At 40.4% G+C, this 144,179-nt stretch overlaps 3 protein-coding genes and 1 long non-coding RNA gene across 8 annotated transcripts; 1 reads left to right on the top strand and 3 right to left on the bottom strand.

Annotated features, from left to right (window-relative positions):
• Window positions 1-29,023: 29,023 nt before the first annotated feature.
• On the top strand, window positions 29,024-38,723 carry MS4A2 (membrane spanning 4-domains A2). Of its 2 annotated transcripts, XM_036917236.2 has the most exons (7): window positions 29,024-29,184; window positions 30,190-30,313; window positions 30,841-30,975; window positions 32,370-32,426; window positions 32,947-33,102; window positions 33,445-33,552; window positions 35,549-38,723. In XM_036917236.2, exons 1-7 carry the CDS (start codon window positions 29,123-29,125, stop codon window positions 35,645-35,647), a joined length of 741 nt encoding a protein of 246 aa, XP_036773131.2. In that variant the 5' UTR covers window positions 29,024-29,122; the 3' UTR covers window positions 35,648-38,723. The 2 variants fall into 2 exon arrangements, with proteins under 2 accessions (XP_036773131.2, XP_036773132.2); XM_036917237.2 differs by lacking the exon at window positions 32,370-32,426.
• A 20,092-nt stretch (window positions 38,724-58,815) lies between these two features.
• On the bottom strand, window positions 58,816-59,830 carry LOC118928200 (uncharacterized). 2 transcript variants are annotated; one of them, XR_005031143.2, is made up of 3 exons: window positions 59,628-59,830; window positions 59,429-59,515; window positions 58,816-59,253 (listed from the first exon to the last, which is right to left on the bottom strand). It is a non-coding gene; the product is annotated as an uncharacterized LOC118928200 (long non-coding RNA). The 2 variants fall into 2 exon arrangements; XR_008999069.1 differs by having other exon boundaries at window positions 58,816-59,250.
• Window positions 59,831-65,331: 5,501 nt separating this feature from the next.
• LOC118928203 (membrane-spanning 4-domains subfamily A member 6A-like) lies at window positions 65,332-75,450 on the bottom strand. Of its 2 annotated transcripts, XM_036917234.2 has the most exons (7): window positions 75,232-75,411; window positions 73,792-73,954; window positions 72,851-72,985; window positions 70,912-70,968; window positions 68,339-68,539; window positions 66,382-66,483; window positions 65,332-65,564 (listed from the first exon to the last, which is right to left on the bottom strand). In XM_036917234.2, the coding sequence occupies exons 2-7, from the start codon at window positions 73,936-73,938 to the stop codon at window positions 65,469-65,471; spliced, it is 738 nt and encodes a 245-aa protein (XP_036773129.1). In that variant the 5' UTR covers window positions 73,939-73,954; window positions 75,232-75,411; the 3' UTR covers window positions 65,332-65,468. The 2 variants fall into 2 exon arrangements, with proteins under 2 accessions (XP_036773129.1, XP_036773130.1); XM_036917235.2 differs by lacking the exon at window positions 72,851-72,985 and having other exon boundaries at window positions 75,232-75,450.
• Window positions 75,451-86,452: 11,002 nt separating this feature from the next.
• On the bottom strand, window positions 86,453-114,589 carry MS4A4A (membrane spanning 4-domains A4A). Of its 2 annotated transcripts, XM_036917232.2 has the most exons (7): window positions 114,380-114,586; window positions 98,206-98,365; window positions 96,957-97,100; window positions 93,736-93,792; window positions 92,523-92,681; window positions 89,239-89,337; window positions 86,453-87,298 (listed from the first exon to the last, which is right to left on the bottom strand). In XM_036917232.2, the coding sequence occupies exons 2-7, from the start codon at window positions 98,347-98,349 to the stop codon at window positions 87,179-87,181; spliced, it is 723 nt and encodes a 240-aa protein (XP_036773127.2). In that variant the 5' UTR covers window positions 98,350-98,365; window positions 114,380-114,586; the 3' UTR covers window positions 86,453-87,178. The 2 variants fall into 2 exon arrangements, with proteins under 2 accessions (XP_036773127.2, XP_036773128.2); XM_036917233.2 differs by lacking the exon at window positions 92,523-92,681 and having other exon boundaries at window positions 114,380-114,589.
• Window positions 114,590-144,179: the final 29,590 nt, after the last annotated feature.

Genomic DNA, 144,179 nt, shown 5'->3' with positions numbered 1-144,179 from the left:
CCTACCATAGGTTACCTCTCTGTGATTACCGTCAAAGCCAGCATCTCTTCCTACTGCATCTTTTAAATCAACTTATAAGCATCCAGTTATGCTCTCAACAGAAAACAATATCTTGACCTTATTTTCTCCTGCCAGTGACAGGTACAATTCATTTTTCCTTCTATAGCTAAACTCTGTAAAAAAATGACCTCTACTCCGCCTGCAATTCCAATCTACCACCTTTACTATACCCTTTCCACTAAGGCCTTTCTTTACTATTACTATACAGGCCTCTGTATCTCTCTTTAAGATCACTGAAGACTCCCACACTGGAGGCACAGAGGTCAGCTCTCCATCCTCGTCTCCCCTGACCCATGAGCAGCAGTTAGCACAAGAGGGTCACTCCCTCCTCCTTCCAGTAATTTCTTCACTTGGCTCCCAGGACACTTGGATTGGCCGGTTTTCTGCTGTATTTTCAGTCTCTCCTTCTTAATCTCTTTTCCGAGTTCTTCTCTCTGGCCCTTTAATGTTGGGGTGCCCCAACTCAAATCTTTCTCACCTGCCCTGCCTAATCCTTTGGTGATCTCCTCCATTCTCAGGGCTTTGAATGACATCGGTAGGCCCACAGCCCTGAAGTGAGTACTTGCAGCCTAGATCTCTCCTGAGGATGAGGCGGGCACATCTAATAGCTTCCTCCTAGAGCTCTAACAGGTCCGGACTCTACTCCTAACCTTTTGTCAGGCCTTCTCCACCCTCTGTCCTCCTCATGTCAGCTGATGGGAGCTCCATCCTTCCAGGTTCCAGCCCAAGGCCTTAGATTCACCCCCAATTCTTCTTTGTATGACAATCTTCAAGTTTTCAGCAGATTCTGTTGGCCCTACATTCAAGCTAAATCTGAACTAGACCTTTTTCATCTTTGTGCTGAGCCCTTTATCCAATCTGCAGTCATCTTTCATAATTGGGCTTCTTGCTTCCACCCCTGGTCCTAAACTAGTCTCACTGGAAACATTTTTGGAGGGTTCCCTTTAAGATGTAAATCTAATCATGCCACCCCGTTGCTCAGAAATCCTCTAGGGGCTCTACAGAGTGAGAACTACAGTCTTTCCCATGACCCGCCAGGCCCCCTGCTCCCTCTGCAGCTTCACTTCCTAATACTGGTCACTCGGTCCCTGCCCTCCAGCCCCCTTGCCCCCCGCTTCCCTGGGACACCTCTGAACCCTCTGGCCTTGGGGCTTTGAACTGAGTTTTGTGACAAGGACTTTCCCCCAGACACCCTCATGGCCAGTCCCCCAGCTCTTCCCTGCCTCTCCCCGTGTGTCATTCCTGTTTAATGTCACAAGCCTCCCCTCCTCTCCCTGATTCATGCCCAGATCCTCCTCACTCCCCTCATTATCCCACAGGACTCGATCACTTTCAAAGGACTGTACAACCTGTTAGGGTGCTGAGTTGTTTCCTTTGTCTTTGCTGCTGGAATGTAAGCTCCACGGGGGTGGGCTCGTGGTTCACTGATGTTTGCCCAGCATCTGGGATGTTCTGGCTGTGGAAACAACCTTGAATTGATATTTACTTAAATGAAATGTAGCCACAGATGATGTACGTGCTTCCTGTATTAACTGAAAATTCTTATTGTTTTTTTAGGATGACGGCATGGTTGGGAGGTACATTGTCAGTGCTATAATCGCACTGGCTGGCATTATTTTGCTCTCAGCAAATTTAGCACTTAATAATGTGTGGTTGGAGGATTGTCCATTTTCACCATCACCAGGCTTATGCCTTTACATGGGCACATCGAACAACGTATGTTTTAAAAATTATGTTTAATTATAAAATAGTTCAAACAGTCCAAAATGTACAGAAAAATAATATATCAGGTTCCCTGCCTGGATGTAAGTCTTGGCTTTGCCACTTACCAGCTCTGCCATGAAGGGCAAATTAGATAAGCTCTCCGGGTTGTAACTTTCTCATCTTCGAAATGAGGACGGTGGAGTACCCAGCTCACAGGGGCCGTGTAGGATTAAATAAGTTAATATTTGATAAGCAATTAAAACACTGTTACATTATTATTAATATTACTACTACCACTGCCACTATTATACTCCCCCGAGATATTAAAAGCTTCAGATTTTCATTCACATCTTGCATAATAACATTAACAATGGAGATTTATAATTTTCTCTGTGCTCTGGGATTTTCAAATAATGACTCATTGAAGTTGGAATGCCTTCAGTTCTGAATTTATTTGAGTGTGTGATTTTCAAAAGGAAGTTCTTCAGTAACATTCCCAAATTATTGTTGTTGTAGTTGTTATTTGTGGTTAGGGATTCTCTCTCTTCTCAGGGCCAGTTAGTTATTAGTATCTTTCTTCAAATTTGTCCATTTTCCCCAGGATGCTTTATATGCTGTTCTTACTGACTCACTCCTAACCCTTCTGTTTGCTGACACTACTCATGGAAGTTGCTGTCCTCACTTTATTATATTTTAATTGTCTTAGTTTATATTTTTAATACTCTGTTTTTTCTTGGGATTTTGTGGTATTTTCCTCCAGAATAATTTTGAATTTGCTTCTTCTAAGTGCCTCAGTGATAATGGAAGGATCACAAGCCTAGTGAATTTGTGTTTAATATCTCACTTTAGTGTTTCATTTCCAGGGATATTTAAATGTCCAAACACTTTATGAAGTCCTAGTAATGAAATTTTGAGGGATCATTTTTTTTCCATTTTCCTAAACTTCCTACACATCTCCCAAGTTTACTGTTACTCAGATTATAAGACGTTGGTGTTAGGATCAGAATTTTGCCTCTATAGCTTCTTCTAACATGATTACTTCACATGGGTTGATAGAGAAATACAATGTGTCATTCTCTTTAGGGAAAATGTTTCCAGGTTTTTAATTTGACATTGTGTCTGTATGTAGTGTTGGTGTGTATCTGTGTCTTCAACCTAATTTGTGGTTCACTTCTCAGTCTTATGGAAAGGATATATTGTAATTTTGTTTTCTGATGACATTTTTTTCTAAATATTTCTACTGAGTCTGATATAAGCCATCATATCCCCTAGGGCCTGATGACTCTAATGCTGATCTTTATCTCACTGGAATTGTGCACAGCCGTCTCTACAGTAATCAAGTGCCAGGAAGAATATTTACATTATTGGCCAGGTGGGTTTATTAAAATCACTAACAATTCATATCATCTACAACCACTCTCTTGAGTATGAGGTTGTCTCTGACTCTTATAACTATAAAAAAAAAACTTTTATGTGGTTGTGATTTGTCAGGTTCCTAGAATTTGAGATGGTATGAGTGTGAGAGATGGAATGAAGTTTGGAGAATTCTGGTGTGAAAATACAAGAAAAAACACTGTATTTAATATCTAAGAGCACATTTTTTTATACAGATAGAGATTAATTCTTTCTTGTATTGCCACTTCTTAGTTGTGTATTGGGGAAAAAAATCACAAAGTTTTTCTAGATCATGGGTAATTTAACAGTAAAATAAGAACACTTCTCTTCTCTTCTGCATATATAATACCTCAACACAGTAAGAATCAGTGAATAAATGTTATTGGTGATGATCCTGCTGATAATAAGAGGGGATGGAAGGTGAGGGAGGCAGTGAGTTCATCTTGGAGATCCACGTTGTTTTATTTTCCAGACTATTACATGTCCTTCTAATCTCGGGAATCAGGAATGCCTCCTGAGGAAAGAAAATCTTAAAGCAAGGAACTTCAACCTCAGACCTGCATTAGATCACAGCTCCAACCGAGAACCAGAACATGAGGCCATGAAACGCAATCCTACCCTCAGGGTATCGGTCATGAGAACCTTGGACACTTGACTCAACCTTTCTGTTCTAACTACAAATCCATTGGTGTGTCCTAATTTGGAAGGACAAACATGCTTCTTTAGGCATTATTGGTTGTGTAACTTCTAGGACCACACTCCCATGTTGTTGCCAGAAGTCTGTTCTCTCTCTTCTTACCCACCTACTCCATTGCTTTATAAGGATTAAAGAGGGTGGGTAGAACATTCCTTATTTCATGTATTCCCTCTTAAATACCATCTCTAACTTCCCAGTGAGGAAGTGGGTCAGATTTTTTTTATTACAAAAAAATGCTTCTTGACTAAGCCTGATATCAGCATTGCAAAATCTGTCAAATAAAAACTCATCATCAACCTTAAGATAAATTTTCACTATGTTTGAGATAGGAGGGTCAAGCTTCACAGGTTTTATTTAAGTCAGCTCCTGAGATACATGAACACTCTGATTTATGATGATCACCTAGATTGGGGAATTTGGAGTAACACTGACATTTGTTCTTCAAAAGATGATGAGAAGAAGAGAGAAGTAAAGAATAAGGGTTCGAGACTCATACAGATCTGGGTTTAGATTCTGATACTGTCAACTTGGTACCTGTGTGAATTTGAACATGTTACTTAACCTCTGACTTATGTTTCCTCATCTGTAATGGGTGTAATAATGCCAGCCTCCTCCTCAGGTGTCATGAGGGGTAAGTAGAGGAACACCGAATGTAAGGGCCACCCCCGTGCTTGCTGATGCTGTCACTGCTGGTCCTGCTGCAGCAGGTGAGGCTGAGGAGGGACGTGTCCCGTGTGCAGGGAGGACGGCGGCCCCTCCTGCCTCTGTGGTGGCCCCTTCTACACCCTCCTGTGACGTCAGTGGCCTTCTTTTCAAGGTGGTGATTTGATGTTAAAGTTCCTTCTGACACAACTGAATTTTCATTTATACATCTACTGCTGATGTTCTTATGTTTCTGATTTATCAATTAATTTCTCGGTCTTGACACCAAACTGAATCCTCCACGATAGTTTATCCCCATAAGTTACTCTCAGCTCCTTCTTGGCCATTTGAACAAAGATTCTTCCACAGTCTTTGCTACTAATTTTGCCTCTATTTTCCTTCAAGACACGCACACACACACATTTTATTAGTTTGTTAATCCATTTAGGGAGTGCCATGTGCTGTGCTGGGATTTGGCATATGATACAGAATGATGTACAGTCTCTGCTCTCAAGTTGCTCCTAGTGGGAGATACAGACGCACAGAAAACCTGTAATTACAACATGGAGTGCTAAGGGCTGTGATAGGAAGAATAGGAACCTTGGAAAGCACATAGGTAGGGTTTCTAAACCAGGTTAGAGGAGACATCAGTGACAAGTTTTTAGAAGGCTTTTCTTCCATATTGAGGTCTTAGAGATGCCTGGGAGTCTGCACCATGAAGAGGAAAAGTAAGAAGGGGTCTTTGAACCTCTCGTGTGTGTGGGTTCCTCTATGTACAAAGTTAAATTTGATTCTCTCGTGTTACTCTGTCTCATGCCAGTTCAGCTAAGACCAGCTGGAAGAACCTTAGAAGGGCAGAGGAACACTTTTCCTCCCCAACATCTGCCACATGTCTCAACTGAAAGTTACTATTTTTGCTTTTTTTCTATTCATTAGGAATGAGTTAATAAATCTAGACCAGATTCAGTGGGAGAAAGGAGCTCCACTTTATGGAGAGTGGAGTATCAAAACGAATGTGGACATTTGTTAAAACCACCACTGTAATAAGCAGTTTAGAAGAGATATTTTGAGGTTATTCAAATATCCTGTCTCTCCTCAAGTCTTCTCCCTCTGATTTCAGCCTTCACATATAGATTTAGCCTGCATAAATTACTATGATTATGTTCAAAAGCTAATTTTTCTGCTTTCCTCATTTCTTCTTTATTACTTGCATTCTTTTGTAAAGATTTCCCTTTGTCTCTCATTTATTTTTATCAATATAGACTTATTAACCTTAAAAATAAAAGAGATTTTACCCACAAAAAAGGGTTTGCTTGGGAATAGCCGAGAATCGCCGTCTGGGATAAGCAAGCTACTACAAAACCATAGGTAAGTCTGCAGAACAAGGGAGATTAACAGTCTCTTATAGAGGAAGGGCCCTGTTGGGAGGAGGGTTTCTATGAACCTGGGAGTCCTTGTGTCATAGCTTCTAATTGGCTGTGTTGTGACAATGTCTCATTGGCTGGGCTGTTGCTGGGTCCAAGGTGGGAAACTTCCCCTCTTCTGCTGGGGTGTATTAGAACAGTGTGCCCACCATGTCTTCTAGTGGGTGGGGTCTGAGAGTTAGCACTAGTGATGAGTGTGAGGGCTCCCCCTGCTGGTCTCCTGATGCCATGTGAGTGAGATTTCCTTTTGGGTTATGACCAATAACCATTTGTTTTATTGCTCAAATTGTTCCAACTTTACTCATTGGGAGCTGAGCAGGCTCTTGTGTAGTTTTTTTTTTTGTAGATAATTATTTTGTTATTGAAGGGTAGTTGATACACGGTATTACATTACATTAGTTTCAGGTGTACAACATAGTGATTCAACATTTATATACATGACAATTCTAGGTACCAGCTATCACCATATCAAGCTGTTACAATATCTTGACTATATTCATTACATCCCGGTTACTTATTATTTTACCAATGGAAGTGTATACTTTTTTTTTTTTTGTGAGGGCATCTCTCATATTTATTGATCAAATGGTTGTTAACAACAATAAAATTCTGTATAGGGGAGTCAATGCTCAATGCACAATCATTAATCCACCCCAAGCCTAATTTTCATCAGTCTCCAATCTTCTGAGGCATAACAAACAAGTTCTTACATGGAGAACAAATTCTTACATAGTGAATAAGTTACATGGTGAACAGTACAAGGGCAGCCATCACAGAAACCTTCGGTTTTGCTCATGCATTATGAACTATAAACAGTCAGTTCCAATATGAATACTCATTTGATTTTTATACTTGATTTATATGTGGATACCACATTTCTCTCTTTATTATTATTATTTTTAATAAAATGCTGAAGTCGTAGGTAGATACAAGACAAAGGTAGAAAACATAGTTTAGTGTTGTAAGAGAGCAAATATAGATGATCAAGTGTGTGCCTGTAGACTATGTGTTAATCCAAGCTAGACAAGGGCAATAAAACATCCACGTATGCAGAAGATTTCTCTCAGAACGGGGGGGTGAGGTTCTAAGCCTCACCTCTGTTGATCCCTAATTTCTCACCTGATGACCCCCTTGCGACTGTGCCTGTCTTAGGTTGTTCCTCCCTTGAGGAATCTTACCCGTCTCTGGCTAACCAGTCATCTTCCAGGGCTATACAGGGAAATGTAAAGTTGGTAAGTGAGAGAGAAGCCTTATCGTTTGAAATGGTTAGCTTTTTATTTCTTTGCATATTTATGCCCTGTAGCTTCTATGCCCAGCATTTGTCTTGAGGTATCTTTACCACTTGGAAGAATTATGATACTCGGTAAATTCGATATGAGGCACGAATTCTATTTAAGGGTTGTAATTAAGAAGGAAGAAGAAAAGCTATAGAAGTAGCAGGCGGCAGAAAACATGGGAAGACTGATTATTTCTTTGACATATCTTCTTGTAGAGTAACTTCAGCATGTATAGGTTTTAAGCTACTACTTAAATTGCGCACACACATTAACATAATGGGAGTATAGTTACATAACCAAAGCATACCTGTAATTACCAGCCATCTCCAGTGAAACCAAGAAAACCAGTTAGGCACCTTAGGCATTTGTGAAAACTTATCTATGATATGGTGGATATTGTCCAACTGAACTTGAACAGTCTGAGAAATCAGACAAATTAAAACAACCCATTCCTGGGGAATGTTCACATCCCTTATGTTCTTTTAACAGTAAATAGTCTGTAGTTGTAAGATTTTGGAGCGCTACAATTTGCACTTCTCTCTTGTGTAGTTTTGACATGCCTCCAACCTTTCCTCCCCTTTCTAGTACTTTTTTATTTTCTAGAGCCACAGGATACTTCAACTTATTTACATATTTATTTATTTTTGGCAGACAGAATTTCGGTTTCTACAGGGTCCTCTGGTTTCTTTTGGGGGGACTATACTTACAAAACCTGATTTATATGAGATGTGCTTATTGCTACTGGGTGTCACTACAGTTAGACCCCCTTAGTGGACAAGACTAAGAAATACCTGTGTATACATTAACCCATGTGCACACGTTTATGTTTATTTCTGTACCTATTACCTGCACATATATAATGACACTTGAGTTCATGCTGATATCTCCTGTTCAGATTTGGCCCTGTGGGCTTCACTTTAGCAATGCCCCCACTTTGCTCATCTGTAACTTGTTCCCTGAATGTAAGAAAGTGGTAGCAACTATCAAATATTTATTTATACCAGTGTATTTAACCTTACTATACATTTAAATGTGTTTAAGAATTGCTAACCAGTGTTCTTGTAAGAAATAGTATTACCACCTAGAGTACAGCATTTATATGCTGTTCTTTTTATCTTTAGTCATGAGGTATGCAGTTGTTAGGGAGAAAAATTATACTCTGCCTTTGAAGGTTCTTCTAGCTGGTCTTATAATCCAATTGACCTGAGATCAAAAAAGGATTAAAGATGGAGGCATGAGAGGTGAGACAGAGGTTTCCTCCTAAAACTGCATATAATATGAAAATATAATTAATACAACTTATCCTGAAAGAGCACCAGGGAGGAGGACGGTGCCAGACTGCATACACCTGGAGAAAAGAGGAGAGCTCATGGAACAGGGCAACCTACCAAAGCCGTGGCCCAGCAGGACCCAAGCCCTTCCCCCACACCAGCTAACCGGCTGGAGGAACAGAAAAGGAGTGGGAAGGGAGTGGAGGCCTGGGACTGCTGAATACCTAACTCCAGAGATGTGCTCTGGGAGCAGAAACCTACATTTCATGGTGCTTTCATGATACTCTCATGATTGGGGGATTGGAAAGCTAACACAGGCAGAATTCCTGGAGACACTGAGATTCCAGCAGCTTGTGGAAAGCAGGGATCCATATCCGGCTTCTCTGGGATGAAAGAAAGGTGGGAAGTCTGAGAGACTTCCTAACAAGGAGGCCCTTAGCTGTGCTGCTAAAGGGGTAGGGATTGCACAGAGCTTACTGCTCAGGAGAAAGGACAGGTAGACAAAATTGTCCAGGTGCACTCTGCCCAACAGCTTGAGAGCTTTCTTGATCTACAGGCACCCCAGCTCCCTGACTGTCTACACAGCTCCAAGGACCCCCTCTGTGATACACTGCCTAGTGTGCCTTTCTCCTGACCAGCCGCACCTGGCTCACAAACCAGCAGACCCTACACTGGCATTAGGACAGCCAGAGGGAAGATCTGTCTACAGCAACTGCAAACGCAAGGTATGGAGGCTTATGCCTGTGTGCTTGGCCCACAGGTTCAGGCAGTGGAAATAGGCATAGTGGCTGGGAAGCAGGAAACAGCTCTTTTCTCCCCCCCAAGCACCAATCCCACTCCCCTGTGACCTCCAACATTGTTTCAGGGGCTGAGTAGCTCCAGAGAGTAGAGCTTCTGGACACTAGAGGGCGCCATACACAAATATGAAATGCCAAAGGAACCTGGTACAGAGTAAAAGTAATATAACCCCTGAGAAAGATGACATGAACCTCATGAGTCTTCCTGAGAGGGAGTTCAAAATAAGAATCATTAACATGCTAATGGAGGTATGGAAAGGCATCCAAGAACTCAGGAATGAATTCTGGTCAGAGATCCAATCATTGAAGAGCACAATGGAGGGTATTAAAAGCAGATTGGATATGGTGGAGGAGATGATAAATGAAATAGAAAATAAGGAAGAGGAATACAAAGAAGCTAAGGCACAGAGAGAAAAAGGATCTCTAAGAATGAAAGAATATTGACAGAACTGTGCGACCAATCCAAATGGAAAAATATTTGCATTATAGGGGTACCAGAAGAAGAAGAAGTAGAGAGAGAGAAAGGGACAGAAAGTGTCCTTGAGGAGGTAATTGCTGAAAACTTCCCCAATCTGGGGAAGGACATAGTCTCTCAGGCCATGGAGATCCACAAATATACCAATACAAGGGACCCAAGAAAGACAACACTAAGACATATAGTAATTAAAATGGGAAAGATCAAGGATAAGGACAGACTATTAAAAGCAGCCAAAGAGATAAATAAGATCAGATACAAAGGAAAGCCCATCAGGCTAACATCAGACTTCTCAGCAGAAACCTTACAGGCCAGAAGGGAGTGGCATGATGTATTTAATGCAATGAGGCAGAAGGGCCTCAAACCAAGATTACTTTATCCAGCAAGTTATCATTAAAATTTGGAGGGATTAAATAATTTCCAGAAAAGCAAAAGCTGAGAGAATTTACCTCCCAAAAACCATCTCTACAGTGTATTTTGGAGGGAATGCTATAGACGGAAGTGTTCCTAAGGTTTAAATAGCTGTCACCAGAGGTAATAAAACCACAGTAAAGAAAGTGGAACAGCTAATTACTAAGCAAATGCAAAATTAAATTAACTATCCCCAAAGTCAATCAAAGGATGGACAAACAGTACAGAAAAAGATACATAATATATAAAGACTGAAGGAGGAGGAGGAAAAGAAAAGAACCTTTATGTTGTGTTTGTAATAGCATATTAAGTGAGTTAAGTTAGACTCCTAGATAGTAAGGAAGTTACCCTTGAAACTTTGGTAACCATGAATCTAAAGTCTGCAGTGGCAATAAGTACATACCTATCGATAATCACCCTAAATGTAAATGGACCAAATGCACCAATCAAAAGACATAGAGTCTCTGAATGGATAAAAAAACAAGACCCATATATATGCTGCCTACAAGAGACTCACTTTAAACCAAAGGCATACACAGACTAAAAGTGAAAGGATGGAAAAAGATATTTCATGCAACTAATAGAGAGAAGAAAGCAGGAGTTGCAGTACTTGTATCAAACAAAATAGACTTGAAAACAAAGAAAGTCACAAGAGACAAAGAAGGACATTACATAATGATAAAGGGGTCAATCCAACAAGAAGGTATAACCATTATAAATATATATGCTCCCAACACAGGAGCACCTACATACGTGAAACAAATACTAACTGAATTAAAAGGGGAAGTAGAATGCAATGCATTCATTCTAGGAGACTTCAACACTCCACTCACTCTGAAGGACAGATCAACCAGACAGAAAATAAGTAAGGACACAGAGGCACTGAACAACTCATTAGAACAGATGGACCTAACAGACATCTTACAGAACTCTACAGCCAAACGCAGCAGAATACACATTCTTCTCAAGTGCACATGGAACATTTTCAAGAATAGATCATATACTAGGCCACAAAAAGAGCCCCAGTAAATTAAACAAGATTGAAATTGTACCAACCAGTTTCTCATATCACAAAGGTATGAAACTAGAAATAAATTACACAAAGAAAATGAAAAATCCCACAAACACATGGAGGCTTCACAACATTCTCTTAAATAACCAATGGATCAATGACCAAATAAAAAAAGAGAAAAAACAATATATAGAGACAAATGACAACATTAATTCAACACTGTAAAATCTGTGGGATGCAGCCAAGGCTGTGCTAAGTGGAAAGTGTATTGTAATACAGGCCTACCTCAAGAAAGAAGAACAATCCCATATGAGCAGTCTAAACTCACAATTAATGAAACTAGAAAAAGAACAACAAATAAGGCCCAAAGTCAGTAGAAGGAGGGATATAATAAAGATTAGAGCAGAAATAAATAAAATTGAGAAGAATAAAACAATAGAAAGAATCAATGAATACAAGAGCTGGTTCTTCATGAAAGCAAACAACATAGATAACCCCCTAGCCAGACTTATCAGGAAAAAAAAGAGAGTCTACACACATAAACAGAATCAGAAATGAGAAAGGAAAAATCACTACAAATATCACACAAATACAAAGAATTATTAGAGAATACTATGAAAAATTATATGCTAACAAACTGGATAACCTAGAAGAAATGGACAATTTTCTAGAAAAATACAACCTTCCATGGATGACCAAGGAAGAAACAGAAAATCTGAACAGACCAATTACCAGCAATGAAATTGAACTTGTAATAAAAAAACTACCTAAGAACAAAATGCCTGGACCAGATGGCTTCACCGCTGAATTTTATCAAACATTTAGTGAAGACCTAATACCCATCCTCCTTAAAGTTTTCCAAAGAGTAGAAGAAGAGGGAATATTTCCAAACTCATTCTATGAGGCCAGCATCACTCTAATACCAACACCAGGCAAAGATACCACAAAAAAGGAAAATTACAGACCAATATCCCTGAAGAACATAGATGCAAAAATACTCAACAAAGTATTAGCAAACTGAATTAAAAAATACATCAAGAGGATCATACACCATCATCAAGTGGGATTCATCCCAGGGATGCAAGGATGGCACAACATTCGAAAATCCATCAACATCATCCACCACATCAAGAAAAAGAAGGACAAAAACCACATGATCATCTCCATAGATGCTGAAAAAGCATTTGACAAAATTCAACATCCATTCATGATAAAAACTCTCAAAGAAATGGGTATAGAGGTCAAGTTCCTCAATATTATAAAGGCAATATATGACAAACCCACAGCCAATATTATACTCAACAGTGAAAAGCTGACAGCTTGTCTTTTAATATCAGGAACAAGACAAGGATACCCATTTTCCTCACTTCTATTTAAAATAGTACTGGAGGTCCTAGCCATGGCAATCAGACAATACAAAGAAATAAAAGGTATCCAGATTGGCAAGGAAGAGGTCAAACTGTGCCTGTTGGCAGATGACATGATATTGTACATAAAAAGCCCTAAAGAATCCACTCCAAAACTACTACATCTAATATCTGAATTCAGCAAAGTTGCTGGATGCAAAATTAATACACAGAAATCTGTGGCATTCCTATTCACCAACAATGAACTAGCAGAAAGAGAAATCAGAGAAACAATTCTATTCACAATTGCATCAAAAAGAATAAAATACCTAGGAATAAACCTAACCAAGGAAGTGAAAGACCTATACTCTGAAAACTACAAGACACTCATGAGAGAAATTAAAGAAAATACCAGTAAATGGAAACAAATCCCGTGCTCATGGATAGGAAGAATTAATATTGTCAAAATGGCCATCCTGCCTAAAGCAATCTACAGGTTCAGTGCAATTCCTATCAAAATACCAACAGCATTCTTCAATGAACTAGAGAAAGTCATCCTAAAATTCACATGGAACCACAAAAGACTGTTAATAGCCAATGCAATCCTGATAAGAAAGAACAAAGCAGGGGGAATTAAGCACCCCAACTTCAAGCTCTACTACAAAGCCACAGTAATCAAGACAATTTGGTACTGGCACAAGAACAGACCCATAGACCAGTGAAACAGATGAGAGAGCCCTGATATAAACCCAACCATATATGGTCAATTAATATATGATAAAGGAGCCATGGACATACAATGGGGAAATGACAGCCTCCTCAACAGTTGGTGTTGGCAAAACTGGACAGCTACATAGAAGAGAATGAAACTGGATCATTGTCTACCCCATACACAAAAGTAAACTCGAAATGGATTAAAGACCTGAATGTAAGTCATGAAACCATAAAACTCTTAGAAGACAACATAGGCAAACATCTCCTGAATATAAGCATGAGCAACACCTTCCTGAACGCATCTCCTCAAGAAAGGGAAACAAAAGCTAAAATGAACTCATGGGACTACATCAAATTTAAAAGTTTCTATACAGCAAAGGACACCGCCGACAGAACAAAAAGGCATCCTACAGTATGGGAGAATATATTTGTAAATGACATATCCAACAAGGGTTAACATCCAAAATATATAAAGAACTCACACGCCTCAACACCCAAAAAGCAAATAACCCGATTAACAAATGGGCAGAGGATATGAAGAGACAGTTCTCCAAAGAAGAAATTCAGATGGCCAACAGACACATGAAAAGATGCTCCACATCACTAATCATCAGGGAAATGCAAATTAAATCCACAATGAGATATCACCTCACACCAGTAAGGATGGCCAGCATTGAAAAGACTAGGAACAACAAATGATGGCGAGGATGCACAGAGAGGGGAACCCTCCTACACTGCTGGTGGGAATGTAAACTAGTTCAACCATTGTGGAAAGCAGTATGGAGGCTCTTCAAAAAACTAAAAATAGAAATACCATTTGACCAGGGAATTCTACTCCTAGGAATTTACCCAAAGAAAACAAGTTCTCAGATTCAAAAAGACATATGCTCCCCTATGTTTATCGCAGCACTTTTTAAAATAGCCAAGATATGGAAGCAAACTAAGTGTCCATCAGTAGATGAATGGATAAAGAAGATGTGGTACATGTACACAATGGAATACTATTCAGCCATAAGAAAGAAAGAAATCCTACCATTTGCAACAACATGGGTGGAACTGGAGGACATTATGCTCAGTGAACTAAGCCAGGCAGAGAAAGACAAATGCCAAATGATTTCCCTCATTTGTGGGGTATAACAGCGAAGCAAAACTTAAGGAACAAAATGGCAGCAGACTCAGCAACTCCAAGAATGAACTAGTGATTACCAAAGGGGAGGAGTGTGGGAGGGTGGGTGGGGAGGGAAGGAGAAGGGGATTGAGGGGTATTATCTTTAGTACACATGGTGTGGGGGATCACGGGGAGAACAGTGTAGCACAGAGAAAGCACATAGTGAAACTGCGGCCTCTTGCTTCGCTGATGGGCAGTGACTGCATTGGGGTATGGGTGGGGACTTGATAATATGGGTAAATGTAGTAACCACATTGCTTTTTATGTGAAACCTTCATAAGAGTGTATATCAATCATACCTTAATAAAAATTAAAAAAGAAAAAAGAATCCAATGGACCTGAGACAGATTAACAAGAGGCACTAAAATTTAATTACCTGCTTTTGGGGAATCTATACAGACATGAGATTCTGGAGAGTAAGGCAGAATGAGATGTATATGTCCTACTGGTCTAAGGATAAGGTGGTAGGGATCTGAGACTTCAAAGGAAAAGGGAAACAATTCCCAGGAATCTAAAAGAGTAAATTATGGGTAAACAAATGTTCACTTACCACACAGAAACAATGGAACATGGAGGAACTGTAACAGACATTGCTGCATCTCTCCCTGTCCACCAGTCCTGCTTCCCAGTATAGTATCTCTGGTGTGAGCTCTTCCTCCTGGACCAGTTCCCCCACCTAGATTCCTTTTATGCAGTTAGAGGGGAGGAGGTCACAGTTTCATTCTGGGTCTTCTTGGTTTTGATTGTTTTCAGCTCACATGTCACATGGGCACATCTTGGGGCACCTGCCCTTGGTCCCTACATAAGCAAGGGGACTTTCACATAAGGGTTGTCTTGGGTGGCCTCAAGTCTAGTAGATCTCCACAAGTGGGCCAGTCAGAACATTCTCTTGTGTCCTCATCTGATTCAATAAAGATGATACATTAGCAGACTCAGCAGATACAAACATAAAATCCTGTTTGGATAATGGCTCCGTGTCTGCTTGCAAGGCAGTAATAATGCTCAAGGCCATCCTATTTTGGAGACAACAGTTTTCATTAGAGTCATTTCAGTGCTCTGTAGGGATAGTATGCTGCTATCATTCAAGTCTCTCTGGGTGATGTAGTTAGGTGTATGTGTTCATAATATCCTCCAGACCAATGGAGGGATAATAATGGCAGCCAAAAGATCATATCTACCGCGTTCGCCCCTTGTTGCGGTGACGACAGCGATACGTACACAGACCTGGTTCACTTCAGTTGTTTATTGTTGCTCGGAAGGCCGGGAGAAGGTGAGTGAGAAGAAGCAACAGCTGGAGGGAGCGAATGAGAAGAAGAATGAGGGGAGAGAGGGAGACAGAGATTGAGAGAGTGGGAAAGAGAGTGAGAGAGTGCTTCTCTTTCCTGCTTATGCCTTATATAAAGGAAGCTGGCCTATGGTGATCAAGATCATGCAAGCCTATAGGAGCAACTTCCTTATGCTAATGCCACCAAACCAGGAAGGGTGGCGCCCAGAAAGCGGGCGACATCTTAGGGCATTGGTCAGCTACAGTGGAAGGGCGGTGTTCAGCCATAGTGGGACTCAGCCTCGGCCGTAGGCCGGCCCCTACATCTCCCCCTTTTTGTTTTTTAACACAATGAGGCTCGGGGACCATGCCTGTCTTAGGTTGTCAGGGAGGCGCAGCATCCTTACCCATCATAGGGCAACAGACAGCTAAGGTCTGCGCCCTGTCTTAGGTTGGTATGTGTACCTCCTGATCTTACCCGTCTTTGACTACTGGTCCAACATATTGTGCTACACCCTAGGGGAGATGCCTTCTTCTATAGCTGCCATGGCCTGCACCAGAGCCATCGCCCGCACTTTCCGATGTTGCCATTGCATGGAACAGAACACCCATGCCTGACCAGGCTTTGGTGGCATTTAGCACGGCTTCAGCAAACTGAGCTACAGACAGCGCCTCTAACTTTTGGGGACTAACATTCAATATTTCTAGCCATAGCTGAGTGGTGAGCACATCAAACTCACTGGACCAATTGGTGGATAACATCTTGCCTAATTTCCTGGACAGATTGGCAGCTTTAGAGAGGTTATGAAAGGAATGCCAGTAACACATAGAGCTGTCAAAAGGCAGATATGGGAGATTAAGTGTACTATAGGTAGAGAAAAAGGCAGGAAAGGTATGTGCAGTTTCAGTCACTGGGAGTGGAATAGGCCAAGCCTTCACCAGAACCCATAGTTCTCTGTGTTCCGCTATCGCCTGCTGAAGAATCAGTAGCAGGATGAGCATCAGTGGCATCGGCATCTCGCACTTCCGGTTCTGGTCTTGCCACTCTCCGTGTCAGGCGTTCAGGCACCCAGATGGGATTGTTTCGGTCCTGTGGGAAAACACAAACAGAGCCTCGGCTCCAGATTAACACTGGATCCGGGCCTTTCCATGATCCTTCCAATACATCCTTCCACATAACTGCGGGCATGTCTTTAGGCCTGGAACGGCGATTATGCCGCTCTGCTGCACTGTGGCCATCTTTGTCCAATGTCAAAAAATTTAAAATGAACAATATGATGTTAAGTTTGTCTCTGGGGGATCTGAAGTCTGCCCCTATTCCCCCTTTTTGTTTATAGAGAACATTTTTAAGGGTCAGGTTGGCGCGTTCTACCACGCCTTGCCCTTGAGGGTTATAGGGAATGCCCGTGGTGTGGGTGATATCCATTGTTTTTAAAAAGCTGAGGAGCGATTGGGATGTATATGCTGGCCCATTGTCAGTTTTTAAATGTTTGGGCTTTCCCCAGGCCGAAAATGCCTGGAGGCAGTGAGATATGACATCTCTAGATTTTTCTCCTGTATGGCAAGAGGCAAAAATGATGCCTGAGCAGGTGTCTACAGACACATGGACATATTTCATCTTACCGAATTCTGGAATATGGGTAACATCCATTTGCCAAATGTGATTGGGGAGTAGCCCCTTTGGATTAACTCCTTCTGAGATGGAGGGTAGGAGTGTGACACACCATTTGCAACTGACTACTATGGCTCTTGCTTGGTCTCTAGTAATATTATATTTTAGGCGAAGGGTATGTGCATTGACATGGAATTGTTTGTGAAATTGAGCAGCTTGTTCTACAGGGTCAAATAGAGCTAAGATGTTAAACTCACGGGTCAGGGCATCGGCACGTCTGTTTCCCTCAGCAATGGGTCCTGGGAGGGAAGTGTGGGCTCTTACATGTCCAATAAAGAAAGGTTCTGATCGAGTCCATATTAGTTGTTGTAGCTTTCTAAAAATGTTGGCAACGGGGGAAGACTGGCTAATATAACTTACATTCTCTAAGATGGACACAGCAGTCACTACATACTGACTATCTGCTAAAAGGTTAAAAGGTTCCTGTGAGAAAAGCGTAAAGGCTTGTGCTACAGCCAACAGCTCTGTTTGTTGGGCTGAAGTGGTTGGAAAACTGAATGTCCAAGATTGGTCACCAGTGACCACAGTCCCAATGCCATTCTTTGACCCATCAGTGAACACCACCTTGGCTTTGGGTATGGGATTACATCTTGTGTTTTTAGGAAAGATGACGGGATTAGAGAGGCAGAACTGTAGCCAAGGATGTTTTGGGTAGTGGTTGTCAAAGGAAGCATTGGTGATGGTGTAAGCAACAGCCCATGCATCACAGCATGCAGTAAGACATTCAATCTGCTCAGCAGTATAAGGCGTTATTATCATGTTTGGGGGAATCCCAAATGTTTTTATAGCTGTCCTGATTCCCTTGATGATCAAATCAGCTATACTCTGAGGATACCATCTTAATGTTTTTCCTGGAGAGTGGGCCAGATATACCCAGAGAATTGGCCCTTCCTGCCAAAGTACCCCTGTTGGGCTATTATTACTGGGTATCACTATAAGGAATAGCAATTTGCCATAGTCTATTCTATCTACCTGGGCAAGCTGCAAGCGGGACTGGACTAGGCTCAAGGCTTCCTTGGCTTGCTTACTGAGAGAGCGCGGAGATGATAAATCAGAATCGCCCTTCAGTGTCTCATATAATGGACTGAGCTCTTCATCTGTAAGCTTTAGGAATGGCCTTACCCAATTTATATCTCCAAGTAGTTTTTGAAAATCATTAAGGGTTTTTAATTGATCTGTTCTTATGGTTATTTTTAATGGCCTAGCAATAGTATCTTCCAATTTAATTCCTAAATACTGTTTGGTGCAAGCTGCCTGTATTTTCTCTGGTGCTAGTTCCAGGCCCCATATCTTAAAGTGTGCTTGCAAGAAGCAGAGGGCTTCTTCTACTTTACTATTCTTTTCATGACATAAGAGAATATCATCCATATAATGATAGATAATTACATCAGGGAACTTTTTTCTAACTTCTGCCAGGGCCTCATGCACATACAACTGGCACATAGTAGGGCTATTTGCCATGCCTTGTGGCAACACTTTCCACTCATACCGCTCATCTGGGCAATCATGGTTGATGGCTGGTACAGTGAAGGCAAACTTTTTACAGTCCTCAGAATGAAGAGGGATGGAAAAGAAACAATCTTTGATATCTATTACAATTGATTTCCAACCTTTTGGCAGGGCCATAGGCAATGGTAAACCTAATTGCACTGATCCCATGAGAATCATCTGATTATTTACAGCTCTTAAATCATGCAGCAATCTCCATTTTCCTGACTTCTTTCTTATGACAAATATGGGTGTATTAAATGGGGAAGTAGAACTTTGAAGATGCCCTGCGGCAATTTGCTCTTGCACTAATGTGTCATTGATGTCCCTGCAAACTTTGAGGTACACATTTAAATCTTTATTTTTCCAAGGCCTGATAGCCTCTTTACACCATTTATTTGCTTGCTCATAGGCCAACTGTTTTACTAGGGGCATTGCTGTGTCAACATCTCCAAATATACGGCCTGCAGTTTGCATTAACTTTACCAAGAAGTCTGCATAAGGCTCATTTGGTCCTTGGAGTACTTTAGATAATTGACCCTGTAAATCACTAATGCCCTGGAGTGTTTTCCAGGCCTTGACAGCTGCTGTAGCTATTTGCATATACACAGCAGGAGGGTAATTTATCTGATTATGCTGTCCTAGGTAAGGTCCTGTGCCCATTAGCATCTCTAGGTTCCACTGATTGTTCCCTGCGGCAGCGTTGCGCCGGGCAGTGTCTTGAGAAAGCTCTGCCCACGCAGTTTTGAATAGCAGGTACTGACCTCCAGTAAGGCATGCTCTGGCTACATTAGCCCAATCATCTGGTGTTAGATTCTGAGTGGCTAATGACTCCACTATGGCCACAGTGAACGCTGCTTGCACTCCATAGGTGGTGGCAGCTTCCTTTAGGCTTTTAACAAGCTTAAAATCTAGGGCTTGATGGTATCTTTGCTGGGTGTTTGGATCTTCTATTACTGGGAAGGCTGCATTCCCCTCCATGGTTAGCCATTCCCTCCATCTATTCTTGCCCAATTGTTCTTGGCACCCCTGGCCACCACAATATGAGTAACTCTGGTAAAGGGGTGGCTCTGCTCTATAGGTTGGAGAGCAAAATGGATAATCTGGGGCGGTTGGCACAATCTCTTCTACCTTACTGCTCTTATTGGGAAGAGGGGCTGAGCTAGTCTCTCCTTCCTCTCTGCTTATTCTCAGTCGGCTCAGTGAGGAGCACAATGTGGGCCGATGTCCTCTCTGAGCAGCCCTAGCCTCTAACTCTTCTCCTGATAATTCTTGGTCCTCTTCCTCATCAGAGGACCCCCCCTGTGTAGATCCACTTTCAGATGCTCTCGCAGAGGCTCTTTCCTCTTTCACTTCCTCAAGAATCTCCTCTCCCTCCCTTATGGCTTCTCTACAACTAGGTTTATTCTCCTTTAGGCAGCTCTTAACCAGCCCCCATATGGGGAGCGTCCCAGCCAGGAGCGGCTCCCTGCGATCTGCGCTGCGCAGATCCTCGCCTAACTTTTCCCACACGGGGGTAGTGATTCTTCCTGCATCTAGGAACCACGGAGCATGCTTCTCCACCGTGTGGAGGAAAGCCCTTGCGGTTTTTGTTTTTAATGAGGTTCCGTTGGCCCTCAGGAGTGCTCTCAAAGGCTCTTCTACTCTAATTCGAGACTCTTCAGATCCCATGTTAGCGATTAAAGGATAAAAGGCTACTTCTAAGTTTATGGGTAAAGGGAACTCTTATCGCTAACCTGCATTCGTCGCTATACCGCGAACTTTCCTTGCTTCGTCGCTTTCCCGCGAACTTTCCTGGCTTCGTCGCTATCCCGCGAACTTTCACTGGCGCCCTAACTTTTCATAACATTTTTGACAAAACAAAACAGTACAACAAAGAACACTATGACGGACAGACAAAACAGAAATCCCCACCACAGCCGCTTGCTATCTCCTTTCCTACTCGTACATTTGCTTTGCTCGTTGGTCCACTCACCCTTCTCATCTGAGGCGCCTTCCCGAGCAATCCTTCCGAACGGGGTCCACAGGTACTGCTTCAGGGTAAGAAGCTCTATGGCGTCTGCGTCCACTAGTTTCTCCTCTGGGTGGTTGGAGAAAAACTCCCGGGTTTCGGCACCAGATACCGCGTTCGCCCCTTGTTGCGGTGACGACAGCGATACGTACACAGACCTGGTTCACTTCAGTTGTTTATTGTTGCTCGGAAGGCCGGGAGAAGGTGAGTGAGAAGAAGCAACAGCTGGAGGGAGCGAATGAGAAGAAGAATGAGGGGAGAGAGGGAGACAGAGATTGAGAGAGTGGGAAAGAGAGTGAGAGAGTGCTTCTCTTTCCTGCTTATGCCTTATATAAAGGAAGCTGGCCTATGGTGATCAAGATCATGCAAGCCTATAGGAGCAACTTCCTTATGCTAATGCCACCAAACCAGGCAGGGTGGCGCCCAGGAAGCGTGCGCCACCTTAGGGCATTGGTCAACTAGAGTGGAAGGGCGGTGTTCAGCCATAGTGGGACTCAGCCTCGGCCGTAGGCCGGCCCCTACAATATCTGGGGAAAACAGAGCATGCCCTCCAGGCCAATAGAGAGGGAGGTTGGCATCTTTATAGACCTGACCTGGTATGCATACCATACATGTTGGCCAGGGAGGCAGCACTGCCAGGTGTGAGGAGAGGGACTGGAGAATGGATATGCCAGACCAGGACCCCCACCTTTTCCCCTCTTTCAATGTTGTTCTTTCCATTCCAGGTCTGATGCATTTCAACAGGTCCAGCTTGCAGCAGGACAGTGGGATCCAGTGGAGACTGAGTAGTTCCTCATCCAGGGATGTGAAGTAACTCTCCCATCCTGGTGGGATTTTCCCCTGCAAACTCCAGTAGATGATGCCTTTCCCAGGAGTGATGGGCTTGGTGTTCTCAGCAGAACAGCACGTTGATCCATGGGGAGAGCTGGGCAGTGGCAATTTCCTGAGACTTCTGTGCCTTTATGGTATTGGGCGCCTCAGCAGGAGTTCTGGTCTGGAAAATGGGTCAAAAAGCCCTGCTGGTTGATAATTCAAATGAATTAGAGTGTGGGACAGTGCTTTAATTCTCCTGGTCAAGGATGTTTTACCTGTTAATAATTTAATCTGTTGTTTTATTTTTTTTTAACTCTGCTGCTTACAAGTTATTTGGTAGATGTCATTTTTATTTTTTTTTGCCCAGTCTTGTATAGCATGACCTTTGGAATGTGTCTACCCCACAACTGTCTCGTCCATGAGGGCATCTAAACATAGTACTCAGCTTCTCTATTCCCTTAATGTCAGAAGCCCCATTTGCACAATGACAGAGGAAAGCCTTGGCTAGGCCAGAAGCAGTGTCCACACAAACCAAGGTGTATTTAGAGGTGCCAATATAATAACCAGTTGGGAGCTCCGGTGGATGTCCCAGACTCCTTGGCTGTTGCCTTGGGGATTGTTTAGAACACACAGGACATGCTGTTACTGCATTAATCAGGCCACTGTATGTTAAGGGCAAGCTGGCATCCTTAGCAGCATGACAGCCCACCTGGGTGCAACGTCAGCTGCTCTTTATATGCTCCCAGCCTTCTGTATCTACTGAAAGGCCAGTTGCTAAGGTCAACACCTGAGCTAGGGCCCAACTTTCTGATTGCCAAGGGGGTGTCAGTGCCTTATGAGCTGGGATGTGGAAGACAGGAGGAGGACTGCCTCACAGTCTTATAAGCTACCCCAAATATCTCTCCATATATCCTGACTCCGTGAGAGGTTATCCATTCCTTGACTTCCATTGTCCAAGGCATAGGGTTAATTCTTTTAAAACAGCCCAACTGCCAGTGTAAAGGGTTAACAGGCTGGGCTAATAAGTGACCTTCGTGAGTCAGCCTGCTGGCTGCTGCATGAGAAACTCTTCCAGAGGAACAATGTACCTGCCAAGAGTTGTGAATTTACCTCATTTTACTTGACTTTTTTGGAACTTCATGTTTATAAGGATGCCGTGTACGTATATAATTAAATTTGTTTTTCTCCTATTAATCTGTCTTAGGTCATTTTCATCATTCAATCAGCCGAAAGAACCAGGAAGGAAAGGAGGAATTTCCCCTCTCCCCAACAACTGAGCTATGCATTCATTCATACAGTCATTCAATTTATCCATTCATTAATTCACTCAATAAACATTGAATTCCTATTATGTGTTTTGACTTTGTGTTAAAATTTCAGATAAAGTTATAAGCTGTAGAACTATTTTGTCCCTATTTTCATTGAACAATAATTTACTAAGTCAAATGTTTAAAAGAAAGCCCCAACCAAATGAAGTGATTATGTAAATGTTAACAGTTTGATTCTGTTGGATTAGAGGAGAATTTGAGTCTCTGTAAAAGCATTTGCCACAGTGTTACCAGAAAAGGGTTCTTGGAAGAATTCAAGAACAGAAGCAGAATGGCTGTTGAGCATTAAGAGTTGACTTGGAAAATAAAGTTCAGGAAATAACAAGGGTACAAGCCTGAGAGTTGGGGCAAGGACAGGCCCAGAGAGGGTCACCCAGAGAACAATAGGGAGCCTTTTTTGTATGAAGGGAGATGCATATTCACTAAATGAGATTAAGTTTCAAAGGGGCCAGGTGCAGTCTGGGGAATCTGGACTTGCTCCACCCTCACGGTGGGCAGAGGGACTTCTGACTCTGCTTGGTCCCCATGGGAACTATCATGGTGTGGGGAGGGGTGATTTTTACTATGCTAAAGGTCAAGGGGTGTTATTTTTTACTATGGTAATAGATCTGGGGTGAAGTTTGAGCCCATTTCTCCCCCATGTTGGAACTAGTTGGTTTTGGCTTGTCTGATGTCTATAGTCTTACTTCATATCTTGCAGGATCCGCTTGCACAGAATCTGTAGAAAATAAACAAGCATGTGGCTGAATGTAAACACTGGCCAAAGTTTCTCTCCCCCTTCCCTGCTCATGTCCGGCTCTCTACCTATTATAACAGCAGGACGCACTGTCTCATCCATATCTGATTTACATGACATTTAGATGAGATTTTGTGTAACTGAGTGAAACAGTTGGCCTTTCTGCCTTCATATTGTATTGGCCTCCTTTGCTGACTAATCTCTGGGTCAAAAGGCTTCTGCTGAGCCCTGCAGCACTGCATGCAGGCCTGTTACCATCAGAAGGAATTCTGCTCATGACTTAAGATTGATACAATGAGCCCCTTACTTGAAACTTGCCTCCCAAGAGGAAATAAAGAAGCATATACAAAAATAATGACTGGATTGTAAAGGATTCATAGGAACATCAAGGCCAGACCCATATCAACAAAATGAATAGATTCACCTAACCAAGGACAAGGAGTCACAGCCTTTCTCAGACTTTTGCTGATGTACAGATGTCTGAGGTCAATCATCACCTCCCAACCTCAATAACCTCCTGTACCCTCTTTCCTAATATGAAAGAAGCTTAAGGTCAACCCTAAGTTAAGATGATTCTTTATTCTTCCACATTCTTGGTCTGCTGACTTTCTGAATAAAGTCACTTTCTTTTCCTAAACACCTGGTTTCTCATCTTATCAGCGTGTCATGTAGTCAGTGGCAAGAACCTGGACTTGCTAACATTTGGACTTGGTCTTTTGTGTTGATGGTGGAACATGTTCTGGTTGTAGGGGTGGAATGAGTGTATTCTACATGTGAGAAGGACAGGAACAATAGAGACAAATCTAGTATGTCTGCCATCACCCTAATAAGAGGTTCACAAATACTTTAAGAAACATTTTTTTAAATGAGAAGTTTTAAAAAAAGAGTACCTCAAAAGGTTTTTAGAGCAAAGTACATGGGTCTCTAGTTTGAAATGGCTACTGTCTATCCAGTAAACTAATGCATAAGATTTATGGTAAGCCTTAACATTATGCATTTCTTACCTCTAGGGATTAAAAGAAATTATAAACATTTACAAGGAGAAAATACATGACATGTACAAATATTTGGAATTAAAATTAAATTAGAATTCCCCAAATGAACCCTAGATGCTAAAGAAAATGGAGTGAATGATTCAGAGTAAAAACATGCTCTAGTTCAAGCTCTACACCTCTCTCGATTTCAATTAAATACAAGGGTGTAAAAAGGGAAATGTTTAGGCCAGTAAAATCTCAAAACTGTATCTTACCCTTTCCTAGATGTGACTATAGATTGTTCTTTTCTGACAATGATAAAGGAAACCTCTTTTGAAATGGAGGTGGGAAGCCCTGAGCAAGGAGCTCCCTCACATTAACCATTCCCTGCAGCCAGCATTCAGGCAGGAAGAAGTGAAGTAAGAATTATTTTGAAAGACAGGACATTTTCCCATAGTAATTTTATCTCCTGTTTTTAAGAAAAAGAAGGAAGGTTCTTCTCTATCCCAGGGACAGTGCACTAGCCACAACTTTATAGCCAATGAGAAACTGCCACAACTTCAAACTCTGTTCTTCTCCAGTGAACTTTTGGTCAAAACAACCCTCCCAAATTTCTTCCTAAAAACTAGTGGCAGCTGACCTAGACTTCCTCTCTTTGGGCTTCCTATGGTTGGCCATACACTGCTTGTCCCAAATTGAAATTCCTCTGCTGTTCCTGAATAAACTCATTTTGCTGGTAAAACACTGGCCATTTTCTCTCTCAGGCTGACACCACCAATAAGCAGTCATAGTAAGAAGGTGGAGAGGGATGACGAAGGGAACAGGGAGCCCGTGTCAGATGGAGCAGCGGGAGTCCCAGGGTGATGCTGTGTGGCGGGTTAGAGGCACCCAGTCCAGACTGACCACGAAGGAGACAGGCAAGCCCGGGAACAGATGTGTGACACAGCTCCAGGGGGGCCGTGTGAGAGAGGGTGACAGGCAACTTATACACCCTCAGAAGGCTGGAAGATAAAGCTTGAATAGCCAGTAAAGAACATAGGAAATTATTAAACATTTTCTAATAATACTGAAAACAGTAAAAATGAATTTGACCAAACAGTCAGGTGTGATGGAGAAAAGGAAGAATGGTTTCGGAAAGCTAAGCTGCTCATTATCCACACTAGGAACAGATTGCTGTGATTCTAGGTGCCTCATAATTTTCCCCACTGAGCAGATGTTCTGGTCACAAGAGAACAAGTATATTCCATGCTTATAATTTTCCCTGTGAAAAGTGTCGTTTGGGAAGATGGAAGGGTCTGAGCAGAGAAGTACGAGCAGTAGCTGGACCTTGGCAGCCAGGGGGCCGGAGGCTGCTGGAGCGGAGGAATCCAGTTTCAGAGAGATTGTCAGCAGCTGGACGGTCTGCCTACATCCTTCCTTTGCATTTCTGAAGTGAGGTAAATGAAGAGACAAACGTCTTTTCTTCAAGTCTGCACTCTGAGCTGGTTCTTTCAGAAGGAACCATTTTGCTCTGTGAGTAATATTTTCTAATTTCCTTCATTTTTGTAACCAAATGTCCCATGGCACATTGGAGCTTGATGTCAGTCTCAGCCTCTCTCAGCCTCCTAACAGTAATTACTGAACTCATACTTGGCTCTGGGCTGTAGAAACGAAAGAGAGAGAGAGAGTCTGTGATTCCTTTGGCAGTATCAGAAAATACCCCAAAGACGTAGCAGCTTTTGATTTGTAATATGCAAATTGTGCATAATTATCTTAAGGAAATTAAGCATTCAGTTTGAGAAAACAATTGTTCAAGTGGGATCTGAAAGCAAATTTATTTTAATTTAGGGGTGATAAACCTTGTGTGTAACTGAAAAGCTTACCAAGTCCAAGCTCAGGCCCCTTGCCACTTGACATGCCAGTAAGTTTAAAAGGAAGGTGTAGGAGCAAAGAATGCATTTTCTGAAAGGCAGCTGACCAAGAAGATAGCAGACTAATTTCTCAAGCACCATCTCAACTCAGGGTTCATTGTAAGGGGGAGCAGGAGGGGAGGCAGTTTAGGGAGTGACCGACGGCTGCAGACATCTGGACACCAGAGAGGGTTCTCTGAGGAGAACTGAGAAATGCCATGGTCCTGGCTAGTTAACTCTCACCGATCCAGGTCTGCTCATGACGTTTCTTGGAGAGGTCAATCATTATTTTCATATCTCCTGGGGAGGCAAGCTTCAGGTAAAGAGCTATTTGCGGAAGTCTCCAACTGTGAGCAAAATTCCTTTTGACAATCCACAAGCCTACATGCAGGGCTGCAGGGCTGAGCAGAAGCCCTTTTCCTTTTCTTTCTCTTTTGGCCCAAGGTTAAGGCAGCAAAGGAGACAGAAACAGCGTGGAGGCAGAGATGCCAAGCTTTTTCAATCTGTTACAAGAAGTCACTTGCTCTGTTAAAGAGGAAGCTATAGGGCAAGTGGATGTAAAGAGTGTGCAAACACACTACCAGAAGGAGGAAACAGATGTGGTGGGGGAAACGCTCACTCTATTATCTCTTCCTTTCAGGCAGAGGCATGATTAAAACTCATCTTGATCATTTTGTCCCCACAAAAAAAAAAAGTCATTTTGTCATATGTTTCAATGTTGAGTATTTAGAAAGATGAACAAGCACGGCTCTAGAGGCCCAAAGTACAGGCACAGAGAATGACGGGCATCTCAGGGCCAGGACAGAGATGCCTGGGATCTGAAACAACTCGGAGGTCAGAAGATACGTCTCAGTTGCTCATTTGCATTTTGTGAGTTTCTATGGAACATTCTCCCATAATAACATCATGTCCAAACACCCAAGACCATCCTCAATCTGTTTCCTTGTCTAAATCTTGAGTCTGATTTCTAAATTATTTGCTGCACACACAATGAACTATGATACATTTCAGGAAACGCCATGAACAGGTGCATCTTCAGGCCCTTTCCCAGCAGCTTCCACTGAGGCAGAAGCCAGCAAATGAAAACTCCTGGGGTTATGATTTTAAGTTCAGGTTCAAGTGTTAATTTCCCTGGGAATTTCTTCCTTGACTTCTACATACTCCTTATCAGAGAGAACTGTTAAATCCCCTGTGTCCCAGCAGCCTCTCTGACACACTGGTCATGGTATATCATTTATCTTTGCTCTGTTCTCCTAGACTGTGAGCCAGACCAGGGTGCTCACCTCTGAGCTCAGTGACAAGAGCAGGGCTTGACATGGGGCCCTGGGTCCTTTTGGGGTGACTGTATAAGTGAATGAGGTTTATTCTCAATTCTGACAACACATTGGTTAAGTTCACCAATTCCTGAAGAGATGGCACATGGGTGAATACATTTTGTCTTTTTAGAAGGTATATGCTAATAACTTTAATGTCCTCTGTTCTTACAAATATCTCAGTTTCCTGGAGAAAGTGAAGAAATTTTATCACATCCTAGATAGATGATTAAGGTGATTAGAGGTATAATTTGTAGTGCTTTACAGTTTGATGAAGAACCATTCAAGGTTATGCCTACAGTTAAACTGAAATGAAAAAATTCCGAATCTATGACTCTCCCCTGTGTATGCATTTGGCTGTGGTCTAGCCAGACATGCTATTCAAATGAACACATTAGTTCCGCTCTGACCCTCATTTATACATGCTGCTCAGTCCAGTGCTGCTTAGATCCACTCATAGGATTTGTTACCAAGCTCACAGCCCTCAGTATCTCCATTGTTTCATATTTGCCATCACAAAAAATAAAGCAGCAGAGGGTCAAGCTAATGTTTTAGCAGAGAACAATGCGAAGATTTCTTAGCTTTCACACTTTATCAGGAATGGTTTGCAACAGTTAGAAGTCTGCCTGTCCGGTTGCTGACCCCATCTGTTGCAGAGGGCCATATGAATAGTGCCCAGAAGACAGGAAAAGAGATAAAAACAGTAAAGTCAGAGACAATCCAGAGGTTCAGAGATGGAGACAAACTCATACCTACAAACAGCATGTCAGCCTGAGATTATGTGGGAAGCCAAGGATACCTTAAACAGGGAAGACAGGCTTTTCAATGGTCCACTGGAAAAATTCCAGCATCGAAATGGCTGAACAAGTAGAGAAAGCTTCAGAAAATAACACCTCTTCCTGTCCTGCAGTTATTTCTCACCCTGTCCATGTCTACTAAACTGTCATTTTTAGGTTCTGCAAATCCCACTGGCCTCAGGCAGATGTGTGCTCCAGGAATCTCACATTCCTATACCAGCCCTTCTGCGGCAGGCTACTCAAATTTGCTCTTCATCATAACAAGAAAAACCGCCTTGATCTTCTGTGGGAATCTTATCTGTCTGACAAACATCTGAAGCATGAAGATCGTCGTCAATGTCGTGAGCCAAGCCATCATCACTGCCCATCTGGAGCACTGACAGGAAGCCCACCAAGGCTCAGTGTGACAAATTGTTCCCCACCGGGCAGTTCCTTAAGGAAAATATGGACCCGGAAAACAGTGGCAGAGCAGGTCTTGCTCTTCCGAGCCCACAGCGGCCCCCCAGGTAGGTACAAATTATTATTGTTTTCTGTTCCTGCTCACCTGGTGGACCAGAGTTGGTCATGGCGCTGGGAAGACGCCAACACGTGGGCTTAGGCATCAGCCCATCTGGTTAAAAAATAAAGTGAATAGAAAGAAGCTTTTGCTCTACTTTCCCAGGAGTTGTGTCTGGTTGATGGGGAGGAAGGTTTTCACTCAGCTTGTAAACTGGGAATAACTTAAGTTGCTGGGTAGGAGGTAGGGGAGTTGGTGCCCTCAACGCAGATCTCTTGCTTCTGTGTCTCATGTGTGTTAAGGGGCAGAAGCTTTTCAAGAGCCCCTGGGCTCTTTCCTGGTTAGTCTTTGTGAACCCCAAGTTCTGGGATCCTGTCCCACTGGTTAGAGGGGAAATGTTCTTGTAATACTAAATATGAACACATGTTAAGACTTTCCCTTTAAGGGTTTTAGAGAAGGCTGATGACAGACCTTTGGGAATCTCTATCAGACTGAATATCATTGCAAAATATCTGGTATATTCCAAAGCTTCAGAAGGGATAGTGTTTCTAATTAGCCTCCTCTGAGAATGACAACAGGAAGAGAGATTCAACTGACCTCCAAAGCCATTCCTTTCTGCACATGAAGTTGGGTGTGTCATTGACAAAAAATATTCAAATACACTTCGGTGTTAAAACGACTGAGAGATGCCTGGGTGAATGGGTTTGTTTTGTTTTGTTTTGTTTACTCATCAGCACAAATTAATGGGAAATAACTTAGTAGTAAATGTGGATTGAGAAGACTTGGCATAGTTTCTGTTCCAGTTTGTTTATCTAATCACCGACTAGATGGTGATCTTCGCCGCTAACTTGGACCATCTGAGTCTCAGAATTTCTTACATATTACAATGAAAATTCTAATTGCAGGACTGTTTTGAAAAAATAAAAAGTCAAAACTCCCCTTTCTGTTAGTTAATAGCTTTGCACAGAACATTGGAGAATTTTCTCATGGCTGAATTTCTGTTTACACCTCACAGTGGGTCTGAAATTGAACTTTCAGAAGCTCCTCTCCGTGACACCCCCTTACTGGAGAAGGCCGCCCCATCCCCACCCCACCGTACATGGCAGACACTCTTGAAAAGGGAGCTGGAATTCCTGGGGGTGAGTGAGCCTCCTCCAACCTCAGCTGGCATAAGACAGGCTCTGGGAGAAAGTATCTAGTGAGAACAACATAGTTTCCCCCCTTGGATTCATGAAGAGTGAAAAACCTGGTAGATGAAGGGTTGACATTCTTCCTGTTGGAAAGAGGAAGCATTTCCTCATGAAGACCAGAATGCGACTGGCAAAGAGGACCCGCCCACTCTGGTCAGTGCTGGTGGGTTACTGTAAGATCTTGCTGTGAAGGATTTGTAAGTTTTATCTTTGCTTAGATGGAATGATGTCCACCATGACTCTGTAAGTAAAGGCAAATGAGAAATATATAGGCCATCCCCACTTTAGGTCATGCCTGCAACAATTCATAGAGTGAGAACTGGCCAGAGGGTGCTGGAAAATATCTCATCAGATGCTTTCTCAGGCCTGACTAAGATACCAAAGCAGTTTCTCATGTTTGACTTCATTTATAAGTAAATTGATGCATTCTTGGGAAAATGTCTTCTTATTCCACAAAATATATGCATCTTCTACAGGTAACACAGATTCTCGTTGCTTTGCTGTGCCTTTGTTTTGGAACAATTGTCAGCTCCATGCTCCATATTTCAGAATTTAAGGAAGACTATTTTTCATCATTTAAAGCAGGCTACCCATTCTGGGGAGCAGTTTTTGTGAGTATATATATCTGGAATGGTCTCTCAAATAACAGTGCACATAACTTTCCTTTTACTCAGATCAAATCTAATCAATTGTTTATTCCATAAACATATATACTCATAGTTTAAAGGAAATTTGTGTTAAACATATCAGCATACCTTTATCAGATGAGAAACCTGAGACTAATAAAAAAGTTTAAGGAATTTCCCAAGGGACATTTAGCTAATAAAAATTGACCCTATAAGCTGTCAGAATCCAGTTCCAGAAAGATGTCCCTAATACTGCACATCAATAAAACTATCTTAGTTCAGGGAGGGGAAAGAGACTGCAAAGGAGAGGAAAACAAGGTCAGTAGACATCTGACGAGCTTCGACTATGTCCTGGAAACATGTTGATGCTCTCCCACCACATCTCTGTTAGTCATTGTGCTGTTTAGAAACCAGGTGACTCAGGGAGGTCCTCAGTCTCTCTGCTCCCTGCCTTTCTATCCTCAGGCCATCACTGATCTGCTTTCTGTCGTTATTGATTAGTTTGCATTTTCTAGACTTTTCTATTAAAGGAATTACACAGCATGTTCTCTCTACTGTCTGGCTTCCTTCACTCAGCATAACTGTTTTTGATTAATCCATGTTGGTGGTGGTGTTTTTTATTAACAATTCATTCAGAAAGACATATTTTAACTCTAAAAAAATACCACATTGGCTTGGCCCTCTGCTAAATAGCTAGGATTCAGATCACCTCCATGGGACCCTCCTTGACCTCTGCCATATTCTATTTGAAACTTTTATCTCCTGTCCTTGCATTGCAAACACCTAGCTTATTGGGTGCCTCTCCACCCACCATGCACTCCGAATCTTTGAGATTGTTTTGAATTTGTACTATTGATTTTAATTTTCAATAAATATTTTGCCATGCACATTTTCATAATTATAATATGTCTATATTACATTTTTCATAGTCTGGAGATATGCCTGCCACAAACACATGTTTCTTGCCCAAAGGGTCTGACACTCATACAGGATGCTCGTGCAAACAGATGATTACAATAAGTGAGAGTAGTAAATAAAAATATAATAAAAAACAGAGTCATGTACAGAGTGCTGCTGGACCTTCCTACTATAAAAGTCAGGTTCAACATCACCTGGGAGCCTGGGAGAAATGAAGAATCTCAAGCCCTATCCATCTGCTGAATAAGAATCTGCATCTTAAAAGACCATCATATGATTCACATGCACATTTAGCTTTGAGAAATGCTCTGTAGGAAATAAGAATAAAAACATCGCTCAAGGGAACATAATGGATGGTACTATAGATTACACCCAAATTTACATTTGGAGGATGGAAGTGAAGGGGACATAGAGAAGGACAGATTCTCAGTGTGCTCTCTCTCCCCCTATTTTTTGGACAGTTTGCTGTTTCTGGATTTTTGCCAATTATGTCTGAAAAGCAACATACAATGTATCTGGTGAGTTGCAATTCTTTGTCCATCCTTAAGAAGATAAGAAAAATTGAATTTTAGGACTCTTATCATCTTCTACATTATGAGTGAATGTGGATATGTGATTTTTTCCAATGTACTCTATGTTGGATATAATCATTAAAAAGAGAGTCATTAATATATCTGTTGTATTATTTAAAAAACAATAAAATGTAATTACCTTGACACCTGTTTAAAAAATATCCTTCCCTGGGCCCTTGTCCCTGTAAGCATAGTCATAGGATCAAGTAGAAGATTCATTTCCAACTAAGGAGACTAGTTGAGGAGAGGCAACGCGTGTCTCCGTGGGTCTTCCCGAATGCAGTGCTCGCAAGAAGGCTACAGGTGCCTATTAAACAATGAGTACATTTTCAAGACTTCTCTTTTTAATCTACATTTTGAACCAATTCAGAGTTTACAGGGTACATCCAGCCCTGAAGGTGCAGGTAGATTTATTGGATGCCCTGACAGGTACAGCCCCAGTGTGAGTGTTGTTCTTTACCATCAGGTGTGGGGAAGCCTGGGAGCAAACACTGTCAGCTGCATAGTGGCCGGAACAGGAATCAGCACCCTGATCATCAACCTAAAGAGGAGCGTGGCTTCTATGGACAGTTGCCAGAGAGTTTATGAAAATGACTCCTGCTTTATGGCTTCTTTTTCCACTGTAGGTACTTCTTGAGGGAAGGCTAAGATTGATTCTATGTCCTAATCTCAGTAAGAAGCCCTCTTTTCCTTTTCCTTGAGCCCAATCCTTTTTGGCAACCTCTATCATGTAACGCAATGTTCTGTAGGTTCATGCACAAAGAGCCTGGCTCCCAGCTGAATTCTGTGAGGTTGGAGTCATCTGCCTTGCGGTTTTCCCAGGGGTGTGTGTGTATGTGAGTGTGCATCACTTTATAGGGACTGATCATATGGGGGTGGCAGTGAGTGAAATCGGGGGCTCCCATAAGGAGACACACTTTTGGGGCACCTACCTCGTGACACCTACTTTGTGGTTGTTCAACAGGAAATTGTGGCAATGATCCTGTTCCTTACCATTCTGGGGTTTTGTAGTGCCATTTCTCTCACTATCTATGGACTTGGAGAAGTATTCGAAGTATTCAAAGGAACTAAGGTAGGTACAGGCCTGCTACTAAATTTTGAATGACAAGCTGAGGAATTTGAGCTTTACTACTTAAACATACAGCCTAGATTTTCTAGAACATTTCTTGTGAAAATTATTTCCCCAAGTTTCAGTATTTTGGTTTCCAAATGTCATGCTTTGAATCACATTTTCCATTCATAAGTAGAACATAAGATCTTAAGAAAATAAGATAATAAGAAAATAAGATCTTCCTAACTTTAGAAAATGCATGGGAGATGAACAGTAGCATGTAGCAGAAACGCTCCGGTACCTGGGCTGATTCTCCAGTCCCGAACGGCTTCCTTGCATTTGTTCCTGCTCACTCCTTCCTTGGCTTTCACCTTCTCCTTTGCATGGAACCTTCAACTTTCTTTTTTCCCTCATTCGTGGCTCCCAATAGCCTTTCCCTGTTCCTAGCCTGCCCATCACACCTTTGATATAGGAAAAAGAATCACCAACACATACACTTGCAGAAATCTTCCAGTGAAACACACTCTCTCTGTCCACTTGCCAAAGCGTTTATGTCTGGTTGCTTTTTCTTTTTAATTTTGGTATCATTAATCTACAATTACATGAGGAACATTATGTTTACTAGGCTTCCCCCTTCACCAAGTTCCCCCCACTGTCCATCAGCATAGTAAGATGCTATAGAGTCACTACTTGTCTTCTCTGTGTTGCACAGCCCTCCCCATGCCTCCCCGCCACATTATACATGCTAATCGCAATGTCCCCTTTCTTTCCACCCCACCCTTAGCCCTCCCTTCCCTCCCATCCTCCCCAGTCCCTTTCCCTTTGATAATTGTTAGTCCATTCTTGGGTTCTGTGATTCTGCTGCTGTTTTGTTCCTTCAGTTTTTCTTTGTCCTTATACTCCACATATGAGTGAAATCATTTGGTACTTATCTTTCTCCACCTGGCTTATTTCACTGAGCATAATACCTTCTAGCTCCATCTATGTTGTTGCAAATGGTAGGATTTGTTTTCTTCTTATGGTTGAATAATAAATATTCCATTGTGTATATGTACCACATCTTCTTTATCCATTCATCTACTGATAGACACTTAGGTTGCTTCCATTTCTTGGCTATAGTAAATAGTTCTGCGATAAACATAGGGATGCATCTGTCTTTTTCAAACTGAGCTGCTGTATTCTTAGGGTAAATTCCTAGAAGTGGAATTCCTGGGTCAAATGGTATTTCTATTTTGAGTTTTTTGAGGAACCTCCATACTGCTTTCCACAATGGTTGAACTAATTTACATTCCCACCATCAGTGTAGGAGGGTTCCCCTTTCTCCACAACCTCACCAACATTTGTTGTTGATTGTCTTTTCGATGGTGGCGATCCTTACTGGTGTGAGGTGATATCTCATTGTGGTTTTAATTTGCATTTCTCTGATGATTAGCGATGTGGAGAATCTTTTCATGTGTCTATTGGCCATCTGAATTTCTTCTTTGGAGAACTGTCTGTTCAACTCCTCTGCCCATTTTTAATTGGGTTATTTGCTTTTTGTTTGTTGAGGCTTGTGAGCTCTTTATATATTTTGGATGTCAACCCTTTATCGGATCTGTCATTTATGAATATATTCTCCCATACTGTAGAGTACTTTTTTGTTCTATTGATGGTGTCCTTTGCTATACAGAGCTTTTCAGCTTGATATAGTCCCACTTGTTCATTTTTGCTTTTGTTTCCCATGTCTGGTTGCTTTTTTTGATCATTTTCCTCCAACGACAAAAAGACAGCAGATAAACACAAGTTCCGGCATGTAATAGCCTCACTGACTTGTTATCGACTGTTGTAATTCCTTTTGGGCCCACTCGGCCAGGCAATACAATTTGGTTGGTTGCAGACAGAGGGAGCAAGTGCAGCATCATGGGAGAGAGGGCGGAGATTCAGAAAGACACAAGGAGATGAGACCCACCTCTAGAACAAGTGTTCTAGTGGTGGGGAATTCTTGGTGATTGATGTTAAATGATTTTTCCCTCATCAGTGTTCAGAAGATCGTCTTTATGAAGAATTAAGCATATATTCGCCAATTTACAGTGAGTTGGAAGAAAGAGCAGAGACATCTTCTCCCACTGATTCATAAGAATCGTATGTTCAGAACATTCTGACAGCAAAGAGTACAGAAAACCACAGGTGTTTGTTTAAGGGGCTGCTGGAAGAATGTCAGTTCTCTCCATGGTCTGCCAATTTTACATTTTGATTTTTTCTCCAGATGATGGTGTTCTGTTTTTGCTGTTTCTGTTCACCCAAAAGTCTCCCTTGTCTCCCATTTGTAGATATGATAGTTTTGTGTTTTTCTTGTTTAATGCTATCTCACAGCCATCCCTTCTGGGAAGTCAACACATACTAAGAGTTTACTATGTGCAGTTAGGGAAAATAAGAGGAAGGCTGGTTGAGAGTTGAGTTAAACGTAGGCAACTTGATAATATTTGGTTTTTAGCCCTTTTTAGAGGTCACAAGAATGACAGATGTGCATAATATATGTCCCCTTGACAGACTGTAAGCCCCTTAAGGGCAAAGTTCATCCAGCAAACATATGCTGGGAACAATTTAGTGTTAAAGTTTCCCACACTTGTCTCCTTTACACTGTGTACCCAAGTATTTCATATGTAGTGAGTGCGCAGTGGGAAGGCACAAACCGCATGTTATAAATTAAAAGTGCTCTATAGGAGAAAGGGATCATTATATAAATTATTTAATTCATATATATATATACATATATATGCATAAAAGCAACCTCCAAATTTTAATAATCTCTAATGATATAAAATTTAAGTCCATTCTATCTTAACTCTAAGGAAGCTCTCTGATCCCACTCTAATTTTCTCTTTAATATGCTTTTATGCTTGACAGTCTCATATCAGCACCCTGGCTTGGAATGTTCTGTCTTCTCTTCTTTGCTTGCTTGAATTTCTTCTTTTTTCAATTCCTATCTTAAAATTCACCTCATTCTTTAAATGTTCTTTATGAGATTGTTCCTCTGTCTAGATTATGAGTTTTTCTAACCAAATATACCCCCCACATACCCACACAGAAACACACATATATAACTATATGCAAATATTTTATATCCCCTCAAGGATAATATATTTTTTCAGAGACACAAAGTTTCGTAAAAATCTTATATCGCCTGAATCACCAGCACATTCACTGACATGATGTTTTTCAATAATGTTTGCATGATGGTTGTGAGAGTGCACACATGTTATTGGGCTGTATGCTAAGATTTGCACATTCTATTGTATGTCCCTCAATAAAAATAATAAAGTTAAAAAAGTGTTTGCGGATTGATGAGTGGGCAGTGGGGAATTTTACTAAGTTACTCAGTGACTGGTGGGATGGATGGATGGGCAAAAACATGAAAACCATAAATGAAAATATAATTTAATGAGGAATTTGAAATGAAAGATGAATATATGAATGAAGACCTTGCTAAAATGAAGTCAGTGGGAATGGAGAGAAATGGTTGTATATAAAGCATGGGGAGAAGGGATGGTAGATCTTGTTAACAAGCTGAATTAAAGGATCTGAGCAAGCAATTGGATGATTAATACAATAAGAGCTTGAGTCTAAAATCAAAGAGAATACCTGGTATGTTTAAAGAAATGCTAGGAAATCAGAAGTATGAACTGATGAGGATAAGTACAGATAGAGCTAAATTGAGCTTAGCTTTTGGTTTTCATTTTTAGGAGACCAAAGAGAAATGTGCAAAGGGCCTGATGGCTGGCATTCAATAAAGAATTCTGGCAAAAATAAGATTTGATGATAGCAAGTCAGCATCATTGTAAGAGAGGGCATTATTAAATAAAGCAGATTCATGCTCTAAGAGAATTATTTTGAGATAAAAGTAAAGCCAAGTTCATCTTCACATGCATGTAATCAGAGGGTAAATGAAAAGAAAAACATCCAGGGTAGAAGATGCAAAACTTAAGTCAGAAAAGCAGATCGTGAAACGGTAGACTGTGGGTGGCCCAAACAGACAGAGGTTGGACAAATAGAGAATAGCTTACCACAGAGACAGTATCTGCTGGCTACAGAGAAGTCTATAGTGATGTCAACTCCAGGTAAGGCACAGACATGGGGTGGGAAAATAGCAACGGTGACTGATGGCCAAAGGTGCAGAGAAACTCAAAACATGGTAATGGCGATGAGCAAATGCCTGAAACACTTGTAGAGGCATCTAGAAAGAGAGCATGGGACAGATGAGATGTGAGAAATAAGACAGTAGACTGTGGATAGAGACTAATGAAGAAAAATAAGCAAAATAACTTTTTTTGTTGCTTGTTGCTATTTTTCTTATTAGGAAAAGGAAAAAGCAATTTGCATCTTTAAGCAGGCCCTATGGAGGGCCTGAAAAAAATCATTTGGGGTACCATTCAGAATTTATTAATAAAATAACTACATTTTATGTAGTTAGAATGTCAAAATTCAAAGGTGAAAGATCATTTTCCCAGAATGTAAAAGTGATCACATAACCACAAAACAAAATATTAAGTGACTTGGTATGTTTATCTCACCTCAAATCCTCAGATTTTTAATTTTCATTTTTCTGAAATAAAATTGTTTCTCAAAATTAGACAGTAGCACAAAAATATACCCTTCCACTGTGTGGCTTGCCAGGCTGTATCTCCCTTCCTGATCATCCATAGGTATTAATCATTTCACATCCATGGCATATATAGTCACATCCAAACTCCTAAGCCTGGCCTACCAAGATCCTCTACAAGATTCTCCAATTTATCTTGATAAGTGTGTAATATATACTACTACCCTTTCTCCAAATTCATATTTTAAACACATTGTTGACTATGCATTTCTATGTACATGACACAATTTTTGTCTCAAGACCATTCTGATGGCTGTCCGACCCCTGCCTGCCTTTCATCACGTGCCCACATCATGGATACACAGAGCACACAACTGCTATGCTCTTCACAGATTCATTGCTGCAAATTATCTTTATAAAAATTTCAATGTACAGGTCATCTTCTCCATGAAGACTGCCTACTGCACACCTATTCATCCAGCCTTAATTTCTTGCTTCATAACCACTTTACCCCATCATTCAGTATGTTATTTATTATGAGTGTACTTGTGATCTTTTTCATGTACCCTCAATTTCTAGTATTTGTGCAATAAATCAGAATCATTTAAATTGATTTTTTGTCTGTGTTTCTGTTTGTATATGAGGGTAAGGGGCTGACCAAGGATTATGGAGAATCAAAGCATCAATTCAGTGATGCCAAGAACCCAGAGCAGTTTCTGGAGGCCTCCTTTTTATCGGTTTCAACAGATGGGACAATCTATAACCCCACAGACAGAAAACAGTTGCAAGAATAACTGGTCATTTCTTGTCAATAAATGGTGGGATAAAGTTGGAAGGAAATTGGATCATGAATCACATTTTACACTTGGTCCTGACTCTGATTCCCTTGCTATGCTATGTGAACTTGGGACAGTCTTTTCCCTTTGGGGAGCTCAGGTGTTCCAACTGAAAGGGAGCAGTTTGTGACAACATGTTTCCAACAGATTTTTCTATTTCTGTGTCTGTGCTTTTGGTAATCACAATTACTAAGTTTGTGCTTGGCAGCACAGCAGCAAGTGGAGCTATCTGATGCTATTTGATATATGATCTAGCATCTGAGAGATAACATTTGTTCTAAACTCCTCTGGCAAAGGCTAATCAGAATTTATCTCTGAAAATTGTCTTAGAAATAGAATGTCCCAAATAATTCCCATTCTATGAGGTATGGGCCCACCTACAAAAACTGCTGATAAAATAGGGTGCCATATTCACAATTTCAGATTGATTTAGAGTGTTGAGGTAAACTTACACATGCAAGAGTGTGAGAATACACTGGCAGTTGCCATCTGTGTTTCCAGAATATTTCCTTCTCTGATGCCGAGGTTCCTGTTTGCAGAGTCGAGGAATGAACTTCACAAGCACTTAAGGTAGGAGAGCAAGTGAGAGGCTTTTATTTATAAATAAAGTGAGAGGACAGAGCTCCTGGCTCACACTGGGAGGGGACAAGAGAGCCCGGGGTGGTGCACTGTCTAGGGGACTTATAGGCAGTTAAGAGACAAAAGGGTAGGGATACAGACCTGCTAAGTGGTCCCGAAATGTTTGTTTTTGAAGAGACATTAAGTTTCTTATTAGTCTTCTGGGTTGTTTACAAGAAATTTACTGCTCTGATTTCCTCCCAGGATAGCAGCTTCCTGGTCTGGGGGCATATCAATCAAGACTGTCAGCTTTGCTCCCAAGGTGGGCTGAGTTATCGTCTGTTTATTAAGGAGTATGTTAAGAAACCTCCTTTTTAACTAACTGGGTTTTAAAATGCAATTTTTTCTTTAAGATGGAATCCTTCCTGCTTTTACTATGTTGTTTTGGGCTTGCTTGCTAAATTGCCCAGGTTGCAAATCACTTGATTAGTGCTGGAGGAGGAAAAGCAGCACCTGGGTAAAGTCCAAAAATAAGCTTGGCCCCCTAGCAGGCCAAAGCAAATCTCACAATGGATTATCTTGCTGTTTTTTTTCTGGAGGCCCTCACCCTACTCCGTCTAAGCCCATGGTCCCTGTCTCACCTCTATTGGAAAACCTCTGCTCATTCCAGTCAAGTGAGCTCACTTTGTGTCTCCCAAAGAGCTTCTATCTGAACATCTGCCTAGCATTTTGTTGAACAGGAGTGAGGAGTAGTGATCATTTAACTGTGAAGTTTGGAATACAATACACACAGAAGTAAATTGTAGTAGCTACATTAGATTCCAGTTCTATGAGCTTGGGTAATCTTTTAAATATTTCTTAATTTTTCTCCTCTCTTAAATGGATGTACTAAATATAACTACTTCAAATTCATTGTGTATGTTCGAAGATCATGTAGCCAAGTGCCTAGAATGGTGTATGGAACATATTTTTGCATCCATAAATATTGATGCCTAATCCTGAACCTGAAGTTAGGAAAAGAGACTTTGTCCCAACTTCTCAGGGCCTTTGACAAAATTCATCAAACCTTGTTATTTCTGGTTGGAAAAAGTGGGTACAGGACCCTGGAAAAGATTGGGGAAGGTGATTATTAGTAGCCTCCCCACAGAATATCTCTAGGTAAATTGAAAGGCTAGAAATATATATTAGATGATGATATTGTCTCAGTCCCAAAAACACAGAGAAATCATTGGAGAGGTGCTGTAGGGAAAATGCTATCAGATATGCTTTGGGAAACCTCTAGAAACATGTCTTTTCAGTACTGGGAACTATCTTAACACATACTATCAACCCATTAGGAATGAACTGCTGGGAAAACACAGTGTAGGAGCCTCAATCTGTAAAAAACACAAGAACAGAGGGGTGGATAGTCAAGAGAAGTTCTTGGCTCTAACATTAAGCTCTGCCCAAAAGGTGCCCCCATAGAACAGCTCATTTCCTGTTCTTCTTTGGGGGCCCCAGAACACTTTTTTGGGTTAGATTCTGGCCTATGTTTCTGCAAGGCCTTGGTCATGGGGATAGACTTAGAAAGAGGGCTGGCTAAGTGTCCATCAGTAGATGAATGGATAAAGAAGTGTGGTACATATACACAATGGAATATTACTCAGCCATAAGAAGAAAACAAATCCTACCATTCGCAACAACGTGGATGGAGCTAGAAGGTATTATGCTCAGTGAAATAAGTCAGGCGGAGAAAGACAAGTACCAAATGATTTCACTCATCTGTGGAGTATAAGAACAAAGCAAAAACTGAAGAAACAAAACAGCAGCAGACTCACAGAACCCAAGAATGGACTAACAGTTACCAAAGGGAAAGGGACTGGGGAGGGTGGGTGAGAAGGGAGGGAGAAGGGGATTAAGGGGCATATGATTAGCACACATAATGTAGGGGGGTCACAGTGAAGGCAGTATAGCACAGAGAAGACAAGTAGTGACTCTATAGCATCTTACTATACTTATGGACAGTGACTGTAATGGGACGTGCGGTGGGGACCTCATCATAGGGGGAATGTAGTAACCATAATGTTGCTCATGTGAAACCTGAGCATAAGATTGTATATCAATGATATGTTAATAAAAAAAATAGAGCCACCATTTGAACCAGCAATCCACTTCTGGGTATATATCCAGAGGAAATGAAAGCAGGATCTTGAAGAACTACTTGCACACCCGTGTTCACTGCAACGTTATTCACAATAGCCAAGAAGTGGAAGTAACCCAAATATTCTTCCACTGAAGAAAGAATAAAGAAAATGTGGTCTGCACATACAAGGGACTATGATGAAGTCTCAAAAAAGAAGAAAATCCTGACAGATGTGCACCGCGGATGAACCTTGAGGACATCATGCTAAGTAAAATAAGTCAGTTACAAAAAGACAAATGCTGGGTGATCCCACTGACATGCGGAATCTGAAATAGACTCACAGAAACAGCAGAAAGGTGATTGCTGGTCAGGGGTGGGGAGCAGGGAATGGTGAGTTGTTCAGTACGTATAAATTTCAGTTTTGCAAGAAGTAGCCATCCTAGAGTGCTGTGACTGTCCTTAGGGGTTAAAATAGTAAATTTTATCTTATATTGGTTTTTTTAAATAACCACAATGAAACGTTTTTTACAAATTTTGAAAAAGTTGGAGAAGAAGATTCAGGAAGACCTGCCATTGCCTAACATTTTAAAAATCACAACTGTTCTAGGAAATCTATACGTTGTCACTACTGCTCATGATAGAAGTTGCGGATAATCACCACCAGTAGCCACAGCTTCTGTAAAACACAGAGGCAAGTGACAGGTAGGAAAAAGGATGTTGCCATTAAACCTCATGCTCTCTGAAACATGCTTCCACACATCTTCCTGCCATTCCAGAAAAATATATATAATTTATGCCTCTCTTCCTCCTACCAAATCTTATTCTAGTACAAATCATTGGCACAGCATAAATTGCAACCAGAACCCTGGCACAAAAGACATCTGGGAAGTATTGACCCCAGTTGACCAGCCCTTCTTCACGAAGCAGAATATGGAGTGGGAAAGGCCCATCTGGCTTCCATTTAAAAAAAAAACCAACATACATATTAAAGATAACTTTATTAAGAGTTTACTAGTGACCTATATATGCATTCTCTCCTCTCTATGAATTAATATTAATTAGTTAAAGTTAACAAATGAATTAACTAATTAATTAATATAAATTACTTTTCCCTTTTACCAGGAAAAGGAAATTTCAGGATGGAACAGGATTCTGGGGTGTGTTGGGAGCCATAGGCCATAGAAACAATGGTCTCGCCCTTTTCGCCTAGGCCTCTAGTTTCTCAAGCCTGCCCCGTTTACGAAAGATCAATTGACCCAGCTTGTGACTAGACCGCTGGGATAGAGATTAAGCAGCTGCCGTGATAACATCTCCTCCTTAGTAAAACATTCTGTCTTTTCTCAGTAATCCCCCACCCGTGATCTTTTCCACAGAACATTCTTCAGTTATGTATCCTAGCAACCTAGATAATCCTTGCCACTTCAGCTGGGGCTGTTTCCCCCTCCTAGCTCCTATATAATCTACCTTGCAAGAATAAACTTGGAGACCTTGATCAGACTTTCGACTTGGTCTCCTTCTTTGTGTCTGGTTTGTCTCTCATCCAGGTTAACTTCCCCTTGAGCCCTTGTTGAACTTCCCCGCCGGCCGGGGCAGGGGTGGAAGCAGAGGGGTTTTGGTATGTGTGAAAGTAAAAACTATAAACGATAGGTTGGAGATAGTCTTTCTTCCATGCCTTTGTGAAGACGTACCACTCTGTTTGTGGGTCTACAGTACTATGCACAGTGTCTGGTCCAACCTTTGCATCTTGGAGAGTAACTCACTCACTGAATATAAAATCTTTACATGTGGTAACAGTTAAATGTTGGTTGTGTATGTTCCCAGTGATGGTGCTGAGGATAATTTCACTTCCTGTGTGGGAAAAGGTGACCTTGTAGATTATTCTAGAAAGAGGAACCTCACTGCAAAAACAGCATTATCTTTCTTGCCTCTCTTCCTTTCCCAGTCATAATGTGATAAGATATATAATGTCTTTTGGTAAGTATATAGTCTTTTATTTGGCTTCTTTCACTCAGCAAACTTATTTTGATAGTCACCCATGATTTTGCATGTACAGAGTAGTATTCCATTGTATGGCTGCACCGCCTCTTTGTTCACTGATTTGCCTATTGATGGGCACTTGGGTATGACAAATTAGGCTATTATGAACATTCTTTATATGGACACAAGCTTTACTTTCTCTTTGGTGAATACCAAGTAGAAAGGCTGAGTCACACAGATGTTTTACATCTAAGAAACTGCCAAGTGGTTTCTGAAGTGCTTGTACCATTTCACATTCCCACAGCAGTATATGACAGATCGTGTCCTCACATCCAGGCCAGCACCTTGAATGGCCAGTCTTTTAAATTTTCTCATGCTAACAGATGTGAAGTAGTCCTCATTGGGGTCTTAATTTGTATTTACCCAGCTACTAATGATTTTGAGCTTCTTTTCATGTCATAGTTTGCTTATTTGGTGAAGAGTCTATTCAAATCTTCTGCCTTCTTTAAAACTGAGTTGTTTTCCGGTTCTCGAGTTGTGAAAGGTCTTATATCTTCTACATACAAGTCCTTTATCTGAAATATGATTTGAAACTCTACTCCCAGCTTTTGTATCTTTTTATTCTATACCAATATCTTTCAAAGAATTGGTGTTTTTAATTTGAAGTCCAATTTGCATTTTTTTTTGAGAGGGCATCTCTCATATTTATTGATCAAATGGTTGTTAACAACAGTAAAATTCTGTATAGGGGACTCAATGCACAACCATTAATCAACCCCAAGACTAATTCTCAACGGTCTCCAATCTTCTGAAGCATAACGAACAAGTTCTTACATGGTGAACAAATTCTTACACAGTGAATAAGTTACATAGTGAATAGTGCAAGGGCAGTCATCACAGAAACTTTCAGTTTTGATCACGCATTATGAACTATAAACAATCAGGTCAAATGTGAATATTCGTTTGATTTTTATACTTGATTTCTATGTGAATCCCACATTTCTCCCTTATTATTATCATTATTATTATTATTAATAAAATGCTGAAGTGGTAGGTAGATGCAAGATAAAGGTAGAAAACATAGTTTAGTGTTGTAAGAGGGCAAATGTAGATGATCAGGTCTGTGCCTATAGACTAAGTATTAATCCAAGCTAGACAGGGGCAACAAAACATCCACGGATACAGAAGATTTCTCTCAAAACAGGGGGGGATGAGGTTCTAAGCCTCACCTCTGTTGATCCCCAATTTCTCACCTGATGGCCCCCCTGCGACTGTGCCTGTCTTAGGTTGTTCCTCCCTTGAGGAATCTTACCCGTCTCTGGCTAACCAGTCATCTTCCGGGGCCATACAGGGAAATGTGAAGTTGGTAAGTGAGAGGGAAGCCTTATTGTTTGAAAAGGTTAGCTTTTTACTTCTTTGAAGATTTATGCCCTGTGGCTTCTATGCCCTGCATTTGTCTTGAGGTATCTTTACCACTTGGAAGAATTATGATACTCGGTAATTTCTATATGAGGCATGAATTCTAATTAAGGGTTGTAATTAGGAAGGAAGAAGAAAAGCTATAGAAGTGGCAGACGGAAGAAAACATGGGAAGATTATTTCTTTGACATATCTTCTTGTAGTGTAACATAAGCATGTATAGGTTTTAAACTACTAATTAAATTGCGTGCACACATTAACATAATAGGAATACAGCCACATAACCAAAGCAGACCTATAATTACCAGCCATATCCAGTGAAACCAAAAAACCAGTTAGGCACCCTAGGCATTTGTGAAAACTTATCAGTGATATGATGGATATTGTCTAACTGAATTTGAATAGTTTGAGAAAAATCAGACAATTTAAAACACATTCCTGGGAACTGTTCACATCCCATATGTTCTTTTAACAGTAGATAGTCTGTAGTCGCAAGATTTTGGAGCACTGCAACTTGGACTTCTCCTAATTCTTGGTTGAGTTCCAACAGTATAGATCAAGTCAAATTTGTTGTTTTACTGTATGCACAGGCCAGCTTAGATATCTCCTTCTTCATTCCAATGGCAATTCCAGGAACCAGTGGGATGAACGCAGCTACAACTGCAACAGCGCCAGGATCTTTGTTGACATTTTTTGATGATCATCTTCTGGAATGACTCTTCCAGAGAATGTTGATGTTGGAAGTTCTTCTTCATACTGTATCTTAATTCTTTTTCTGGGTAGCCAAATTAGGCTTTGATCCTCTGTTAGTCCATTGCTGGGTTCTGTGATTCTGCTGCTGTTTTGTTCCTTCAGTTTTTCCTTTGTCCTTATACTCCACATATGAGTGAAATCATTTGGTATTTCTCTTTCTCTGCTTGGCTTATTTCACTGAGCATAATACCCTCTAGCTCCACCCATGTTGTTGCAAATGGTAGGATTTGTTTTCTTCTTATGGCTGAGTAATATTCCATTGTGTATATGTACCACATCTTCTTTATCCATTCATCTACTGATGGACACTTAGGTTGCTTCCAGTTCTTGGCTATTGTAAATAGTGCTGCGATAAACATAGGGGTGCATCTGTCTTTTTCAAACTTGAGTGCTGCATTCTTAGGGTAAATTCCTAGGAGTGGAATTCCTGGGTCAAATGGTAAGTCTATTTTGAGCATTTTGAGGAACCTCCATACTGCTTTCCACAATGGTTGAACTAATTTACATTCCCACCAGCAGTGTAGGAGGGTTCCCCTTTCTCCACAACCTCGCCAACATTTGTTGTTGTTTGTCTTTTGGATGGCAGCCATCCTTACTGGTGTGAGGTGATACCTCATTGTAGTTTTAATTTGCATTTCTCTGATAATTAGTGATGTGGAGCATCTTTTCATGTGTCTGTTGGCCATCTGTATTTCTTTTTTGGAGAACTGTCTGTTCAGTTCCTCTGCCCATTTTTTAATTGGATTATTTGTTTTTTGTTTGTTGAGGTGGGTGGATATCAAGCCTTTATCAGATCTGTCACTTACAAATATATTCTCCCATACTGTAGGGTACATTTTTGTTCTATTGATGGTGTCTTTTGCTGTACAGAAGCTTTTCAGCTTAATATAGTCCCACTTGTTCATTTTTGCTGTTGTTTTCCTTGCCCAGGGACATATGTTCAAGAGGTCACTCATGTTTATGTCTAAGAGGTTTTTGCCCATGTTTTTTTCTAAGAGTTTTATGGTTTCATGACTTATATTCAGGTCTTTGATCCATTTTGAATTTACTTTTGTGTATGGGGTTAGACAATGGTCCAGTTTCATTCTCCTACATGTAGCTGTCCAGTTTTGCCAGCAACATCTGTTGAAGAGACTGTCATTTCGCCATTGTATGTCCATGGCTCCTTTATCAAATATTAATTGACCATATATGTTTGGGTTAATGTCTGGAGTCTCTAATCTGTTCCACTGGTCTGTGGCTCTGTTCTTGTGCCAGTACCAAATTGTCTTGATTACTATGGCTTTGTAGTAGAGCTTGAAGTTGGAGAGTGAGATCACCCCTATTTTATTCTTCTTTCTCAGGATTGCTTTGGCTATTCGGGATCTTTCGTGTTTCCATATGAATTTTTGAACTATTTGTTCCAGTTCGTTGAAGAATGTTGCTGGTAATTTCATAGGGATTGCATCAAATCTGTATATTGCTTTGGGCAGGATGGCCATTTTGATGATATTAATTCTTCCTAGCCACGAGCATGGGATGAGTTTCCATTTGTTAGTGTCCCCTTTAATTTCTCTAAGCAGTGACTTGTAGTTTTCAGGGTATAGGTCTTTCACTTCTTTCGTTAGGTTTATTCCTAGGTATTTTACTCTTTTTGATGCAATTGTGAATGGAGTTGCTTTCCTGATTTCTCTCTCTATTGGTTCATTGTTAGTATATAGGAAAGCCACAGATTTCTGTGTGTTAATTTTGTATCCTGCAACTTTGCTGTATTCCGATATCAGTTCTACTAGTTTTGGAGTGGAGTCTTTAGGGTTTTTTATGTACAAATATCATGTCATCTGCAAATAGTGACAGTTTGACTTCTTCTTTACCAATCTGGATTCCTTGTATTTCTTTGTTTTGTCTGATTGCCGTGGCTAGGACCTCCAGTACTATGTTAAATAACAGTGGAGAGAGTGGGCATCCCTGTCTAATTCCCGATCTCAGAGGAAATGCTTTCAGCTTCTCGCTGTTCAATATAATGTTGGCTGTGGGTTTATCATAGATGGCCTTTATTATGTTGAGGTACTTGCCCTCTATTCCCATTTTGCTGAGAGTTTTTATCATGAATGGATGTTGAATTTTGTCAAATGCTTTTTCAGCATCTATGGAGATGATCATGTGGTTTTTGTCTTTCTTTTTGTTGATGTGGTGGATGATGTTGATGGATTTTCAAATGTTGTACCATCTTTGCATCCCTGGGATGCATCCCACTTGGTCATGGTGTATGATCTTTTTGATATATTTTTGAATTCGGTTTGCTAATATTTTGTTGAGTATTTTTGCATCTACATTCATCAGGGATATTGGTCTGTAGTTTTCTTTTTTGGTGGGGTCTTTGCCTGGTTTTGGTATTAGGGTGATGTTGGCTTCATAGAATGAGTTTGGGAGTACTCCCTCCTCTTCTATTTTTTGGAAAACTTTAAGGAGAATAGGTATTATGTCTTCTCCGTATGTCTGATAAAATTAAGAGGTAAATCCATCCTGCCTGGGGGTTTTGTTCTTGGGTAGTTTTTTTATTACCATTTCAATTTCTTTGCTCGTAATTGGTTTGTTTAACTTTTGTGTTTCTTTCTTGGTCAGTCTTGGAAGGTTGTATTTTTCTAGGAAATTGTCCATTTCTTCTAGGTTTTCCAGCTTGTTGGCATATAGGTTTTCATAGTAGTCTTTAATAATTCTTTGTATTTCTGTGGAGTCTGTCGTGATTTTTCCATTCTCATTTCTGATTCCATTGATTTGTGTTGATTCTCTTTTTCTCTTAATAAGTCTGGCTAGAGGCTTATCTATTTTGTTTATTTTCTCAAAGAACCAGCTCTTGGTTTCACTGATTTTTGCTATTACTTTATTCTTCTCAATTTTGTTTATTTCTTCTCTGATCTTTATTATGTCCCTCCTTCTGATGACTTTAGGCCTCATTTGTTCTTTTTTTTCCAGTTTCGATAATTGTGATATTAGACTATTCATTTGGGATTGTTCTTCCTTCTTCAAGTGTGCCTGGATCGCTATATACTTTCCTGTTAAGACTGCATTCGCTGCGTCCCACAAAAGTTGGGGCTTTGTGCTGTTGTTGTCATTTGTTTCCATATATTGCTGGATCTCTATTTTAATTTGTTCGTTGATCCATTGATTATTTAGGAGCATGTTGTTAAGCCTCCATGTGTTTGTGAGCCTTTTTGTTTTCTTTGTAGAATTTATTTCTAGTTTTATACCTTTGTGGTCTGAAAAGTTGGTTGGTAGAATTTCAATATTTTGGAATTTACTGAGGCTCTTTTTGTGGCCTAGTATGTGGTCTATTCTGGAGAATGTTCCATGTGCACTTGAGAAGAATGTATATCCTGCTGCTTTTGGATGTAGAGTTCTATAGATGTCTATTAGGTCCATCTGTTCTACTGTGTTGTTCAGTGCTTCCGTGTCCTTACTTATTTTCTGCCCGGTGGATCTATCCTTTGGGGTGAGTGGTGTGTTGAAGTCTCCTAGAATGAATGCATTGCAGTCTATTTCCCCCTTTAGTTCTGTTAGTATTTGTTTCACATATGCTGGTGCTCCTGTGTTGGGTGCATATATATTTAGAATGGTTATATCCTCTTGTTGGTCTGAGCCCCTTATCATTATGTAGTGTCCTTCTTTATCTCTTGTTACTTTCTTTGTTTTGAAGTCTATTTTGTCTGATATTAGTACTGCAACCCCTGCTTTCTTCTCTCTGTTGTTTGCCTGAAATTTATTTTTCCATCCCTTGACTTCTAGTCTGTGCATGTCTTTGGGTTTGAGGTGAGTTTCTTGTAAGCATCATATAGATGGGTCTTGCTTTTTTACCCATTCTATTACTCTGTGTCTCTTGATTGGTGCATTAAGTCCATTTACATTTAGGGTGACTATTGAAAGATATGTACTTATTGCCACTGCAGGCTTTAAATTCGTGGTTACCAAAGGTTCAAGGTTAGTCTCTTTAGTATCTTACTGACTAAATTAGCTTGCTTATTGAGCTGTTATATACACTGTCTGGAGATTCTTTTCTTATCTCCCTTCTTATTCCTCCTCCTCCATTCTTCATATGTTGGATGTTTTGTTCTGTGCTCTTTTTAGGAGTGCTCTCATCTAGAGCAGTCCCTGTAAGATGCCCTGTAGAGATGGTTTGTGGGAGGCAAATTCCCTCAACTTTTGCTTATCTGGGAATTGTTTAATCCCTCCTTCATATTTAAATGATAGTCGTGCTGGATACAGTATCCTTGGTTCAAGGCCCTTCTGCTTCATTGCATTAAATATATCATGCCATTCTCTTCTGGCCTGTAACGTTTCTTTCGAGAAGTCTGATGTTAGCCTGATGGGTTTTCCTTTATCGGTGAACTTTTTCTCTCTAGCTGCCTCTAAAACTGTTTCCTTGTCCTTGATCTTTGCCATTTTAATTATTATGTGTCTTGGTGTTGTCCTCCTTGGATCCTTTCTGTTGGGGGTTCTGTGTATTTCTGTGGTCTGTTCGATTATTTCCTCCCCCAGTTTGGAGAAGTTTTCAGCAATTATTTCTTCAAAGACACTTTCTATCCCTTTTTCTCTCTCTTCTTCTTCTGGTACCCCTATAATGTGGATATTGTTCCTTTTTGATTGGTCACACAGTTCTCTTAATATTGTTTCATTCCTGGATCCTTTTATCTCTCTCTATGTCAGCTTCTATGCGTTCCTGTTCTCTGGTTTCAATTCCATCAATGCCTCTTGCATCTTATCCATTCTGCTTATAAATCCTTCCAGAGTTTGTTTCACTTCTGTAATCTCCTTCCTGACATCTGTGATCTCTCTCTGGACTTCATCCCATTGCTCTTGCATATTTCTCTGCATCTCCATCAGCATGTTTATGATTCTTATTTTGAATTCTTTGTCAGGAAGACTGGTTAGGTCTGTCTCCTTCTCTGGTGTTGTCTCTGTGATCTTTGTCTGCCTGTAGCTTTGCCTTTTCATGGTGATAGGAATAGTCTGCAGAACTGGGACGAGTGACGGCTGGAAGGACTTCCCTTCTTGTTGGTTTGTGGCCCTCCTCTCCTGGGAGAACAGCGGCCTCTAGTGGCTTGTGCTGCGCAGCTGCGCGCAGACAGGGTTTCTGCTTCCTGCCCGGCTGCTATGGAGTTAATCTCCGCTGTTGCTGTGGGCGTGGCCTGGCTCGGGCAGCTACTCCAAAATGGTGGAGCCGCGTTGGAGGGGGAGCAGCCGGGAGGCTATTTATCTCCGTGATGGGTCTCCGTGCTCCCTGCTGCCCAGGGGGTTAGAGTGCCCAGAGATCCCCAGTTTCCCTGCCTCTGGACTAAGTGTCCCGGGGCGCTTCCGTCCGGTTTTGGGGTCCCTGTCCCTTTAAGACTTCCAAAAAGCACTCGACAAAAAAAAAACAAAGAAAAAAAATAATAATAATAATTAAAAAAAAAAAAACAACTGCTCGCTTTTCTTTGTCCTATGGCGCCAGCCTCAGGGACCCACTCAGCGGTCTTACTGCCCTGTTTCCCTAGTATCCAGGGCCCTGCGCACCCACTGTGTCTGCGCTCTGGCCCGGATGGCTGGGGCTGGGTGTTCAGCAGTCCCGGGCTCCCTCTCCCTCCTGCTCTGACTCCTCTCCTCCTGCCAGGAGTTGGGGGGAGGGGCGCTCGGGTCCTGCCGGGCTGGGGCTTGTATCTTACCCCCTTCGTGAGGTGCTGGGTTCTCGCAGGTGTGGATGTGGTCTGGATGTTGTCCTGTGTCCTCTGGTCTCTATTCTAGGAAGAGTTGTCTTTGTTATATTTTCATAGATATATGTGGTTTTGGGAGGAGATTTCCGCTGCTCTACTCACGCAGCCATCTTGGCTCCACCCCCCAATTTGCATTTTTTTAAGTGGATCATGCTTGAACTCTCCAAGTTCATTAGGAAAAGCAAGAGAGAGATTCTTCTCTAGCAAGTAATAAAGCCTCTGCCACTGTACAGGGTACAGGGAAGTCTAGGAATTTGTTTCTGAGGCATATTCATAAAACATCCCCATTTCAAGTCTCACCATCCCATTGTTTCTCATAAGGTCCCTGAAAATAAAACAAAAGACACGTTAAAGATGCATATCCAGTGTCCTTTGCATTTGAATTATCTTTAAAGTATAAATTTTGGACTTGATTTTCAATGTGGTTTGCAGGAGATATGTGTAATCATAAGTGTTTCCAAGGAAACCTTCTGACTTTCATCAGTGTGCAGTGGGTTGTTATTTAACCAAAGAGTTTATTTTCTGCAAGGATTATGATGCAGTTAATATCACCAGCCAGCACCACAGTCTTTATAATTATCATCCCCCCATATTGTTGAAGTGCTAGAACAGCTTAACTCAAAGGGACCTCTTCTACATGGACCTCAGCCCTACCCACTTCAGGTTGGAGTCTTAGTAGTGACATCACAGCACACAGCATGCTAGAGATATCAGTATAATTTCCAGTACCATGGGGTCTGTATTAGTATCTGATTGCTTAGCCATTCATTTCCCAAATCTCATAAAGGAAGTCTACTTTTTAGGGCACTTCTGGGTCCACTCTATCCACTTCCCTCAAATGCAACATCTTAGACAAGGATTTGAGGGTAGATGGTTTATTGGGTCGTCAGCTCAGAAAGCTGGGAGGGGGAGTGGGAAGACAAGAAAAGAAGGAAAGCCAGAACAAGGTTATTAAATTCACCATTTTGGGTAAGTGGGATTCAATTATCCAGCTACCTTCCCAAAAGTTATAAAATGCCTCCCAGAATAGCCAACTTAAAGCACAGGAGGCTGAAACATTTAGCCCCTGTATTAGTTACCTATACAGGGATAGTTTCCTATACAAAACAACCCTCTTACAGCTCTGTAAGCCAGAAGCCTGACATCAGTTTCCCTGGGATAAAGTGAAGTGGTCAGCAGGCCCAGCCCCTTCTGGTGAACACGTTTGCTTGCCCTTCTAGCTTTTAGAAGCCACATGCCCTCTGCGCTGTGGTATTCCCATTACTCCAATCTCTTGTTTTTCTCATCAGATCTCCTACAACCTCTCTGATCTCCGGATTCCCTCTTACAAGGACCCCTGTGATTATGTTGAGCCAACTCAGATAATCAAGGATAATCTTCCCATTTCAAGATCTTTAGCTTAATTCCATTGACAAAGACTCTTTTTCAATAAAAGGTTATGTTCAAACAGGTCCCAGGGATTAGGAAATGGACATCTTGGGGGGACACTATTCAGCCTATCACATCCACGAACTGATTAATTGGTTGAGGTTTACCTCCAGAAGCTCCCTGTGTTCTGAAACGTCTCTGTGTTTGTCACAGTCTGAGTTTTCCCATGGGCAGAGAAATTTTTATCATGAACTTTTGTGGGTTTTCTTACCTTTGCTTAGTCCCTGGTGCTCTCAGATAAACAGCTGTGATGCACTTAGCCTTTTGTGATGGTGGATAATTACCCATGTCTATTGCCTAGAATTAGACTCTGGTCACTTCATTCCATGACCTCTTCCCTTTTCCCTCCATTTCCTTGCTGAGATCCCATTTATTCTAGAAGTTACTTAATGTTTTCCTTTTGAAATAGATAGATTTTGAGAATGGCACATTTCTTCTCTGCCTTTCCTTTATGTCATTGCTTTAGATCTTTCTTAACTTTTTTCTACAGTAAAACCAAAGTATGGATGGATAGAGTTACAGGGAAGTGGGGAATATATCTGTTCCCCTTATTTTCATTGTCAATTTTGCAGAACAAACATTTAGAACCAGAATTTGTAAGGTCAAAATGAAACAGACATCCTGTCAATTGTTATATGAATATATATGTGTATATGTATATATACACATATATCAAATTTTCTTATTATATTAATTATATATTATATACATATATAATCTCCTTTATGCAGATTGCAGACCTAGTCCTTGGTATAGCATAACTCTAATTTTGACGTTTATGTATTTTTAGCTAATCGTAAAGTCTTCTCTTCTTTTCCCCAATTCTCTGTTATGCACCAGGTTCAAGCCAATTGTTCTAAGAGGTATCTGTCTACCTGGGACAGGGGGTACAAGGAGGGGAGTGCAGATTGCACAGGGTGGGCAGTAAGCAGTAAAACTGAGAAGATTTGAGCTTATGGAAGGAAAACACAATATTTTCACACCCTGGGAGACCAGAGAAGAATTTAGTTCATCTCCTGCCTTGTTCCTAAGTAGCCTTTTCAAAGACAACAGAAATTATTTGGAATTCTGCACAGATTTGTCTGTTTTGTCCATTCACTTAATTACTCAATCCTCTACTTACACCCACATGGACTCATGGATATTGTTTTATATTGGGTTCTAATGTAATACTACTTTATTAATTTTGTTGCCTAAAATGTTTCAGCTTTGGACATTATGAACTCTTCCAATGGATTCCTCTGTTCCTTTGACATTCCCCTATCATTATATTTCTTTTTGATAACTTCCTTAGTCTGCAGCAGGACAAGATACTCTCAGCTCATCTTATATATTTCCTACCCAAGACTTAGAACCAGCCATTTATCCAAGATCCCCTAGATTCTTTTACTGGAGAATGGTATTTGAAGCAAAGATCTGGGAGTTAGGTGTGCTTGTTGCTATTGGGGTGTGTTTTTTTGAGGTCCTCTCAATGTAAAGAGCAGGGAATATGTGTGCATGCTAACCCATGTAAACACACATATCTATAAATATTTCTGCATATATCCTTCTGTATCTGTATCAGTCTAAATATGAGCTTAGATTGACTTCTCTTTCTCTAATTGGTTGTTACATGGATCATTCTAGACTTCCCTGGCTGTCTATAACCTCCCATTCCAACTCAGTTACTTAATTATTCAATTCCAGTGCATGTATATAGTTTCAGACTTGATTGACAAGGTACTGCATGTTATATAGACTGAACGTTTATGTCCCCTCAAAACCCATAAATTGAAAACCTAATCCCCAATGTGGTGGTATTTAGGGGGGACCTTTGGGAGGTGATTGGATCATGAGGGCAGAGTCCTTATGAATGAGATTAGTGCCCTTGTGAAAGAGACCCCACAGAGCCACCCTGCCCCTCTCACTGTGTGAGGACACTGTGACAGGACGGCCATCCATGAACCACGAAGTGGGCCCTCACCAGGTACAGGACCTGCCTGCACCTTAATCTTGGACTTTCCACCCTCCAGAACTGTGAGAAATCAATTTCTGTTGTTTATAAGCAACTCAATCTATGGTATTCTGTTATATGTAGCAAGACAAACAGATTAAAACAACACAGAATTGTTTTAAAGATTTTTAGAATCAATACAACAAATCAAACCAACCAATAGAAAAACTGATAGAAGATATCAACATTTGATTCCTACAAGAACATATTTGAATAGCAAAAAACATGAAAAAATGCTGGTTTTATCTTGCAAAGCCAAGAATTGGCCAGGATGTGGAGCAATAGTAACAGCAGTTGTCATACACTTAGAGTAAGTTAGTTTGAAATACCACTTTAGAGACTCATTTAACAAAATCCTGTGTTAGGAGATGTGCCCAATTTAAGACATAAGCCTTGCAAAATTATTGTCTAATACACAGAGACACACATCAGAATATTTTGAATTGGATTTCTGCTGAAATAAGTATTGCAGGAACTATACGTTTTATCAACATGTAAAGAAGAAAATGATTTTTATACAACTGAATATGGTAAAGCAATGAAAATGATGAATAAAAACTACATATTATGATACTGAGTGGAAAATGCTTTCGAAGAAGTTAAAGTAAAATACATGTCTTGACTGAGGGTTTCAGCCCCAGGCAGGTTCACTATGAATTCATTAAGCCCAGAAAATAACAACAGAGCATCTTTGGGTAAAAGGTCTTATACTGGGCTTTATTCTTGTAGTGGCAGGTCAAGTGCTAGAATCCCGTCTGTCTCTGGGGCAGTCTGCATGCTGCAAGCAGGTTTCTGCCTCCAGGCCTCTCTGCCACCTCGCAGCCCCACAGCACTGGGAGGAGCTCTTTATATAGAGTCAATAATAACTTCTTGCACACACATGTGCAAGCCTAAGCCTGCAAGCATTGCACATGCCCAGTGGGCAAGCGGACCAGGGTTAGGTGAGAATCCTGGCCAGAGGAACTTTGGTTTTCTCTACCTGTTATAATGTATATGTTTTAAAATAAAATCATATTATATTACTGAATGTGGACACTCTTTGTTCATTTTTTAACAGAGTGCCTGCCCTTTAGCAGACTTTCAAAAACCAATAAAAAATGTAAAGAGCAAAGTATTAAAAATCAATGTGGGAAAAATCTGATGTTTACTTAGTGCTTTATTTTGTAGAAAGTAAGTGAGATTAGTAAAAAAAAAAAACTAAATTTTTTTTGGTCTCATTTCTACCTCTTGATGTTCTGAAGCTGTTGGCTCTCTGGTTTTAAAAAAAATCAGGCAATTAGCAAACCATAAAATAAATAGAATATTCCTTGATTCTTAACAGAGTTTCACAAGTTGACCAATGGGACCCAGGGATGGGGTAAATACTTGAAAACCTAGAAGACAGGGATAGAACATCAGGTGTTACATATTGAGCAAAAGAATAATATCAGTTGTGAGGAGTTTTCCAATGCAATCACAAGAAAAAGGCTATTAAAAGGGTTGGTTACTAACTGCTCTCAGTAGGCTCAGCTATACTGGTTAGTGATGAATTTTTTATCTGATGTTTGTCAACAAAATGTTAATTTGTGTTAATTAACAAAATGTTAATATTCTTTGCTGCTGTTGAGCCCTTGGTATAAAAGTCAGAATCTCGCCCCCTGTGGGAATGAGCTTTTGCCAGAAAAGCTTTACACGCAATAACAAAACAGCATCTGAATGCCATCAAGACCAAAAAGCAAGTCCCTGGTAGTTGGAGATTGATGACTAGTTCGTGCAAGTAGCAGGTTATTCGTTACAGTTTCATCACAGCTGTGCTGGTAGGCTGGGTCGGATGACTCACAGGAAATAACGATGACCCCGCAGAGCTGAAGGTGGCTGTGGGTCACTCTTTGGGTCAGACTCTTCTGCGGAGGTGATTTAAAGAACAGTGACCGAGAGGGGAGCTCACCTCCCATTTGGGGCAGTTCTAGAATCAGCCAAAGGCAGCTCATTTTCTATTCTCAGCTTCTCGAAAGAGTTCTACTTGGGCCATTGGTGGGTGACAGGTTAGAACCTGAGTCAAGAGTATCTAGCACAGGCTGAAGTGAGAATGAACTCTGGGAGGGTTAAGTCTGCTTGTAACTGTGCGTTCAAAAGACAGATTCTCATCGATGTGGGAGGGGAATGTTCAGTCTGCAGAAAGGTGCCCTTCTCAACATCTGTTTCAAAAGGAATACATTAGCTAACTTCCAGAATAAATGGAATCTCAGCCAGGGAAATGGAGGGAAGGAAACAGGGAAGAGAGACACATTAAAGGTAGTACAGAGTCCTACTTTTACAGTAAGTGGCTTTGTTGTGAATATTCATGTAGAGAAGGCAGCTTCAGCACACCATGGCTTCACCCACTGACCATGTTTGAGAAGGAAACTATGAGACTTGATCATCTAAGGAAACTTCTCTGACTCATTCTTTTTCCATCTTGTGATAAAAATATTACTTCCTTGAGACACATAAGATTATATATTAACATGTTTTGACATTGCCCCATTTCTATGGGTCTTACACACAGAAGTTACCTGGGACTCGATGAAATCAAAGGTCACAAGTTTAAGTTTTGTCTTCAGAATGTGTTGCTTAGACCTGGACCCTGATCACCAAACAGGTGGTTGTCAAAGCTTTGTTAGTGTTCTTTTTGCTAGACAGAGTGAGTCCAGTTATTGTTTGAATCTGTTTATAATTCTCTCTGTTCATGTGAGAGAATATGCAGGAATGGCGGTTTTCTCTTTAAGACTGAAAATGAGACAGAAACTGGAAAACACAGACAAACCAGACTCATTATAAGTCACATTAGAACTAAGGTGAGCCTACCAGGCAGCATGCTCAAGGGTCGTCTGTTGCCACACTGACATAATGGTGCATAACAAATAATCCGCTGAAACCTAATGGCTTAAAGCAATAAACACGCAAACTGCCGGCAAATCTGCACATTGATATGCATGGCTCTTCTGAAATCATCTGGGATGGCTCACGTGACTGAGCGTCAGTAATTGCTGTCTGATTAAGATGGCTTCAGCTGAGACACGTGGGACGCCGTGTTCCCCTCCAGGTGTTGTATCCTTCAGTAAGATGTTTTCCCGACCATGGCATGAGCTTTTAAAACATTGTGCTTTAGGGCACAAAAAAGCACAATAAACATTGTGCTTTTAAACCATTGGCTAGTACCTCATTAGTCAAAGTAACAGTTACAAGGTTAAATGCAGAATCAAGGAGGAAAGGAAAATTATATTCTGCTTTGAATGAAAGCAGCTGCAGTCTCTTGGCACTGGTATCAGAACAGGGGAGGGTGGAGAGTAGGAGCCATCAATGCACTAAATCTGGTTTCCAAAGGAGTATGAACCCACGGAAGAGGGCTCAGAAAACCATTTTGAGCAGGCCTGGAGCATCACAGCTTTTAGTAAATTGCCACTATGCTTGTGGCGTAGGTAACACTAGACAGGCAAAGAGGCCAATTTGCTAGAGAAACTGAATTCTCATTGGGTTTGAACACAGAAATGCTGACTGACATCTAAGAAGTGATATAATTCCTTTGGAACTAAGCTTTCTTACCCAGAAAGTGAAGATTCACATTTAATGTAGTTTCTAGCCACATACACTTATAAATTCATGATGTAAATTAATTATTTACTTTCCCTTACTGAATTGCAAGCATCCGATTGACAAACATGGAGTGGGTGTCATGAACATCCCCTGGCTTGCCCATGGGTTTCAGCCCTGGACAAGTTCACTATGGATTTAGTGAGACTGAAAAATGACAGTGGAACGTTATTGGGGTGAAGGGTTTATACCCAACTTTATTTCCATGGTGGCAGGTCAGTCACTAGAATCCTGTTCACTCAGAGTGAGTCTGCAGGCAGCAAGCTGGTCTCTGCCTCTGGGCCTCTCTGCCCGCACAGCTGGTCCTCTGGGCCTGTGTCCTCGGTGCTGCCACCACTCCAGCCTCTGCTCTCCTGCAGCCTTGCAGCCGTGCCACCGTGTCACCCAAAGCACTGGGCAGGGCCCTTTATATAGAGTCAATAACAACAAGCATTAACATGTGTGTAGTGAGCTAGTTGACCAGGTCCAGGTGAGAGAATCCTGGCCACAGGAACTCTCATTTTATCCACAGTAATATTCTGCAAATATTTCCTTCCAGTCTTCTCTCTCAAAAACCTGTTGCTTCATCTGGGATTTTATTTCTTGGGGCAAACTGTTTGGCCTCAGTGCTTTGGGGATATGATGAATCTGGAATAGGTGAAAGTATAGGTACAGGCTTACCAGGCTGAGTGGATTCTTCTAGTTTCAGTTCTTCATATCTGGAATTCTGTCTATTCCTGCTGGAAGAAAACTCACATTGAACCTGGGAAGTGTTTCCCTGAGCCCAGAAGCAACAAGCAAAATCAGAGGTGCTTTAGCTCAAGGCAAAAGAAATCATCCCTAATTCTCTGAATCATCTGGGCTTTAAGGGGGTCATTGCAAATTCTTCCATCAGGAAACTGAGGCTAAACCTACCTTCCCTACTTCTATCATCTGAACCCTGTGCCTGGTGTTCACTCGCGAGGACAGAATCCAGTGCTTCGGCGGCATTCTTTCTTAGACCTAGAAAAGTTATTCGAGAATGTGCTTCAGCTGCTTCAAAATAAGTACATGCTTCTGTGTTCTCCAAAAGGAGGAAGGACATCACGATCCTCTGGAAGCAACGAGCACTTACCATCTCTTCCAGATGAACGGCAGCCTGGGAGTGAACGTGGTCAGAGCCACTGTAGCAGGAACAGGGTCGCTCCCGCTAACTTCACAGCTGAGGGCCATCTTCGGACCTGACACAAAGTGTCTTATTTTTATAAGTGTTTCTGGACTTTTATTTTCTGAATTACTTTCTCTCTAAATTTGTATTTATATTATCTAAATAGTATTAGCCTGAGGTGACTGTCCCTCCGTTGATCCTGGCCTATGTTCACATAAAGGAAGATTTGGTACTTTGATATCTCAGGGGGGATTTTCATCCTCTTTCTGATAGGACCTAACAGAATAATTTCCTTTTTATCCCCAGCACTCTTCTCTGTTAAAAATGAGTAATGTTAGAAAATCAGTAATTAGGATATTTCTTTAGAGTCTAGGAGGGGAGGGGGGCGGTTGGAGCACCAAGCCAAGCCAGTCAGAGCCTCCTGGTCTGCAAGGCAAGGATGATGATATGACTTTCATAGACCTGGAGGTTCTTTGCTCTTTAGATGAGAGAAAAGTATAAATCCATACAGGTTGGTTATTTCAAGGAGACAACGGGGAGAATGAATTTCCAAGCCAAGAAAACTATGGAGAGATATCTGATTTAATCTGAACTCCCCTGAGGCTATGAAATTCCAGAGCAGAATTCCTCTGAGCTACTCTAGGATTTCCATGGAAGTCCCATGCCTATGTTGCTGGGGCTCATCTCAGCAAGCCTGAAACTGGTCTGAGCTGCTTTGCTGCACCCACATGGCACTGACGCTTAGTCCAGACAGGATTCATAGTGTTGCTTGGTGACCCCGGGTGTTAGGAGTTTCTGGGTGGTTTGCACCAGCTTGTCAGTGCAGGGGCCAAGGGCAAGTTGCCCCCAAACATGCCATTTTGGCATACTGATTATTTTGAGTTAAAAGTGACTTTAGAAATAGCCAGTGCAAGAATGCTTGGGCCCCCCTTTGGCTCCAGAAAGCAGGAAATCAATCTCCCAGTGAAAGGTCCTCTCCCTGTGCCAGGAGGTCAGGAGGCATCTTGATCACCAGACAGGGGGAATTCAGAGCTGAGAAGGTTCTACAAACAACGCCTGTTGCTTTGTAAATTTACTACCCCAACCCAAATTGTTTAGAATTCCTTATTAATTGAAGCTCACAATCATAAATTTTCTTTGTCCTGTCAATTCCTCACAGGTTTGTTGTCTCTTTACCTAAAAAATATGAAAACTGCCTGCCTTCATCATTTCTTTAGTCTCAATTTCATTATTGGGTTTCCGTGCACGTATAATTAAACTGGTCTTTTTCTCCGGTGCTCTCAGGTTGATTTAATTCTTAAACTAGCTAGAAGAACCTGGAAGGGTAGAGGAAAGTGTTCCCTCCCCAGCATCAGCATCCTTCACTGCAAACAGTGTGGCTGGTGATTTGCACATGGCTTCTGTGAGACTAGGGAATGGCCTTTCATGGGGCTGGTTACCTAACGAGAAATATGCTCATATGACAAGACAGCTATTAGAAGGCCCAGCTGCCATTAAGGTTGGGGATCCCTGGTTCTGAGGTGTCGTGTTGGGGTTCCCTATAAAAAACAACATACATTACAGAGAGAAAGGGAGGGCAACTGGAACTCAAGCCTGGCGTCTGGACCCCTTGCTGTGAGGCAGTCTTTAGCTGAAATGCACAGCCTTACTTCAACGCTGTTGTTGAATTGTGTCCTATCCCTGTAATAGACCCTAAAGTTGCCAACATTGATATATTGGATTCTGAGTCTTTAGAATTGAACCCTAGCTGCCACCGTTAGAGGATTTGGCATCAGAAGTGCCATGCATTGAAAACCCAGCCTCATCTTTAACTAAAAATGTTGCTAAGGATTTACTTACAAATTAAAAGGATAGTTCTGAAAAAGGGGATACTGAGCTGGTTACTGAGCCATTCTGGTTTGAAGTAACACAGACTTAAAGTAGTTACTGATAAACTTTCCCATGTAGATGGAAATAAGAGAGCTAGCAAAATGGTCGAGTAAGGAAGTTCAGCAAAGTGGCAGGTCAGCTTAAAACTCATTTTCAGTGTTCCTGCTTAGCAAAAGCAGAGTGTTCCCCCTCTGACCAGCAGGTGGCGCTCCGACCAAAGGAACCTGGGTAACTAAACCGGATCAATTTTACACCAGTTACACCTGCACCTGGTAAAACGGCTCCTGAGAATTTAGAATTCACCAGAATAGATGAAGGGCGGGATGCATCGTACATACTCAAAACAGGCAAGCGCGCCGCTGCCCCTCCTTTGTCATGTAAATGGTCAGCAGCCACTGGAACCATGGAAGCACTGCAGATGCCGCTGATGTCAGAACAGTTCTGCGAAGGCTGAAGTAGGCTCCCAAGTGGGATGCCCCTCACCTAGGTCCCGGTTGACACTGTGTTAAGAGGCACCACCAGAATGGGCATCTCATTTGATTTGCCACTGTGATCCCAGGAGAATGTAAAACGGCAGTGGCGAGGCGGTATCACCTTCGACGTGGGGTCCTCTTCCAAACTCATTCAGGGTGTTGGTAGGGATAGTTTTCCTACTGGCGTCCCCCGGGGGCCCCCTAATCCAGCATTCGCTGCCGCACGGCTCTCTACAAGACGTGGCGACTGCCCCTTCCTGGCCGGCAAAAGAATATCCCTGCTGCTTTGAATGTCTGATTCCCTGTCTCTGCCCTCCAGACCCAGATTGTGTGATCGGTTGGGTTGCTCGTTTAATTTCCTTTTGATTAACCCAGAATCAACTTATTAGTAACACTAACTGTATCTTCAAAAGTCCCTTTGCCATATAACATCGTAATTCTGTGAGTGATGTTTTATGATAGTTACATGTTTCACCCAAACTCTGGGAGGAGATTATACAAAGATGAGAATCGTAAGAGTCATCTTATAATTCTGCCTACAACACAGTCTGTGTGGGAGAATGTTCCATGTGCACACGGGAAAAGCGGGGGTGGTCTGCAGATGGTGGGCAGAGTGTTATATATATATATTTACATTTATGTTATTTTAGTATAATATAATTAAAATTAGCATCATAGTATTAGTGTATTATATCTACATACCATTTAGGTTAAATTGGTTGATAATGTTGGTTATATCTTTCATTTCCTTCTTGAGTTTCTGTCTAGTTTTTCTATCAATGATTAGAATAGGATGTTGAAACCAAATTATAGCTGATGGATTCTTTCAATTCTTTCAGTTTTTGCTTCATATATTGGGGCTCAGATGTTATGTACACACTCATTTACACTTCTATCTTCCTGCTGCATTGGCCCTTTTATCATTATAAAATATTCCTCTTTCTCTGAATAATATCTCTTATATTAAAGCATATTGTATTTCATATGAAGATAGCCAGTCCAGCTCTCTTATGGACATGGTTTGTGTGGTATCTTTTTGCAGATGCAAATAATAAGTGATCTCTGAAAGATGCATAATTACCCCTCTCTGATGACATCTGCAGACAAAGGTCACGGGCATGATTTCCTGCTGTCAAGTTAGCTGCCTCCAGAGAAATTCCCCATGGAGACTGAGTTAGTTCTCTGGCCTGCCTTGTATTTTAATATCTTGGGGGTAGGGGGGTGGGAGGAGAAATTTTCTCCTCATTATTAATTACCACCAGATGCCAGTAAAGCCACCTGTGCAGATGCTCTGAAAAAGGCCATTAATTCTAAAATCTTCCTTTGTAGCAAAAGGAAATTTACTGCATAGTCTGAGACCCTCTGTTTAGAGCACTCTACAGAATCTCTTGGAGAAATTCAAGATGTTATGAGAATAATCAGGTTCCATATTTCAGAGACAGATTGAGATTAAAATTGACTTTACCCATAGAGGATCAAGTTGGAGTAGGGAGTAGAAGGAGAGGTGGAAGAAAATAGAGAATAAAACCCAGGTTAACTCAGCATCTTGCATGTGCCACATATAAAGGTAAATGCTTCTCTAATTGTATTGTTACTATTTCTCCCAATTGAATGTGAATTCCTGGAAGCCAAGGAGTGTATCTTTTTCACCTTTGTAACCCTGGCATCAAGCATAGTGTCTGGTACCCAAAAAGTATCCATAAATGTTGAATGTCTATAAAGGAAAATAAAAAAAGAGAAATGGTGTACATGTGTGCATCTGTAGGAGAGGCACTGAAAAAAGGAAGAAGACATAAGGAGAGAGTTTGAAGAAAGAGCTAAAACCAAAGGAACCAACATTCAACTTTCACATCAAGAAATCACACGGAGACACTGAGTATCAGCAGGTCTGATACAGCGGGTATGACCTGGTACAGCGCGTTGTGGCGGGGGAAAACTTAGGAAGGTATTCAATGAAATGGAGCTCTTATGAAATTGAGGATATCTTTCTACACCTGTGTGTGTACATGAGTGTATACACATATGTGTTTGTGTGTGCTGAGGCTTAACATTTACACCTGAACAATTGTTCATTTGTATTTTCAAATCAGAAAAAAATTACGAACTGGTTGTCTCTTAATAATAGTTAAGTACTCCAGTTAGCATTTGTTTGCTTATTTGCTTTGAGTATTTGATGAAGGGAGAGGAAGTTCAAATTTGGGTTTAATCTGTGACTGTTGACTTACTCTGTATTTAAAAGGAAGAGTAAGAAAATGAGTTTCCAAAAAAACATGGCATTGTGATGTGATTTATAATAAGAAATACATATTTGGTCTTCCTCCCAATTCCTGGCACAGAACTCCTAACACCTGTGGAATTTCCCAGGCAACAGGGATAAAACTGCCCTTCGGCAATTTAAGGACGGGAGCTGGCTGGCAGGGGAACCAACTGTGGGATTAGAGGATTGGAACTTTGAAGGGAAGAGAGAGGGGCTGGAGATTGAGTTCAGTCACAACGACCAGAACAATGATTTAATCAATCATGCCTGTGTAATGAAGCCTCCGTAAAAACCCAACAGGACAGGATTGGGAGATTTGAGGAGAACGGTGCACCCACAGAGAGCATGGAAGCTCGGCGCCTCTTCCCACACCCCCATGCATCTCTTCCTTCTGACTGTTCTGAGTCATGCCTCTTACAAATAAACAGGAAATCTAGCAAGTAAAATGTTTCTCTAAGATCTGCAAGCTACTCTAAAAAATTAAGTGACCCCAACTAGTGGGTCTTGGGATGCCCCCCTCCAGTCTACAGCCAGTCAGTCCGAAGCACAGGTGACAGTCTGGGTTTGGACAGGCATCTGAAGTGGGGGGAAGGGTGGTAGAGGCCGTCTAGAAGGACTAAGCCTTGAACCAGCGGCGTCTGATGCTATCTCCAGGTAGATGGTGTCAGAATTGATTTAATTGCTTGGTAATGTCGAAAGAAAAATCACACATAATAGTAAATCAAATAATGACATTACATTGAAACCAATTACTTATACAGTTCCTGACACTTACTGTAGGGGGCTCGTCTACATGCACTAAGGGTAAAATACGTGCAATGGGACCCTAGTACCTAGTATGGGAGAGTCTGCACACCAGGCCGAGTCAGTTAACTCCCACTGGCAATTGGGTCAAGAAGAAGTTATCGCCATTACTTCACCACCCACTGAATTACCATCCTGCCTAGTTTTCTTGTAAATGTCTATTTGGTAGTCTAGTCAATTGTATTTTATAGTTCTGTGCTTTTGCTGAAGCCAGTATGAGGCAAGTTGAGAGAATCCTGCTGGACACATATACTCAAGGACAAGAAAATGAAAAGTCAGTATTGTTTAATGTTCATTACACAAAAGCCTATATTCGAAGCAACTCAAACTTTGCTTTTGTGGGCTGGGTTTCTTTGGTTGGTTTTCAGATAGTGTCATAAAACCAAATTTCTGATAAATCCTTCCCTAAGAAGTCAATAGTTCTTCATATCCATGGTCAAAATCTGCCTTTGGGGGCATGCTGGACTTATATGTATAACTCTGAGGCAGGAAAATCACACTCTAGAGGAAAGAAAATACGTTAGTTCTTTGTATGTTCTTCAGAGTTCACTTAGCTTTAACTTAAGAGAGATATATATATACATATATCTTGCTGTCACTTCCTCCAAACTGTATCCGTAGAATTCTCAGTCATCCCATAAGCAGTATACATGTAATCAACTTCTTTAAATTGCTGCTCATCAGCCTGGTATTCATTCTGTTTTCTATACAGAATTTTGAATAAATCAAAGCTTTTTAGTTCAATGAAGCCATGAGTCCCTTGTGGTGGTAAGATGGTTCCCATGGAATGTGAATCGACAATTTAAAAACACAAAAAACAGAAAGCCTTTTACGGCAAAAAAGAATTTTAAGATGCCAGGGAGGGAAAATCAGCCTAAACTGAATCCAGTCACATGAACAAATGCCCTTTACCAAGTCAAGGCTATTAAAAAGACTAGTGGCTGTAGCAGAAAGTGTTCTTCTCTGAAAAAGACACAGAGCATGTTCTGAGCACAGGTACAAGCTCGTAGCATAATGCCAGGCTCGTGATTTAACTTCCCAGGTTTCTGCATTTACCCAGTGGGAAGACTGAACCCAACCAGCTGATTTCTCAGATTCAACTTTCTTCCCATCCAGCAAATCCCCAGAGGGTCAGCTTCTCGCTTGCCACCTGCTTTCCTCATTTAAACGTCTTCCGTTACTATCAAACCACCTCCCGTGTGTATCTCATTACCAGTGACTAACTGGTCCTCCTGCCCCTCTTGCTGATATAGCTCAACACAGCCCAGAAACTGTGAGGCACCTGGCAAGACCCAGGGGAACCAGCCCGCACACTCACCCCCAGGAAGCCGGAGTGAGCCTGTTTCCACCAGAGCACAGCCGCCAGCACACCTATGCAGAACTCCAGCATTGTGCAAACCAGCATCACAGACAAAGCGCCCTGGAAGGCAGCAAACAAAGATTGGGGGTCCTGAGTCAACCCAAGCCTTCATGCCCCGTGGGGAGGTCACTATAGAGGTGCAGACCTCCTCCACCAGCAGAGAGTGAAGTAGGGTCACCAATCAGGAAGACAAGGAGCCTGGCGACCAGCTTAATTTAACCCTTTTGCTCATTTATTGGAGGAGGGATGAGCAGTAACTAAATCAACTAACCCACTTCAAACAGTTGCATCTCACCTAAATCTGATTACACTGTGCATTCAGCGAGGGAGCAGAGTGGTGTAATGACACAGGACCTAGAAGCAACAGAGCCCTTTCTAGCTCCCCATTACCCTTGGTAGCTGTGTGAGCCTGATCAAGTCTCTACTTCTCTAGCATCTGTTTCTTCTTATGTCAAATGTGCATAGTGACATTTCCTTCAGAGATCTGTGAGAATCGGAGTGAGGTTTTGACCATGCAAGCCCTTTGTAAAGTTCAACAAGAACACCCTCTTCTATGTATCTGAACCCCTTTGGATGGGCTTCCTTAGCCTTTCTTGGTGGCAGTAAGAGAACAATCAAGGTGGTAAAAATAGCATAAGCATAGCTGTCATAGTTGTTGACAACACAGACCAACTAAAAAAAATCTACAGCAAGAGGATAGGTTCTGCTATTTCCGTCCCAGGGCATCCTTTGTGCAGAATGAGCCACGTGATAGAACAGGAGACGGACTGTGATCGCACAAACCTCTAGTCTATTTACACACAGTTAAGGAGGAGATTCAATTTGTCTACATTACCTAGAAATTGTCCCAACAAGCAAGCTCAATATAATCCCTTTTTTTATAATGGAAAATGATCCCATCATGAATTCATACTTTATCAACTATGCATATCCCTCCAGAATTGTTCCCAGGGGGAGCTGGCTCTGCCTTGTGTTGGTTTATTCCAGTTATTATTGACCTCACTGGATGTACCTTTTCTCACTTTCATATCATTGCCGGAGAGAAGCACCTGGGGCCAGGTCCCTACAGACTGGTACACAAGCATGTGTTTGATTAGCCCTGTTTTTATCTGGCTTTCCTCCAATTGTGTCCTTGACTTAAGTAACTTTTATGATTGCAAGATAACATTCTGCAGCCTCTTTATTCTTATGTTGACCATTTTTCCCCCAGTGCTTTTCTGACCATACACATGCCCCTTCATGCACCAACTTAAGACATATTATTAGCCAAACTTCATTGCCATATTTCTTCCAACAATGACAATCATTTAATAGTTATCCTCCATCTTCCTGTATTTCTTACCTCCTAATTTAACAAATCCCATTCTGTAAGTTATAATAAAAACAACAGTGATGCCACCTTCTCACCTGACCAGCGCTGCTCTTCACTGCGGTCACTGGGAAGAGGAGAGGTCCTCACCTCAACCCAATATTTCTTACTCTCCATTTCTGCTCAGAGCAAGTGACCTCCCCCTGACACATACATACCATGTTTCCTCGTTGGCATTTCCTGATCACTTGGGTTTTCCTGCTATCTCTGCTCTTCTTGACTCACCACTCCATGTACCAAAGTTTTCAGTTTGACAAACTTCAATTTTATGCTTCTAACAATAGCATCACTTGGATTATTAAGAAAATCTACCAACAGTAAGTTTTAGTTTTTCATCATCAAACTCCTCTGACATTTCCTCTTCTGTTCCACCCTGTTGGTAAGTGATCCCAGAGCCTTGCATGTCATCCCCTCCTTTATAAAGCTCTGGCCTTCCTCCAGCTGCCCAAGCCAGAAAGAATTCAGGTTTTCAAAAGAAGGGATAACAAGGAGTGCAGGCTTTCAGAAACCTCCTAAGATTGGAACATCCCATCTAAAAATACTTACAGCCAGAATAGCATTGGCTATGGAGCAGTCCACACTATCAATTGAGTTAAAATGGTAAGTACGCTCTTCAGGTATATCCTCTTTGGTCAAGTCACACTCCCTGAAGGCAGGACCCAAGGCAGCCAGGTTGACAGAGAGGAGAATGAAACCCACTAGAGCAGACAGAGAGCTCAGGAGGTTTGCAGCCAGGCTGCTCTGAACCTGAAAGAGAAATGCTGCATTAAGGATCATGCCTAACAAGCAACCAAAGTCTCTTATCCCTCTTTGCTAGTGCTTTGCAAACATTTGTTTTCTTATCTGTGTCCCTCAGGAAGATGATAGACCTGAACCATCTCCCCAGTGCCTAGCATCATCTCTGAATCTGGAAGGAAAATCTTGGTTAACAAATGAATAAAGGAAATGTGTTCCCCTGGACAGGACTTCAGCAGGATGGCAGAGAATATCGCTGTCCTAAAGTCTTCACCCTGGACTGAGCGCAGGGCTCCAGTATAGCATCCCCAAGAGAGTGTGACCAAACCCAGTGGGCTTTCCTCTCTCCCAACTCACTCAGAAACCCCATGTGGAAGCATCGGCCACACAGAGGAGGCAGATGAAGCAAGTTACTCCTCCTTGCACATGACCTCTTCTAAATGCGCACATACCCAGAGACAAGTGAGGACATCGTTCTCAGTATTGACGACCCTGGAGCCTGCACAGGCAAGGGTTGGCCACATCCAGGGCTATGTATGGATGACAGTAGGCAGAGTTCTAGACTCTGGCCCAAGGATGGTGAAAATGTGTGAGCTGTAGTGTGAGGCACAAGAGACCTCGACTGGGTGTCAGAAAACAGAGGTAGCCGATGGGGGTAGCTGGGCCTGTGGCAATCTGCTTTCTTAAGCACCCAGTTCCTCAGTTTCATTTCCCACTCTGGGTCTCATTTCTACATTTTAGGGAGGGGATAAATAAACTGATCTTAGAAATGTTTTCCTTTCTACCCCAACTCACAGGATGAGGAATTGAGCTAGGACTGTTCTGAAAGCTGCATTTATAGATGCATGTGGTCCCGGGCACACCCAGTAGCCATGTTAGAATATTACTGAATCCCGTCTGAGCTTTTCTTCTTTTAGGGACTCAACAGTTGAAGCTTTGGGGCACAGGAGAGGATAAGCAGGGTATTTTTCTCCTCCAAACCCCAATTCTCCCAAATAATGACTTAAGTGGATGCTCCTGTGTTCCTGATGGCCAGCAACGGTCATGATGCCTGGAATATTATATTTTTTTAAGAATAGTTCAGGTTTGTTCTGGAGCAGTACTCTTCTTCAATGTTAACAAAAGGCTGGTGCAATGCAAGGCCACCGAATTCACTACAGGATAGATGAGTCTGGTGAGCCTAAACCTACACCGAGACTTCATCCTACGCCCTTGAGCTTGCTGCCCTATTCGCTGTTCTTCTCTAGGGTAAGACTCCCCTCCATGCTTTCTCCTGAAAACCGAGAAACATTATTCTTATTTTGCACTATTCAGTATGGTTGTCACTAACCCACATGGGCTACTCATATTTAATGTAAACTTAAATAAAATTTAAAATTCAGTTCCTCAAGTGCACTATCTACATTGCCAGTTATCCACAGCCACATGTGAGTACCATATTGGACAGCATAGCTATTGCATTTCCACCATGGCAGAAAGTTCTGCAGAACAGCAGTGATCTAGTAGCTTTGGGTCTTGGTGAGGGTTCCAAATAATCATCTTTAAGTTCTGATGAAAGAAAGAGAGATTTTGAGTCCTGAGCACTCTGACTTCCTGCTGCGTTCTGGAGATTTCTGTAGACAGAACTTCCAAATTGAGTCTCCGTACTACTGAATTAACATGGCATTCTTGCACATAACCCCTGACATTTAACTACTCGAGGTATCTAGGATTAGAAGAAGATTGTGTGAATTTTTACAGATTAGAAATCTTTTCCTTATAATCCAGCTTTCCCCTCCTAGCCACTGCCAATTCTGGAATTCTGGTTTTCCTTGGAAAGAGTTAAAGTCAGGCAACATTTTTTCTTCACCAATACAAATGACTAATGACAGCTTTTAGGACTCAGGAGTTCATCCTCAAATACAACAAAGGTATTAGCTGTCAGATCAGACAGATGAAAGAGTGAGAGGTGATTCTGCACATGAATGACATTTCGACTTGGTTTTCTCACAGGTTTGGACAGATGAGTTTAAACAATGAATTCACAACAAACAGACCTCTCTACAAGACTGTCAGCGTCTATGTCATGGAAGACCTAAATTTGAAGGCCAGTTACCACCCAAAGGGCATTATAGGGAGTCAGACTTTTTCTACAGCAGATTCCTGGGCACTTCTCTGGGGTGTCATTCAATACCCTGAAGGCAAGCTCTGATTTAGGTTGCAGAGTTTGGAGGGATGTGTCCTGGGTGGGAATATGGGTGACCCAGCCTCAACTCCTAACTGGACCAAAATCGTGCTCTGAAACTTTATTTCCAACTCCGCAAAGTGGAGAGATTGACCTTGAAGAATCCTCCCTAAATTTCATTTCTGTCCTTCAAGCTGTGGGTTATGAGTCTCATACTCACCAAAGGCTTAGTTGTCTTTTTCCCTGTGATGATTGATAGAGATCCAGAGATAACAAACTACTCAAAAAATAGAGAAAATGGTCAGGTCAGTTTCTAGGTACAGATGTAGCTACAATATTATTAGCACGGTGTTTATGGAAATGTCTCATGGGAAAAGCCCTGGGGAACCAATGACCAACAATGTGAGAGCCAATTGAACACATAGAGATGACCTTTTCACCCGTAGTGGATCCATCAAAGCACGAGAAAAGACAGCTCTGAGAAGGAATCTAACCCAGTAAACAAGACGAGGAGGGCTCAAAAGCCAGGAAAGAAGGGGTTTTTTAAATGAGAGAAGGTTTTGGACTCACACATTATCTAGAGAAGAACATGAGAGTAATGATATGGAAAAAGAAAAGAATGGGGAACACTCACAGATGTGGAAGGACAGAGGGGTGCATTTTGTGTCGGTGGCTCCCAAGCTGGGGTAGAAAGGTGATGGAGAATGGAGGAAAAATGAAGCTGTGTGGTGGGAAGCCTCTGAGGCTGTGCTCAGAAAATCAGAGATGTTGTTTTCACTCTCTGGACTATTCATGATCTAACGGATCTGGGACAGCTAAGTAACAGGAAGTCTTTTGACAATGGGAACATGGGACAAAACAGGAAGACGAGAAAGGTTGCTGTTTTGGTGGTCCCAGCATTAAATAAATTTGGTCTGCCTAAAAAAATCATAGGTCTTAAAAATTGGACAACTTGCCTGTCCGCATGTGGGCTGTGCTCAGGGACCTGCTTCCAGAGAGTGGAGCGTGGAAAGAGGGGGGAGGGAAGTGACCAAACAGCCGAGGAACCTGGCCAGCACTACCTCGGCCCATTACCAGCGTTAACTTTATCAGTGACGTGTCATGATGACACCATATTCCCTTGATATGACACTTTCTTCTGTCACCTTCCATCTAAAAATCCATCACTCTAGTCTACACATGAGAAAAATGTCATGTAGACCAAAATTTAGGAACAATCTACAAAAAATTCTGTTCAGTGCTACTCAAAACTATCAACATTATCAAGGACGGGAAAACCCAGAAAGTCTAGAAGTGCCTAAGAAGACACAAAGATGAAATGTAATGTAGTATCCTTGATGGGATCTTGGTAGAGAATAAAGACCTTTGGGAAAAACTTGTAAAATTCAACTAGCATTGACTTTAGTTCATACAAGAATAAAAATAGACCAGAAAGAGAAAAAGGTGGACTTTTAGATTGATCAGACAAGAAACATGTGTAGGAAAGACAAACAATCGCTACTGAGGTGTGGGACTCTGATAGAAAAACTACCAAAAACTACCAAGGAGAAGCTGAATTGTGGGCAAGGTTCACGCACATCAATCTAGTAGACATTGTTCTCTAAGAAAAGAACTGCTAAAGCTGCTTTGACACAGCAGACTTGAGGCTGTTTCAGAGGAATTTCCAGACCTCCACCAGAGCACAGACATTATCAGCTGAGCAGCCTTGGAAGCCACTAAATGCAGCAAAAAGCATTTTCAAGGGTTCAGAGATGGAGCGCCCCTTCCTCCGTGACTCCCACAAGCGTGTGGTTTTCCCTGGAGGTGGCTGGTGTCTGTCATGTTACTATACTGACAACTCCTTCCCAACTTTACCCTACTTCAAGGATTTTTGCCTAAACCTAGGGAGAAGCCACCAGCCTCATATCATAACCTAAGGTGATAAAAAAGTGAAAAGTAGTGTGATCTTCAAAAGAAAGGATTATTTGGGCTAGCTAAGATGTAAATCTATTTCTGCCCTTCATGCCACTCAGTTCTTCCCTGGGCTACACACACAGAACAAGTTCTAGCCCTTGCTCCTGGTGGACAGAACCTAGTAGGGTGACGGGTGTACAGCCTACACTACTGGCATCTTCCTCCCACTCGCGCCCCGTCTTGCTCTCCTAAGGACCTCTACTCACACACAAGGCTCCTACGAATGGGTAAGCAGCCTTCAGCAGGGAGGAAAACACTTTGGTAAAATGTGGAGAAAAGGAAGCCAATACCAGGATGATTCCCAGACTCAACACCATCACCCCACAGAAGATCTGGATGGTCTGTAGGAAGAAGGGAGACCAAGGATTAAAGTCAGTATTTGTAAAGACAGGGCCTCCTCATCTCTCTCTTAGCGCTCATGCACCGTCACTTTATTCAGGATCCCAGTGAGGAAGCAGACACTGCAGAAACTCTGGGGTGAGAATTGCAAAAAGATATTTTGGAAGAGATACTGCTGCGCCACAGAAAACAATGCCGGGGGCCCTCTGGCAAGTGCTCAGCAAGCCCGCAGGCATCTCTGCTTTTCTGGCCCTGCCTCCCAACCAGTGCCAGACTCTTGTTTTGCCTGTCTGTCTGGTTCCACCTCTTAGGGAGCAGGGGACATCTGAAAGCTCTCAACCCTTCTGAGCACCGGCAGTGCGGAAGCCCCTCCTCACCTCTCCCAGACCCTCTGGATGCTACAACATAGAGCCTGGCCCTTGGCCAGCTCCTTGACCCCTTCCGTCCATGTTCCTATAGCTGAGGATCCTGAAGCTCTGTCTTAAGGGGTGAAATTTTCCTCCTTTACGGCTTTATTACTGTTAAACTTGGCACATGAGCCTCACAGTGAGTCACATGGTATCAAGTGGGGGCAGGGCGATCAGTCCTACCAGGTTCTGAAACCTGGTCAAACGGAGTGCCTCCCCTCGGGTCATATAAGTGCAGAGACAATTCCAAGAAGCAGAGTTCTATATTTTCCTCCTGGTCTTAGATATACCCTTCTGTCCCCTCCTCCCTTCAATCACAGCTTCTCAAGATACACATGGCTTCTTTCCTTTGCCCCCTGCCCACTGCCATTCCACTCCAACATATTCTGAAGTGGGCTCACCCCAAGAACTTTGATCTCTGCCTTTAGATGTTTCTTCAGGCTGTCCTGCCTCTGGCTGGCAGGTTTGGGTTTCTCTGTTTGGGGGAAGTTGATGCCACTCGGTGTGAGAACTGCAAAGGTCTCATTGATCATGGGCTGTGATATCATGATGGTGTTGCCAACACTGGAAGAGAAAAATAAATCCAGCTCTTAAAAAGTACAGAGCTCCCAGGTCTGGCCCCCAAACTGTATATCAGTCTTTGACCACTAGCCCATTCTTGGCCTGTTCTTCGGGGAAGGAAACTCCATAGTAGGGAGCTGTGAAAACCAAGAACCCTTGGTTTCATGCACATTTTTCCATAATGTTTGGCACAGTCCATTCATTATAGATGATGAACACATCACAGGGAGGCAGCAGTGCCAATCTTGTGGGTACTCAAAGTTCAGAGGCAAATGCTCACACAAAACTTGTGATACATAGAAATCTCTCTGTTCCCTAGTCCTTCCTATAGTCACAGGATTGCTACACATTCAGTGAATTTCACCCTCAAACTTCCCTACCAGTCAATGAGATGTGATAGGGTTCTATTTGCCAACCTTTCCTATTCAGAGTCTGTACTGCTTGGACTATCTAACTCTGCTCATTTTTATTGTCTAATAATTATACCCATTAGTATTAGTCCTAGATAGTCTTATATTTTACTAGGCATTATCCTGTCGTATCTTTAATCTGTATAACAACCCTGCATGTTAGTGAGTTAGTAAAACCAGGTAATAGGGAAATTCAAAATCAAAAAATTTAATAAGAATGGAAATAATGTCCAATTTGCACGTGTGTGTGTGATATAGAGTGAACACTGAAGAAGTATTCAGTTATAATTCTGACTCAGCCATGTTCACACAGCCGGGAAGCCGTAGGGCCAAGGCGGGAGCCTGGCTATCCCTGAGTCCGGAGTCTGCACAATTCCCTAGGTCATGCTACCTCTTTCTCCTTCCCACTGGCAACAGCAGCCGGGGCCAGAGTTTATTCTGTCTGGAGAAGCATCAGCATGCATGAGAACAGGACTTGCAGTCACAAAACCTAGGTTCAAGGCCTGCACCCTCCACTTGTCAGCCTGAAGGTTCAAGCTGCCGGCGGTATCAGTGGCTGGGCTCAGCGTGGATGCCTCTTTGCCGCACCCTTCCCGGCCCGTGGACTGCCCAGTCTGCACACAGCCCAAGAGCAGCTGAAGGGCCAAGAGCTGTGTGCCCATTAATCACATGACCTTAGGTATGGGACTCCCCAGGATCAGGCAGTTAGAAGGCAGCAGAGACCTTTAAAACCAGATACTCCTTCCCTGTGCTCATTCTATTTCCAAAATTCTCTGGCGTCTCTTAACCTCTCCCAAGGAGCTTCAGATGGCACGTCCCCTCACGGAAGCACAGCAGGTTAAGCAAGAAGGGCCTCTCAGCCCCGCCTACCTGTGCCACGGACGAGACTGTGGGTTCACGCCGAGCTCAGAAAGTCCCGGGAGATGTTAGCTCTGGGTCCTCAGCCGACTGCCAGAATTTCCTATTCGCCTTCATCTTCTGGAAGTTGGAGCCCTTCCGTAGTCCAGAGCTTATGGCTACACAGGATGTGATACTAACAGATTATAGATTTGTGAAATGGGCCTGCACTTCCTTTTTCTCTAAACTCCTAGTGTCTTCAGAAAAATCACAAATAGAACCTACTCATGACTTGGGGGACACGGGAATAACGGAGCTCCCGGAGAGAACTGCCCCCACGACACTCCACGCTTGTTCTTAGATGGGCCTCTGGGCTTCTCGGCACCTTGTTTTCTACTCTGCAAATCAGGGAACAACATCTACACAGATTTGTCATAAAGATTAGAGAACCTGTTTAGAAAAGGCCTATCCTGCCTCCAAGGAGCATTCATCAATATGTTACTAATAATGGTAATATTGATAGTAATAGTAATATTGATAAATAATGATATTCAATAACATATAGATAACCATAGTAATAACAATGATGATGATGACTATTCTGTTTTCATGGAGCATTTAGTATTGTATGGCTAATAATAGTAATAACAGAACGTAGAAAAAATATCTTTTGGTTAAGTCTCTGTATGTTTCTTTTTCTAGTTCCTCAGGTCTGCACAGGCTGAAACAGCCCCTCCGCACTCATTGCCGAACCGCTGCCTTCTACAGAGTCCTCTTTCTTCTCTGGCCTCTCCCTTTCTCTAACAGATCTCCATCCTCCAGAAGGGATGGGCACCCCAAGGGAAGCGGGGAAACTGGACAGGGGCACAGATGGGGAAGATTCAGTAGGCCCTGCACAAACTCAAACTCACACGTGGGATGGTTTGTGAAACAAGGTTCCTGTGCCCCGCCAAGGCCATAGGTGGGCATTCTTCGGAGGCTGATTTTAATGCGCTAGCAAGGGAACCAGCCCAAAACATGACTGTCAGCTCCAAGGGCCGTGGGGTCTGCCCTTAACTCCACACATTTACCTCTTCTGGTAAAGAAAGGAGCTAAGGAACACTATTAAGGTTGGCTTAGTTCTCAGGACCAGAATGACAGATAACTAAACGCAGTCCCCTTGTCTCAACTTACAGTGATGAGTCTGACGGAGGGCACGGATTTGCCCAGAAAGCTGTGCAAGAGCAACAAAGAACCTTCACCATCTCTCTCTGGGGATCCTGGGGCCTCTCTTCCTTTCCTAAGGTGTCTGCTGGCACTTCCCCATTGTGCCCTGTGCCCTTGTCACCATCCCAGCATCCAGTGAAATAGTGGGTACCGTTCTCCTCCTGGGCTTTGACCAAGAAGGAGCCCAGCTCTTTAAGGGACAATGACAACTGCCTTCCCTTCAGTGGAATTTGCTAATAACTGATTAAATCTATCAGCTCAAGCAAAGATTCCTTCTACAGTCAGTTTTCCTCAGAGAAGTTACGAGGATTGCAGGAGCCAACACGGGTAAGGTGGGTAGCACAGAACCCTACAGAGGGGTGGCCCCAGATGATCTAAGCACTGTCTTCCCTCTATAGCTGCCGCTTCTAAGCTCCCAACACCAATCCCCCTGCCCACCTTCTCTCCCTCCTTCTCCTTTCCTTTCCTTTTTTTTTTTTTGAGGCGGGGAGAAGCTTCACTAATGTCCAAACAAGAGATTCTTCCCTCTGTTGTCTCAGCTTGGACCTGTCCTACCTTGACCATTTGTGGCTTCCCGAGTCTGAGCTATGCTGACCCGACTTGGAGGGAAGAGCTGACATAAAAGTACCACATTAATCATTTAGGCCAGGGCTTCTCAAAAGAAGCACTCATGACATTTTTAGACTGGATAATTCTTTGTTGTAGGGCCAGGGGATGCTCTCCTGTGGCTAGAGTATGTTTAATAGGATCCCTGGAGTCTACTCACTAGATGCCAGTGACCAGCTCCCCACCCCCAGATATGACAATCGGGAATGTCACCAGATATTCCCAAACGTCCCCTGACTGAGGAGCTGTGGGTGGCAAAACCTCCTCACCCCCCACACTGAGAACCACAGATCTAGAAGTGAAAGGGTTTTCTGTGACTTCCGTGTAAAGGCAGATGTGCAAGAAAAAAAACATTATTTTTCTTGAACTCAAGCTAATTTCTTAATTTTGGATTGTGGTGAAAAAAGAAAACATAAAATAAAATTCACCACCTTAACAATTTTTAAGTGGACAGTTCAGTAGCGTTAAGTATACTCACACTGTTGTGCAACAGATCTCTAGAACTTTTTCAGTTTTTTGCAAAACTGAACCCATTAACAGCAACTCCCTATTTCCTCCACTCTCAGTCCCTGGCAACCACCATTTTATATTCTGTTTTTGTGAATTTGACTTCAGATAACCTCATATCAGGGGAATCAGACAGCATTTGTCTTTTTGCGACTGGCCTATTCCACTCAGCATAATGTCCTCAAGGTTCATCCATGTTGCACGTATGTCAGGATTCCCTTCCTTTTTAAGACTGAATAATATTCCATTGCCTGCATAAGCCACATTTTGTCTATCCATTCATCCATCAATGGGCATTTGGGTTGTTTCCACCTCTTGGCTATTGTGAGTAACACTGCCATGAATATAAGTGTGGGAATCTTCTCAAGATGAGATAATTCATAGATCTCTTTCTTTAGGCTCAGTTTCTAGAGCTGTATATTCATTTCACCAGGCCACATTTTCCTGTTTCTCTGTAGGTCTTGCAGTCTTTTGTTGAGATTTAGACATTTGAAGAAAAGAAAGGCCACCTCCTCCAGTCTTTAAAGACTAGCTTCACAAAGGGGAGACCTTCACCCATCAGCATGGCTAGAGATTTTTAGTGACCTCTCAAACTTTCGTGGGGGTCCATCTCTGGGCTGGTGCACGTAAACTTCCCAGTTAAAGAGGTTTGCCTGCTGCTCTGGAGCCCGTCCTCTCTGTCTCCCCCTGGCGTATGTCTGAGGTACTAGGGTCACCCTGTGGCTATGACAACCCTGCCGTGCTGGTTCCCATAAGCCTCCACATAAGGCAGGACAGAAAACAATCCCTCCAGCAGCCCCTTGAAAAGCCAGGCCGCTGGGCAATGGTCCGCTTTTCTTTCCCTTCCAAGGAAGAAGCCAAGAATTGGGAGTTTTCTCCTGAAGGCAGCGTGCCCTCCCTGGGTGGGTACAAGGCCACACATTTTCCTACCCATTTTGACGCATCTCTTCTTGGCTTTATGTTTGTCTGGATGCTGCCAACTCTTAACTGGCTTCTGGAGGTCTCACAAAGGCAATTTTGTCCTTATATTTTATATTTGGTGTCTCCAAGTAGGAGTGGGGGCCTGGGGCTTCCTATTCTGCCATCTTGCTGATGTCACTCAAGTTCATTTCTTGTTATAAAATATTCTGCTGAGAGGTGGAAAGTCAGTCCCCAAAGCGGATGTTTATATAGGGACAAATAGTTGGGACTGGAGAGTAACTTGGGTCCATCTAAAGTGTAGATCCTTATTCCAAGGATCTCTACCTGGAAAGTAAAAAACTCCAAACTCTTTGGACCCAAAACAACCATCTGGGCATTTGTTCCCTAAGCCAGCACTTCGGGGGCCCATGTGCATCCCAGCGTTCATCACCAACCCTCCATCTCTTCTCTCCTTCAAAACCAGGGCAATTTTCTTCAAGTGCCTACGGACATGTTGTTATCCTAATTTTCATGATTACTCCTTTCATTCCATGTCTCCTCTTGTGCCCTGTACACCAGGAACACTTCTATCTCGATACTTCTTTCTGAAACACACAGCATAACCTCTTGAGTGGTATCTTATTCTCTGGACTTTTGGAAACAAAAATTGTAAACTCTTGGCAACATCCCCTTTTCCTTCCTCCATTGATATATTCATCTACTACTCCCCACCCCAACCCATATCCCCAATTAATACATTATCTTAAGGAAAAAGTTAAGAAAGTCCTACATGCTTGGAATGGGAAAAAATATATATTATCTTGCAAGAATTCTAACCTAGTTCATAATCTGCGGGTAAGTTATCGTTGAGCAACAGAAAGCCCGCCGTTGAAAATGCAGCCTGGCAATTCTGTGTCAGCCTTCCAAGGGGTTTGAGAAGGAAGGACAGGAGTTCAGTACACAACTTGTTCATGACCATGACTAAAACTCTAATAAATGAGAAGTTTCTTCCCGTAATGGAGAAGCAGCAGGAAGTGTGACGGGAAGCAAGGGGAAAACACTGTCCTCAAACTGAGAATTAAGCAAACTGAAGTGTGCAGGATCTGTGTGAACTGAAAGAGATTAACAACTATGAATAAGCCTATGACCCTGATCTCTGCGGGCATTTGGGTGTTTGTAATAGGATAAAACCTTGATTGTTATTTCTAAGTAACAGAGCCTCAGATCAACTGCTTTCTATACATTACTTGGTGTTTTGTTTAATGGCTTGTATCCCCAGCCCCAACCCCACTTCAGATGCCGGTGGAAATGTCAGGTTATTGTCAATGCTTCTGCCTCCACTGGCTGCAGACTGGAGGTTCCAATGACCCCTTCCTTGGGTTTGATTAATTTGCTAGCGTAGCTCACAGAACTCAGAGAAATGTTTTACTTACTAGATTGTTGGTTTATTATAAAAGGACGTAGCTCAGGACAGACAGATGGAAGAGATGAAAAGGGCAACATAAGGGGAAAGGGCAGAAATTCCATTGCCTCTTAGAGAGCGCCAGTCTCTCTCATCTCCAGGTGTTTACCAGCCAGGGAGCTCACTGAACCCCATCATTTAATTTTTAATTTTGAGGTACATACTTTTATAAGATGCATAAATCTTAGTGTCCAGCTTGATGCATTCTGACATGTATATACACTCATTTAACCATCTCCCAGATCAAGATATCAAACATTCTCATTATTTTTTTCTCTCATTCCCCACCCCTTCCCTTATGGCTACCACTAGTCTGTTCTACATGCTTATTGGTCTATCTTAGTCCTTTTCTTTATTCATTGGTTTTGCTTTTTAGATTCCACATGTAAGTGAAGTCATATGGTATTTTCTTTCTCTGTCTGACTTATTTCACTTAGCATAATACTCTCTAGGTCCATCCATGCTACAAATGGCAAGATTTTTTGTAATGGCTAATAGTCCATTATATATATGTACCACATCTTCTTTATCCATTAATCCATCTTCTTTATCCATTAGTCTATCTAATGGACATTTAGGTTGTTTCCATATTTTGGCTATTGTATATAATGCTTATTAAACATAGGAGGGCATATATCTTTTCAGATTAGTGATTTTGTTTTCTTTGGGTAAATTCCCAGAAGTGGAATTGCTGAATCATATCGTATTTCTATTTTTAGTTTTTTGAGAAACCTCCATACTGTTTTCCACAGTGACTATACCAGTTTACATTCACACCAACAGCGTACAAGGGTTCCCTTTTCTTCACATACTCACTAAAACTTGCCATTTCTTGTCTTGTTGATATCAGCTATTCTGAAGGTGTAACATCTTAGATATTATCTTATAAGACAAGCATACCTCTTTATGGTTTTGATTTGTATTTCCCTGATGATTTGTGATGTTGGGCATCTTTTCTTATGACTATTGGCCACCTGTATGTCTTTGAAAAATGTCTATTCGGATCCTTTGCCCATTTTTTAGTAAGTTTATTTGTTTTTTGGTGTTGAGTTCTATGAGTTCTTTATATATTTTGGATAGTAGCCCCTTATCAGATACATCATTTGCAAATATATTCTCTCATACATAGTTGCCTTTTCATTTTGTTGATTGCTTCTTTTGCTGTGAAAAAGTTTTTCAGTTTGATGAGTCTCATTTGTTTATTTTTACTTTTGTTTCCCTTTCCTGGGGAGACATATCCAGAAAAAAATTATTAATGCTGATGCTCAAGGGTTTACTGCTCATTGTTTCTTTTAGTTTTATGGTCTCAGATTCTATATTTAGATCTTTAATCCATTTTGAGCTTATTTTTGTGTATGGTGTAAAATAGTGATTCAGTTTCATTCTTTTGCATGTAGTTGTCCAGTTTTCCTGACACCATTTATTGAAGAGACTGTCTTCTCCACATTGTATATTCTTGCCTCCTTACCATATATTAATTGATCGTATAAGTATGGGCTCTGTATTCTGTTCCATTGCACTATGTCTGTTCTTGTGCCCGTCCCATACTGTTTTGATTACTGTCACTTTATAATATAGTTTGAAATCAGGGGGCATGATATCCCCAGCTTTTTTTTTTCAAGATTGTTTGGGCTATTTGGAGTTTCTTGTAGTTCCACACAAATTTTAGTATTGCTTTACTTCAGTAAAAAATGCCATTGGTGTATAGACAGGAATTGCATTGAATCTGTAGATTGCCTTGGGCAGTATGGCCATTTTAGCAATAATTAGCATAATTCTTCTGATCCACGAGCATGGAATAGCTTTCCACTTATTTGTGTCTTTTTCAATTTATTTTATCAATGTTTTATAGTTTTCAGAGCATTCTTTTGGGTTTTTATGAAAGCATGATTGAATAACTCATTGGCCATTAGTAACTGATTCAATTTCCAGAACTTCTCCCTTCCTTAGACTGAAAGTTCCAATCCTCTAATTACACGATTGGATCCTCTGGTGACCAGCTCCCATCTTTAGCTGTTTTCCAAAGTCAACCTCAGTAACATAAACTTGGTTGTAGTGAAAAAGAGCTTGTTATGCGTAATGTTATATGTTAGGTATACAAGACACCCATTTCACCTTTATCGCTCTTAAGTGATTTCAGGAACTGAGAACAAGAGACAAAATATTACAACAAAATATGTTCCCATTGCTCTTATTGTTCAGGAAATTCCAAGGGTTTTAGGAGCTGTGAGCCAGGAATGTAGATGAAGACCATATACATATGAGAAATATATATTTGATCATTTGAATGTGATTTATTTCTTATAAATCACAATGTGTTTGTATTCAGCAATATAAAACATTATCTATAGATATAGATATATAATGCCCATCTAATAAACACCACCAGGGACAAACATGCAGTCCAACAAAATACTTTCATTGACTTGCTGTCATAAGTGATAGTAGACAGGAGATACCTCATCAAGCACCAGGAGACACTTCATCAAAGAAAGAAAGAGCTGGTATTATTTTAGGATTTGGAGGAAGGATGGAGTTTGAATAAACTTTAATGTAATAGTGTTTTGATTGATTTAAAGCAAAGCAGAGCTGTTTATAAAGGGGTTGTCACCAAGCTTGGGCTAGAATAAGATTCAGAGTCCTGTTTCCTTGGAAACTATAAAGCAAAGAAAAAATATGTAGTGTTGAATCTTCCCCAACCATTTCACATGAAGCTCTGCATGGATGATAGTTCAATTTTTTTCCTTCCTTTTTAACTAGGAATGAAAATTCTATTTTTCATTTAAAATCATCTTATTTTTAAATATTTTTGATACTTTTTTATTGAAGTGTAGTTGAAATACAATATTATATTGGTTTCAATTATACAACATAGTGATTTGACAGTTACATACATTATTAAATGCTCACCCCAACCAGTATAGTTACTGTCAACATAGAAAGATGTTACAGAACTATTGACTATATTCTCTATGCTGTATTTTCATCCCCATGAATAATTTGTATTATGATTAATATTGGTATAACTTTTCTGCCTGCATTGATGGCCTGGAGGAAATGATTAGTACACAGACAAATTTATGTATATGTTACATATAGGTAAATCTCTTCACATGTATAATCTATTTGTGTAAGGATATGGAATACCTTTTTTAAAATTAACCTTTTATTGTCTTAGCCTGAATTCTCCATAAACAGCCTGAAATAGAACTTAGTGCTGATATTTGAGCTGAAGGAACATAAAAAGTGCATAAATCATAAGTATACAGTTCAATTAATTATCACAAAGTGAACACACCTGTGTTACTCACTCCTAGATCAAAAAGTAGGAAAGTGCTGGCACTTGGAAACACACAGCCGATGTGCTTCCTTCCAGCCACTATAGCCCCAACAGTAACCAGTATATTGACTTGTAATATGTGATTCGTTTTTCCTGGTTTTGGTGTTTCAATAAATAGAATCATTCAACAAGTATTCTTTTGTGTTTGCCGTGTTATAAAAGAAAAACACAGGCCCAAATGGAGTCACTTATACTTAGTCAGCAAACCAAGACTTACTTAACACCTAACCTAACTGCATTTTCAATCCTCCCCCACCCCCACCCCCTACCACGGAAGGAATGTAACCTTTAGCCAGCCATTGCTATAGGTTCCCCGCCTGGGGCAAGTTCTCTATGAATTCAGTGGGACCAAAAAAGGCAAGGGCAAGAAGCTGGGGGCTCAAAGGGGTTTTATTCTCATGGCAGTAGGTCTCAGTCTCTCATATGCTCTGGCCTCTGGTGAAGGGAGGCTAATTATAAGAGAAAAAATGAATTTTAGAGACTATGCCAGGTTTTTGCTGTCACTTATAACTGAGAATCGAGCACTGAATGTATTAAAACTACCTCCTGAAGAGTAACTCTACAATAAAACTAGAATGTCAGTGCCATGAGGTCCTAGACCTTGGTTAGTTCACTGCTACATGCTTGGCATGTAGTAGATGCTCAACAAATATTTGTTCAGTAAAGATATTGTGGAGGTGGAGTTAATTTACAGATGTAGTAGAAAAGCTCCATCTTTATCTCTGGGGATGCCTGAATGCCTGGATTTTGAGTCTTGGTTGAGATAAGAGCTTTGGGATTTATGATGTGTTTAGAACCCAAGACTGCCGTGGTGACCACCCCCTCCAGATTGGTTCCTTTAATACTGGTTTGTGATTCGTTTAATTGGTTTGGTAAATTTGGCTTGATTACTTAATGAAGTATTGAGAGCTTCTAGCTTCTTGCGCAGATCTGGGCAGTTCAAACCTGGTGGTCCATGTATCTGGTTCGGCCAATAGGGAGTGTGTGTCTACTGTGTAATGTCTCTGATAATTGCCTACATTCTCTTTCCCTTTAGATAAAAGCCTTAGGTGAGTATACTCTGTGGAATCTGGTAAGTCCTTTCAAATGTTCAAACTGGTGAGAACAAGACTGATTTGGCCAATCTAACTGGGAAGAGAGAAAAAAATATTTGCAAAGATATTGAGAAGATTTTCTTTTAGGACCAGATGTCTTCCAGATAGAAAAATAAAAAAATATTTGAAATATGAAACTTCCATTTATTATGTCAATATTTGGTGAATATTTAGATTGTATGCACATAATAAATTTATAAACAAATTTGTGTCATTCACAAGATCATCCCTATTTACAAAAACAATCTAATTAGAATGATATTAAGACAATTTAACCAAGTGCTAAATAACTAAATTTTGTAATCCGGATACAGTTTTATTTAGGTAGTCTTTACCACCAAAGAAAAGAAGACTCTGATCTTACACTCAGACCTTGCCAGGATTTCATAACCAAAGCAAAAAAATATATGTATGTACTGTATATGTGAAATTTATGTGTGTATGTATATATAAAAAAAGATACATATTACATATATATTATACAAACACATATATGTATGTATATATGTAATTTAGGTTTTGGGGGGACCTTGGTATGAACACAGCTTTTGTGGCTTCAGAGCTGGAGGTAAAATGGGAAAATTTTCATTTCTCTCCATCATCTTTAATCATATTTAGGAGGAAAGGAATACTAAGTAGAAAAAACAATTTAAGGAAAAAGTCAGTTTTCAAAGGCAGTCAATGTGGGTTGAGGCCCCCTGGTGCCATAGGTATAGCCAGTAGGTAGCTGGGGTACAAAGCACAGTGTGGCCCCTGATGCCCAGACAGATGTGACTCTCCTCCTCTTGATGGTCAGCCCCACCTGGCCAAGTGGGAGGAGCTCATAAAAGAGGTGGGAGCCAGTTAGAGATACAGACTGATTCTGGTGAAGCTGGGTTTGACATCAGAGAAAGAATACGAACAAACTGTCCTGACCCTTTCTCTTGGAGAAAATAACACAGGTTGCTAAAATTAACAACAAAAAGATCCAGCGAGACCTACAGGGACTTTTAGAACTTTCTTTGTCCAAATGTATTTACTCAATGGACATGAAAATTTTCAGTGTCTAATATTACCAGCCCTACACAGTTAATCAAAATCAGTTAAGTTCCTGGGAATAACATGGGCATAGGAAACCCAACAAATCTCAGTCAGTAAAAAAAAAAAATTGCTGACTATAAAGAGGTTTAAAAAGGAAGTCTAATGCATTGTCAGCTTCATTTAAACCACATCTCAAATTTAAAACTTCGCTATTTTTTTTCTTTTATTCACCAGGCAATCTAAATGAAGTGACTTTGTACATCTTTTCAATGTTTATCATACAGTAAATTCATAAATCAAACCAAGGGACATATTTTAATTAATTCAAACATTTAAATATTTGCCTTGGAATTTGTATAGTCCTGTTTCATTCTGTTACCAGATTTTGTGTGGTGTTGAGAACAAAAACTTGTGAGCATGGATCAAAACTGTCTGGGTATTACCATATAAAGGCATTGGAAACTAACAGAACTTAATTTAAATACAAAATAACAAATGTGCAAGTGTCTTTTATGAATTGGTTTTTATGGAATCTAAATAAGGTGGCTTAAGAAAATCAGCACTTAAAATTATTACATTTGAATTTCATCTCTCTTGCAGACCACTATATTCTCATATGCTTAAAACAGTAACTGCCCACCACAGGCATTTTATAAATATGTGTTGAATAAAGTGATAATGAATTGATATATAAACAAATACATATACATGTACATATATATTCATGTATGTGTGCAAATTAAAACTTTTAAGACAGTATGTGCCAGTCAGAGCATGTGGTTGCTCTACCTGTATTTATACCAAGTAATTATCACAGGTCTATGAGCTAAGTGATATTATTCCTGTTTTACTGGAGAGTAGTAGGAAGTGTAGAGAAACTTTGTGGTTTTTCCATGGATACACAGGTAGCAATTGGGAGTGGTGGAGTTTTGGAGATGAAAACCCAGGGCTGTTTGACTTAAAAGCCCATGTTCTTTATCACCATATACTATATCACCATATCACTAAATACTATATTTCCTGATATCTATACTTAGTCTCTTTCTACCATATCACATCTGAATGGGATGTAGACAGTACATGAACTTACTGATTCTAATTTAATTTATATTTTGGCTCTGTAATAAATCAGATGTATTTAATGAACATTTAGTAAACATTATATATTGCATAATCATATGTATGGGACTGAATACAGTTTGATTAAGATATAAGTCTGCCCTTTGGGGAAGGCAGAGAGAGAGAAAGGAGATAGGGAAGGAGGAAGATGAAGAGACACATATAGAAAACAGAGGTGAAATCTGATCTGATCCCGTCATGATTGTTATTCTGTGCATACTTACATTCAAATAGTGGTTTGTACACATACAAGGACCAACTGTGCTAATCAAAGGGTATTTTTTATGGGAGAAAAGAAGCAGGAAAAAGAAAGGGAAGAAAAAGCCATGCATCTCGACTTCCTCAAGGTAAAAACACCTTGCATTCCTAAAGGCAGGATAAAAAGCCAAAAATTGGGAGAAGGATTGGCCAGGCAAGCAGAAATATGTAGTCTTCATAGAGTCCTCATCTTTACAGTATCTTTTGACTTCTACCAAATCTTATTTCCTAACTTAATGTCCTTATATAAAATCCTGAAGTTGAATGAAAACCTTTTGAGTGCTATTGATTCATTAAATGCATGATTTATTCATTTAACTTCTGCTATTGTTGATAAAGAACCAGGGAAACAAGTTGTTGACTTCTTGGGGGAAAATGAAAACATTCTTGTGAGTTTTATATATATAGATTGATAGATAGATCAGAGATGGATTCTGACGCTTTCCCAGTGGGGTTGTTGAGTGACTGTTAGGCTAAATTTTCTGGAACTTTTTCTCCTTCATCTGTTAGTGGCATCAAACCTCCTGTAAATGATGCAGGAGATGCTGTTTCTGCCACGTGAGGATGTGAGGGCAGAATCAACACAACCTGTGAAATCAATCAGAATGCCATGGGTGAGTCAACCAAACAACCTCAGGGTCTCCCTTCCCTGTCCCCACTATGTCATTATCAGAGTCTATCCTTTATTCTCTGAATTCAGTCTCAAGATCAGTTTGGTGGGGTTTCTCTAGCACTCTTTAGACCAGACTGGATCTAGGAAAACCATTCAGTGATAGCACTTGGCATGAGAAGCTAAGAGTGATAGCTGTTGCTGGGTCTTGCAAGCGAGATGGGTAAACCAAAGTGTTATAGAAAATAAAGAGTTCTTCTTCCAAATCAGGCTGTTTCTGCCAATGGCAACAATATACCCAAACCATAATTTTCTGGCTGTGACTAAAATACTTAAAAAACATGCTGACCCAGAATGGCAGGAACCATCAGGAAATTAAGGAAAATACTGGCCCTTCTTCCAACATCTCAGTGTGAAATGCAATTGGGGAGGAGGGAAAGAAAAGGAAGACCCTAGGTATTATATGCCTCAAAGAACCAGAAAACTCTAAGAACTTAGTTCTCAAAGTACTAAGGAAATTATATATATATGCGTTTGAACCAGGAAAGATAAAGACTTAGGCATTATATGCCTCAAAGCCATTCCTTTTCTGGATTCACAAGGTGAGAAAAATGGGAGCAACATTTCCCAACTAAGTAACTCTTCTAGGAGCAGATGGGAGTATAGGCCTCGATATTATGATATGAAGGTTACTAAGGGGGTTGCCATCTTGCTCACATGCTCAGTGAAAATAAAATGCTTCATTTAATGAAGTTACAAAATCACTGAGAATTGCCGAGAAACCCTAACTTCTAGGGTCTTATTGCAAAAGTCCACTAAGAGAGTTAGTCTCTTTTCTGTGGGGAAGGATGTGGGGGCACAGGATGTGGGATAGCATGAGAGCCCCCAAAAGAAAGGAAAGAGGTGCAAAATGGTAGAGAAGAGCACCAGGAAAATAATCTCTCCAACTATTATTTTGTGATTTGGCTCTGGGTTTGTCTGCCCCTGGGCCTTTGGGTGGGAAAACTACTGAGCAGCTCTCAGTATTTTAGTATCCACTTTTTTACCCTGGAACCCTCAAGTCTTAGAAGATATCCTTGTCCTATTCTTCTTAATGCAATTTGGTGTCCTCCCATCTCCCAGGCCCATTGGGATATGTGATTTTCTTTCTGCTTAGCAGCCGGGAGGATCTGCTGCAGGTCTCAGGGTAAGAGAGCAGCAGGTGTACACACACTGATAGAGAAGTCTGAGCCCCTCTCTTCAGTTAACCCAGGGGGATGTTGCTATAAAAGGACAATGAGTAAAATGCCCCACTCCCTCTGGGGACCGGTCCACTGTGAATTGTTCTCTGATCTGGACTAAGAGAGGAGGTCCTTTGAGGGAGTGGATGGAGAGAAACAGTTTTTTTTTAAAAACCCATTGTGGCAGGCAGGATCTAAGGTGGCACCTAGTGACCTACATCCCTGTATGACTCCCTCCCCTTGAGCATGTGTGGGACCCACATATACAACGGGCAATCACTCCTGTGCATAGATTATTTTAGTTGACATTGAGTTTATCAGGAAGGACGTTATTCTGGATGGACTTGACCTGATCACATGAACCCTTTAAAAGAACTTTAACGCACCTGAGACTTCCTCTCCCATGATGGTCTAAAAAGAGAAGCTGTGAGTTCCACAGCTGAGAGGAAATACATTCTGCCACTGGAGCATGGATGAGGACCAGAGGCCACAGCTGTGACCGCAGCCCCAGCTAGTTCCTTGATCACAGCCTTGTAAGACCCTGTGCAGAGGAACCAGCTAAGCTGTGGCCAGACTCCTGACCCATGAAAACTGAGAGATAATGAATGTGTGTTGTTTTAAGCTGCTACATTTGTGTGATTTATGACAGAGCAATAGAAAACCAATCCAGGTATCTTCAAAGGAAGCCCAGTACTCACACCACCAGTACAGCAGATGACTTTGCATCCAAATGCAGAGAGGGTCACAGCGAGGCAGAACTCTAGCACACTAAGAATGAGCACCAGAGCATCCATACCCTAGGAGCAAATTTATAACAAGGAAATGTGAGGAAATGAGGTGACAAGTTCCGAACATTCACTGCTGATCACAATGCCAACAGAGACGAAGCACTGGCCAGAGGTCAGAAAAGCTGGCTTCGAATTGCAGCCAGACACTTGGCCAATTCTTGGCCTGCTGGCTGTCACTCATTCTTGCTTTTTTTCCACTAATAAAATAATCATTTTCCTCTACTTTCCAGTACTATTGCAGATACAGAATCTGAAAATGTTTTAAAAGAGGGGAAAGGACCATCAAGATAATCAACAACTTCATTTTTTCAAACACTAGGAATTCTACATAGTTGACACAATCATGTGATCTCATCTTAGTAACTAGAGGCAGAGTAATAATAGGCCATGGAGGTCCACATCCTAATTTCCAGAACCTGTAAGTCAAATTACCTGGCAAAGGAAAATGAAGTTTGCAAGTAGAATTAAGTCTGCACATTAGCTGACCTTGAGATGGAGGGATTATCTGGGTGGGCTCAAAAATAATTACAGAATCCTTATAAGTGGAAGCAGGAGGCAGAAGAGTCGAAGTCCAAGAGAGATTTGAAGATGCTGCACAGCATGTTTTGAAGATAGAAGATGCACTCCATCTACAAGCCAAAGAATGTCGGTAGCCTCCAAAACCCAGAAAAGGCAAGGAAGCTGTTACTCCCTTACCATCTTCCAGAAAGGAATGTAGTCCTGCCAACACTTTGATTTTAACCTAATAAGACCCATCCCAAACTTTTGACTTCCAGATTTACAAGGTAATAAACTTATGTTATCTTAACTCATTAAGTTTGTTGTAATTTATTACAGCAACCATCAGAAACGAATGCAGTGGTGAACACCAAGGTAGTCAGTCCTGAATCCTTCTCCCCCAGAGTTGGCTTTAGGACTAATCTTTAGTGAAGACATATGGTCGTATTTGAGAAACATTGTGCAGTATTCTTATTCCTTAAAGTTGGAATTGGGTACCTGGACTGACGCCTGGGAATCTTTGGTCTAAATATTCTCTCTTTTTGTCTCCATTGGTAGGGATGGTACCTCTGCTTGTAAGAGGCAATAGATCAAGATCCCGGGACGTGAGTGACACAATTTCAGCTGGGCCTTGAGAATATTTGCTTTCATAATTTCTTATCTATTTACTCATATCTTCAATATACTTAGTAGCCTCTATGTTTCAGTAATTGTTTTAGGCACAGAAGATAGAGCAGTGAACAAAACAGATAATTTCCCTAACCTCAAAGATCTTACCACCTAATAGAGGAGACCAGGAGCTGACAAGCATTATAATAAGAGGCCAGCAGTCTTCCAGGTTAGGTTTTACAGGCAATAAGGTCTCTGTCACAAATATTCAAGTCTGCTGTTACAGTACAAAAGCAGCCCTAGATGGTAATGTACACTATATGTAAACAAGAGGGTGTGGCTATGTTCCAATAAAACTTTATTTACCAAAACAGGTGCCAGACTGGATTTCTAACAAAAAATAGCAAAATACATATGAGATTCTAGTTTGAGCCATTTGAACCTTCTGTCTTTCTAGATAAGTATTGCTGATCGTGGGCCATTTCATATGGCTCTGCCTAATGATTCCAGATAGTGGTGTCCTCTACTCTTTCCTGCAAAGAACTCACCTTTTCTTAGTCTCTTTTTATCATTATATTTAAAAGTAAGCCCTGGGGCCTTTGTCAACCACTGCTTAAGGAGAGGCAGGAAAAATGTTCACATGACAGGATTTGTGATAGCCTCTGGGAGAAGGTGATCAAGATGGGAGCAGGACTGGCTATGTCATTTACAGGGCCTTTATAAAAAATTTTTAAAACCTTCAGACAGCAACTGCAGAGCAGCAGTCTTCTAATGACAAAGCCCTGTGTGAAGGCAGAGGCCCTGTGCTCATGAAGCTATTCCGTTCCAGATTTTATCTCCATCACTGTGCCCTTCAAGTCTGTGAGTGGAGAGAACTTTGGAAACTAAAAGATTCCTCTTCAGGATGATCAATCGAACAATATTAAAAAGTAGGGAATTAGAGGCAGAGAGTTACAGGATCTAATCTTGCTTTTGCCAATTTCTCACTGTGTGACCTTGGAAAATTTTAAGTTCTCTTTCTTCTTTTGAGTAAGTTTCAAGAAATAAAATTGCATACTCTAAAAACTATTAGAAATCTCAAGGGCAGTAAATGAGTTTAGCAAAGACACTCCATGGGGTGTTTTGGTGCAAATATATACCATTCTAGATTTACCTAGGATTAGCTGGGAATGAAGAGAAAGAGATGTAATGGATCTGCAAAATAAGTTAGGAAGATGCTGAGTTTCCAAATTTAGGAGAGGAAAGGAAACAATGGGAGAAAGAAGTAAGTAGCACAGTTAAAGGCCAGAAGGTCACATGGATGGGAGACGATAGAAAATTCTGTGGTATTGAGAATGGCGAATACTTTGAATTGCATTTAATAATAATAATAATTGAATTGCATTTTCGTCTAGTATGCTGTACTTCAGGAACCCTCCCTCCCTGCACTTACCTGGTGGCCCAAAACTTCAGGAAGTTTTATGGCCTACAAAATCTTGTAGAAGAGAAAATTTGAAGACTAAAGCAATTAGGGTAACACCTAGATGAGGGAAAGTGGTACAGAAAAGTAGTAAAATACTGAATATAGATGGCAAATTTGCCAGGCCTTGGGTGTTGAGGCCAAAATGCTTAAACTTGCAAAAACATTCGGAGATGTTGGGAGGGATACTGGGTTACGTGTATTCACCGCTTGATGGATAATCTTCAAGACAATTTTACTTTGCTATTAGAGAACCAGTTAACTCCATCAGGCTCCATCAGGGGGCCCTGGGGACATATTGAGACTAATATCTGGGCTCTACATTTAGATCGGAAAACAGTATACTTATTGGTGGTTTGAAATTAAACAGGAAAAATTATGCAAAATGCTTAGCATACTGTTAGAAAGTACAACATTAGGTGTTCTACAACTGTGAGCTTTCTTCTCACTTTCCCAAATCACATATAGAAGAGGAGCAGAGAGAGATGAGATGTGGGCACTATTTCTCAATCACTTTGAACTTCCCAGAGTGATTCATCAATTTGGGAATACTGATTGCTACTTTTGCCAGAGCTAAGGCTCCTGTAACTTGCTTCCACCCCAGAAACCCATAAAAAGAAGGACTCACTATTAAAATTGATGCGACCATGGGACAACTGTCCAACTGCTCATAAGAGCGACAGTGAAAGTAATAGTATGGAGATGTATCGATGCTGACTGCAGTGAGTATGATTCCAAGTGCAGAGAAGACAGAGCTGAGGATGTTTAATCCAAGGCTACCTCGGACCTAGAAAGGGATGAACATCAACTGGGTAATCCAAACACATTCGCAGATATATCTCCATCAATCACTTTATACCCTCTGCTTCTTGCCCCATGCAGTCCTTCTCTCTCTTGATTGTTGCAATTATCTCCTAAATTGTCTCTTTCCTATAAATTTCAACCCTAATCTCCAGCCAAAAGACAAAGATGATCCTCTTATTCCAAAGCCGAAATCCATCAGATGACCCCCATGGGCACATGAGATAAACTCCCATCTCCTTAGCAGGGCTTTCAATACACTTCAGCCTTAAGCTGGATGGTCCTGTGCTCATCCCCTACCATCCCCTGCTTCAGTTGCAGAAGCTTCTTATAACTAAAATTCCTCACCTAAGTATGAGAGGTTTGGTGTGGCTGTAGCACAGGGTAGATGTTAGTGGTTATAGCTGGAGGAGATGCTAGGGAGACAGATGGAAGGTGGATTGGGAAAAGCCCTATTGATCATACTCCATATCATTCAAGCAAAAAAACCCAAATATGGTCTCTAGACAGGAAAAACATTGTTGAGATACCGGCTATTGCCTTTTGTTGGCCTTATGAAGGACATATTGGCATGAAAGTTACGTTTTAAATTTTCTCCTTCTTCTATAGCCTTATTGTGAATTTTTTCACTGTTAAACTGAATCAAAATCCTCTCTGCATACAGTTGATATGCATATTTTAATTAGTAAGTCAATAAATCAACACCTGATGCCATTGTCATGGACTGGCTCACAAGCTACAGGCAGGGTTTGACCAATTTCATTCAACATTTCTCCTCAGGAATTCTCCATATTTTCACAAAGATTCTCTTAGCAACTACCTTCCCAAACTATTCATTGTCATGTCAGTAATTCTATTATCAGCTAACTTTTTATTACAATTTTCAAAAGACCCATTCAACTAGGTAAAACTTAACAACCTCTCCTGACTTTTTCAAAATAAACAAGATCTGTTTTCTACTCGGCAGAATGCATACTTGGTTAATCTTTCTTCTTTTGGAAAAAACAAACAAATAAGCAAAAAAAGGAAATAAAGCTTACCAGACCTTTTGTAGTTCTAGTTCCTGCTGCAATTGACAAGGACCCTGAAATAATAAACTAGTAAACAAGAGGGGAAATGCAGGTTAAAAACTTAAACCAAATATTTGAAGTCATGATTTACCAAAATTACCCATAAATGTGATAAATACATTAAACAGACCAAGTATATTGCCAGAAACCTAAAGGATTGTACATAATTGTCCCCTCTTCCCGCAACAACATAGAAACTCTACCAGATGGATTCACAGGAGGACTTATTAAGCCTTTCAAACAAATGTCTAACTGCAATGGCATTTAAACTGTTTGAGGGCATTGAAATAAAATCCTCTGCCTGTCAGATGAAGTAACTCTAATAGAGTACCAAAATTTAATAAGATATTACAAGAGAAAAGAAACTAAACATGATTTTCATTTAAATGACTGATGAAACTTGTAAATAAAATTGTAGCAAAGAAAAATTTTTAATTCCATATTCGATGATGATTAGAATAGACTATTTTACTTGACTCCATAAATTGGATAATTTTTTTCCACTTAGCTAAAATGCTAGAGCCAATTCAACTGGACTCCCTGCCTTACACTATCTAACCATTTGAGTTTCTGGGTTTACTTTCAATATTTGATTTCAGAAGTTTCAAAAATTGTACCTTAATACCAAAAAAGACTGATCTAATAAAACAGTTTGATACAGTTCTTCAAAAAAATTACTGGATACTGAGACAGATATGATTAAATTCACCTCTGGGAAAAATATAGCAGAGAAAGTCATCCATCATATTATATGAATGAATCATGAACATGTAGGGTATTTCTTCAAATGATCAGATTTTCTAATATTGAAATATTATTATAATTTATAAATTACTGTATTTAAGGAGAAAATTTAGATGCTAACCGCTCATATTTACAACCTTGATAAGACATTTAATAGAATGCAATACATTGAATTGAATTCAATACATTGAATTGAATTTAATTATTGACTTAAACATTATTAATAAAATATGAAGAGCTGCATTTTCCATAACATGCTACAATTCTTGCCTCAGTCTAAAAGTCTTAATCATGTACAATGGGGAAACTCTAGGGCCATCTCCTTAAAGTCAAAATCAAGATAAAGTTGTAGAGTATTATGTATTACTATTCTTAGTATATTAACCAAAATAATTATATTTAAAAAAGCATTTGAAGCAAATGTTTCAAATTATTTAAATATGAACATGTTATACTGCAAACATCTAAGAATATCAACTAAAAAGTACTATAAGCTTTAAGAAAATTCAGTAAGACACATGGGAACAACACTGTGTACAGCTATTGTATATACAGATTATTAACAGGTGTGTGTGTTTGTGTTTGAAGATAGAATTTAATAGGAGAGATTCATTTACCATAGCAAAAAATATATGAAGTTTCTGAGAGAGAAAAACAATGTGAATGATATATATGACTAAAACTCTACAATGTTCCAAAAGTATGAAAAAGAAAACTTGAAGGAATATTCTAACGTGGGTGGGGATAATTTTATAGGATTCTGATGAAGGACGTGTCACTGTACAGGAGACTAAATTGCCAAAAAAAAAAAAAAAGAAACCTGTGATTGGTTCTTGGTACTGGTTTTTGTACTGTATGGAGAGAAAAGGAGGCATTTCACAAGTGAGGTTTGGAAAAAAGGTTGAAAGAATAAGTTAGGAAGCAAAACATATCCCGCCAACTAAAGCAAAGCCTGACCCAGTGGGGTACCTACGATAGTTTGGGTGATACATTAATTGACAAACACACTCCTCCTACAGTTCCCGGTAAGTTATTGAACTTGTGTAGAAGGCCTACATTATGAAAACTGGTTTCCAAAGTGATCTTGAAAAGGAAATGAAAGGGGAAACTGAAAGCTAGAGTGGTTACAAGTATGTAATATTGGAATTAAGCTGATCTTGCTTTGGCCCTGATTCCTGTACCACATCATTGTGTGATCTTGGGCAATTTCCTTAGTCTAAGTCCCAGTTTCTTCATCCATAAAACGAGGACTGTGATAAACCCTTTTTTTATAAGTTTGTGATGATTGAAATGGAGCTGCACATACAAAGCTGTTAGCGGAGTGCCCAGATCACAGTAAGGGTTTAATAGATGTTATTACTGACCTGGTATTATGGAATATATAACACATTATATAACGGTCCAGAAATAGAACAGAATTTCTGTTCTTGAAATCTGGTACTTACTCCATAAACAGGCAAGGGGGAACAAACAGCCAACTCTATTAAAAAAAACCTCTAAACTATCTCATTCTCAACTCTGTAGATAAATGGAAACCCTATAACACTTGAATGGGCTCCCTGATTCTAACATATACCCAGTTTATAAATGTATTCCTCTCTTGTCAGTAGGTAGAACAATACTGTAGACTCTATTTACATTCTCAGTTTGCAGAGAAACTCTTGCATTTTGCGTTGGGGGAAATTTTTTTTAACTTTCTTAAATTTTAATTGTAATTATAGTTATGGTTCTAAGTTATTAAACTTGTCAAACAAAATTTATCTAATAGCAGGATCCTTTGTTAAACAAAACTATTTTCTAAGGTTTGATAGCTGGCTATGAATTGCCTGCATACCCGCCATGTCTCTTCTTCCTTGTTGACAAAATCCTCATTTTGTTCAGCCTCCTCTGAGCTTCAGTGAACTCTTTCCAGCCACAGAGGGGAATTTGATCAGTCCAAGCCAACAATGGAAAATCCATTACTTTTGTCCATAGCTGGCTTGGGAACATAAAACATTAATGCATACAAAACATTTAGGAGCACTGAGATGTATCGGCAAGTCTGATACAGTATGTCAGCCACCCTCTGTGAGGTCCTAGCACTCCTGAATTAACCAACCCAGGAGACTGGGTTCCTGTTATAAAATAATCAATGCTTTCAATGTATTATCTATTCTGGTTTGGGTCTTTTGTTATATGCTATATATACATATGCTTTTGTTATATATATATGCTATAATATATCCTAACTGATACAAGTTAAATATTTAATCTGCCTAGCTTTCTGTGAGTTTTATATTATTCCCATTTAAATATGATAAAATGGAGTCACCAGAAGGTTGGATAACTTTCTGAAATTGACAGAACTATAAAATAGGGTTAGGCTATGATTCCAAAGCTCAGTATATTAACAGCTATATTTTATATGTTATGCTGTCTCCCACCATATCAGAAGACATCCTACTCACCATCACTGACCCCCAAAGTGTGTACCCCACATTTGTTGAAAAGGGTACTACATAAAATGTATGTTGTTCGTAAAATGGCAAAATGGCACTCATCATTATTATCCCCAAGCTGAGGTTCATCAGGGCAGTCAGGACCTGCACGACCTGGGAATAATGAAGAGAAAAGCAGATTATCTACCCAAAGAGGGTGCCCAAGCCGTCACCTTCCCAACCACTAAGTCATCTTCATTATTCATCTCTTGCAATAGTCAGATGGTCTTCCTGATATTCTCTTATTACTTCTCTTTCATGTAAGGAACTATGGATATACTGACGTACTAAATTTTTTTTCTGGGGATATCAATCCCCATTGCCCCAGTAATTTCAAGGGAAAAACAGTGTCCCAAGACCTACCCAGAGGTGTTTTATTGACACCTATGATACTACTCCTCCCACAACTGATATTCTCCTCTGCACATGCTCAGAGAGGAGTGATCCAGAAATTAGACAGCAATTATTCTAGCAGGGAGAAGTACTCTGACAGAAAGAAAGTATGCACAGGGTAAGAAAAAGAGAAGAGAAATATGACATTTTCTTGGGGTCTGAGGCAACAGACATGAGTGAGCACAGGGTTCTAAAAATAGGAGATGGAGAACAGTTCACCCCCTGGCATTTAAAAGGATCCAAGTGTCATAATGACTTTGTCCCATTGGTTTAAAGTTTAAGCTAGAGAGAAACCTTTATATTCATTGCCCTTTGACGTGCATTAACCCGTTTTTCTTTAAACTTTCCCTTTCTGTTAGGCTCACCCACCTGAGACTCCAGGTGGGGATATCAGAAAAACCTATAAAGACAGAAAGGCACAGAGAAGAGAAGAATTTTCATTCTCTGAGGAGTCAGCTAAGAAACTTCTCTGGAGAGAGACAGTAACTGTGGGGCCATCAGCTGTCAGAAGGTCTGTTGTGGGGACTCACATTGCCTTTTCTTGAGCTGCTCTGCCACGCTGAAGTTGAACACAGTTACCATGGATGACCCACAGCCCAAGGACAGATCTGAAGCCACTATATTTTAAATACAACTAAATCAGAAACATTATGTGATAGAATATTGTATCATTTTTCAAGCGACAGGGCCTGAACATCAAATACGGATGCCCTGAGGGCCGGACTGTGTATTATGAGGCTGGTGGAACAAAGTATTTGGCATTAGGTCTGGTAAGTAGTGGATTTACAATGCAACTGGTCTTCCGCCAGATCCGCGACGGACTTACCCCAAGGACTTTGGGCTCCCCCTTCAAGAACTTCTCCAGCAGCCCCTTCCACAGATAGGAGTTCAGAAGAACAGGCTGCCCCTGCTGGTACCCACCAGGGCCAGCCCCTGCTATGGTCTCTTCCATTCCTCCCAGGGTTGTCATGGCAGCAGAAAAGGTGCTACAATAAGAAATGTAATTTAGGATGAGGTCCTGGAAATGACAACCTCTGATCTATTTCCTTCCTTTATTACAACAGGTATTCGAACATCTTCACAAAATGTAATTATATTGCCTAGGCCAGCCAGGAAAGTGGAACAAGAGACACGTGAAGGAGAGAAAGAGCTAGAGACCGAGATGGCAGGAGGGGGAGAGAAATGTCATGTGACATCAAGACGCTAGAAAGGACTGAAGAGAGGGTAACATGGATAGAACAGAGGTGAAGGTATTGGGCTCCTCAAATTAGGGAAATGTCTTCAAGTTCATATATGAAGTCTGCACTCAGATTTCACCTCTATCCCTAGTGCTGCATGATCCCTTGATTACAGCCATTTTCTCCTTGAAGGATAACTTTTGCCACAGTAATAAACCAGCCAGAATCAACTGAATTTCAACTTATTGTTAAGAATTTTATAGCCCTTTTTTCTAATCAGAGCACAGTTACATTCTCAGAGCTGGAAACCTTCCCCAAGTTCATCTTTATTAATACAATATAGGTTCTCTTGGATTTTATCCTATCAATTCTGGACTTTATGGAATTCATGTGATTTATGATTCTAAGTCCTATCCCTGGCACTGAGAATTTAAATCTCCTGTTCCAGTAAAAGGTTGTAAATCCTGACTCATCAATGCAGAGCAAGGACATGTAAAATTATTTTTCTGAGACTTGAAGCACAAGCATAATACTCTTAATGCCATTTTCTTTCCTCAACAGAGATACCCCAATCAGGTTATGTGGAAACAGGTTTAAGCCACATAAACATTCTTATCTATTCATTTGAATCCATATTCAGATGTTGCATGGCTTACATCCACAATTTTGAGGAAAGTGAAACTTAAGACTCTGCAAAGCCACAGTCATTTCTGATTCCATTTATGCTTCACTGGGGCTCTGTAAAAGTCCAGAGTTTGGAGATGTGTGCCCCTTTTTTGGTAGCACAGGATAAATGAATGTTCTAGTAGTGCACGTTTTCTATGTACAGGAAAATAATTCAGATTTCTCTGGAAAGGATTATTAACCTGTATCTATATTTGGTAGGCCAAAGGAACTACACTATTGTTATCTAGCAATAAAACTGATGGAAATCAGGAGGAAAAAATGGGTCAATTTCAGAGACAGAGGAAAAAAAGTCCAAGTGAAAATAAAAGATTAATCATTTAAAACATTAACTTTAGTAACATCTACTTTCAAAGCTACAGGAAGCAGTAAAATGAAAAATGAAAAGCACAGAAGAGCAAATCACAAAATAGTAAAGTAAAAATTTTTTTAATAAGAAGACAAAAATAATATTAATAATTCATAAGGAAAACATAATGTGAGCAAGATTAGAATAATTAAGATCAGGAAATAAATAAGAAGATGAAATCCAAAAGTCAAGGCTTTTTCTTCTGTCCGAGAAAATTTCCAAAAGCAATTTGGAGAAAGAAAATTGAATTCCATTTCAAAACTGGGAAACAACTAATACCCCCATAATTCAGGTGAGTGGACTGTCAAACACAATGAAGACTGCAGAGAGATATGAATTTGGGGGAAATGAAGAAAGAATATCAAAGAAATGGGACACTATGGCTGCAGATTTCAGAGTACTTATCTTTGTTAAGTCTATCAAAGGTATAAAACACATATTATTGCTTAGGTATAAAACATATTATTGCTTACAATTCTAAGAATAAATGCACCAGTTGGCTATAACTTTCTTGGACAAGTATAGTTCTGTTAAGTAAAAGGTGGAAATAAAAGAGAAATCACATAAAAAAGCCATTTTTTGTAGAAAGCCATTTGTTTCTGAATAAGTCTTATACTAGAGTTCACAAGGAAGCAAGCATTCTTTTTATTTTTATTAAGATATCATTGACATACACTGTTATGAAGGTTTCACAAGAAAAACAATGTGGTTATTACATTCACCCTTATTATCTAGTCCCCCCCCCAACTTCATTGCAGTCACTGTCCATCAGTGTAGTAAGATGTCACAGAGTGCCTATTTGTCTTCTCTGAGCTATATTGTCTTCCCCATGACCCCACACATACCATGTGCACCAATCATGATACCTCACAATCCCCTTCTCCCTCCCTCCCCACCTGCCCTCCACCACCCCTTCCTTTTGGTAACCACTAGTCCCTTTTTGGAGTCTGTGAGTCTGCAGAAGCAAGCATTCTTGATGTTAGACTCCAAGAAATCCCACAGATTAGGATCATCTGAATACATACCGTCATAGTCAAACATTTCCAAATGCACAAAACCGAGATACCATGAGATTTAGTCATGAGAAACCTCAAGTGCCTCAGATATTAGAATGAAATACAGAATATATAATAAATAAAGATGAAATATTCAAATAAAAGGGGAATCACAAAAGTAAGAAAGCACAGATAAAGTGAAAAAGTAACAAGATAAATCTCAAATGTGAAGAAAGATAATGTTGACATCTTAAAAAACTTCATCAATGTGTTAAATATCAAGGAACAACTGGAAAGAAAATTAGTGAACTAGAATATAAATCTAAAGAAACCACCCAGAAGCCATGTAGACAGACAAGGAAATGATCATAACAGAATAGAGGCTACAAGATTAGAAGTAAAGAATGAAAAGTTCTAGAATATGTATAATTAGAGTACTAGAAAGATAAAAAATGGAGGATTGGCAAAACTGACATTTGAAATAATAATAACTACATATTTTCCTTAACTGATGAAATACATAAATGCACAGACACAAGTCATATACACCAAGCAGTGTACCTAAAAAATTTACGTTCAAACACATTATAGTAACTTTGCAAGATAGCAAAGACCAAAGGTGATCTTAAAAGTAGTAAAACAGAAAAGTCAGATTACATGCAAAGTAATGTCAATTAGACTGATAACAATGAAAGCCAGAAAACCATAGGAAAGTATTTTTCAAAGGCCTGAAAGAAAACAACCACAGACCTAGAATGTAACTGTGCTTCAAGAACAAGACTGAAATGAAGACATTTTCAGATAAATATACACCCAACAGTGCTACCAGTGTACACATTCACTAGATAGAACTTTCAGTGATGCGCTTCAAAAATAAGGAATGTGAAGCCTAGAAGGATGTTCAATGATAAAGAGGGAATGATGAGTAAAGAAACTGGAAACTTGCATGTACACATATGGCTTGTACAAAAATAAGAACAAAAATAACTAATTTAGTAGATTAAACATAAGGATAATATAAAATACTGGATCCCCAGTAAGCAAAATTTAGGTTTGGGATGATAACTGCTCTTCAAATGTCCTTGTGCAATTTGGGTGATGGGAGAAGGTAACTTTAGATTTCTAGTAAGAATGAAAAGATCAATGATTACCAATAAAGGTAAGTAGTGAATTGTGCAATTTTTTTGGTAAAAAGAAGAAAATGTTATGAGAAAATGAACTGGTAATAAAAAGTCAATGTAACCCATCAACTAAAAAGGCAAGAAAGGAGATGGAAAAGCAGAAAAATGAGTTAGACAGAAAGCAAAAATATGGCAAAGGGCACTCCAGAATTGCCAAGTGAGGACAGCTCAAAATCCACTCCTCTTGAGGAGCAATGATGACACTGGAAAATGGTCAAAACCAACGTTTTCAGAAACTCGAGACATTAATCAAGATCTTGCAACAATCCAAGTGGCTGAATCTCAGGAAGCATATTGTGCTTTGTCATTTTTTTGTGGTAAAATATCCACAACATACAATTTACCACTTTAAACATTTTTTAGTGTTCAGCAGTTTTAAATACATTCACCGATGTGAAGCCATTACCACCAACCATCTCCAAGACTTTTTCAACTTCTTTAGCTGAAACGCTGTCCCCATTAAACATTAACTCCCCATTTCCACCTCCTCCCAGCCTCTGGCAAACCACCATTCTACTTTCTCTGTCTGAGAACTTAACCACTCAAGGAACCTCATGTAAGTGGAGTCATGCAGTATTTGTTCTTTGGTGATGGCTTATCTCACCATGTTGTAGCCATGGCCAAAATGTCTTTTAAAGGCTAATATTCCATTATATATATAAACCACATACTATTTTACCCAGTCATCTGTCCATGAACACTTAGGTTGCATCCACCTTTTAGTTGTGAATAATACTGCTGTGTACATGGGTATACAGTTATCTGTTCAAGTCCCTGCTTTCACTTTTTTAGGGTACATATTCAGAAGTGGAATTGCGGAGTCATATTACCATGTGGTAATTCTAAGATTCATTTTTTAAGGAATCACCGTGACATTTTCCACAGTGGCCACACTATTTTACTTTCCCACCAGCAGTGCATGAGTTCTTGCCAAAATTCCATCTGTCTTCTCTTTTTGAGAAAAGCCATACAGGTGATTGTGAAGTGGTATCCCATTGTGGTTTTGTTTGAAGTTTCCCTAATGACTAATGATGCTGAGCATCTTTTCACGTGATTACTGGCCATTTGTGCACCTTCTTTGGAGAAATGTCTATTCAAGTACTTGTTCACTTTTGAATCAGTTTTTTGCAGGCTTTTTGTGGTTGTTGTTTTTGAGTTCTTTATATATTCTGGAGATCAGTCCTTCATCAGGTATGTGATTTGCAAATATTTTCTCCACTCGGCCGTTTGCCTTTTCTCTTTGTTGAAAGTCTCCTTTTAATGCACAAAAGTCTTAAATTGGTGAAAAGTCAAAATTGATAAAGTACAATTTTGCTGCTGTCTGTGCTTTTGGCGTCACTTCCAAAAAATCATTGCCAAATTCAATGTTATGAAGCTTTCAATCTATGTTTTCTCCTAACAGTTTTATAATTTAGCTCTTACAATTAGGTCTTTGATCCATTTTGGATTGATATATGGTGTGATGAAGTGTCTAGTCTAGCTTCATTTCTTTGCATATGGATATCCAGGTCTCCCAACAGTTATGGACCTAGAAAGTACTATGCTAGGTGAAACAAGTCAGCAAAGACAAACACCGCATGATCTCACTTAAATGTGGAATCTAAGAAACAAAACAAGCAAACACACCAAACAGAAATAGACTCATAAACACACAAACACAGACTGGTGGTTTCCAGTGGCGGGGGTGGTGATGGATGGTGAAATAGATGAAGGTGATAAAGAGGTACAAACTTCCAATTATAAAATAAATTAGTCATGGGGATGAAAGTGCAGCATAGGCAATATAGCCAATAATAGTGTAATACCTTTGTATGCTGACAGATGCTGACTATGCCTATCATGGTGAACATTTAGTAATGTATGTGTCAATCACTACGTTGTATATCTTCAATGAATATTAATATTGTATATCAACTATATTTAATTTAAAAAAGACAAATTTGTTTTTTCCCCATTTAATAGTCTTGGTACCCTTGTTGAATATCATTTGACCACATACACTATATGAGTGTTTATTTCTGGCTATTTGATTCCATTGGTCTATATGTCTACTTTTCTACTTTTATGTTGCCACCACACTGTTTTGATGACCATAGACTTGTAGTTAGTTTTTAAATCAGGAAAAGTGAGACCTCCAACTATGTTATTTTTCAAGATTGTTTGGGCTATTCAGATTCCCTTGAGATTCCATATGAATTTAGGATGGGTTTTTCTCTTTCTCCAAAAACAAAATCATTGGGATTTTGATAGGTATGGCACTGAATCTATTCAATACTTACATCTTAACAGCAGTTAAATCTTCCAGTTCATGAACACAGTGTCTTTCCCTTTATTTGTGTGCTCTTCAATTTCTTTCAGCAATATTTTGTAGTTTTCAATGTACAAGTCTTACATCTTTGGTTACGTTTATGCCCAAATATTTTACTTGTTTGATGTTTTTTTAAATGGAATTATTTTATTAATTTCCTTTTCAAATTGTTCATTATTAGTGTACAGATACACAACTTATTTTTTATTTTTATTTTATCACATGTACATCACAGTGGTTTAACAGTCCTCCTCCTCCTTCCCCTGCCTCCGCCCACTCCCCTCCCTTGGTTACCACTAATCAACTTCTCAGTGTCTGTAAGGTACTGTGGTTTTGTTCCTTCTGTTTTGCTTTGTTTTATGTTCCACAGATAATTGAAATCATTTGGTATTTCTCTGCCTGGCTTATTTCACTGAGCATAATACCCTCTAGAGCCATCCATATTGTTGCAAATGGTAAGATTTCTTTTCTTTTTATGGCTGAATAATATTCCATTGTGTATATGTACCACATCCTCTTTATCCATTCATCTATTGATGGGCACAGGTTGCTTCCATATTTTGGCTATTGTAAACAGTGCAGTAATAATAGTAATAGGGTGCAAATATCTTTTCGAATCAGGGGTTTTGTTTTTTTCAGGTAAATCCCTAGGAGTGGAGTTACTGGATCAAATGGTATTTCTATTTTTTTGTGTGTTGATTTTTGTATCCTGCAATTTTGCTGAATTCATTTATCAGTTCTAACAGAATTTTTGTGTGTGGAATCTTTAGGGTTTCCTACATATTAAAGCGTGTTACCTGTGACAGGGGATAATTTTATTCCTTCTTCCTAATTTGGAAGGCTTTTCTTTCTTTTTCCTGGCTTACTGCTCTGACCAGGCATTTCTATGTTGAACCTAAGTGGCAAAAGCAGGCAGACTTGTATTGTTTCAGATCTTAGAGGAAAAGCTTTCATTCTTTCACCACTAGGTACGATGTTGAGTGTGGATTTTTTATTTGTGTCCTGTATTGTGTTGAGGTAATTTACTCCTATTTCTAGTTTTCTGAATGCTTTTATCATAAAAGGATGTAAAATTTTGTCAAATACTTTTCCTGCATCAGTTGGGAAGACCATGTGCTATGTTTAGATCTTTTGTTAATGTGATATATTATACTGATCCACTTTTATTTGTTGGACTATCTTTGCATTCAAGATGTAAGTCCCACTTGATCATAGTATATAATCCTGTTAATATGCTGTTGAATTTGTTTGATAGGACTTTGGTGAGAATATTTTAATTAATAATTACAAGGGATAGTGGTCTGTAGTTTTCTTGCAATGTCTTTATCTGGCTTTGGTATTAGGGTACTGCTAGCCTCATAGAGTGACTTAGAAGGTGTTCCTTCCTCTAGAATTTTAGAAGAGTTTAATAAGTATTGGTGTTTATTCTTTCAATGTTTAGTAGGTTTAACCAGTGAAGCTATCTGGTCCTTGGCATTTCTTAGTTGGGAAGTTTTAAATTATTCATTCCATCTCTTACTAGCTACAGGTCTCTTCAGATTTTCTATTTCTTTATGATTCAGTCTAGGGAGATGTGTGTTTCTAGGAATTGTCCATTTAATTTCAGTTATCTACTTCTTTTGGAATACAATGATTCATAGTACTCTGATTCTTTTATTGCTTCTGTAAAATTGGTAGCAATGTCCTCTCATTCATTTCTAATTTTAGGTATTTGAGTCTTCTATCTTAATGCCTTTGTTAATCTAGCTACGGGTTTGTCAATTGTGTTGATCTTTTCAAAAAAACCAACTCTTGGTTACATTGATTCTCCCTATTGTCGTTCTTGAGCTTTGTCATATTTTAACTTGTCCTATTCTTACTTCCCACTCCCAACTATGTGGTAGCACTAAAACCCAGGAGCCTTGGAAACACGGCATCTGTAAAAACCAGCCACCTAACAGCCTGTGAAGAGGGTTAGGACAGGATTGGAAATCCCTAAAAGTCCCCATTCTCAGATACGGTCACTATTTGCAACCATCTGGAAAACCCCACTTCTAGAGCTTGTCTTTATTTGATCTGAATCAAGATTCATTTCGTGAGAAAATCCTAACCCCAAGGTTTTTGTGAAAAATAATCATCAGAAGCTATTTAATTCACAGCTTCCTGAGGTAGTAATAGTAGTTAGGGCAAAGACAAAGCTGGATTTTAAAAAAAACTTAAAAGAAAAGAGATTTGTGCAGGGAGCTGTGAAAAATTCCTGATACTGCCCTGGGAATCTAGAAGGCTGTACACACATATAGGATTGTGTGCATGGACATGCCCAGGGTTGTGTGCATGTGTGTATGACCTTGACCTGAGAAGTCCCTAATTCCTCTACTATGGCTTATCTTGAGGCTCTGCAAGCAAGAAGGAAAGGCTAAGAGTTGCAAATTACTGGAGAATTGAAGTTGCCCCAATGTGAATGCATACATGTTTGCACATGCATGCACATGCACCCATGCATGCGCACACACACACACACACACACACACACACACACACACACACAGCCTAACAGGAAGGATAGGACACTTACTATTTCAGGGCTCTTAAAGATATCTGTTAAATCATAAGTTAGCTACTAAGGTAATCAAGAAACTTTAATGGCTCACAGATTATATAAAGAATACAGACTTCACAGAAGAGATCAAGGGTCACTAAACAAACAAACCAGCAATGACAACAGCCACAATGACAGTGAACCCTTGGGGTGGGGTAGTCTTTGAAAAGACCAACACTATTAGAAAAACTTGAGCTAGACTGAACAAGAAAAAATTGCACAAAGAAATTACTAAAATCAGGAATGAAAAAGGGAACATAACCAACAACCTTGCAGAAATAAAAGGATTACAGGGGAACATTATGGACAGCCGTATGCCAATAAATTAGATAACTTAGATGAAATAATCGAATTCCTATAGAGACCCTGACAGTGAAACTGTGCAAGAAGAAATATGAATGTTATAGCTCTATTACAAGAAATTAAAATAAGAATTTTAAAAATTCCCACAAAGAAAATCTCAGGACCATATGGTTTCACTGACAAATTCTTTAAAGCATTTTAAAAAGAAATAATAATAGTTCTTCAAAAACTACTCAAAACACTTGAAAAGGAAGGATGCTTCCCAATTTACTGTATGAGGCCAGTTCTACCTTGATACCACAATCAAGTATTCAAGTAGTAGTGAGGATGTAGAGAAATTGGAAGTCTCAAATATTAATGTTAAGATTATAAATTGGTGCAGCCACTTTGGAAATGAGTTTGGCAGTACTTCAAAATGTTAAAAATAGACTTACCATATGACCCAGCAATTACACTGTCAGGTATATACCCAAAATAAGTCAAAACAGGTTCACACAAAACTTGTATATGCATTTTCTTAGCAGCATTATCCATAATAGCCAAAAGATGGAAACAAACCAAATGTCCATCAACTGATGATTGCATAAATGTGCAAACAAAATAGTTCTTCCATTCATAAGACTAGTATAGTGGATCATCTTAAGTGAAGGGGCTCTGGAGTTACACCACCCAGCTTTAAATTCCAGCTCTACCACTCTCTACACAAGTTGAGTTAATCTTGTGTTTCTATAGTTTTATAACGTAAATAATTATGCCTAACTCTTGTGGGAATTTAATGAGACACTGCATTTAAACCAGTGCATTTCACATAATAAATACCAAATATATATTAACTATTATTATTATTATTATTACTGCTATTTACCTATTTTTTTGGCTTTATGTATAAAACATAAACTTCCTCTAACACTTCCTGCTGCCACTCAAGAACATCCTGGCATCCTCCAGCTCCAATTTGCTCCTGTCTTGAGGGAGGTAGAGAGGCAAAAGGAGAAGGGCTTAAATGCTTGGTTAGAGCATGACATTCACTGTGCCGTGGATCAGCAGTTGAGCCTTCTTCTCATTCACAGTTTGTCTCAGATTGGACGGAAAGACCAGGTTTTCCTCTATTTCCTGCTCTCACGCAATAAGCCACATTCAAGACTACATAGAGGCAGGCCAGGAGACTCTCCTCTGTCTTTTGCAGTCTTTTTGGATAATAACTGGGCTTGAAGGTAGGTTACTTATTATATATTGTTGAGTAGGAGGTATATTCAGACTATTTATATGCTTGAGCATCCTCTGATCAGAACACAAGATCTTTATTTAGAGAAAGATAGGTAGCTTCTTTTTGGCCTTCAATCTAACCCATATCCTCTAATCCAGTTTCTTCTGAGAGTTCTGCCCATCTGAGCTTAATTTGAAGTTATTATAATAAATCCATAATTTGGTCTTTGTTTAGTAACTTGTCCCAGAGAGGAATAGGGAGGAGTTTCACTTCAAACATTAGAAGACCTAAACAGAAGATACCCAGCCTTCCTCAACAGCTTTCTTGCAAAAATTAATGCAGTGCAATGAAAAGTATGTAGAGGAGATTATTTCAGAGTCTCACAATTAGTTCCTAGTACAGAGCAAGAACCATAAGAGGTCTACGGGAGTTTTGTGTTTTTCTCTTAATGGAAGACCCACCAATTAGCTCAGTTGTCCATATTTTAAAAAACCTGGTCCTTTGTCATCCATGTCTTCTCTTACCTACTACGTCTTCTGATCCTTCATAATCATTTTCAAATTCTGGGCACTTTTTCCACCTACTCAGACCAACCTGTCATCCTATTTTTATCAGGAATATTTTCATAGCCTCTTAATGTCCTCCTGCAACTACCTGTAACCCCTCATGTCCAGTTCATTCCCCACTTTGCAGAGAGAATGATCATATTAAGATGCATAAAAAATTCTGCCACCTTCTTTTTAAAATCCTTCCTTGGCATTCTAGTACCCTTATAAAGTTAAAACAGTTAGTGTAGTTGATAGGATGAACTCTGTTACTTCAGCTCACATTTATCTTACCTTAAATCTCTTTTTTTAAAATTTTGAAGCCAAAAATACATTTGAGATTTTTTAATACTTCCAGAGCAATTTCATTCCTATATGGGGGCATTTGCACATGTTGAATGCATTGCCAAGAATGTTCCACCTCTCCCGCAGTCAGCAGCAAACATCCTGGGATTTGATCTTGTCATATACTGACCGTATTGCAGTCTCTGACACAACTCCCTCCTTTACACCCCACACATGCTTACTCAACCTATGACGGCAAGGAGGGCCTTCAGAAATGTCAGTTAGCCTGGGGCTGGATGTGACCCTGAAGGGGACGTAGATTGTTCCTGACTTTGCTCCCTTTCACAAGATGAAATAACAACTAATCACGAACAAGGCACCCCTGAGAGAATCCCAGAACATAGGGGTGAAGCTGAAGCACATCCTGCGCCTCTGAGGATGAGACAGACTGCATCACAAAGGTAAGAGAAGTGGCCATGTGTCGGCCACACTGCCCCTCCCCCAGGACAGCACAGCACCGTGGAGAAGTCTCCCTGAGCCTCAGTTCCTCCAGTGGGAAAGGAAACTCTGGGGGGACAACCAGGACCCCCAAGCATTGTGGGTTGTGCTGTGGGATCCTTATTCTGTCTTGCCCCAAGGGGACCCTGTACAGGGGCTGGGTCATATCTTCTTGCCCTGCCAGGGAGGGGAAGCTAATTCATAGCCCCATTTACTAATGAATATAGTACCCAGTCTTCTCCATCCAGCAAGTCTGACCAGAGAATCCAGGCAACTGAAGATCCCATCCTACAGCCTCACTTAGGTAGAGAACCAAACCATCAGTCATAACCACTGTTCCCAACCAGGGGCAAGCCCTTTTCCCCCAACCCCATCCTCAACACTCAAACAGTTCCCTTGACCAAAAAATAGGCAATAATAGAAGCCCCACTTCCCCAAGGACATTACCAGAAGACACACCCAGAAATGCAAACTGAGCTGACTGGTAAAGAACTATCTGTGCCTAAGAAAACCTGTAAAGTCAGGAAGAGGAGCCCCATTTACTGAACTGCACAGATACCAATGTAAGGAATCAAGGATCATGAAAATCAGGTAAATATGATACCACCAAAGAAAACTAATAGAGCTCCAATAACTGACCCTAAAGAAATGAAAATCTATGAACCCTCAGGCCAAGAATTGAGAATAATCTTCTGAAGGAAGTTTAGTGAACTACAAGAAAACACAGACAATCAAATGAAATTAGGAAAACAATGCATGAACAAAATGAGAAGCTCAACAAGGAAACAGGAACCATCAAAACAAAACAAAACAAAGCATAAATCCCAGAGTTGAAAAATACAATACTGAAATTGAAGAATTCAGTAAGAACTTCAAAAGTAGACTCAACCATGAGAAGAAAGAATCAGTGACCTAGAAGATAAGACATTTAAATTACCCAGTTGGAGGAGCAAAAAGAAAAAAGAATGAAAAAACAATGAAGAAAGCCTATGAGAACTATAAGACACAATGAAAAGAAACAATATTCACATAATGATAATTCCAGAAGGAGAAGAGAATGGGAAAGGGACAGAAAACATATTTAAAGCAATAAAGGCTGAAAACTTCTCAAGTCTGGGGACAGAAATGGGCGTCTGGGTCCATAAAGCCCAACGGATCCCAAAAAGGTGGAGCCTGAATAGGGCTGTACTGATACATACTGTAATTAAATTGTTAAAAGTCAACGACAAAGAAAGAATTTTTAGAGCAGCAAGAGAAAAGAGAGAAGTTACATATAAGGAAAGCCCCACAAGACTAGTAACAGATTTCTCAAAAGAAACTTCTCAGGTCAGGAAAGAATGGGATGATATATTCAAAATATTGGAAGAGAATAACTGTCAACTGAAAATTCTATACCTGGTGAAGCTGTCTTTCAGAAATGAAGGTGGGATAAAGACTTCTCTGAACAAACAAAAGCTGAGGGAATTCATTACCACCAGACCCACCTTATAAAAAATGCTAATGACAGTCCTTGGAGTGAAAGGAAAAGAATGATAATTAACATTATAGAACCATAAAAAGGTACATAAATCTCACTGGTAAAGGTAAATATGTAGTCATAATTCAATTCTGCAATGTAGTAATAGTGGTGCATAACTCATAACTCTGAAAGTTCAAAAGAGAATGGTAAAAATAACCATAAATACAATAATCTGTTATTAGTTACACAGTATTAAAAATGTGCAGGGAGAAGTAAAAGTGTAGTTTACCAATTTTACTGAAGTTATTTTGTTGTCTCTTTAAAATAGGATGTTGTAATTTTAAGATATTTTATGTAAGCCTAATGGTAACCACAAGGGGGAAATTCTGTAATAATTACACAAAAGAATATGATAAGGAAGTCTAACTATACTGATACCAAAAAACATCAAAACACAATAAAGGACAGCAGGAGAAGAAACAAGGAACAACTGATCTACAAAATAACCAGAAAGACTCACCTACCAGTAATGAATTTAAATATAAATGTATTAAATTATCCAATTAGAGACATAGATTGGCTCAATGGATGAATAAAACACCCAATAATATGCTGCCTATAAGAGACTCACTTTAGCCTTAGAGAGTGAAGGGATGGAAATTTCAAGCAAATGATAACCACAAAATATCAGGGGTAGCTATCTTTATATCAGACAAAATAAACTATAAACTAAATTGGTAAAAGGAAACAAAGATGGTCATTATATAATGATAAAGGTAGAAGTTATTATACAATGATAATGATTCAATAAATCAAGAAGATATAACAGTTGTAAATATTTATAAAACCAATATTGGAGCACCTAAATACATAAAGCAAAAACTGAGAGTATTAAAAGGAGAAATGAACAGTAATACAAAAATAGTTGGGGACTCAAATCACCATTATAACAAAAGATTGATCATCCAGAGAATCAATAAGGCAACAGGGGATTTGAACACCACAGACCAAATGAACCTAACATTTAGGTGTTGTCTATCTGACAACAGCAGAATAAACATTTTTAAGCACACTTGGAACATTTTCCAGGATAGACCATATGCTAGGCCACAGAATAAATCTTTGCAATATTCAAGAAGATTGAAATCATATGGAGTATCTTCTCTGACAACAATGGCATGAAACTAGAAAGCAAGTAGCAAAAGGAAAACTGGAAAATTCATGAACATGTGGAAATTAAACAACACCATCCTGAACAACCAGTGAATCAAAAAATAAAAATAAAAAGGTAAGTCCTTCTGGTTATTAAAGGGTAAATAAAAAAGTTTCTGAGACAAAGAAAAATGGAAATGCAACATACCAGGACTTGTGGGATGCAGCAAAAGCAGTTCTAAGAGAGAAATTCATAGCAATAAATGCTTACATTAAGGAACATGAAATATCCCAAATAAACAATCTATCACTATACTTTCTTTCCCTTCTCTTTTTCTTTTTATTGTATCTATATGAGAAGATGGATGTGAGCTGAGACAATTGTGATCGTTTCACAATATATAGAAGTCGAACCATCAGGCTGTATGCCTTAAGCTTGTACAGTGATGTATGTCAGTCATTTTTTAATAAAACTGGAAGAGAAAAGAAAAAAAATCCTATATTATTTCGCCCTTGCATCATAGAGGCCCAAAGTGTTGTAAAAGTTCACTACTGATGATTCTTTTAGTCCAACTGAATGCATGTATTAGTTTACTTCTCTTTAATGCAAAGAAACCTCTGCATTGATCTCTCAGATATACCTTCAGACTAAGGATTTAGAAAATGTAGGTTCTGTCTTATCAAACACACCTGAGAGTTCTTCCTCTATTTAATAAGACTGTAAGCTTCCCCAGAGCAGACACTATGTTCAAATATCACTTTCAAATGACTCTTACAACTTTTCCATAGTTCTGTGGTGACATATGTCAGATCCTGATCAGTCAGGGCTCATGCTCTGTCTTTCTAAAGAACTCTAGCTATAAATTCATATAACTGCCTTATATGTTCACACCACAGAAATCCATGTATTTATTACCTAGGAAAAGTAAATTCCCTACTGAAAGTAATCCTGATACCCTGGAGACTTACAGAAAAAAAAATTTTAGCATCCTGATACCCTGGAGACTTACAGAAAAAAAAAAAAAAAGGATAAACATTTGTGTTTACTCTCCAGGGCTCAACTTCCCTATATTCAAATATCAAGGAAACTGAAACAAAAGAGAATGTTGAGTTGATACAAGGGACATTGCTTCCAGATCAGGGAGGACTGAGCCCTAGGCTTGTCACATCATTTATGACATCATGCACTGGGCTACTGACAACCTCAGTGTCTTCGTTGTTATTGTTGTTCCTGCTACAGATGTGAAGAAACCTAGAAAACTCCCCTCCTTTCTTCTGCTGGCTCCAATTTCCTGTGGATCAGCACCACCATCAACCCATTGCTTCCCTATGTTTATATCACCATCCCCATTGAAGGTCAGAATTGCCAAGCAGGGAGCATGATGGGGTTGGTCTGAAAGGCTCTCTCTCCTCTGACAAATTATAAAATAGAATAGAGACCTAAAAGGAGGCCTGAACTTGGACGGTCTGCTGTAAGATGACAATGGAAATGTGGAAACGGGAACCCGGGCCAGGCATCAGGGATCCCGGCTTGTACACCTATAGCTCTTCTACTGAACAGTGGGATTCTGGGTAGTTACTTCTCTTCTCTGGGTTTTATTTGCCTCATTCAAGAAGAGAATGCATTGGGCACAACTGCCTTCAAATTCTTTTCTGATCCAAAGACTGTGAAGAATCTACAAAGTCTCTTTCATTAGTAGACTTCCTCATGAGCAGCTTCAGTGTATGCCTTGGATGTCTCATGAACGGTTCCAAAGACAGAGAGCTTGGTCAGGCCACAGTCTACCTCAGACCATGCACAGACGTGGCAGCCTGCCTTTGCTCTACAACATCTCCACCAAATTCTGCAAGTGGTAGATCTTTCCTTTAATGTTGAATTATAAAAATAACATCTCAGAGAAAGAGAATAAAGACCATGGAAGAATTGGCATCAAGAGTACATGAAATAATTAGGCAAAGTGTGAAATACTGCTTTCAGTATCCTGATACCCTGGAGACTTCCAGAAAAAAAAAAAAGCAACTAGAACAACCCCATCCAGCATCCAGCATCAGCCTTTAGGAGTCTGTCCTTACCCCCATCCTCTGCAGCAACATTGCTCCCCACAGCCCCTAAACATACATTAGAAGGTGTGCTTGACCCATTCCAACCAAGAATACCAGCTTGAGCTGTGGGAGAGAGAATACCTCATCCTCTCTCACTCCACTCCTGGGGATCCTGCAACCAGTGGATGAGAAAGCCCCCAGCCCAAATGCCTCGGAAGGCATGACCTGGACCTACCTTTCTGAAAGCCTGCGATGGCTGCTGTGTGTCTCAGGAGTGCTGGAGATTCTGGGCACGTGCCTTCAGTCCCAATACAATCACCAGCACCCCCTCCACATCTCACTCAGTGTAAGTTTGCATTCCTCCCCTGGCAGTTTTTCTAAACCCCAAGGGCAGCTCTGAGTATTTCTGAGATGCACAGCTAGTTCCTTTTCTCTGTCAGAAGTGCTCACTGATTGTGTGTCCCTAATATGGGTGTGGAAGTCCATTACAAAATTTGCTGAACACACAGTGACTGCCTCATACAGGCTTTTACAGGAAAATAATAGTGGTTATTACTGTTATATAAGTGATTGAGGATTTACTCTGTCTGACTCTGCTCAAAGCTTTTATGTAAACAAACTAATTTAAAGGCATTTAAAAATCATTTGAAAAGCCCCTTATTACAATTTCACATGTTCCCGTCATCTCCCTAGAGAGCTGTGTGTTACCATTCTACACACAATTTAAATATATTATTTACATGAAATTCCAACATTAGAGATGAATGCCTGTAAAATGACAACAAGGTGATTGCATAGCTATAATTAATGTGACACTTTTCTAAGTCAAAGAGGAAGCTGGCATCATAGAAAGAGCCTAAGTCAAACCCAATTCTGATCATTTATTGCATGACCTTATTCTTTCTCTGACCCTAAGATTCTTCATTTGTAATATTAAATCAGTATTTACTTTATATGGAGGAGGAAAGTAGAGTGATGCTCAATCTCTTTCATTCAACATTTTTTAAGAGAAATTACTATGAGCCAAGCAGTGTGTTACTTGCTACAGATAAAATTATGAAACATGATAGAGACAGTGCCTGTCCCCAAGGAGCTTATTGACAACTAGGCATTCAGACAAAGAAATATATCAATCATAACCCAGGATAATCAGGTCCCTGCAAGGTAAAGTACAGTGTTTAAGAGTACTCACAGGAGGGTCAAGATCAAGTAATCCAACCTTGGATACGCAGAGAATTCCTGGAGAAGAGCTAGAGAGATCAGGGTGCATTCAAGAAACTGAAAAAGCTTCCGAATCACTGAAGAACAGAACAGGAGCAGAGACTGAGAATGGTCATATAATTCAGGGTTTTACATCACCTTCAGGACTTTGAAATTTCTCCTGAGTAATGGGAATTTATTTAAAAAATCTTCAAGTTAATGAATGTAATTTATTTATATTTAACATTGATAGGATGTTTAGTATGTGCCAAGCCATATGCTTTAGATATGCCTACTTTGGTTTCCAAAGATGAAAACTGAAGCTCAGAGATGTTCACGGACTTGGTGTAGGTGAGACTGAAATTCAGTTTTGCCTAATCCAGAAGACTATACTGTCTGGAGTCTTCTGGAATTATAAATCGCAAGATGAAAAACAAATGTATTTCAGAAATATTGTACTGGCTACCATGTAGAAAGACAATGAGAGGAAACAATACTGAAGTCACAGAGTTAGACTCACGAAGCTGCAGTTACCTAAGGAACAGACGATGATTACCTGAACCACCACTGATGCAAATAAAGGAGAGAAGCTCATGGGTTTAAAGATGCTTAGGAAGTAGAAATGGCAGTGCTTTGAGGTAGCACGGACGTGTAGGATAAGAAGAGAACAGGAAAGGATCACAGATTTTGGTTTAGGGAACTGAATGAGTGATAGGACTATTCACTAATAGATGTAGACAGAGGCAGAATTATGGATATAAATAGTAAAATTTTGAGCCTGTTTAGTTTTAACTGTGTCAGGACCTTCAAATAAGGTTGACAGGAGTTGGATAACTGGTGAGAACTATGGAGTAAGAGCAGGGCTATGGAGGTAAATCCAGGCAATTATCACATACAGAGAGGAATGAGGTCACCCAGGGTTGCAGGTGGCAGCAGAGAAGATCAAACCCTTTGAGAGATGATAAATCAGTGTTAGCAGAAGTTGGAGCTGCCCCGAGGAATATAGAAAGAGAGCTACAGAAGGTCGCAGGAAAATGCAGCGCCACAGAAGCAGAAGGCTACACACACACACACACACAGAGAGTTTTGTGATTTCACAAGAGGTCGAGATGTTCAACTAAGAGAAGTGTCAGTCTTCTTTCCCAGTTCACATTGCATGAAATGACAGAAAGGTCGGAGGCATCATGAGCTGATGAGTGATTCTCAGGAATACTGGGAACACAGAGAAGAGTACCAATAACTCTTGACAGAGAAGAAGGAATAGAATCGCCCTACCCCCGAAGCGAGCCAGAAGAAAACGACTTTAGAAACAAGAGCAAATGCACAAAGAGTCCAAGTTCGGTGTCAAGAACTATCAATAACAGGGGAGTGGGGCAGAGCCTGGGGCAATTGTTTAGGTAACTGAATTTTAAAATTATGTTGGAAACAGCTGTGTCAGTTTGTCCCTTTCTCCCTCACCCAATTATCACACAACAATGTGGTTTAACCATGAGACAAGATTTGAGAACTGTTTTACAAGCAAAATTACAGTTCTGCCCCAGGCGATATACAGGAGGTGGGTGCTGGATCTAAGGAAGAAGCAGAACAGAGGCAGGAATAACTTCAAACCTTCCAAACAACATGGGAAAAAGAAAAGGTAGGGAGAAGGGCATTAAAGAATTGACTCCCAAATGAACGTTCCTGAAATATTCTTTTTTTTTTTTTTGGCAACTGCTCTACATTCTCTTATCTTCTCTCTTCCAAGAGATTGAGTAGTTTTTATTATTATATTTCTCCCTTCAGTTAGCCTGGTAATTATACAAGCTTTACTATACAAGCTTTTGCGTACAGCCCTAGAAATAATAAGTAATTCAGAGAGAAAAGACAACAACAAAATGTGCCTTGGATTTCATCTAATGGAGGTCCTCAGTCCTTCCCCTGGTCCCAACCAATTTCCTTTCTCTAGATGTAAGCATTTAAATTTTCATTGCTTAATTTATGCTTACTTTCATATTTCTAAATGAATGCATTAGTACTATTTAAAATTTGGGGTTTTTAAAACTAACTCCCTACTTACTATTAAAGACAATGAATGGACTAACTCCCACATGCTCCCCCCTCATCCCATCACACATCTCCATCATAGCACTTCCTTTCCCCCATTCTTCCCATACAGTTTATCGTAATTTTCAGCTGCATCAATATATAGTGTTTAAATCATTAATGGCTAAATCACTATGCATGCTATGATTGTGTCTTCTTGCAATGATTTCTTTTCCCTGGAGTTAGTAACTGCCTCTATTTCACATGCTTAGTTTTCTATATACCTAAAATGAACTAATTCCCAAATATACCACCATAAATGTAAATCTCTCAATGTCTACAGATTCATAGGATAATTGATCAGCTTCATTTGCTTTTCTGGAGCCCTGGATTGTCTTGTTCCAGTTAGAATTGATTACCCTCTAGGGCTGCTGAGATCTTAATTCACTATTTTTCATGATTTCACCTAATTTATTATTCATTAACTTATTAAGACAGAAGCAGCTCATCATGGTGTCCAGTGACAAATCCAACTGGAGGCATTTCCAACTCCTGGAGCTTATTTGAGTTCTGCAAAAAGGAACTAGCCTTTTGCCAGGCATCCAGCTCCATCATTCAGATTTACACTTTCTGTGAGCTGCTTAGTCACTTCCTATTCATCCTATTTGTGGACTTATGACCTTTTTCCTACTCCTTCTGGTCATTTTTGTTGGGTTTTGAGGGAACAGAAATAGATATGTTTAATTCACCAAGATTAGCCATCAGTTCAAAATTATATTCCTTATGTCTGTTTTTCTTAACAGGTTTTTATATCCCTGAGGATGGGAATCCATTTTTCTGATTTCAACATTTAGCAGTACCTGATATCACACAAGGATATTTCAGTTGAATGCCACTGGTGAGTAAAATCAAGTCTAATGGAGGGAATGGATGTAGGTGATAAAATTAGGAGTGAGCTGAGATATATCATCACAGGAAATAATATTCCAACCTCAGCAAAAGGGATGGGAAAAACTTCAGATATCTGGTATCAAAAATTAGAGCAAAGGAAAACTGTGTAAACAATATTTTAGGATTTGGGGGTCATATGAAGTTGAGGAGATATATCTAAACCCTGCTCTTCATTATTTTGAATCCAGGAAGATTATTACTTTGCTTTCTCCTAATAAAATGTTTTTTCCAGTGCCTGTACAATTCCAAATTAAAAGCACAAACATAATATATTTTTCTTTATGGGATTCCTCTATGATTAAGAACAAAGTGTTTCTGTAAATAGCAGATATGAAGGATAAAAAGGTACTATTCTTAAGAAACCACTCTTAAAGTGCTTGTCATTTAACCACAGACACTTGTCCTATACATACTAATACATAAAACAAATGTTAATGGTCTCTAAAGAAACTAGGGATTGCCCAACCAATCCAAGCTGATATCAAGGCAATGTACACACGTGGCATTCTCTTCTTTATTGTTACCAGTTCACTCAACTCTGCCCGTTCACTTCCTTGCAATCATTTCACCAATTAAGTACATTAGGTTTTTATCTGAACTTCTAAGAGAATGATGTTCAGACCAATCAAGTCACTTAAATTAAATGAATATATATGTTTTAAAAAGGAAACAGGAGCACTGTTTCTTATTTTATTTGTAAGACGAATTCTAAAAGCCTACAATTCCAGTGAGATCTAATCTCACTTCCTCTGAATGCTGAGTTTGACAGAAAATACCAGCTGTTTCTGGCGAGTAACTCCCTCAATGCTTCCATTTTTATCAGGAGTCAAAAAGGCTTGTTTTTTGCCCACTGGAATTTGTCTTGTGACTTTGGAGCAGGAAAAAATAAATTCCACAAAAAGCTAAATAAAATATCTCAGCATTTCTCCAAATCCAACTACAGTGATTTGATATAATTTTCTCACAGTGTCATCTCCTCTGACTTCTGAACCCAGAATGATTAGCTATCCCAAACTTCCTTTAGTATATTGATTATCCAAACAAACATTGTTCTCCAGCAGCCATTCATTATAATTTGTTTTAATAAAACAATGGATGACTTAAAACTATATATGCATTTTTTTCTTTTTTGCTAAGGAAACTGGGGCTGTGGGCTTTGCCCCTGAATATGCCAGTGCGAGTGTGGTCATACAGAGGGACAATCTTGGGGTGCCCAAATCTGGGACTAGCAGCTGTTTATTGAGGGGCTATTCTGAGCAAGGCATTGAACAAAATGCCTTATTACATAACTCCTTTAATCCTCATAACTATACAAGGAAGGTATTATTAGTTCCCAATTATAGCTGAGCCTCAGAAAAGTTGGGACACAAACTAGGATCACACAGCAAATAAGTGTTGAGTCTAGATTTGAAACTAGAGAGGTGGGCCTTGGAAGAGCCCCCTCAACTCTGCATCCATAAGGCCCTCTGCCTCGATGCTAAGGCAGGGTGAGGTTCTTTGCAACTCATCCTAGACACCAAAGAGCAAATGGATCCTGAAGGTGAGCTGCGGGTCAGAGGATGGGTCCCAAGAGTTCTCACAGCTCAGCACACAAGGGTCTACCTGCCCTACTCACCAGGCTCTGGTGAGGAAGGGTCACTGTTTGTTAATAAAACGAGACAAAGGACATGGAAGTGCTTTGCGAATCGCTAGATGCCAACCAAATGCAAGATGATCGTCACTTTATTTTCCCCGTAAGTGCAATGACTCAATCAATAAATTGTGAGGTTGGGTTTCTAAGTTTAATATTTCATTTTTTGTGATAAAATTGATATATAACATTAGTTACAGGTGTACAACATAATGATTTGATTATCTGTACGTATTTTGAAACAATCACCACAATGTCTAATCAACATCTATCACCACACATAGTTAAAGAATTCTTTTTTCTTGTGACGAGATAGACTCTATATACAAACATTTTAAGAACTACTCTACATTCTAACATTCTGATAGGTTGACGAAGTGTGATTTAACAAGATTGTAACTCTTGCAATGGTTTTTAGGAAAAGGTACTAAAGCCGTAACAGCAAGGAACAAAGGAAAGCAGAACAAAGAGGAAGCAGAGAAGGTCAATGGTAAGGGAAAGATAAAACAAGGGGCATCTGCTGAGCGCTCATCACACAAGCAAGAACTTTGGGTTGTGAAGAGTGCCTAAGGAGCAAGGTGGCTGCAGAGGATAAGGGGTGTGATTGGGAGTGAGATGACCCAAGTTCTCAGCTCAGCTCAGCCACTAAGCTCAATGCCACATGAGTAAGGCTTTGTTTCTTCATCCTCCAAGAGAGGAACTGAAATGGGTAAGTTCCAGTGACCGGCCAACCTGATCCCCAGCAATTCCATCTGTTAGCTGCCACATAGCTCTTCACTCTTCCCATCTGACTATCACCTTATCACTATGACCTCCTCCCTTGCTATCAATACCACCTTCCATGCGTATCTTATGACCACCATGTCTCATGCCTGTGATTCCTGCAAACTGGAGGATCTTGATCTACAAAGCCCAGGCCTGGATATATACTGGCTCAACTGAGCATGCTGGCACTCTTAAACTGGGCGAGTGAGTTGCACTGTCTGCAGCATAACCACACACATAGGCAGAAGAACTCCAGGGCCGAAAGATCAACATTTTATCCAGTCTGCAGCAAAGGAGAGTAGATGGTTCCTGAGACGAGCCAGAAGCCCAAGGGATTTTTCTCTGATCTTCTGTCTCTGGCGGGACTCTTAGAGGTACAACTCATGAAAGTGTACCCCCTGCCCCAACCCACTCTCAGGTTAGTCACAGCCTTTATCCTTTATTAGTTGGTGATTCTAGCTATGAAAGCTATATAAAACATTAGGAAGAGGAATGGAAACACCATCAGACCAAGAAACTACTTCTCCAAGGTTGGGATTTAGACCCACCATTACCTCTTTGTCCGTTCCTGGAGGGGAACAAGGGGAGTAACCAGATACTTAAGTCTTTTTACCCACGTGTACTTTCAACTTTCCAGGTTTCATCATCTCTGTGAGTCAAAGTCAAGTTTCACTTAATTGTTTCTCCAGAAAGGGGGACTATAGGCATAATGGAAGGATTCCAGGACTAAGAAGCAGCAGGTATGATTTGGCCATTTGCCAACTGTGTGCCTCGGGGAAGATCTGTAAATTTCATATAATGAAGCAAACCATGCAGAGATGTTTGGAGGGCTGGAGGCTTAAAGGTGGGAAAGGGCAAGGCATCCTCTCCCCATCCTCTCCCTGCACTGGCATGGTCTCTGGCAGTGGCTATTTTCTTCACAATTAGGCTGCAAAGCAGCTCCTCTTCCCAGATTCCTGCTCTTTTTCTTCTTTGGTGCCTTTCCATCCCTTCTTAGTTCCCTTAACTGCCCAGCATCTGGAAGGTCCTCATTAAAGTCCCTTAAAATGAATCGTGTGAGATGAATTCTGTTTCCTGGGGAGATGGCTGGTAACTGGGGGTTCAAAATTACTGAATGTGGGGAGTGAAAGAAAGGGAAGTGCCTAGCTAGCCTCCTAGGTTATCTTCTGCACAGTGATGCAGCCTCCCCGTGGTCTAGGCCACCACCCTCTCTCTCCCGGATCACTGCGGTACTCACCTCACTGTTTTTCCCATTTCCATCCTTGCCCACTTTGGGTCTATTTTCAATATGACATGGCAGCCAGCGTGATCCTCATAAAACACAAGTCAGATCCTGTCTTCCCTTCGCTCAAAGTTCCCCATGCCTCCCATCTCACTCAGAATAAAAGCTCAAGTCCTTAATATCACCTTGAGCCTTTTCCTGAACTAGCTACTGGGCACCTGAGACAGCATCGTCTTCTCCTCCCCAAATCCCAGTCTCTGCTTCAGACACACAATCTCACCAACTCAACAGCTTGGCACTTTCCATTTCTTCTGCCCAAAGCATTGTTAGTGAGCTCTAGGGAACTGTATTTTCAGCTTCAAGAAAATGGCTTGGTTCCATTCACTATGCTCAACACTGTCAGGTCCAAAAAATAATAGTACATGTATGTTAAGTTAGACTGAATTTTATTCACCTAAATTCCTTTTGAGTAAATTTCTTTATTAGCCATTTTGAGTAAGAACCCCAAGGGATACTCAAGCAGCACAAGATGGTTACTAAATTTCTGGTATAAAAAGGGTGTAGGTGATTTAAAATTCCTGTGAGGGAGACAGGGCTGGAGAAAACTTAGAATAAATCAGTGGATCTCTGTATTGTGTGAAATAGATAGCTAAACACACACACACACCAAAAAACTCCAGTAGTGGTAAAGGTTCAGCCATGATGGGACTGGATTTTGCAGAAATACTCACTGTTGAGTTCTCCTCCCAGCTCTTCCGCTGACCTACTGCACGGCATCATGCAAGCCCAGTCTCATCTATCCCTGCCATGGGAAACGACTAGGTGAGCCCAGTCACCTCCAAAGACACTTCCAGCTCCAGAAGCCATATGAGTCATTCTAACATCTCTAACTGACATATTTCCATGGTACATGGTCTAGCTGCCCAGCACCCGGCATGCAGGAGCCCCACAGGTTGTGGTTCAGGTTGTTTCCTGCAGCAGAGGCCAGGGGCTGCTCCACCGAGATGAAGGAAGCTGGGCACAGCTGGTGCCACCTGGATGCTCACCCTGGAGCCATCCGCAGCCCTCACCTTCAGCTTCTGCAGTGAGGTCACTTTCCAAACAACAGAAAAGAGGGCCTGGCAACGTTTCCAGTGTTCCAACCACAAGTCAAATCATTCAGAATATGAGGTCAGGTGAGATTTCAGTCTTGGTCTCTCCTTGTAGCCTTATCCACGCCCTCCTCCATCCTGCCTGTGCTCAGACTTTCCAGAAGGTGAGGATTCAGAAGGGGGAGGAGACTGTTTTAGAGGACAATTAGGCAAAATCCAAACGATTGCTTTCAATTAACCAGCATACAGAGAATGGGATGGGATTGGAGGGTACACAAAGCACTCTTTGAAATTAAAGCATTGTAACTATACCTGTCATAGAGTCACTATAATAATACCTATTATCTGGAGGACCAACTTTATGTTAATTAAGCTTTTTATATGCAATCTCAGTGATCCTTACAAACACCTTTCTATATGAGTAATAGTATCTCCACCTAGTCAATGATAAAATGAGGCTCAGAGGTATGAATTAATTTATCCACGAAACTTCCAGATAATCTGGGATAGAATTGTGATCCAACCCAGATCTAGCACACAAACCGGAGGTCTGGGTCTCCCTTTCAGTAAAGCCTCCCAGAAGACATGGGTGAGACTGGAATTCAGAGCTCACTTTCTGCCCCACTGACTCCCTCTTGTGGCTCAAATACATCATCTCAATGTTTAGGAAATGATTGAGGAAACAGGTTATAAATGCATTTCCTCCATGACCCACATGAGTCACTTTCTTCTCTGGGTCACAGTTTTCTCAAGTCCCTTATAGCTCTGAGGTTCTGTATTTCTAAGATGTATACTGGGCTTCTCAGGTAGAGCCCAATCCTAGCTCTTTCTCGTTATAGGAACTCTGCATGTGTGTGTGTATAATTTAAGCAACTCTCCAGTGAGAGTCTCCATGACTTTAGCATGGCTCTAGGACACACACACAAAAATCCCAAAGGAACTGGTGTGCAGGGCTCTGAATTCATCCAGTTTATCACACATTCACAAGAGGGCAACCAGGGCCATTCAGAGTGCTGTCTGACCTCAGCAAACTTAGTCAAAAAAGCTTATAAGTGCAAGATCCAGGGTTTGAACATAGGTTTCTGGCTCCAAGTTCATTTATTCCTTCCACACATATTTATACCAGATTGAATAAACTTAGTAATGAAGATGCCGAAGACAAGAAGAGGGCCCAAAGGAGTACGATGGCTTGGTGAAGCACCTGGCCAGCAGTGGGAATGTAAGTTAATTATAAATTCAAACACTAGCACGGACTTGAATCCTTCCTTGTGTCATATCATGCATTAAACAATTCATGGATGTGAATCATGTACACTGTTTCTGTCTCATATACAAATTGACTTAGTAACTAAACTGCAGAAACAATGTAAGGATTAATGCATGTCATAAGAAGGTGCTTGGTAAATGGCAATAAAGATGATTGTTATTTCTAAACTTTTGTGATCCAACCCAAGAATCTGATCCAACCAAAAGAAACTGACTTGGAGATTCCATGTATAGGAAGAAAAAAAATAGAACAGAATTCACAAAGCTTCTTAAAGGAGAGAGAAGTGGGTGTAATGGCTCTGAAGGCACAGGAATAGTCAAAGCCAGTGCCAGAAGTTTGGTGAGAGACTATTGAGATGGGGAGGGAGAGGAGGGGACAAAAGGAGATGGCAACAAGTAGGATTACAGAGGAGACATTCAGAGAACAGTGAGCCTTTGTGTTTCTGGACACCTTAAGATTGTACACTATTTTCCACCTGTGTTTATAGTCAGTAGTGAACAGGCCATGCCAGGATTGCTGGGAGAATTTCCCCGATGCCAGGGTTTGAGGTTTCTATTGCTTCTCCATCCTAATTCATTCCCCAAAACATGTCACCCTTGTCCCTTTGATGGAGAAGGAGTGAAAAGTGCATTGTGGCATGTGTTCCTGGAACAACCACTCCCTACAGTTATCCCTATAGGGAGGTCTACAACTTAGGTTTCGATGCAGTGCTCTATTGGATGAACCCAGTTTCTGAGAAGTGGAACAGACTTCTTGAGGCCTCGGCTCAGATTTGGCACACCACCACTTTTGTTGCATTCTGTTACCAAAAGCAAGTGACAGGGCTCCCCAGATTCAAGGACTGGGGAAATAGAGGCCCACCTATTGATTGAAAATTCACATTGCAAAGGACAAGGATGCAGAAGGGAATGAAAAATTCTGGCCATTTTTGTAATCTACCACCCTTTCTTGTCATGTGATGGGCACCTGAATAAAACATCAGGGGCTTGCAGTGTCTCCCGAGATCGGCCTGTAGCAACCCCTGGGGCCAAGCAACCTCAGCCACCCTCCTGCTTGAAGAAAGTCTTTTGTCCAGGTCTCAGGTTTTTATATTAATTTTTAAAAGCTTACATTTCTAGGTAATTAAGCACATTTTTATACATTTAAAAATTGCTTCCAAGCCCTAAAATGACAAAAAAAGATACCTCCTCTTGTCTTTATTTTTATTTACCGTTTGATTATTCATTCCATCTGTTTTCTGTTATATGTTCTGGGATAGAGTATAGGTAGTATGAGGCAGGACTTAGCCTATTATCATTTTTTAAAATTTTTATTAAAGTATCATTAATATACAATCTTATATTGGTTTTGAATGTACATCACCGTGGTTCAACAGTCCCCATGATCAACTTACACTGTGACTGCGAATCATTGTGCCCTTTTATCACCCTCCCCCTTCCCCTCCCCCAATCCATCCCTCCTTAGTAACCACTAGTCACTTCTCAGTGTCTCTAAGTCTACTGTGGTTTTGACCCTTCTGTTTTGCTCTGTTTTTATGTTCCACATATAATTGAAATCATATGGTATTTCTCTGCCTGGCTTATTTCACTGAGCTTAATACCCTCTAGATCCATCCATGTTGTTGCCAATGGCAGGATTTCTTTTCTTTTTAAGTCTGAATAATATTCCATTGTGTATAGTACCACTTCTTCTCTATCCATTCATCTGCTGATGGACACTTAGGTTGCTTCCATATCTTGGCTATTGCAAACAGTGCAGCGATAAACATAGGGGTGTATATATCTTTTTTGTATCAGGGATTTTGTTTTCTTTGGGTAAATTTCTAGGAGTGGAATTACTGGGTCGAATGGTATTTCTATTTTCAGTTTTTTGAGAACGTCCACACTGCTTTCCACAGCAGTTGCACCAATTTGCATTCCCACCAACAGTGTAGGAGAGTTCCTATTTCTGCACATCATCACCAGCATTTGTTGTTCCTTGTCTTTTCAATAGTGGCCATTCTAACTGGTGCCAGGTGATATTTCATTGTGGTTTTAATTTGCATTTCCCTGATGATTAGTGATGTGGAGCATCTTTTCATGTGCTTGTTGGCCATTTGTATTTTGTCTTTGGAGAAGTGTCTGTTCAGCTTGTCCACTCATTTTTCAATCGGGTTATTTGTTTTTCGGGTGTTGAGGTACATGAGTTCTTTATATATTTTGGATGTTAACCCCTTATCAGATGAGTCATTTAGGAATATATTCTTCCATACTGTAGGATGCCTTTTTGTTCTGCTGACAGTGCCTTTTGCTGTACAGAAGCTTTTTAGTTTGATGTAGTCCCACTTGTTCTTTTATTATTTTGTTTCCCTTGCCTGAGGAGATAAGTCCAGAAAAAAGTGCTCATGCTTCTATTCAAGAGATTTTTGCCTATGTTTTTGCCTAAGAGTTTCATGGTTTCATGACTTACATTCAGGTCTTTGATCCATTTCGAGTTTACTTTTGTGTATGGAGTTAGACAATAATCCAGTTTCATTCTCTTACATGTAGCTGTCCAGTCTTGCCAACACCAATTGTCAAAGAGGCTGCCACTTCCCCATTGTATATTCATTGCTCCTTTATCATATATTAATTAGCCATATATGTGTAGATTTATATCTGGGCTCTCTATTTTGTTCCATTGATCTATGGGTCTGTTCTTGTGCCAGTACCAAATTGTCTTGATTACTGTGGCTTTGTAGTAGAGCTTGAAGTTGGGAAGTGAGATCCCCCTGCTTTATTCTTCCTTCTCAGGATTGCTTTGGCTATTTGTGGTCTTTTGTGTTTCATGTGAATTTTAGAACTATTTGTTCCAGTTCATTGAGGAATGCTGTCGGTATTTTGATAGGGATTGCACTGAATCTGTAGATTGCTTTAGGCAGGATGGCCACTTTGACAATATTAATTCTTCCTACCCAAGAGCTTGGGATGAATTTCCGTTTATTAGTGTCCTCTTTAATTTCTCTTAAGAGTGTCTTGTAGTTTTCAGGGTATAGGTCTTTCACTTCCTTGGTTAGGTTTATTCCTAGGTATTTTATTCTTTTTGATGCAATTGTGAATGGAATTGTTTTCCTGATTTCTCTTTCTGCTAGTTCATCGTTAGTGTATAGGAATGCAACAGATTTCTGTGTAATGATTCTGTATCCTGCAACTTTGCTGAATTCATATATCAGTTCTAGTAATACTGACAGTTTAATTTCTTCCTTACCTATTTGGATGCCTTTTATTTCTTTGTTTTGTCTGATTGCCATGGCGAGGACCTCCAGTACTACGTTGAATAAAAGTGAGAGTGGGTATCCTTGTCTTGTTACTGATCTTAGAGGAAAAGCTTTCAGCTTTTTTCTATTAAGTACAATTTTGGCTATGGATTTGTTGTATATGGCCTTTATTGTGTTGAGGTATATACCCCCTTTATCCATTTTGTTGAGAGTTTTGATCATGAATGGATGTTGCATTTTGTCAAATGGTTTTTCAGCATCTTTTGAGATGATCATGTGATTTTTATCCTTCTTTTTGTTAATGTGGTGTATGATATTGATTAATTTACAAATATTGCACCATCCTTGCATCCCTGGAATAAATCCCACTTGGTCATGATGGATGATCTTTTTTATGTATTTTGGATTCCATTTGCTAAGATTTTGTTGGGGAATTTGCATCTATGTTCATCAGGGATATTGGTCTGTAATTTTCTTTTTTTCGTGGTGTCCATCAGGTTTTGGTATTAGAGTGATTCTGGCCTCATAGAATGAGTTTGGAAATATTACCTCCTCTTCTACTTTTTAGAATACTTTAAGAAGGATAGATATTAGCTCTTCTTTAAATGTTTGGTAGAATTTGGCTGTGGAGCCATCAGAACCTGGAATTGTTTTGCAGGGGAGTTTTTTGATTACCAATTCCATTTCATTGCTGGTAATTGGTCTGCTCAGATTTTCTGTTTCTTCCTGGGTCAGTCTTGGAAGGTTGTATTTTTCTAGAAAGTTGTCCATTTCTTCTAGGTTGTCCAATTTATCGGAATAGAATTTTCCATAGTATTCTCTAATAATTCTTTGTATTTCTGTGGCATCTGTTGTGATTATTCCTTCTTCATTTCTGATTCTGTTTATCTGTGTATGTTCTCTTTTTTTCTTGATATGTCTGGCTAGAGGTTTATCTATTTTCTTTATTTTCTCAAAGAACCAGCTCCTGGTTTCATTGTTTTTTTTTCCTATTGGTTTATTCTTCTCTATTTTATATATTTCTGATCTGATCTTTATTATGTCCCTCCTTCTACTAACTTTGGACTTCATTTGTTCTCCTTTGTCTAGTTTTTTCAATTGTGATTTTAGACTGTTCATTTGGGATTGTTCTTGTTTCTTGAGGTAAGCCTGTATTTCTATGTACTTTCCTCTTAGAACAGCCTTGCTGCCTCCCACAGATTTTGGGCTGTTGTGTTTCTGTTTTCATTTGTCTCCATATATTGCTTGATTTCTGTTTTAATTTGTTGATTGACCCATTGATTTTTTAAAAGCATGTTGTTTACCTTTCATGTGTTTATAGGTCTTTTTGTTTTCTTTGTGTAATTTATTTCATTTCATACCACTGTGGTCTGAGAAGATGCTTGATACAATTTCAATTTTTTGAATTTATTGAGGCTCTTCTTGTGACCTACTATATGATCTATTATGGAAATGTTCTGTGTACACTTGAGAAAAATGTGTATCCTGCTGATTTGGGGTTGAGTGTTCTGTAGACACCTGTTAAGTCCATTTGATCTAACATATTGTTCAATACCTCTGTTTCCTCATTTATTTTCTGTCTGGTTGATCTGTCTATCCATGTGAGTAGTGTGTTAAAGTCTCCTAACATGAATGTGTTACAGTCTATTTCTCCTTTAATTCTGTTAGCATTTGCTTTACACATATTTAGGTGCTCCTAGGTTGGGTGCATACATATTAACATGGGTTATATCCATTTGTTGGACTGATCCCTTTATCATTCTGTGATGTCCTTCTTTGTCTCTTGTTACTTTCTTTGTTTTGAAATCAATTTTGTCTGATATAAGTACTACTAATTCTGCTTTTTTCTCCCTATTATTTGCATGGAATATCTTTTTCCATCCTTTCACTTTTAGTCTGTGTATGCCTTTGGGTCTGAAATGAGTCTCATGTAGGCAGCATATAGATGCGTCTTGTTTCCTTATCCATTCTGCCACTCTATGTCTTTTGATTGGTGCATTCAGTCAATTTACTTTTAATGTGATTATTGATGGATATGCACTTATTGCCATATTATTGATTGTTGTCTGGCTGTTTTTTATAGCTTCTCTCTGTTCCTTTCTTCCTCTTATACTTTTCTCTTGTTGTTGATGGTTTTCTTTAGTGTTGTAATTAGATTTCACTTTTTTTAATTAATTAATTTTTTGTGTGTATTTATTGTAGGCTTTAGTTTTGTGGTTACCAAAGGTTCAAGGATAGCTTCCTCACTATATAATAACCTATCTTAAATTGCTGATTACTCTATTTCAAACACAATCTAAAGGCACTTTTTTTTCTTCTTCCTCCTCATTTTTCATATTACATGTCATAACCTGCACTTTTTGTTTACCATATGATTTTGCTTCTTTTATTTTGTTTTAATTTTGTACTTCCTTAATTAGTTGGTCTATTACCATTACTATGGGTTTATTTTCACTGGTGAAAGCTATTTAGCCTTAGGGTCATTTCCATCTACAGCAGTCCCTTTAACATATCCTGTAAGGCTGGCTTAATGGTGGTGAATTCCTTCAACTTTTGTTTATCTGGAAATTGTTTAATACCTGCTTCACATTTAAATGATAATCTTGCCAGGTAGAGGATTCTTGTTTGGCAGTCCATCTGTTTTAGTATATTACATATATCATGCCACTCCCTTCTGGCCTATAAGGTTTCTGCTGAGAAGTCTGCTGATTGCCTGAAGGAGTTTCCTTTATAAGTAATTTTTTTCTCTCTCTGGCTGCTTTCAGTACTCTCTCCTTGTCCTTGATCTTTGCCATTTTAATTATTATATGTCTTGGAGTTGTCTTCCTGGGGTTCCTTTTGTTAGGGAATCTCTGTGCTTCCATGACCTGAGTCTATTTCCTTCCCTGGATTGGAGGCATTTTCAACTATTAATTCCTTAAGGAAACTTTCTATCCCTTTGTCTTTCTCTTCTCCTTCTGGTATTCCTATTATGCAAGTATTGTTTCATTCAGATTGGTCACATAGTTCTCTTATCATTCTTTCATTCCTAGATATCCTGTTGTCTCTCTGTTGCTCAGTTTCTTTGTTTTCCTGTTCTCTAATTTCCATTTCATTTACCATCTCCTCTACATGTTCTTATCTACTTTTAAATCCTTCCATTATATGTTTCATTTCAGATACTTCAGATATTTTTCAGCTCTGAGTAGCTTTTTTTCAGGATTTCTATGTCTTTATTGAAGTCCTCCCTGAGATTTTGAATAGTTTTCTGTAAACCCATGAACATGTTTATGACTTTTATTTAGAAATATTTATCAAGAAGTTCGGTGATCTCTGTTTCATTTAGCCCTCTTTCTGGGGTTCTGTCTTGTAGTTTTGTTTGGATCATATTCCTCTGCATATTCATCTGGTCAGTGTTTCTGTGTTTCTTCCTTTGTATTAGGTGTCTCTGCTATGCTTTCTGGCCCATAGAGTAATAGCTTGATGAAGAAGGCATCCTGTGGTGCCTTTAAGCTCAAGATTCTCTACTCTCTAGTGCCTGGTTCTATTTGGTGAGGACCCCAGCTGTTGGTGTGCTGTGGGCAGGGCTGCCTTCCTGTCTGGTTTCTGTAGTGGTCTAACTCTGGGTGGGCAGATTGCTTCAGCTGCTGCCTTTGTGATCAGCTCAGGAGTCTCTGTTGAGCTCGCTGTAGGTGGGGCTGCCCTCTGCCTGGCCCACAGCATTGATGGGCCTGCAGTGTTAATGGGGCTGGTGGACTGATGTGTGGCTCTGCCCTGGCCAGATACACAGCATGGGGTTGAACATCACAGGGAAGAAGGAGCTCTTGTTGCTGGCTCCTCCAGGCACTTCCACGGTTGGGCTGAAATGGAGCCAAGCAAGCTGGGAGAGTCTCCCTCTGCCTGCCAGGCAGCAAAGTCTGATGCTGCTTCTGGGCAGAGTGGGTTGGTTCCCAACAGTGTTCAGAGAGGTGCCTCAGGGCTGCATTGCCAGCAAGGGAGATGTAGCTCCCAAGAGTTCCCTGTCTGTTGGGTTAAGGAAGGGCTGGGGAGGTGTCCTCCACCTGCCCTTTCTCCTGAGGAGAGAGTTCTGTCCAACCTCATCACCTCTGATACCCCTCCCACTGCTGGCAAGTCTTTCACACTGCCACCTCTGCTTTGGGTCTTGGGACTGGAGGAGTGTGCCCGCCCTGCACACTGGCTAGAGTCTCAGCCTTCCAGAGTGTTCCACCTGCCCCTGGGGTGCAACCCTGCTGATCACCAGAATCCAATGTAATGTGGGCTCATGCTCCCAGAGCAGATCTCCAGGCCCAGGTGTGCAGTGCTCCTGGGTTCCTACCCACTCCCTGCTCCATTCTTCTTTCTCCTGCCTGTAGGCTGGGGTTGGGGGAGGGCTTGGGTCTTGCTCAATCTCAGCTTTGCCATCTCACCCTTTTCTGTGCGGTCCTCTCTTCTTCCTCAGGTGTAGGGGGTCTGTTCTGAAATCTTGAGGTCATTTTCAGGTCTAGTTGCACTTGCTGTGTTCACCTCTTTTATGTATTTTTGGGGGGAGGTTTTCATCTTGCCTTCCTATTTCACCATCTTTAATCCTTCACTTATTATTATTTGTTGAGGTGGCTGTACTGTCTTTCCGTGGTTTGAGAATAATCTATTTAGAATAAATTCAATAGATATTTACTTATATTTTTCACACACTAGATTCGTAGACAAGACATGGTTGCTGTCTGGGATTTCAATTCTTACTGTTTTATCATTTCGTGTGTTTCAGTACCCAGTAATACACAATTTGTATTATTTAATGTATATTCTATTTTAATTTCTGGAAGTACAATGTCTGTTTTAAAAAATGTTTTGGCTAGGTGTATTCATTCCACATGAACTTTAAATCATTGTCAAGTTCTACAAGGGACTCTTTCTTGGGAATATATTACATTTTTGAAATAAATTTTGGAATACTTGACATAGAGAAATATGTCAATATAGTCAAGTCTCTTTTTAATGTCCTATAATAACAAAACTTGTCTCTTTCCTCATATGAGTCCTTCACACTTCAGATTAAGTGAATTACTGATTATTTTACATTTTTCTCACAGTATGAATAAAACACATTCACTTAAAATTTTTAATCTGGGTATTGACAGCTTAAAAATCTATAAATTTTCATTGGGCTTGAATTTTTTTACAGTGGTAACAATATTTGTGTTGTCTATTTCCACTTGTATTGCAATGTGACTAGTGAATGCGACTTGGATTTTTTATTAATTTAATGAGGTCTTCTTTGGGACAAATATTTGGTCAATTGTCAATGTACCCAGTTAGGTTTAAAAAACCTGCTTCCTTTATTTATGTTGGTTCATTCAAGAATTTTATTATTCACATCATTTGGCTTTTGCTTGCATTTCTCAAAACTTGCAAGATATCTCTTAAAAATTCTCATGTCTACTGTGTTTTTGTTAGTGACTCATATTCTGAGGCAAATTTTTGATTATTTATTATGTTATTTGGTCATAAAGATTTTTGACAATGTATTATCATTAGAAATGAGCTCCTTTGTAATATTTAAGAATTTTCCTTAGACTTTTTGTTGTCTGATACTAATACTACATCATTTGACTTTTTAATTTGCATTTTCTGATCTATCTTTGCCTCTCCACACCCTTGCATACAGTACTATACTAGAGCTGAGCATTTGAAAATACAGAGGAGATTTTGTTAGCACACCGCTTAAAATCTCCTGCAGCTGCCTAATGGCCCCCTGACAAAGCTCACTGCCTCCAGGAAACACTCAAAGCCCTGGGCCTCCATGATCTTGCCTTTCTCCTTGAATCTGTTACTTCTCACTCTGTTATGGACTAAGAACTGCTTCCTAGTTGCCCAACAGGCCAGTTTCAGGGCCCTGGCCTTTATCCACCCAGACCCTCCTACTATAATGCATATGGCCAGAAGCACCTGCTCTTCTCTGAAAGCACCATGTAAATGTCACCTTGAAAAGCCTGCTCTTGCCCTTGTGTAACCTACTTCTCCCACCTTTGTTTTCCTGCGATGCTCTCTAACACAGTGTTCAATGGCAGAGTCAGTAACTTACTCATTAGGGTGCTGCGAGTCTCTAGCCTGGTGCCGGCACATGGGGGACACCTCATAAATATTGGCTGAGGAAGAGAATCTGCATACTGTCTCACAGTTTGGAAAAGTAATGTTTTTCTCTGAAGTTTCGAAACAAGGCTACTGGGAATCATTCTTACTGGACCAGGTTAGGCCACATGTTCATACAGAACTAATCGTTGCTATGGGAGTGGAGGATACCCATTGAGGACGGACTCAGCCTAGCACTGGAGCACACTGGAGAAAGGGGGAGTCAGTTCCTCAGATCTGTGTGGCTCTCCAACCCAGGTCATAGATTATTGGGAAAAGGAAAGTGGCAAATGAATTCTAAGGAGACAAATATGTCACCCTATTTTCATCCTGCCTTTTTCCTTATTTCACCAGCTCACCCAGAGATGTCTCCCTCAGAGTCCATACAGAGCTGGAGACCTCAGCAGCATTCCAGCTCTTCTCAGTTCCCTGTTTACAAAATGTAGGAAACAAGCTCAAAACAAACCCTTTGAAGAAAACAAATCCATGGAAATCTATGTTTCCAGAACCCCATAATTAATCTAGACCTACAGTGTCATTTCCAAAATCAAACAGCAACTGAAGAGTAGATGAAGGAAGGAGAGTAGATGGAGAAAAAGAAACCTTGATTTTCATCCTTAAGGAGGCTTATTGATTCCAGTTTTCCAGAATTAATGATGTGTGGATTTAAAATCAATTAAAATTGACTTTGGGCATCTTTTAATGCTGTCTGCAGTGTGTGGGGGGGTGCAATAACCTATGTGTACACACAACTTTCTCAGAGAGTAGACATTGAGACTTTATGATACTATATTAGTCAAAGTTCTCTAACGAAACAGAAGAAATAAGATGGATAGATGGATGGATAGATAGATAGATAGATAGATAGATAGATAGATAGATAGATAGATAGATAGATAGATAGATGATAGATCGACATGATATTTATTATAGTAATTGACTCACATGGTTATGGATGCCAAGAAGCCCCACACTCTGCCACAGGCACACTGGACAAACAGGAAAACTGGTAGTATAATTCAGTCTAGTGCCAATGCCTGAGAGCAAAATAAGATGGACGTCTCAGTTTAAGCAGAGAGAGTACATTCACCCTTCCTCTGCCTTTTTGTTCTATTCAGGCCCCCAATAGATTGGATGATGCCCACCCTCATCAGTGAGGGCCATCAGTGAGTACTTCACTCAGCTTGACAATTCGAATTCAAATGCTAATCTCTTCTGGACACACCCTCACAGACACATCCAGAAATAATGTTTTACCAGCTACTTGGGTACCTCTTAGTCCAGTCAGGTTGACACATAAAATTAACCATCACAGTTACTTTTGCAAAGGTTAGACATTTACATCCATCCCAAGTACCAAGTCACTCCTGAGGCACTTCTGTCCCTGTCCCACTCAGCTTATTCAAAACCGTTGATGTGTTTCCTCTCTGGCTTCTGTGTCCTGGTACCTCACACTGCACCAAGTGTGAGATCTCTCTGGTCATACGGTCCTTGGCCACAATAGCTGTAACCACATTCTCTTGGGTTGCTATCACTTAGTCCTCTAAAACCAGCCTCCCACGTACAGTTTTCCCCTTGTTCTCACTGTAATTTTGGCCAAAGAATCCCCCTGAGAGAAATCCTGATCTAAAGCTTCTCTCTATGCCTGTGAAGCCAGAGCCCCCAGGAGGCTAGGACGGCCAGTCCCTCTGCCAATGTGCTGTTAGAACCAAGCCTTTCTTCAGCTTTCAAATCCTTAGGCCATGAGGTGGCACTTCACACTAAAATACTATGGTTACCGCAAAGTAGCAGAAATGTTTCTCTTTTCTGCAGCATTTTTTCTGCAGAAATCATATTTTACCCCAATACTCTATTTCCTTCTGTAGTTTTCCTACTTTCTTGAAGGCTTGGCTGAGCTACTAACACTTCCTCTGCTTTTTAAATTGGTATAAAGTGGATGCTTTTACCTATTAATATAAAGTTGATGCTGCTAATTGATTAGAATATATTCTCTTTTCCTTTCTGGCTTTGGCATTTTTGTCTCCCTAACATACTCCTTACATGGAGTCTCCAAGACTGTCAGTGTTCCAGAAGCATCTGCTGTTGAAATGAGGCTCATCTGCCTCATCCCCTAGAGTTCCATGACCCACTTAAGAGACATAATTCCATTTTGTTAACTTCCAGCCAAGACTACAGTCAGCTGGTCATTGATTTGAAGTCACCCAACCAAGGCTACAACAGATGCCTCAGTCTCCCCAAATGTCAAGTTTTCTTTCAAGGTTTCCAGTTTCTGGACACAGATTTTGGGGGGACTACTAAATTTGACACCCCTCACGTTAAATAAATTACGTGACTAAATGAACACCTCATCTTATGCTTAGAACCACTTGACAAATAAGACACAGAAAACAGGTGAAAAACAAAATACCACATTATTCTTGATGAGCTGAAAGGAAAGCATTTCTTCAAGGCCAAGTGGAATTAAATCTCTATGCCCAACCAGTATAGATAAAAGTATAGAAAATATAAACTTTAAAAGATATTCTTAAACATTTATCATCCAACCATTGTATAAAGCAGACACCCAGTGCTTTCAGAATCAATACAAGAAAAATCAAGGAAAGAAATAAGAAAATATAAGTCTCCTATAAAACTTGGAGCTATTCCATTATTGTTTAATGTACCATTTCATACAGTTCTGCAGCTCATTAAAGTCCCTGAGTGGCACACACACACACACGTGTGTGTGTGTGTGTGTATATATAGTTCTAAATTTTTAAGATTTTTTAAAATTAAGACATTTCAGAAAGAAGGTCAAACAGGAAGTCATACACATATATACATGTAATAAGTGTACTTATTTAAGTGTGTGTGAATATATATATATAATCTTGTTTCTTCCTCTCTCCTCTCTGTTTCACTGTAGCCCTCAAATGGTTGGTACTCTTTTGGGGACCAGATGCCATTGTCATGCTCATGAATCATAAAGGCAGAAGCACCGTGCCCCCTAGAACTAATGGGATGGAAAGCTTCAGCCGAAGAGATATTTTATACTAATCAAGCAGTAGATTTCATTTCCAACAAACTGAAAGTAGCTGAAAGACAAACCTCATAAAAACACATCAGGTTTCTATTTCCACATGCACCCATGTTTTCCTTCCCCTCCTTACCCCATGTTTGGGCACCATGAATGTTTTCGCAAACTTGGGAGGCAAAGAAGTCAGTCTGACTCATGCAGTCACCAGTAGGAGACACTCTACTGTGACTTCCAGGGTGAGCTCATGGCAGAGGTGCAGTTGGCTTGAAAGATCTAGTTTATTTTTAGGGAAGGAGCAAAGGAAGCCCCTTCATGTCCTCAGAGAAAATAAGCATTGCCCATCTGCATTTCTGCTGCAGCCCCCAGGAGCCATGGCATAGAGGCTGCTGGCAGGGGCAAGTTCTGTCCTGGAGCTCAGGGCCCCTGACCCGGCCCCTGCCTCAGGCCCTTCGCCCAACAGCCTGTCCCTGGAGCTCCGGGTCAGTGTGGCTCAGAGACGGCACACACGTCTAACCCTGCAGATCAGATGCCTGAGCACTTCCTCTTGAGAAGCCTATTTACTGTTTATTTCTTCAAACACAAAATGGTTGATCTTGACCAAGTTCCTCCACTTTCCAGTGTCTTCCTCTCTGTGTAAAATAGGGAGAGTCAGAATATATACTAAATAGTGCTCCATATGCTGACAGAATAAGAAAATGAGGATCAACATTAAACAGCGCCAGACCTGTCACTTCATCACTCGTGAGTTTCCTTTCCCTCCTCTTTCTCTCTTTCTCTGCCTGGCTTTCCTAGCCTAGGCGAGTCCCCTCCCTCCGCAGCCTGACTCCTTTCCTTTCTCCAGAGAACCCGACCTCCTCCTCGTGTCCGCAACCACACACACACACACACACACACACACACACACACACACACACACACACACGAGCCCATCCAAGTGACTTTCTTTCTGGTGCAACTCCTGCGAGACCAAACAAAAAGAAGAGCAACATATGGTGGGGAATTTTCATCTTAATTCTTTTTATTTTAGGTAAGGCTAAATGTTCCATCTGCTTCTGACAGTTGCATGCACACACACACACACACACACAGTGACACCACATACGATCGAGCAGATGAAACACTACACAAATCTAAAAGGCGTCATTTACATTTGCAACCACGATGGATTTGTGTACTTGCTATAACTTCCCTGCAGATGGTGCTGCAGAAGCCGGAGGCTAAGCTGTCCATCTGGATCTAACAGGCTTTAACTTGGGCAGACTTTCTGCTGTTTCATCTGAGACTCAAAGACAGTAGATAAACAGTGTCGGTGTCATGCCCAGGGCAGCGCGGTGGGAGGCAGTGGGAGTGCTCCAGGAACAGGCCATTTTTAGATTAGAATTTAGACCAACAAATTTTGTTTTTTTGTCTGGAGAGGAATTTATTATTATTGATATTGTCTAGAACTGCTTATACATGGACGATCAAAGGCTTCTGTTACTATTTTTAAAAGTTTGTACAATGCTTCTCCTTTTTGCCTGCACCTGGAGGGACCACTCCCAACATCTTGTTCTCGATTTGCCAGAGAAAACAATCATTCCCAGTTTATAAAATGAAATGCTGTTCTCCCAAGAAAAAATGAACAGAGAGAGACAACCAGATATGGTTTTCTCAACCAGCCTATAAAAGCAGTTGAAAGATTAAGTAGTAATTCAGAGAATTTTATTGGAGACAATTATCAACTTGAAAACTTTACAGGAGAAACTTCATTGCAAGAAAATTGTTGAGGTTCTGTGGGGTTTTCTGCTCCTCCCACCATAGGAGAAGGAAGGAGGAATTTCCCCTCATGTCTAAGATCAGAGGGCAGGGTTACAGTGGGACCACACGGGGAGAGTAATGGAGACAGCCCCCCTGGGCTAGGGGCAGACGGCAGACTTGAGTCCAACATACTCTGAGGGACCAAAAGGGGTTAACGCTGAGGCTTTCAACTCTGAGGGCCAGTGTATGTATCTAGGGCTGCACAACAAATTACCACACCCTTAGAGGTTTAAAACAACACGCTTTTATCGTCTGTTTCTATGGGTCAGGACTCTGAGGATGGCTTTCCTGGGTTCTTTGTTTCAGGGTCTCACAAGGCTGCAATCAATGTGTGAGCAGGGCTTTGGCCTCAGCTGAGGCTGGGCTGGTCTCAACTGGGGCAAGCTCCCATTGATGATGACAGAATCTAGCTCCCTGCAATCGTAAGACAAAGCGCCCCCTTTTTATTTGCTGGGTGTTGGCTGGAAGTCTCTGTAGGCTGTTGTTTAGAGGCCACTCTGAACTCCTAAAGGCTGCCCACAGCTCCTTGCCACATGGAGCTTCCCAACAGGGTGGCCTGCTTCCTCAAAGCCAGCAAAGGGAGGAAAGAGACATCAGCACAACATGAAACAATGGACATTATAGAGTCTTCTGCAGGGTAATCATGCAATCACATACACATAATCAAGCACACATCCGGCCACCTTTGCTGTGTTCTATTTATTGAAAGCAAGTCACCAGTCACAGGTCTTGCCTGTACTCATGGGGAAACAATCACAAAAGGACATGAACACCAGGAAGCAGGACTCATTCGAGCTGCCCTGAACTCTGTGTGTCAGCTAAGCAGGAAGGGTAGGGTCTCTGGGGATGGCCTGTCCTTCTACCTGTAAGCCACCTGAGACTCCACCCTGGTGGTCTTAGAGCTTGCTCCTATAGGACAGCAGAAGCAAGGAGACCTTGAAAGAATAGGGCTGGAGATTTTTGATGGACACTCAGGGACACTCATTTCCCCTGTAAATGACAGCTAAGTTGTGATTCTTGCATAACACTCGACGTTTATAGCTGAGGTAGCTGGGAATTCTTTACTCTCTGACAGTAGCTTACCTCATATTTTAAATAAGACGTTGAGGAGAACTAGCCCCAGTGTGGATATTTGGAATGATCGGCTGTGGGGAAAGAATAAGATTGTTTTCTTTGAATTCTATATGTCCTACTTACTCAAGTACAGGTTACAAGGGCTTTGAAAACCCAAACAGGAAGAAAAGTGCTAATTATTATTTCTGTGTTCTCCATGCTGGGTGTATTTATGCTTTAGGAATTGAGCTATCAAATTCCTTAATATCAGGTGATGCTCCTTTGAAAAAAATTGGGATTTTTTAAGTGCTACCTTAAAGTGCTTTATTCCTTAATTCTGTAATTAAAGGATCATAACTGTAAACCAGCTATAATATTCTTTACTTATTTTAACTAACCATTTTTCCACTTAAATAAATGCATTTAAAAATACAATAAATGTTGTCACTGTATATTTGTGTGCAATATTAGTTGTTACAACAAAAGGTAACCACAAATAAATGGTATTTAAATGAAAAAGCATTACACTTTAAATAAGCAAAAAATATATCTCTAACAATAAACAAGTTGACTAATGACAAAAATTAATGTGACTATAATTGGTTAAGTAATGAAGGATTTTGTCTGAATACCACTTACTAAAAATGAAGATGACATTTCATATCAGTAACTTTTTAAAAATTTAACAAATATTAAAGATCCCAGGTCACATGTGTATTCAATCAGAATTCCTAAGATTTTAATACCATTATGTATGATACTATTTGACATGATTTGACATGTGGAAGAGTAACATAAATATCATTAGAGTTTACTAAAAATAAATTAGTAAAACTAAGTTTGTTTTTGTATAGGTGCCAAGTAAGGAATCATCTCAGAGAGGAAATTCATTAAGCATTCGTTGAGTGGGGAAAGCCAGGGGCTTTCCAACTGGAAAGAAGAGCTCTCATGTTGGTTATGCAAACCACAGACAAAGCTAGCATTCTGCATGCAAAGAAAGTTTAGAACAAGTCCTGCCATTCAAAGTTAATAACAATAAACTTCAGTGGTTTGAATCAGTTGCAATGAGTGGGTTGAGTCCACTGTAATGACACACAGCACTCGGTGTTGATTTTTTCCCTAAAAATATTTATCTCTTACAGTCAAAATTAATAGCAAGCCAAAATTATAGGGAAAAAATGATGAAAAAATTCTGGCCTCTAAAATGCCATTAAAATTTGATATAACAGGTGTATGTATGTGTGTGTCTAAAAATGAAATATCCTTCCAAATGTATTTTAGTAATACAAAATGATAGTAAAGTGGTTCTATATCCATACTGCAATGTTCTGGTTTAAGAAAGTACTTAGGAAGAAATGTTAGCAAGTCTTGAATGTGTCATTTCATAATTTTTCAAGTATTTTCAGCTAAATCTTCAAATGAGTTCATAACCAGGTTATTTGAACCATGCAAAGAATCCAGCCCACTAAGATGAATACACACAGTCCAGTAGAAATTGTCTTGCAAATCCAATGCTCATTATAAAGAGATAATTTGCCTTTTCATTATCTAGTCTCCCTATTTTTCCTACACAGAGACAGCGACTTTACTCAGGAATGGAAGACTGCCCAGTTAAGAGACCATGTTTTCCAGCCTTCATGTGGCTAGAATGGCAATGTGACATTGTCTGGCCAGTGAGAATAATTTTGCTGGACATTTCAGGAATGTGTCAGTTTCCTGTTTAGGTGCTACTCCTCCTCTTCACATCTTTCTTCTTCCTACAGGGAAGGAGAATGGATAGCTGACAGTAGAGCACCCAACGTGCTACCATACAGCTCCCATGAGGATGAAAACCTACGTTATGGATAGCTGAGCAGAAAGACAGGAGCTCAGAAGGGTGGCAGCATGGAACTTCTTCATAAGGTCTAGACAGCCTCCCCACACCTTGGATAAACCTAATTTCCTAAGTCTTAGTATTCAGAAATCTGTGGCACAGAACTAAATGCAACCTCTAATTGATCAACTAACATCAACATCCATAGAAAGAATAAATATAAGTTGTTCAGATAAACAAACTGTTGATTTAAATTCAGTTTTAAAAACAGTTATCTGTCCTCTCCCCAAGTTTATCCCAGAATTAAAAAAACCACAGGGGCCTGTCAAAATTTTTGTGTTTGAGGAATTCAATGATTATATTACTAAGGCTTGGGAATCGAATTACCTAGAGCTTCCTAAGTTTCCTTACATGTCTCCTGAGTCAGATAAATAATCACCACTCACACTAAACATTTAAGATTATGTAAATGTAAATAATCGTGTTAAGCTAAATTGGATTGTAATGTCTAATGCCTTAATAAAAATGGATTCTTTTACATTCAGACAAGTACTTCAAATTTTGTGGCCAGTTTCTCCACTTTCACTAGCTGATTAAATTTTCAGTTGTCATTTTTCTCTGACAAGTTTTTAATATTAACTACTTTAGCGCTAGTTTGAAATGTAGTTAAAAGGTCCCTACTTTAAGAGAGTGATCTAATATTAAACAGAAAGAATTAATGAATAATCTCTGTTACCATTTTTAAAGAAATTGAAATTTATATATACAAAGAGGCAAAAGTTGCCACACTATACTCTTTGTATCTAAATTCCATGTTTTTGTTCTTCATAGCTTTCAAATTGGAAGGTAAAAATCAGAAGAGAAAAACCATCATCATATGCTTAATAAAATCTTATTTAAAAAGTAAAAAGCAATGTTCTAAATAATATTGTCATTTAACAATATTTAATATAAGTGTATAAATACATATAAGACATGCTAAAATTAAATATTTTTTGAAAGAAGATTATTGAGAATATAGACAGAATAGAACTGGTAATCTACATGGCAAAGATTTTGCCTCACTTAATACAAAACTGTATTCCAATTTTTAAGAAAAAAATCTTTACTTTTGTAACTGTATAGATGAAATCCACAGGTGTCAACTGCTAATTTTTCAAAAGGAGGTGTACTATAAACAAGCAAGTTGCATCTGCTCATATGTGCATAATTTCCTAGAATGTTCTTTGTTCTTATTTTCAGACCACAAACAGTAAAACACTTTTATATAAAGGACAGCATGAAATTAAGCAATTCTCTCTTTCATATATATACTTTGCCCTTCCATCTGATGATGCAAAAATATTTGCAGCATGACCAGATGAGCTAGGCTGTGTCCTCATCTTCAGTAGCATTAGGATTATAACGTCACCATCCCTCACAGTTACAGCTTTAAGTTTGCTGGCAATCTTTGAACACCCAGTGCAACACTCCCGTCTCCATCTACCTCTTCACCTCCTGTTTATTCCTTCTCTGCTTCCTTTAGCCATTTTATAAATGGTTCCACTTTGACAGCAGTTTGTTGAGCTGTTCTCTTGGGAGCTGTTTCTTAGAAGCCTTTTCCAACCAGCCAATGACAACCTCTTCTTCCAAAAGCCCTGTGACTTCTCTCTCCTTCAAAATACATGGAATGGTAAAAGATGATTGGAGCTTGAAAATTTGCTATTATCACCCCAAAACCTGAAGGAAGTCCTGGGCCCATTATTACTGTGTCAAAATTGTAGGAAATGGCACTTGTATTTCTTAATTTGTTTTCTTGTATCTTTTAAAAAACAAAACCCTGCCAAAACGAGAGAACCCATCTGGCTTGTATACCCAGTTTTTCTGCTCTTGCAATAATTTGTCAAGAGTCTAAAAAGCCCACTTTCTTTCATCTTATGAAAAAATAGGACAGGACATTGATCTGCTCTTCAGATGGTCTTTCAGCACCACCATCAGTCAAACCATGTGTACCATCACCGACTTCCTCCTTGCTGATTTCAGAGCTGCCTGAGTGCTGTTCCCCCTTCCTTCATCCTTCTCCTCTTGTTCCACGTGGAGGGCTTCTTCTGAAATGCGGGGTTGCCTCACTCTGGCCACAGACTAGTTTTTGTCCTTGCTCTGCTACCGTTCTTTGCCGCTGTCCCTGGATACATGGAGTCTGTGATTTTTGTCAAGCATTTGCTTCCATAGCTACAGGTCTCCCGAGCACTGTCTACTGTTTCCATTTCAGGACTGACATCCAGAACTGTTTCAGGATTCTCACCCTGGGCCAGAGGACAAATTTTTAAATAAATCCACCAGTGTATGTTCAATCTTACTCACTTCCTGAGATCCACTTAAAATGATATTCTTAACATCAGCTCTGTTCCACTGTTCTCTGCACCACCTTCTCACTAGTCCTATTACTATGTCAGCACAGTCCCCCCTCTTTACTCTTCTGTTTTAACGTAATGTAAGCCAAACAAAAGCAGGTGATTTTGTCTGTTTTCTACATTGTCGAACCAATCTTAGCACAGACTGGGTGGCTTAAATGACAGACAGTTATTTCTCCCTGTTCTGGAGTGTGAGAAGATCAAGATGCCAGCAGATTTGGTGTCTGGTGAGAGCTGTCTTCCTGGTCTGCAGACGGCCGCCTCCTCACTGTGTCCTCACATGGCAGAGAGGGAGCCCCCTAGTCTCGTCCTCTTTTTATAAGGACACTGATCCCTTAATGAGGACTCCACCCTCATATCTCACCTAAACCTAATTACCTCCCAAAGACCCCTCCCCCAAATAATCACACTGGTGTTTGGATTTCAGCATACACATTTACAGGGACACATGACATATCCCCTAGAATGCAGC

The sequence above is a fragment of the Manis pentadactyla genome, chromosome 9 (assembly GCF_030020395.1).
Source record: "Manis pentadactyla isolate mManPen7 chromosome 9, mManPen7.hap1, whole genome shotgun sequence".
NCBI classification, from domain to species: domain Eukaryota; kingdom Metazoa; phylum Chordata; class Mammalia; order Pholidota; family Manidae; genus Manis; species Manis pentadactyla.
This window is presented reverse-complemented; position numbering and strand designations above follow the sequence as displayed.

Excerpts from the sequence above, each read along its gene's own strand:
- MS4A2 (XM_036917236.2), top strand. The coding sequence starts at position 29,123 with ATGGACCCGGAAAACAGTGGCAGAGCAGGTCTTGCTCTTCCGAGCCCA. Across the intron at positions 32,427-32,946 it reads AGCAACATACAATGTATCTG|GTGTGGGGAAGCCTGGGAGC; the intron begins GTGAGTTGCAAT and ends CTTTACCATCAG. Across the intron at positions 33,553-35,548 it reads AAGTATTCAAAGGAACTAAG|TGTTCAGAAGATCGTCTTTA; the intron begins GTAGGTACAGGC and ends TTCCCTCATCAG.
- LOC118928203 (XM_036917234.2), bottom strand. The coding sequence starts at position 73,938 with ATGATATCACAGCCCATGATCAATGAGACCTTTGCAGTTCTCACACCG. Across the intron at positions 72,986-73,791 it reads CAGAGATCAAAGTTCTTGGG|ACCATCCAGATCTTCTGTGG; the intron begins GTGAGCCCACTT and ends TTCTTCCTACAG. Across the intron at positions 70,969-72,850 it reads CATTCGTAGGAGCCTTGTGT|TTTGTTATCTCTGGATCTCT; the intron begins GTGAGTAGAGGT and ends TTTTTTGAGTAG.
- MS4A4A (XM_036917232.2), bottom strand. The coding sequence starts at position 98,349 with ATGACAACCCTGGGAGGAATGGAAGAGACCATAGCAGGGGCTGGCCCT. Across the intron at positions 89,338-92,522 it reads TGGTCGCATCAATTTTAATA|GGTATGGATGCTCTGGTGCT; the intron begins GTGAGTCCTTCT and ends ATTTGCTCCTAG. Across the intron at positions 87,299-89,238 it reads TCATCTGCTGTACTGGTGGT|GTTGTGTTGATTCTGCCCTC; the intron begins GTGAGTACTGGG and ends TTGATTTCACAG.